The sequence below is a fragment of the Stegostoma tigrinum genome, chromosome 5 (genome assembly GCF_030684315.1).
Source record: "Stegostoma tigrinum isolate sSteTig4 chromosome 5, sSteTig4.hap1, whole genome shotgun sequence".
NCBI lineage: Eukaryota > Metazoa > Chordata > Chondrichthyes > Orectolobiformes > Stegostomatidae > Stegostoma > Stegostoma tigrinum.
This window is the reverse complement of record NC_081358.1, coordinates 65209030-65346759: the sequence shown is the minus strand read 5'-3', so window position 1 is coordinate 65346759 and position 137730 is coordinate 65209030. Positions and strand designations below refer to the sequence as shown.

The 137730-nt window shown below is 41.5% G+C and overlaps 1 protein-coding gene across 5 annotated transcripts; it reads left to right on the top strand.

Moving 5' to 3' along the window:
* The first annotated feature begins 16596 nt into the window (after positions 1-16596).
* Positions 16597-130366, top strand: lyn (LYN proto-oncogene, Src family tyrosine kinase). 5 transcript variants are annotated; one of them, XM_059646038.1, is made up of 15 exons: positions 25971-26025; positions 29074-29189; positions 43780-43904; positions 45357-45411; positions 45511-45610; positions 56959-57057; positions 57147-57250; positions 59967-60116; positions 70375-70527; positions 85989-86171; positions 87259-87335; positions 97883-98036; positions 99908-100039; positions 120651-120824; positions 128735-130366. In XM_059646038.1, exons 1-15 carry the CDS (start codon positions 26006-26008, stop codon positions 128935-128937), a joined length of 1845 nt encoding a protein of 614 aa, XP_059502021.1. In that variant the 5' UTR covers positions 25971-26005; the 3' UTR covers positions 128938-130366. The 5 variants fall into 5 exon arrangements, with proteins under 5 accessions (XP_048385391.1, XP_048385390.1, XP_059502021.1 ...); XM_048529434.2 differs by lacking the exons at positions 25971-26025; positions 29074-29189 and adding an exon at positions 16597-16782 and having other exon boundaries at positions 43780-43844; XM_048529433.2 differs by lacking the exons at positions 25971-26025; positions 29074-29189 and adding an exon at positions 16597-16782.
* The last annotated feature ends 7364 nt before the right edge of the window (positions 130367-137730 follow it).

Below are 137730 nucleotides of genomic sequence, written 5' to 3'. Positions count from 1 at the left end.
CAGTTATCTTTCAATCACACATCACAATTTAGTTATCAATCAAGTAGAACATTTAGCTTTAACAAGGGGATTCACTTCAGTGCCTTGAGTCCTAAACATTTTCAAAATAGTTAGATGATTTGGTTAGATTTTTGAATGAACTAAATGAACTCTTCTATGTAAGCCAAACTAAGAGATCAGAATAATTATAACTATAAGTTAAGGAAACATTGGCTCTCATCTCTTCACAAAACAACAAAGCCCTGTAGTTCACCATAGGTTAATGTTTAGTGGAGAATGAACTTCAAAAATCTTTGCTGTCAATTGAACCTGCATCTTTTGTGGAAAAATGACTGGATTCAAAGAATATGATCAAACCTTAGGCAATACTGACTCTTCCTAGACCTCATTGCAAAATTAATTGCATTTTCTGGTATAAGAATAGAAGCAAAACAGAAGTATCTATTCATGTTTTACACAGAGTTAGAAGGAAGTGCACAAAGTCTAAAATATAAAATGTTGTTAAACTGGTTGTTAGTCCAACAAAATAAAGGCAAAGCTGATTGTGAGAAAGCCTTTCCATTATACCATATAATGAAAATGAAATCTTATTTATTGGTGACTCAAAATTTAAATGAATGGAAATGGAACATCTTCGACACAAGTATAATCTTTTCTAATGAGAATAGATTTTATCTTATCGGACTCGGGTTCAATTCCAGCCTCGGGCAATTGTGTGGAGTTTGTACATTCTTCCTTTGTCTGCGTGGGTTTCCTCTGGGTGCTCTGGTTTCCTCCCACAGCCCAAAGCTGTGCAGGGTAGGTGGATTGGCCATGCTAAATTGTCCGTAGTGTTCAGGGAGATGTAGATTTAGGTGGGCTATAGGGGGATGGGTGTAGGTGGTACGCTCTGAGGTTCGATGTGGACTTGTTGGACCAAAGGGTCTGTTTCCACACTGTAGGGATTCTACAGGAATTCTATAAAACTTATTTATTCTCCTTAAATCAGTGGCCCTAAAACATTATCATAACAATACTTCATGTGAAGAAGTTTGAGCAGAAGTATTATTTTATTGTCTTGGTCTTTACTTCTGTTCCCTTTCAGGGTTGACATCACTGCAGTTTGGAGTTTAGTAACCACAATGGAAAATCTAATAGCCTGATACACATCAGATTAAGATACCATAATCAGTCTAGTAGTCAATTACTATTGAAGAATCTGGGAACTTCTATAGTACAAACTGGCCTCAACATTTTTAAATAAGTGATTGTATAAGTTTTCTATAAAAAAGATGAGAATTAGTAATGTTGTCATTAGGTTTAAATAACTTTAGTGTGTTTTACCAGGTGACTGTTGACAAATGATCAAATTTTAGTTCTCCACCCTTTTAAATTGATTAAAGGTGTCATATATCCCATTAGTTGCAAGTGAAGGATGCCTATAACGATATCCAGTCTCACATGGCAGAAATTTTAAATTAAGTTCATGAGTAGCTGCACAGGGTGAGAGATGGGAGGGCTAAGTTTTTAAATATTCTCCCTGATGATGTTCCAGGCCATTATCTGATTGAGATATAATATTTCTATTTCAATTGTAGTTTAGTGAGCCATCCCTACTTTAGCTGTGGCTTTTTTTTTCTAATACTAAATCATCATAACATTAATTCCTTTCTGAAGTAATATGAAAAAGTGATTCAAGGTTGTAAAGTACAAACAAATTGATTCAAAAAATGCTGTTTTGAAATCTACCAACTGTACCTCTGTTGGAAGGTGTGTTTTTGTAAGTACAGTTTAGAAACAATAAATTTTTCCTATCAATTTACCTGTACTTCATAACTACTAGGTGATTTTGTTGTTTTTTCTGAGCCCGGGCCACATCAGAACAGAAGGAGGCACTTGAGTTCCTCCACTTTGTTTGTCACTAATGTGATTTGGCTGATCTGAGTCATACCTGCATTTATCCACCTTTGTCCCATTTTCACTAACAATTTTGATTAACAAAATATCAATACCAGGTTTAAAATGAACAATTTCTTCAACATTACAGAGAGGTTTGAAACTGCTACCACCCCTTGTATATTGAAATGTTTCTCCACTTGTCTCCAGAAAGGCTTGGCTCTAATTTTTAAGCTGTTTTCTTAGTGAACCAGTAAAAGTAGTTTCTATTTGCATGCTCATTTGCCTACAATACCTTAAACTTGTTTAAACTTAAACATCAAAACACCCTTGACCAGTCTAATTTTTAGTATTAGAACCCTGATTTATGTCATTTCTGTAAACCGTTGGAGCTTCTGTATCATTCTAGTAAGTTTATGTTGTACTCCCCACAAGGCTAGTATACCCTTCATAAAACATGGTTTAACTAGCCCTTTCTTATTTGTATATGCTGGCTGATGAGAATTTTGACAAAAATAAATAATGTGAGTCATTAACTTAACCAATCATTTCCATTTTGATTTGTAGCGCTTAGCAATTTTTATGACACCTATAAAGTAAAAGATTAAATGTAGGTTAAAGCTGTGGAAAACTTAATATCCTGAGTTAGTGTCGATACCTGGTAGCAAATCCCTCTTACTTTTAACTCTGTAAAATGTGATCATTTTCATAGTGTAATAAGTAACAACAAACAAGGCGCTTATAAGGCATTAAAGATATAGCAAATAGATGTGAAGTCAAAAAAGAAGTGTGGCTAAAAAATCTAGTCAAAATGATGACATTTGAATGAAGCCAAGAGATATGGTGGACTTGCAAGAAGGGCCATGAGTTATCCAATGCTCCAGACACATCTTCCAGGTGAAGCAGTAATTTATCTTCATTTCACTCAGTCTTAGGCTACTGTATTTACTGCCCACAATAAGCTTTCCTCAACATTGTAGAGATGAAACATAGACTGGATGAAAGTTTTGTGGAACACCTATGTTCCATCTGCAAAAATGACTTCAAGATTCTAGTTGCCTACCACTTCAACACACCGCCATGTTCCCTGGCCAATACGTCCATCTCAAGCTTGCTGCCATGTGCCAATGAGATTCAACGCAAGCTGAAAGAACAGCATCTCATTTTGCTGTTGGTGACCATGCAGATTTTATTTTAGAACTTGAACACCTTCTTTCGTGTTCTTTACCCACCCCTGGCCCTGTCATGACCTGGGCTGCTTTCACCACAGCCAACCCATTTTCACATATTGATGGTGTCAATTTCTAACATTTCTTCTCCCTGATTTACCATTATCCTTCTCTTTATCTGCCTAATTGTTGTTCTGTCTCCACTCATTTGCTCACTCCAACACTCCAATCCTTCCGGCCTCCCAATCAATATCTTCAATACAGTTTCCTTGCTGCTAATAGTTTAAAGAAGGGTCACTGGACCTAAAACATTAACTCTGCATTCTGTCTACAGATGCTGCCAGACCTGTTGAACTTCTCGAGCAATTTTTGTTTTTGGCTTAGATTTTCAGCGTGAGCAGTTCTTTGTTTTACAACATCAGTAAAGCACCCCGCTTTCTATCAAAAAAGTTTTCAAATATCAGTATAATGTTCCAAACATTAATATTTTTCTGTGTGAATGAAAGAAAATCACAGCTTAAAAGTCTCTTATAATTTGTTTTATTTTCAAAGCATTTACGGTATTTCTTGGGCGATTAAAATATCGCACACTCCATCTCTTGCATTTGATATCATTCTATGATGAGTTGTTTGTTGCTCCTAACATTATTGAATTTATGATCGTTGCTGTGGACATTGCATCACATGTTAACGATTTTAGTGTTGTCTTGTTTGTTAGTGATGTTTTTGATAACTTTTTCTGTTTAACCAACTTGTTTGTAGAAATAATTCTGTTACTTCTCGTGTGCTTATTAGTTTTACACCCAAAAATGGAAATTTTGGAGTATCTACTCTAGCATTTGGGCTCCAGCTTTCAGTATTGGAGATGGTACCTTTACAGTTTATTCTCAACAAATTGGCATGGCACGCTTAATGAACTATTGACTTGTACATCACTGAATTATTGCTTTATTTCCTACTGATGATTGTAGATTTTGTTTTTGACAAAGTGGTCTTCTATTTTCTGCTATTGAGTAGCTTTGCACGTGATTTTATGTTCATCTTGAGAATGACTGAGAGTTATGATATGGCAAGATTTGGGGCTATCTTTGTCTCTTGGTGTTTTGTAAGGGCTCTCTTAACTGTCCAAATATGTCCTGTTAAATTGTGTCAAAACTTTTACAAATGATGTCTTTCAGCAAAGTCCTTCCTTCTAGAGCTGAACTGAGTCCATTATCCATTATTCTATTGAAAAAGAGTCAAATCAGTTTTGGAATGTTTCTTTCCACAGATAGAACTGTATAAGATGCTGCCAAACCTGCTGAGCTTCTTCAGCATTCTTTTTGTTTCAGTTCATGCTCTGCCTTTCTGAGAGAACGCTCAGAGAACACTGAGTCCAGCGTGGTAACTAAACTACTACTTCAACTGTTCCACTGAAAAAGTCTCTAAATTATTGATCCTTTGAACAAACTACATATTGAAAATTCCAATGTCATCTACTATGTTTAATAACACCTGTCTGTGTGCATCAGAAAGCTGGACATTTTCATGCCTATACTTTTTTTCTCCCTTAAGGAACTAACTGTTATTTTGTTTTGTTCCTTTTATCAATAAAAAAACTCCACAGAGAAAATTCATTATTTTTAATTGAGGGAGGAAGAGAGGCGCTCGCGCGTGTGTGTGTATACTTTCCTATTTCAAATTGTGCTTTTGTCATCTCTATATCTTTGCTGGAATAAACCATGTTTTCACAAATCAGTTTTGCTGTTAAAGAAACAAGGCTGATGGATCTTTATTCTGAACACAATGTAAAGAAATACTTTGACCTAATGAGTAACTAGGCAAAATGTGTAAATTTATTTTGAGTAGTGCACATAGACAGTACACTCCTCCAGCTTGTCTCACCACGCTAAGATCTCATGTGGTCATCCACAAGCCTTTAACATCTTTCTCTCACTCTGTTGTGCATCCTTCTGTTGCTGTTCCACTGCAACAACACTGCTGACTCTCTTCAACTTAAACAAAGACTAATCATTTCAGTAATTAGTGTCCTAATCCATCTACTCATCCTTTCATATGTTCTGGCAGTGTCTTCGGCCTATAATATCATAAGTTTGAATTTTTTCACTCTCTTCATTTTTGTGACTGGGTGAGCAGAGCCTAAAATGTCTTCTACCAGACTTTCATCAATTTCCTTTAAATTTACATTTCATGACTACACATCTCAATCTTGCTTTTTCCTAGGGTGGAGGAAGCTGTTACAAGGAGGCATAGTTTTAAAGTGAGTGGAGGTAGATATAGGGGAAATGTCAGAGGTAGGTTCTTTACTCAGAGTGGTCGGGGGGTGGAATGCATTGCCAGTGAGGGTAGTAGAGTCAGCATCATTAGGGACATTTAAGTAGCTATTAGATAGGCAGATGGATGATAGTAGAAGATAGGAGTGGAGATTAGATAGACCTTAAGTTTAGGCTAAAACTTCGGCACAACATCGCGGGCCGAAGGTCCTGTTCTATGCTGTACTTGTCTATGTCCTACGCAGCTGTGTATTCATGCTGAGGTGGTGACCAACTGTTTTTGCATGATTTACTCTGCTGTCTGTTTTACACTAATCCAGGTTAATTTTTCTCAAACTAATTCATTTTGTTTTACTTGTCAAAAGTATGAGCATTTATTTTGTTTTTAGTGCTCAGACTTTACACACAGACACCTACTGATATGATTTCTATTGTTGGCAGAAATTTGAAAGTGCAGTTTTAGATACAAGTGCTGGTGTGGACAGTATTTCTCAGATCTCACCATAGATGCAGAATGATACATTGTTGAGTCTATACACATGCCGTGGTGCAATTGTGCTCAATGTGGCATTTTTGATAATTGTGTGCACATATATTTAACGACATAATAAAAGGGGAAGAAAATAGGTTATCCTTAACTGTTCTGGCCTACATGTGACTCCAGTTCCACAGCAATGTGGTTGAGTCTTAACTGCCTTCTGAGCAATTAGGGTGGGCAATCAACGCTGCATAAATCAGTGACACACATATCCTCTGAACAAATTAAAAATATATTATTTGAAGAATCATTAATATTATATAATAATTTAACACTCCCAATCCATGCATCTGATGTGAGTGGGAACAAACCCAAATGCACTTGTGATTTTGGGTCTGTCTACTTTCCCCTGTTACACCCATCTGTGGCTTGGAATCTAGTCATTGTGTTGCAAATGATATTGCTATTCAATACAACTAAATAACTCAAAATCATGGCTATCCAAAGTACTGTAGTAAGGTTTTGGGCATTTGAATCTAGCATTAACTGTTACAGCACAGATTTAACAGGTTGATGATAAACATTAAGTTCTGATGCCATAATTATATGTTGATGGCAGAAGTTTGAGAAGTGATTTAAAATGATGGGGATTCAATAGAGTTTAAAAAAAAAACTTGCATTTATACTATGCCTTTCATGACCTCAGAATGCCCCTAAACAGTATAGAGCTATTTATCTATATATTCACTTTGCAATGTAGAAATAGCAAAGTTGGATACTTTCTCCTTATTATTTTGAAATCTGGTACTTGTTCTGATGGCATGAAAATTTGCAGGTAGAGCTATAATTGCAAAGCTAAAAACTCCCTTAAGGAGACCTCAGACTATGGTGATTAGTTAAGTTTATTCATTTTAACAATGAGCTCCTATCCTGGAGCTAATGGAACAACTGATTTTGGCTCAGCTGTTTTTTGCAGGCCTTGAAGGACTGAACATAAATGGAAGTCATATTTTTTGTACTAGCATATATGGCAATCGCATTTTTAAAAAAAACATGGAAAAATTTTGTTTTACTGTTCCTGCCTTATAACAGAGACTGCAATTCGTAAGTAGTTCATTGGCTGTAAAGTGGTTTGTAAAGTCTTGAGAGTACATCAAAGTATGAAGTGATCTGGGTGTAGCATGCAGGTCTAAGATCCTGACTGCTAGACTCCAAACCTGGGTGGTTTTCAAATGTTTTACATTTTCTTTCTTTATGTAATATTTCAGTTATATTGGAAGTTCAAGAACTGTTCCAAATAACGTACGCATTTCTCACAAAACGTTAAATGCAGTCCTCAGGGTTTTCTCCACTTAATTTCTCCAACAAACTTCCAGCTGTCATTGAAAATTAATGACTTCTAGAATTGACTCAACGACTTGAGAGTCATTGCTTCTAGTTCCTTCATCAAGATGTCTGATAAAAGAGAAAACATTTGCTCCAGTAATTTGACAAAGACACTTATTGCTCCAAAAATGTAATTAAATTAATGATTCTTTTTTAAAGAATCAGGGGTCCTGAGTTTTCCTGTTAAAACTAATTTGATTATCAAGTCATTAAATACTGTTTTGAGAAATAGTGTATAAGTGGCATTACAATATTCTGCACATGAGAAAGCACATTCATCTTGATTGCTTTATCAATTTCATTTTGACATTAAGTTGACATTATATACTTTGTACCAAATGTTCTACCACAACAGTTATAACTCAGTAAAGTGAGATTGGAATATAAAGAACCACAATTGTAAATCCACAAGAAATCCCTCAAAGAAATACTGGAACCCTGCCTTACACTGATTTTGACATTATTATTGTTTCTTCTCATTTTGAAGGCAATGTATTGCTAATAATGCTGGTTTATTGCTGCATGGAAGAAAAAGAATACAATTTGAATATAATTTACTCAGTCTTTCCCATAAAATGCCAAAATAATAAAAATGTAAGCGAGTTTTGAGAAGATTTGTATCTCAGGTTGAGGTTCTGGATGTGAGTTTGCTCGCTGAGCTGGAAGGTTAGTTTTCAGACGTTTCGTCACCATTCTAGGTAACATCATCAGTGAGCCTCCGATGAAGCGCTGGTGTTCATAACACCATGGGACATAACACCAGCACTTCATGGGAGGCTCACTGATGATGTTACCTAGAATGGTGATGAAACGTCTGAAAACTAACCTTCCAGATCAGCGAGCAAGCTCACATCCATTAAAAATGTAAAATTCTTCATTACATAATTAGTTTTATTTGACTATATTGAATCATTCAGAAGCTGTTTTTTCTTGCTATCGGCTTATTCTTTCTTTTGCACAGCAAATGTAGCTTTATCTAGAAACCTTTGTCTTTTTTTTGTTGTTTCACATATTAGCCTTCAGGTTTTCACATTGGATTCCCTACAGTGTGGAAACAGGCTCTTTGGCCCAACAAGTCCACACTGCCCCTTGAAGCATCTCACCCAGACCCATCCCCCTATAACCCACACACCCCTGAACACTATGGGCAATTTAGCATGGTTGATCCACCTAGCCTGCACATTTATGGACTGTGGGAGGAAACCAGAGCACCCAGAGGAAACCCATGCAGACTTGGGGAGAATGTCCAAACTCTGCACAGACAGTTGCCCGAGGCTGGATTTGAACCCGAGTCCCTGGTGCTTTGAGGCTGCAGTGCTAACTACTGAGCCACCATGCCACCCCCTACATGTTATTGAACAAAACTGAAGTTAGTTTCTCTTTTCAATTGAATTTTAAGTTAATTAAAATAGCTAAAGCTGAATACACTATACTCGACTGTATGAAGCAACAGCACAGAATACTTAAATTAATAGAACATTTAGGGGCAGCATGGTGGCACAGTGGATAGCACTGCTGCCTCACAGCACCAAGGACCTGGGTTTGATTCCAGCCTTGGGTTGCTGTGCGTGTGGAGCTTGCATCAGTTGCTCTGGTTTCTTCTATTGGCTATGATAAATTGGCCCAGAATTGTAGGATAGGTGGATTAGCCATGATAAAGTTTGGTATGGGGGAGATATTGGAGTGGCATGCTTTTTGGAGGGTTGATTCAGATGCAAAGGGCCAAATGACCTCTATCTGCACAATAGGGATTCCACAGTTCTAAGGTTTGAGCTAGTACCCATTGTTAAAATAAGTTGCAGAATAACCAGCTCAGAATTAAATATTCCAAAACACCTGATTTTTAAAGGAGGTAGGCAAAATGTCAAAGGAAGATGGGATTCAGATAGTGAAAAGAAAGGAACTTCACTCAGGAAATTGAAGTTGAGCTAATTTGTTTAGTGCCCACAAACAGGGAGCAGGAAATACTGCTGGGAATAGTTTATAAACCCTCTAATAGTTGTAATGTCAGGTAAAGTTTAAATCACCAAATTAGAAGCATATGTGACATGGAGAATTTAAACCTTCATATTGCTTGAGCAAGGCACATTTTTGATACTTTAGTGTATATTTCCAAGACTATATGGAGATAAATATTGGGAATACTGAAGCCAATGTTATTGACGCCCACTCCAAATGCCATTTTTTACTTGCTGACTCCACTCATCTCCATAACAGTCAGAGATTAAGCCAGTCTGTTTTGAACTGTGGTGATGCTGAAGTGACCTTCCCCCCCGCCCGCCAAAAAAACCTATCCAGAGCATTGCACATGGTGTGCCTGTGGACATGGCCCATATTTGACCTCCAGATAAAGTGCAAGATGGCTCAGATGATTGTAGTTGCTCAGGCTTGGGAGTAGGCCAATTCTGCATCACATGCAGCAATACCGACAGTATCTCACACCTGATAACCAAGTGTTTACCTGCAATGGAGAGGGAGAGCTCTGTGATTAGCAGCCTGAAGGTAGAAGATGTATTGACATCTCAGCCTGACATCCTGAGGATCAGCCAATCCTTTTATGTCAGACTGTATGACACAAAGCCCACAGATAACACAGTCTCCGGGCCATTCCTGTCCTCTATTACTGAAGTCTTAGACCACAGTGAGCAAGATAGGCTGGATGAGTAGTTATCTCCGGATGAGCTGACCAAGACCCTCAAGTATCTTGAAAAGAATTATACACCTGGAAAGCTCTGGCAATGAGACATTGTGGCAAAATTATTTTGACGTAGAACTCGGGGAACCCAGTTGTATTCGGCTCCATGAGTAGTCAGATCTACTGGAGGTTTATGACAGTATGATCCTGGCAAATAGCATATGCAAAGTTACCTCCTTGCAGCAGAATACCCAGGACAGAGGAACAGAAAACATTGTGCTCCATCCAAACAATTTAAGGCCCTGGGCTCACAGATTCAACCAATACCCGTGGCTGATGAGGTGGAGTATCCCACCCTTCTGCAGAAATGGGAGGTCTAACTTTGACATTGGCCAGATAAGCCAACATAGTAACGTACCACTTGGTAACTTTAATACTATGCATATTAATGCTTCTGATTTTAAATCCCATTTCAGAAGTGCTATAGGCTCCTCATTATCCAGTGTCCATTCACCAATGGTCTTGTCACTTGTCAAACTCCTGTACCCCATGTTGTGTGCAAACTGTTGCATCCACACAGACTGAAGGTAGCTGTCCTCTTCCTGTCTGGAGGGGTGTTGCTCTAATCTGGGGGTGAGTATGAAGCTCTGGCTCTGACTCAGACAGAGTTGCTGTCATGCTCTGCTCCTTGTTTGGAGTGTTGCTGCTCCCAGTTGCTTGGAGCTATGGTGTGGTGGCTACCTCGTGGTTCCTGACACCTGGAGCTTTGGGTTCCACTGGGTCCCTCATGACATTTGGCATTTCTGGATTGGGGCATGAACGTCTCCTCCTCTCCCGTGGTGCTATGTTTCTTGTTTTTTAGGTTGGTGGCCATGACTCTGCATGCCCTCATCATCAGAGGAGTTGCTGGTATTCCCTTCATGTAGCTGCCGTTTCCTGTTTTTGTGAGGACCTATGAAACTCAATGTATTGTCCTTTTTGGTTGTCCTTCATGATTCTCACTCCTTGACTCCTTCATTTCCTTCTCCTGCATTGCCCTTGGCTTCTCAGGTGGAGGTTGAGTTGGTTATAGTGTCACTGAACTAGCTCTCTTTTTTTCCTCACCAGCATTTTTCTCCTTCTGCGTGACTCTTGTTTCAGTGGGGGTTCTTGTTCTGTTGGAGGCTGGCACCTTACTGTCTTTTAATGGCCACAGCCTACGTTACCACTTCTGGCCATCTGAACATATGTTCTGTCCCAGGCTAAGTAGAGGTAGCCTGCTTCCCCACACAGGTTATAGCTATTGGACACTTTAGATTAGATTCCCTACAGTGTGGAAATAGGCCCTTCGGCCCAACAAGTCCACACTGGTCCTTGAAGCATCCCACCCAGACCCATCCCCGTCCCCCTATAACCCACACACCCCTGAACACTACGGGCAATTTAGCATGGCCGATCCACCTTACCTGCACATCTTTACAGTCCTTAGTTAGGTCCCCTCCTGTTTACAGTTCCTGCAGAGGATCACCTTGCAATCTGCTACTACATACACCAACCTCCTGCAAATTTTACACTCTCTTGGCTGCCCTGCATATATCCGGTAGCCTCTGCTCTCTGTGCTTCTAAAGCTGAATGGTGGGTGGAGGATGTTCCTGTCGATTTTCATCTTCAGGGTCCACCATGACCTGTTGCTAGCTAGTCCAGATCCCAAATGTGCCCAGCACATCAGCGCTGATGCCTTCCAGCTGCATGTACGTTCACCACTGGATGAAAAAATTCTTTACTTATCTCCTTTAAATTACTTGCTTCTCACCTTAAGCTTATGCCTTCTGGTCTTAGGTATGTCTGCCATGCGGAAGAGATTGTCACAATGTACTCTGCCTATATCCCCCATAATTTTGAATACTTCAGTCAGGTCTCCCTCAGCATCGTCTGCTCCAAGGAAAACAAACCCAACCTATCTGGTCCCTCCACATAACAGACTTCTCATCCCAGTCAACAGAGTGCCAGCATATGGGGATTATACATATGGATGGTTGTCTCCCAGCTCTTCTGTGCAGGTAGCATGAATATTGGTGTTGCAGACAGCATGCAGAGGGGACCCCCACCACCTTTTTTCCTAGAATACCTTCAGGACATGGTCACATTGCTTCACACTCTGGAAGGTCACATCAATTTCCTGAGGGGGAATCCTGCAGACAGCAGACATCTGCCATTTGGAACCTTCAGAAATCAAGGAGGATCCTCTTCATCAAGAAGGTCTAGATAATCCTGACTGTATTCCAACACCCGGGCATGGGGCATGTGTGCTTGCTGAGCTCTGGTTAGCTGTACGCTATATTGACGTTGGGCCAAAATCTGCATTAAGGACCACCAGTAGTAACTCTGTTCAAATGACAATCCTCCAACATCCAGCCATAGTGCAATGATGATCTCAAAATCCTCTGATGACTCGCAACTCAGAGCTTACACTTGATTCTTTTCAAAAGGCCAAGAAAGATACTTGTTTATTTGTAGAGCAGGGAGTTTATAATTGAACTGTGAGAAGCATTAATTATACCAAAGCTGGAGTGCTATGTGCAATTCTGGTTACCGCACAATAGGAAGGATATGACTGCATCCTCCTTTTGAGTTTCAATATAAAAAACTCCTTAGGGTGACAGTGATGACAGCATGTGGCACTTCAGGAAGAAGCAAAGTCTAATAAGCACAATTCAACATGACAAGTCAAGGCATAGGTGGTGTGAACATGCAAATGAGTGCAGAATGGGTGAGTTCTAAGAGAGCAAAGAAGCAGCCTGGTCCATTCCATGAACTGAGTGTCTGTCTGTGCCCCACAGTTCCCTCCTGCAGTCTTAAAATCTTAGTTGTTACTGCATCCTACTGTCACATCTGTGCACTGTGAGCAGCCTGCCAGTTATCAAAGAGATGCCATGGTTGTTGTGATGGGTTGACAGATGCTGGATGCCACTGTCTGTAGACAATGGGCGCTTACATATTGTGCCCTGAATTGTGCTCCCAGTGTTCAAGATAAGGGTCATTTGTAGCAAGTGGTGAGCTGAATCTATTCTTGTTTCCATGTCATGTTTTTCCAATACTTAATTTATTTTGTGTGATTGGTAACAGCATAGTGAATATTATTCAGGGGAGTTGTGTTGTTTAAAAGGTGTTTACAGTCAACACGGCTTTGTGAGGGGTAGGTCATGCCTTACAAACCTTATCGAGTTTTTTGAGGATGTGACTAGAAAAGTTGATGAGGGTCGAGCTGTGGATGTGGTGTATATGGACTTCAGTAAGGCATTTGATAAGGTTCCCCATGGTAGGCTCATTCAGAAGGTCAGGAGGAATGGGATACAGGGGAACTTAGCTGCTTGGATACAGAATTGGCTGGCCAACAGAAGACAGCGAGTGGTAGTAGAAGGAAACTATTCTGCCTGGAAGTCAGTGGTGAGTGGAGTTCCACAGGGCTCTGTCCTTGGGCCTCTACTGTTTGTAATTTTTATTAATGACTTGGACGAGGGAATTGAAGGATGGGTCAGCAAGTTTGCAGACGACACCAAGGTCAGAGGTGTCGTTGACAGTGTAGAGGGCTGTTGTAGGCTGCAGCGGGATATTGACAGGATGCAGAGATGTGCTGAGAGGTGGCAGATGGAGTTCAACCTGGATAAATGCGAGGTGATGCATTTTAGAAGATCGAATTTGAAAGCTGAGTACAGGATTAAGGATAGGATTCTTGGCAGCAAGATCCCTTAAAATGGCCACCCAAGTGGACAGGGTTGTTAAGAAAGCATATGGTGTTTTGGCTTTCATTAACAGGGGGATTGAGTTTAAGAGTCGTGAGATCTTGTTGCAGCTCTATAAAGCTTTGGTTAGACCGCACTTGGAATACTGCGTCCAGTTCTGGGCGCCCTATTATAGGAAAGATGTGGATGTTTTGGAGAGGGTTCAGAGGAGGTTTACCAGGATGCTGCCTGGACTGGAGGGCTTATCTTATGAAGAGAGGTTGACTGAGCTCGGTCTCTTTTCATTGGAGAAAAGGAGGAGGAGAGGGGACCTAATTGAGGTATACAAGATAATGAGAGGCATAGATAGAGTTGATAGCCAGAGACTATTTCCCAGGGCAGAAATGGCTAGCACGAGGGGTCATAGTTTTAAGCTGGTTGGTGGAAAGTATAGAGGGGATGTCAGAGGCAGGTTCTTTACGCAGAGAGTTGTGAGAGCATGGAATGTGTTGCCAGCAGCAGTTGTGGAAGCAAGGTCATTGGGGTCATTTAAGAGACTGCTGGACATGTATATGGTCACAGAAATTTGAGGGTGCATACATGAGGATCAATGGTCGGCACAACATTGTGGGCTGAAGGGCCTGTTCTGTGCTGTACTGTTCTATGTTCTATGTTCTATAACAAGCATTTATTCTTGTCAACAAAAAACAGAAATTGCTGAAAAATTCAGCAAGCCTGGCAGCATCTGTAGAGAGAAAGCACAGTTTATATTTCAAGTCCAATTAACTGCAACTCTGCTTTCTTACCACAGATGCAACCAGACCTGCAGAATTTCTGTTTTTGTTTCACATTTCCAGCATCCACAGTCCTTTGGGTTTTATTTGTTTATTCCCTATCAGTTAGCATCTCGTTGCCTATGGAGGATTTTGCTACACCGCTTGCCTAATTCATAAAAGATGAAGCATGATGAAAAATTATGTTGAGATGGGCCATGCGGCACTTGTCATCTAATTCAATCCCACATATTGCCAAACTCTAAGTCACTCAGCCCTTCAAGATTCCACCTTATGATTCTTCTATCTGCCATGATCCTTGTTGCCTGGATTGACGTGGCTTGAACAGTTTATCATTGGCTTTGAAATGACTCCTGCCTTTTCCTCCTTCTCATTTGGATATTTACAGACTTTTTAATAGATATGCTCACCAATTCAGTGAGTGTTAGTTGATTACAAGCTGCTACTTCCAAAGATACATAGATATGTTTTCTTCTGTGTTTTTAAAAAAAACAATCATCTCTTTGTTCTTAACCCACTCTAATAAAAGTAATAAAACTGAATTCTACACACCCACGCACTTACATTCACAAATCAAGGTGGCAGCTCACCACCATCTCTTCAAAGACACCCAGGGATGGGCAACAAATGCTGGGTCAGCCAGTGATACCCACATGTCACAAGTGAATAAAAAGATTAATAAAATTAAAAATAATAAAAAAATAGTGAACTAACTGCTGTATATAACAAAATAATTTGATTCTTCCGAATTGTTTAAGTTCTTTTTACTTAATATCAAGTGACTGATATGCAGTGGACTTGAAGCTAATTGAAAATGCTTCTTTTTTAAAACAAATCCATTTTAACACATTTAAAAACCTAGAATGATTCAAAAGTAAGACAAAAAAATTCTTCCTTAAAAGTTGCCTGACTCTGCTTGTATTTGGAGATTTTACGCTGTTGACTGAGATGAAAAGTCTGTTATGTGGAGGAACGGGATAGGTTGGATTTGTTTTCTTTAGAGCAGAGGAGGCTGAGGGAAACCTGATTGAAGTATTCAGAATTATGGGGGATATTGACAAAGTAGATTGTGAGAATCTCTTCCCCATTGGCAGACATACCCCAGAGGACATAAGCTTAAGGTGAGAAGCAAATAGTTTAGAGGATATAAATAAAGAATTTTTTCACTCGGTCGTTGGTAGGAATGTGGAACATGCTGCCTGAGAGAGTATTAGAGGCAGATACTGTTGCAATATTTATGAAGCATCTGAATAGGTACTTAAAATGCCAGGGTACGGTAAGCTATGGACCAAGTGCAGGTAAATGGGAATGGTGTAGTTCAGTGTTTGTTGGTTGGCATTGATGTGGTGGACTGAAGGGCCTGTTTCCATGCTGTGGTACTCCAATGCAATCAGCCTTGAGCAGAAACTGGAGCAATATCCTCTGATGAAGGGTCTAGGCCCGAAACGTCAGCTTTTGTGCTCCTGAGATGCTGCTTGGCCTGCTGTGTTCATTCAGCTTCACACTTTATTAACTGGAGCAATAAATTGTTTTCGTAAAAAGTAACATAATTTTAGGAACAAATTACACCCAAAATACTAATTGCGCTCAAAACAGAAACTTTCCTAAGTATTTTTAACAATACCATAAACTTGCATTTCCTCCTTTTGTCACTGTTTTCATGGTGGTAATGTCATCCAAATGATTTCAGAATGTTTCTCTCATATATTTTGAATTTAGAATTCCTTCATGCCCCTGACAAGGATGTGATTTTTGAATTTTGAGTTTTGGAATGACTTGACCAAAAATGTCAACGTCGGCCTTTTCTTCACATACTTGGATAATCCCTGAAGGCCGAGGTTGTAGTTTTTAATGCCCTTATTCATTTCTCAAGAAGCCCTTGTTTTTTTTTGTTTATCTTATATCACAAGGGAGTGAAACATAGCTTTAGTTCCAGACATAAAGATTGACATATGACATTTGAACCATGTGAGGACTATTATAAACAATTGCCCTTTTGTATCATTTAATAGTGTATTGGGACTTCACACGTGCAAGGAAGATGTATTTTTAAATTGAATGAATTCACTCTCCTTCACTGCTTTATTAGTTTCACAGCCTTGTAACAATTCAATTGCAATCCTTTTGTTGCATCTTAGCCAATATTGTTAGTATTTGTATCCAGTAAACAGTGGGCTGGTAAATTATTCTCGATCATGCAAATTGCATGCTAGTCTGGGCTGGGAGGTTATTTGATTTTATATAAACACCAGGAAGTAACACAAAAAAAACTCCGAGCTAGTTCCTCAATTTTGGTAGTGCTGGTGGGGTGTGGATAAGGCAGCTGTAAATTTTTTCTGAACTGTTTACCGTTCAATGTTGCAAAAACTTCTCTGTTTGTCTTAAACATTAAGGAATCTACATGTAGAAAACTTTCTTTCGCGTTGATATAACGAAAAGGCCAATTTTATCTCATTTGGACGTGTTGAAAGGTAAGTTGTTTTCTGTCCTTGAGCTGTTTTTTGAGTGAATGGAATGGACAAACTGTTGAACTTCATCCTTTGTAATGTGCTCCTTGTTTTTAGTTCAAAACTTTAACAGCAGCCTATTTCATTTACCAATGCCAGAGGCAAAAAAATTCTTTGGTATTTAACTGATGTGGAAAAATAGTAATGAATACCAAAATTTTTAAGGTTACACGGTGTTCCCTCTGAGAGTGACCAAATCCTGTTTTTTTTAAACTGATGGGTTTTCCTTTTAAAAGATGAAACAATATGTAAGTATTTGCCTGTCTCAAATAATTCAAACATTTTATGGAGAATGAACAAAGGTACAGAAGCTAAATTAGGCTTGCAGTAAGCAACGAAAAGCCTTGCTGAACTGCTAATGAAATCCAATTTCCCTTTTCATAAGTATCTGCTTGATAAGTAATTTGAGATTGTTGAACATATTCTTGAAAAACATATGAGTACCTGTCAATCAAAACTGGATCTCCAAGTTGAGAGGCTCTGCACTAAAGGTATAAGACAGCCTTTGAAACTCGTCAAATGTAGGAAGGTTGAAATAAGCATGTTTGAGGTCCAACCTAATCAGAGGTATGAACACGTTAATTGAATTCATGCACCACAAATCTACCTCAACTTTTATTTATAAATTTACATGCACTATTGCACCATTGAATATTTTAAATGGAAATGATTTTAAATAGGATAATTTCTATCTTTTTTACAGGAAAAGTTAGATTATTACTTTTATGAAAGCTGTAGTTGGCGAACTTTTGTTTAGGTCCTAAAACCTAACTGTTCAGTGGGTCTAATGAGTTTCTAACAGTCATTTTAGATGTTGATTCTTAGAAACTAGTAAACATTTATGTTCAGAAGTATTTTGGTGTCTTTATGTATGACATACAATGTTAAAATACAGGTACAGCAAGAAAGTGGGAAGGCAAATAATATGCTAGCAATTACTGTAAGATCATGAGAATCAAAAACAGCTGTAGGCTTTTTGACACTTCAAATCTGCTACACCATTCAGTAAGATCAGATTGTGACTTTCCCTCAACTTCCCTGCCAGTCTTCCCAATCCACGCACAGAAAAAATCTGCTTTGACTATCTTTGAGAAATCCAAGGACATTTTTGCAGTTGACAATGTGCTGAGACTTTTTGTTTAAAATAGGCTGTTACAGAGTTGCAATGGCACAATATTAATGTGAGAAATGTGATGGTAATATCAGTGAAAATAATCCAAATGTCAGTTACAGAAACTAAACTTCAGATATTAAGAAAAGTTAACTATAGATATCCTAGGCAAAATGTCTCTAACGCAGTTTTATTAGTCAAGTTTAGAAGCGTAGTGACGGAGATTTGCTAATATGCCAATGTTATGTGCCAGCAATTTATCCCTGTTGATGATTTTTCATCAATTTACCCTTTGAATTGTACCTGGAAGCTAAATGTAGCCATTTTCAAAGAAATGTGCAAGCCTCTTTACTTCAAACATTACAATGGTTGTGCCTGTGATTTGGTTCAATTGCAACACTGAAGAAGTGCCTCATTGTCAGCAATGGATGTTTAAATGAGGTGCCAAATTAAGTGCTCACCACCCTAATGAAACGTTCTTATTTGCAAAGTTGTTCCCATATCCTGACCAGTAGTCAGCACCACATGGTCAGTCAACTCATTGCTATTTCTGGAATATTGTGATATACAAGTTGGCTGTTACATTTGCCTACAAACAATTTTTAACAACATAATATGATGCAATATCGAAGAGGTTACTTAATTTTGCTTTTCTGACTTTGTATTCTAAGATTTTAGTATATCACCCCAGGCCTCTTTGCTGCTGCTCTTTATTTCTTTCTATGCCTCACCTCATTCTTCACACCAAAATGCATCATTTCTATTCTGTTCAACCAGTCATGTGACCAAGTGTTAGATTGTAAGACTTTGGAGGATAGTAGGTTATTAGGCTCTTGGAGCTCCATCCACCAGGCACAAGGGCTATAGCTGTTTTGCTTGTGATCTAAACTCCACATTCTTGCCTATCCTCAACCCCTCCCAATAACTCTTCTACCAAAATTCTACCTACCTCTGCCTTGAATAAATTCAGCAACCAAGCCTTTTAGCTTTTAGCTGGGGAAGAGAATTCCACAGACTAACAACTATCAGATAAAAAAAGAGTTCTCTTCATCTCCAACATGAAAGGGAGACCTCTTTATTTTGAATCTACAAGAGGAATCATCCTCTCAACATCCATACTATTAAGTTCCATTAGGATCTTGTATTTCTCAATAAGAACACGTCTCATTCTTATCAATTCCAAAGAGTATCTACCCAATCTGCTCAATGATTCTTCCTAAATATTTTTCCAGCAATTTTGGTTTTTGTTTCTAACTTCCAGATTCTGCAGTTCTTTTGATTTTTCCTCCTTATCTACTTTAATTGTTATTTGTTTAATGTATGTGCCTCTGAGTTCTGTTGTTATTCTTCCTTGAGACAACTTTTGATTTCAGTTGGAGTCATTCTTGATAAGAACAACTGGACTAAGTCAATTAGTTGGTTAGCTTAACCAGAAGAAGGACATCAATTTTAGGTACAACCCAGTTAGCTATCTCCATGTTGCTGTGAACACACTTCAGTTCCGCTTAGATTTTCATTTCCTCATCTTAGCACTATTTAAAGATTGAATGCAATGTACTTTGCTTCTCTGGAGATTAAACTATATTATCCATTAGACAACCTTTTTATTTCATTTGATAAAACAAGTCATTCAGTTAGATCTGTATGTTAACAGTGAAACTCCAAATCTTTAAATTGTAGTACATTTCCATGGTTTTATATTGAGCTACAAGTGGCTCTTTTAGTTTTTTTTGAAAAAGCTTGTTTTTCCCACATTGTAAAAGCTTTCTTTCAGTATCATACAAGTTATGTTGGGCGAGGACTCATGAGCAAACTGCTCTCATGGGGTTTATATTGGAGTGGGGGTGTGATTTGAGTTAGATATTGCTTTGCCTACTTCTGTCATATTGCTTTGATATTGGCTGCTATGTAGCGTGAAAGATCAGCAAGGGCTAAATGATTTAATTCTCCCTAGCTTTTTCACGTTATGTAAATAGTTTGAATTACAGAGTTATATTAGCCTTCTACCACCTTCAGAAAAGCATCCCTTTAAAGGCTGGATTATTTCAGTTTCTCAATGGACAAAAGGAAACACATTTTTACTTTGAAATAAACATAGAGGCCAGGAATTTCATCGGAGTTACACTGACTCAATCATTGTAACTCCATTGACAAATTTATGGGGGTGGAGCAGGAACAACTGATGAAATTCTGAGCCATACAATTTTGCTAAATATTGTGTGAAGAAGGCTGTTCATATTGTTCGATCTCCATTATGGAATCCAATCTGACTGCCTTCCCATGGCAGTATTCCATTATTATTCAGTGGATAGTGTTCTCATTAAAACTATAAATGATACTTGTCAATGCCGAGCATAAACTGTTACAACTCTTCGACCTCATCCTGTTTTAATAGAAAAAGTAAAAATAAGTATGCTCAGGGTCAGGAATAAATGTATAGCATAAATATTAAACAAACATTTTGCATTATTTCTATATGAATTTGATTGTGAATGTAAGAGGTGTACTGCAGGAGAACATAGAAAAGGCATTTTCCTAACTACACTGAACACAAAGTGGTTAAGTCTAATGGCATACATTTTGAGCTGTTGGAACAAAACAAGAGGCTCTGGTGACAATTATTGGATTTGCCTAAAATGTGCTGATTATGTGGTTGGAGGAGAACATCTGTTTTAGCTCCAAAGCTCTAGAAGAGACGAGAATTAACTGAATATCCATAGATCAGTTAATGTCGGGAATGGACAAATTGAACTAATTTTAAACAGACTTTCCCAAATCAATGTAAGCTATTTACCTGTCAGAAAGTTTCTGTAATTCCACCATTGTGACTTGACATCATTTTTTACATAAGCACGATGATACGTCAAGGTTATGATATGTCATCAATGTCAGTACCACTCTAACTGACACTGAGTGAGCAAAGCACTGACAGTTTCCTTCAAGATGCAGATTTTGCCAAGAATGTCAAGACAAAGAGAACACCAAATAGATGCTTGAGTTAAAATTATTTTCTGTGCGATCTGCAGCAGCTCATCTCCACTTTGAGCCCCAAAGCGAAAACTTAGAATGTTCACAGATCATAGATCACAGAATCCCAACAGTGTGGAAACAGGCCCTTCAGCCAACAAATCCACACTGACACTCAAAGCATCCCACCCAGACCATCCTCCTAATCTACACTTCCCTGAACACTATGGGCAATTCAGCATGGCCAAGCCACCTAGTCTGCACATCTTTGGAATGTGGGAGGAAACCGGAGCACCCAGATGAAACTCGCACAGAGAAAGGGAGAAGGTAGAAACTCCACACAAACAGTTGCCTGAGGGTGAAATCAATCCTGGGTCACTGGCACTGTGAGGCAGCAGTGCTAACCACTGAGCCACTGTGCTGTCCTTCCCACTACAGCTCGCAAGCAAAGTGAACTTTGTTGATGGATGCCCTCAATATTGGTGATCTTGCAGCTGCTCTCCATTCGTCACAGAACAGAAATCAATTGATGTGATTTAAATGAAGCCAAGGGGTTAAAATGATATGGAGGTGCCAGTATTGGACTGGGGTGGACAAAGTCAGAAGTCATATGATACCAGGTTATAGTCCAGGTGCACCTGATGAGGCTGCACTCCAAAAGCTTGTGTGATTCCACATTAATCAGTCGGACTGTTACCTGGTGTCATGTGACTTCTGAAAGAGTTTAAATAGCCCAGGTGTTGTCTCTTAAGTAGTAGATGAGTTTGTAATTCTTTTTGCTACTAACCTACCTACAGTTCAAATACTGCAATTTGAGGTAGAATGGCCTCACTACTTGTTGGCAGGTCATCTGGCTATGAATGAAAAATCTGTGTGCTGAGGACTATAAAGAATTTGACTCCTTAGCATTTTTCTTGTATTTCAGCTTGAATGTCGACCTGAGAATGAACTGGAACCATTGGTTGGGCCAACAGGCTAGAACTGAAATTAGGATAGCATGAAAACACAGGCTGATTTTTGTGGGACCTATGCCTACCAAATGAGAATTCTAAATATTGGTGGAGGATGTTTGAAAGGAAGGCTTTTTTTTTGCGCGTAATGGGTGCCAGATATCCAGAGGTGATTACAATTGAAGGAAACGTTGTCCAGGAGGAAGGTGCCCAAAGATTCGCTTGTGGCACTCAAAGGAACATTCTTTCCCTCCCTGGTCTACAAGGAAGCCTATACAAAGTTAAAATTTACATTTCTGGGTCTCTTTTGATTCTCAACCCAGTAGTGGGCAGGCCACTACTGTCTCTGCTTTAGCCTCCAATTAAAATGGCAGATGGTATTATTGAAGCTCAACCTGTATATTTAAAGAGTACACAATAAAACTAAGCTGGCTGTACTTGGAAAGGAGTCTCTCTTTTATTTCCTTTTATCAAGTTTCCACTCAGACAGAGTTACAATCAAGGCTAGTAGTGAGCATTTAGAAATACACCTAAAAATCTGGATAGCTGGCATGGATTTATTGACTTGGTTGCTATTTGCAAAGATAAGTTATGCAGTAGATGTCGTGTATTTTGTTTTCTGAATGAATTCAATAAAATATCTTGCAAGACTTTTATTGAAAAAATTCTAATGTCACAGTCCAAAACATGCAAATAGTTGAACAGGAAATGAACACTGATGACAAGTAAATATAGCTTGATGATTTGAGCTTGGTACAAAGAAATATGTGAATATTTTCTGATGAAATAAAAAGTAGTTAACAGGATTATGAAAGTCTTCAGAAAAACAAGCAGGTTTGTCTTTTCTATTTAGGGTTTAGAACATTTAATAAGAATAGGGAGGGGGGAAAAAGAGGAGGGGGTGTAGCACTACTAATCAGAGAGGGTATCACAGCTACAGAAGCTTCCTTTGTCGAGGAAGATCTGCCTACTGAGTCAGTATGGGTGGAAATTAGGAACAGCAAGGGAGTAGTCACCTCGTTAGGGGTTTACTACAGGTCCCCCAGTAGCAGCAGGGAGATTGAAGAAAGCATAGGTCGACAGATTTTGGAAAAGTGTGCACGCAGTAGGGTTGTTGTAATGGGTGACTTTAACTTTCCTAATATTGATTGGAACCTCCTTCGAGCAGAAGATTTGAATGGAGCTGTTTTTGTAAGGTGTGTTCAGGAGGGTTTCCTAACGCAGTACGTTGACAGGCTGACGAGGGGAGAGGCCATTCTTGACTTGGTGCTCAGAAACGAGCCGGGGCAGGTATCAGATCTTGTGGTGGGAGAGCATTTTGGTGATAGTGACCATAACTGCCTCACATTCTACATAGCTATGGAGAAGGAGAGGATTAGGCAATATGGGAGGATATTTAATTGGGGAAGAGGAAACTATGATGCGATTAGACATGAGTTAGGAAGCATGGACTGGGAGCAGTTGTTCCATGGTAAGGGAACTATAGACATGTGGAGACGGTTTAAGGAACAGTTGTTGGGAGTGATGAGTAAATATGTCCCTCTGAGACAGGCAAGAAGGGGTAAGATTAAGGAACCTTGGATGACGAGAGCGGTGGAGCTTCTCGTCAAAAGGAAGAAGGTAGCTTACATAAGGTGGAGGAAGCTAGGGTCAAGTTCAGCTAGAGAGGATTACATGCAGGCAAGGAAGGAGCTCAAAAATGGTCGGAGGAGAGCCAGGAGGGGGCACGAGAAAGGCTTGGCAGAAGGAATCCGGGAAAACGCAAAGGCATTTTACACTTACGTGAGGAATAAGAGAATGGTCAAAGAAAGAGTAGGGCCGATCAGGGATAGCATAGGGAACTTGTGTGTGGAGCCTGAGGAGGTAGGGGAAGCCCTAAATGAGTTTTTTGCTTCTGTCTTTACGAAAGAAACGAACTTTGTAGTGAATGAAACCTTTGAAGAGCAGGTGTGCATGCTGGAATGGATAGAGATAGACGAAGCTGATGTGCTGAAAATTTTGTCAAACATTAAGATTGACAAGTCGCCAGGCCCGGATCAGATTTGTCCTCGGCTGCTTTGGGAAGCGAGAAATGCAATTGCTTCGCCACTTGCGAAGATCTTTGCAACCTCGCTCTCCACTGGAGTCGTACCTGAGGACTGGAGAGAGGCAAATGTAATTCCTCTCTTCAAGAAAGGAAATAGGGAAATCCCCGGCAATTATAGACCGGTAAGTCTCACGTCTGTCGTCTGCAAGGTGTTAGAAAGGATTCTGAGGGATAAGATTTATGACCATCTGGAAGAGCATGGCTTGATCAAATACAGTCAACACGGCTTTGTGAGGGGTAGGTCATGCCTTACAAACCTTATCGAGTTTTTTGAGGATGTGACTAGAAAAGTTGATGAGGGTCGAGCTGTGGATGTGGTGTATATGGACTTCAGTAAGGCATTTGATAAGGTTCCCCATGGTAGGCTCATTCAGAAGGTCAGGAGGAATGGGATACAGGGGAACTTAGCTGCTTGGATACAGAATTGGCTGGCCAACAGAAGACAGCGAGTGGTAGTAGAAGGAAACTATTCTGCCTGGAAGTCAGTGGTGAGTGGAGTTCCACAGGGCTCTGTCCTTGGGCCTCTACTGTTTGTAATTTTTATTAATGACTTGGACGAGGGAATTGAAGGATGGGTCAGCAAGTTTGCAGACGACACCAAGGTCGGAGGTGTCGTTGACAGTGTAGAGGGCTGTTGTAGGCTGCAGCGTGACATTGACAGGATGCAGAGATGGGCTGAGAGGTGGCAGATGGAGTTCAACCTGGATAAATGCGAGGTGATGCATTTTGGAAGGTCGAATTTGAAAGCTGAGTACAGGATTAAGGATAGGATTCTTGGCAGCGTGGAGGAACAGAGGGATCTTGGTGTGCAGATACATAGATCCCTTAAAATGGCCACCCAAGTGGACAGGGTTGTTAAGAAAGCATATGGTGTTTTGGCTTTCATTAACAGGGGGATTGAGTTTAAGAGTCGTGAGATCTTGTTGCAGCTCTATAAAACTTTGGTTAGACCGCACTTGGAATACTGCGTCCAGTTCTGGGCGCCCTATTATAGGAAAGATGTGGATGCTTTGGAGAGGGTTCAGAGGAGGTTTACCAGGATGCTGCCTGGACTGGAGGGCTTATCTTATGAAGAGAGGTTGACTGAGCTCGGTCTCTTTTCATTGGAGAAAAGGAGGAGGAGAGGGGACCTAATTGAGGTATACAAGATAATGAGAGGCATAGATAGAGTTGATAGCCAGAGACTATTTCCCAGGGCAGAAATGGCTAGCACGAGGGGTCATAGTTTTAAGCTGGTTGGTGGAAAGTATAGAGGGGATGTCAGAGGCAGGTTCTTTACGCAGAGAGTTGTGAGAGCATGGAATGCGTTGCCAGCAGCAGTTGTGGAAGCAAGGTCATTGGGGTCATTTAAGAGACTGCTGGACATGTATATGGTCACAGAAATTTGAGGGTGCATACATGAGGATCAATGGTCGGCACAACATTGTGGGCTGTAGGGCCTGTTCTGTGCTGTACTGTTCTATGTTCTATGTTCTATGTTCTATTTAAATGCTGTGAATACGTAAGTAATGATGTTTGTTGAAAACTTCTGTTTATTGTTCTATGCGCAATTTTGGCTGCCTTAAAGGTCATTAAGGCATAGGTGTTGGAAATTGAGCACCCCCCAGAAAAAAACTATATAAACTCACCATTCCATATCTGGTGTTTCCTGTGTAACATGAGGCCTCCTCTAACTGTGTTGTAGTAGTAATGAGTCTTCTACTGGTGAAAAGATTTGTTGAGTGCCACACTAACCGACTATTAGTGCATGTTTTCAAAGCTAAAATAAAGTTCTGTTCTTTAGAAGCAATGAAAACTAATATTCAAATGGGGATGGGAAAGGGGACAGTGGGTTATCACAGGCTGTGTACTTTTTTTTTGCCTACTTAACTGATGTATAGTATTATCATATCTAAACCGCTGTTGAACAAACTCAATAAACTATTGAAAATTTTCTATAAATCATTGACTGCCTGCATGAGGAAACTGATCTCAAAGGCCCCAAAATCAATATAGGGCAGCAACAAGTGAAAGCCAATTCCAAGCGTTAAAGACCCAATAAAATCTGAATCAGAACATTGAATAATCCCTCCTATGACTGGGTGGGTTTGCAGGTGAGTAGAGATTTACTAAGCATTTCACCCTGACCTTTAGTTTGGGGAAAAAAAAGAGTGCAGAGCACTTATAATTCACCAGATGAGAGTGGAGCAGGAAATGTTTTTCAGTAAAACTGATAAGCTGAGATGCCTTCAAACAGCGAACTGAATAACTGCAACCATGCCTAGGTGAAACGCTACTGCTTACAACACTTTTGCTGAGTTTTTCTTGTTGCTTGGTACATATTGAATAAATCCTTGGAAATCTGTTCACTTTTCTTATACTTCTGTCACCTTGCACTGCTTGCTTGTCAACCTTCACTGCAATATGGTTTCACATGTTGTGGTGGCCAAGTGGTTAGCACTGCTGTCTCACAGCACCAGGGACCCAGGGTCAATTCCAGTCTAGGGCGACTCTCTGTGCAGAGTTTACACGTTCTCCCCATGTCTCCGTCGGTTTCCTCCCACAGTCTCAAGATTCAGGTTAGTGGATTAGTGCAGGTTAAGTGGATTGGCCATGCTAAATCGCCCGTAGTGTTTAGGGATGTGTAGATTAGATGGGTTATCGCGGGGTTGGATCTGGTTGGGATGCTCTGAGGGTCACTGTGGACTTGTTGGGCTGAAGGGCCTGTTTCCACACAGTTGAGATTCTATGAATATGGGATCAGCTTATGCAAGTCTACATCAGACCTCTGATATGGAAAAAGATGAGCAATAGCAAGAACAACATCAGCTTCCTTCTCCTTAGCCACTTCTTGTTTTACATTATGGAGGATTTGAACATGGAGCTCCAACTCCAAAGAAATGAGACCCCTTAAACAGTCTACAGGTTTAGAATGTGTTGTTTTTTACTTTGTATAACACCAGTTACTTGAGAATCAAGCATTCATAAGCAAATCATTGCCATCAGCCTCTTGGAACAAATCCTCCCTGCCAGTGGACCAATTAGGCTGGTATTACCAGCAACCATCAAGGAGACTATCACTGAAGATCCCCATACCCTTCCTCTCCTTGGATTTCTTTTCTCTTCTCTATAAGGAGAGAAAGCAGAGAGTTGTAAATAATGGACTGTATGGATCAGAAAGTATGAACCTGTGTGAATTGTGACTGTGTGAGCTTGGTGTAACATGATACAGAAATGAATGCATGTTGGCTACCCAGATGGGAACGAGTGATCTCTTACAAGATGAGGTATTTGGTTTGAGGAATGCTGGGCAGGGAAATGCTGGGAATATCAGAAATATCTGAAGAGTTTTGACACACTCTTTTGCTCAGATGAATTCCTTGAAAGTCTCGGGCTCTTAGCAGAGGATTCCTTGAACTGTTCACTTCCTTGACCATCTGCTTAGTTGGAGAGGCTGCCCTCTTTCTTCAGTCCTTGACTAATATCACCCAACTTCACCACCACCGCTCCCCCCACCGCCACCACCGGTCCCACGGCAACAAATCCAAGTAAGAGACAGAAACACCAAAAGCATCCTCCTTTGACCTTGCTTTGTAATGCTGTGGTTGCTGAAGACACGGGAATCCATGTACAAGTTGTTTCCAGGACATCATCCTGCCTGCCCTCACTCTGATTCGAAACAGAATGTTAATGTTATGTTAAATAGCCATGGTAATGACCATTAACAGAACAAGTGGGTTCGTGACCTGCTTAAATGTGTTTTTGTCAAGTTAATATTTTTCCCATGGAGAATATAGGAGTGAAGAATGGGAAATTCAGAGTAAGTACTCAAGAATCTAAAGCCATTTCTGCTGAATGAGATTTACTGCGCTGTCACAACTGGGGCATTTACAGCCATTCTCACTCAGAATTGCCTAGTGGGTGATCCATTTTGGCTTCTTCCTGAGGTCTTCAGCATCACAAATACAAGTCTTTAATTTGATGCACTCCATGTAAGCTCAAGAAATGGCTGAAGCTACTGGATACTGCAAAGGATATAGTCTTTAACAGTATTCTGGCAAAGTACAAAAGAATTGTGCTCTTGAGTTTACTGGACCCTAGGTATTTCGGTGCAGCTACAGCACTGGTATCTACCCATCAGTATGGAAAATAATCCAAATATATCCTGTCCACAAAATGCAGGACAAATCCAACATAGCCAATTACCACCCTATCAAAGTGTTGGATGGGAGTGTCAACAGTGTTGTCAAGCAGTATTGGCTCTGCAATAACCTGCTTACTGCCATTCATTTTGGATTCAACCAAGCCCTTTCAGCTCCTGGCCTCATTACAGACCCATTTTAAGTGACAAATAATGACCACCTATTTTGAAGTTCAATAGGATTAGCATTACCATCAATGAATCTGCATTTGTGTGTTGATATCCACGTACCTTAATTGCTAACGGAGTCTTTCGTCTCATTTCCAGAAGGCCTTTTGAAAGTTTACCTGTACTATCATGTGGAACTATTATGTCATGAGACCTATTCATGTTTAACTGAACAGAGAACATAGAACAGTACAGGCCCTCAGCCCTCGATGTTGTGCCAACCTGTCATACCGATCTCAAGCCCATCTAACCTACACTATTCCACGTACATCCATATGCTTATCCAATGATGACTTAAATGTACCTAAAGTTGGCGAATCTACTACCGTTGCAGGCAAAGCGTTCCATTCCCTTACTACTCTCTGAGTAAAGAAACTACCTCTGACATCTGTCCTACATCTTTCACCCCTCAATTTAAAGCTATGCCCCCTCGTGCTCGCCGTCACCATCCTAGGAAAAAGGCTCTCCCTATCGACCCTATCTAACCCTCTGATTATTTTATATGTTTCAATTAAGTCATCTCTCAACCTTCTTCTCTCTAATGAAAACAGCCTCAAGTCCCTCAGCCTTTCCTCATAAGACCTTCCCTCCATACCAGGCAACATCCTAGTAAATCTCCTCTGCACCCTTTCCAAAGCTTCCACATCCTTCTTATAATGCAGTGACCAGAACTGTACATAATACTCCAAGTGCGGCCGCGCCAGAGTTTTGTACAGCTTCACCATAACCTCTTGGTTCTGGAACTCAATCCCTCTATTAATAAGAGCTAAAACACTGTATGCCTTCTTAACAGCCCTGTCAACCTGGGTGGCAACTTTCAAGGATCTGTGTACATGGACACCGAAATCTCTCTGCTCATCTACACCACTAAGAATCTTACCATTTTGTTTCCTCAAAAAAAAATCCAAGGTTAGTCAAACAACCCTTGATGTTTTACTTTACACAAAATATTAATCAGATACATGACTAAAATGCGATAAAGTCAGACCCTGTAGCTAGAATTTTTTAAAAAGCTAAGAAGTCCAACTGCTAGCACCAAGAATGGGCCCCTAACCCTTTAGGCAAGAGGCAGGGATCCTGTGTGGCATTTTACCAGTGGTCAATTAAGAGGCCACTGCTAGGACAACAGTCCAAATGAGGATGGCCGCCCATCTCCCAAGGCTGCCAGAGTTATCAGAAGTCGATGTATACTATCGCTGATGGATGTAGCCACTGCTGATGCTACTGGCAAAAGAGAGATTTCCATGTTGAACTGCTCTCAAAGGCAAGCTGAATTTTTTTAAAACGATTAACGTGCCAGGGTGGGACTAACTTGGATACACTCCCTAGTAGCAGTCACCTGGTGACAGGGTGTGGTCAACACATCAGGGACCTTCCATCCCATTCATAAACCCATTAGGAGGCTCCAACATTTAACTGGTGGTCTTCCTATGTGCTGGTGACCCCTCCCAGTGCTGGTGAGGCAGGATGTAGCTCTCAGTTGGGAATAATAATTGTTTGCACACCTCCAGTCACTGAGTGACCAACTGGCTGATATTCTCTCTCCTGAGAATATCTGGGTGACAGGATGATACACAGCTGTCCTCCTAAAACCTTCCACTGCCATTTTGAGACCTTTTGTCTCTTAACCTTTTTCTAGAGAGCTGATAAAATCTAATTTGATACCTTCAATTAACATGTACCCGGTTAAATAATTGAAAAAGAATTTGATGAGATAGAGGCAATAGACATCGTTCCACAATAACTCCACCCGGAAATTCTGATTTGTTATAAGGCAGCATGGTGGTTCAGTGGTTAGCACTGCTGCTTCACAGTGCCAAGCACATACATTTGATTTCACCCTCTGGCCGCTATCTGTGTGGAATTTGCACATTCTCTCCGTGTTTGTGTGGGTTTCCTCCGGATGGTCCAGTTTCCTCCCACAGTCCAAAGATGTGCAAGTTAGGTAGAGTAGCTATGCCAAATTGCCCATAGTGTCCAGGGTTACAGGGAAAGGATAGGGAGATGGGCCCAGGTGGGATGCTGTTCAAAGGGACGGTGTGGACTTGTTGAGCCAAATGGCCTATTTACACAGTGTAGGAATCCTAAGAACTCCATCTATAACTGGTTGTTTCATTTTAATCACATGATTTATTATAATCCTCATGTATTTTCAGTCTAGAAGTCATAAATATAAACTGGTTCTACATCTTCTGAAGCCCCTATATAAAATAAGCATGTCTGGGTTGAGTCTCTCCTTTTTTTTATTATGATTGAACTCATTAGTTTTGTTCTAAAATTATTTGGCACTATTGTCTTTATGTTAATGTGTGTTTATGCAATATCTGTAACATCCTAAAATTTCCCAGGCAGGTCACAGGAATATTATCAGACAAAATTTGGCAGTAGGTATTAGTATTAGAATTAGAATTAGTATTTTGGTATCAGAAAAGGGGACCAGAGTTTGGTTTTGAACAAAACATTAAAGGATTAGAAAACAGTTGAAATGTGGACAGGTGGATGGGGGAATTCCAATGGTTCTGGCCTGGACAACTGACAGCAATTCTACTAAGATAATAAAGTGTGAAGCTGGATGAACACAGCAGGCCAAGCAGCATCTCAGGAGCACAAAAGCTGACGTTTCAGGCCTAGACCTTTCATCAGAGAGGGGGATGGGGTGAGGGTTCTGAAATAAATAGGGAGAGAGGGGGAGGCGGACCGAAGATGGAGAGAAAAGAAGATAGGTGGAGAGGAGAGTATAGGTAGGGAGGTAGGGAGAGGATAAGTCAGTCCAGGGAAGACGGACAGGTCAAGGAGGTGGGATGAGGTTAGTAGGTAGGAAATGGAGTTGCGGCTTGGGGTGGGAGGAAGGGATGGGTGAGAGGAAGAACAGGTTAGGGAGGCAGAGACAGGCTGGGCTGGTTTTGGGATGCAGTGGGGGGGAGGGGAAGAGCTGGGCTGGTTGTGTGATGCAGTAGGGGGAGGGGACGAACTGGGCTGGTTTTGGGATGCAGTGGGGGAAGGGGAGATTTTGAAGCTGGTGAAGTCCACATTGAAACCATTGGGGTGCAGGGTTCCCAAGCAGAATATGAGTTGCTGTTCCTGCAACCTTCGAGTGTCATCTTCAGCAATGCTACTAATGCTGGGATGAAGGAGGTTTGATGAGGCGGGCGGAGAAAACAGCTTTTCTTTCAGATATAAATACTTGGCTGAGCTCCAAGAACGGGCAGTTCCACTTGGATCTCAACAAGCCAACAGTTACACAGCTGCAGAGAGGGAAAACTTTGTATAACTGGCATATCTATTACCTTACATGCTATTTCTTTCAAGAACTTTTCTCTCTTCCTGTGTGTTTACTTAGACATGATTTAAGAAGTCTACAGTGGATGAAAACTTCTGACAAATAATGTGAAGTGCTGTGACGAAAGCAGAAATTGCTGGGAAAACTCAGCAGATCTGGCAGCATCTTTGGAGGGACAGCAGAATTAATGTTTTGGGTCCAGTGACCTTTCTTCAGAACTTATTGTAGCTGGAAAAATGTTGGTATATATGCTAAGAAAGGGGTGTGAGGAGGGGGTACAATAAGTGAAGATGGAGTACACAATGGGTGGACGAAAGAATTGATAAAAGTCAGCCTGGGAGAATTGATTGCTACTAATGGAGACCATTAGTAACTGCCAATGGGTTGTTTGTGTTGCAGCCCATGTGATGACAACACCTCATATGTAGGGAGGGCATAAGTGCATGGGACAAAGCATTCAAGCCCTAAAATTGTTGAACTTGATATTAAATTCAAATGACTGCATAGTTCCCCAGCCGGAAATAAGATGTTCTTTCACTTTGTGCTGAGCATTACTGAAGCACTGCCAGAGGAGGTGTGTTGAAGTGGCAGGCAATCTAGGAGCTAAGACTCATTTTTGCAGCTGGTATTCTACAAAGTGGTTGCCCAGTTTGCAGTTTGTCTCCCCAGTATAGAGGAGACCACATTGTGAACTGTGAATTGCAGGTAAGTATTCACCTGGACGGTGTGCCTGGAAGTAGTGAGGAGTGAGGAAGTCAATGAGCAGGTGTTACACTTTGTATGACTACATAAGAATGCACAATGGGAGTGCAGGACAAGTGCACCAACGTGTCTTGGAGGGAACGATCCCTGTGGAAGACTGGCAAGGGAGGGAAGGAGAATATTTGTCTGAAGGTGGCTGGAGGTGGTGGAAATGGCGGTTAATAATCTTTTGGATGCGGATGCTGGTAGAGTGGTAGATGAGGACGAGTGGTCTCTATCACTGTTGTGGGAGCAAAGAGACTGTGAAAAGCTGTGATGATTGATTGATAGCCTTGAGAAAGTAAAAGGAGGCACAGTGGCTCAGTGGTTAGCACTGCAGCCTCGCAGCTCCAGGGACCCGGGTTCGATTCCAACCTTGGGTGACAGTCTGTGTGGAGTTTGCACATTCTCCCCATGTCTGCGTGGGTTTCATCCCACAGTCCAAAGATGTGCAGGCTAGGTGGATCGGCCATGCTAAATTGCCTGTAGTGTTCAGGGGTGTGTGGGTTATAGGGGGATGGGTTTGGGTGGGATGCTTCAAGTGGCGGTGTGGACTTGTTGGGCCGAAGGGCCTGTTTCCACACTGCAGGAATCTAATCTAACATGTTTCAATGGGAATGTTAATTGGATATTTTCGTTTTTGTTTCAAGCTGTCCACTTGAACTAAAGGCTCATAGAACATAGAACATAGAACATAGAACCGTACAGCACAGAACAGGCCCTTCAGCCCACAATGTTGTGCCGACCATTGATCCTCATGTATGCACCCTCAAATTTCTGTGACCGTATACATGTCCAGCAGTCTCTTAAATGACCCCAATGACCTTGCTTCCACAACTGCTGCTGGCAACGCATTCCATGCTCCCACAACTCTCTGCGTAAAGAACCTGCCTCTGACATCCCCTCTATACTTTCCACCAACCAGCTTAAAACTATGACCCCTCGTGCTAGCCATTTCTGCCCTGGGAAATAGTCTCTGGCTATCAACTCTATCTATGCCTCTCATTATCTTGTATACCTCAATTAGGTCCCCTCTCCTCCTCCTTTTCTCCAATGAAAAGAGACCGAGCTCAGTCAACCTCTCTTCATAAGATAAGCCCTCCAGTCCAGGCAGCATCCTGGTAAACCTCCTCTGAACCCTCTCCAAAGCATCCACATCTTTCCTATAATAGGGCGCCCAGAACTGGACGCAGTATTCCAAGTGCGGTCTAACCAAAGCTTTATAGAGCTGCAACAAGATCTCACGACTCTTAAACTCAATCCCCCTGTTAATGAAAGCCAAAACACCATATGCTTTCTTAACAACTCTGTCCACTTGGGTGGCCATTTTAAGGGATCTATGTATCTGCACACCAAGATCCCTCTGTTCCTCCACGCTGCCAAGAATCCTATCCTTAATCCTGTACTCAGCTTTCAAATTCGACCTTCCAAAATGCATCACCTCGCATTTATCCAGGTTGAACTCCATCTGCCACCTCTCAGCCCATCTCTGCATCCTGTCAATGTCACGCTGCAGCCTACAACAGCCCTCTACACTGTCAACGACACCTCCGACCTTGGTGTCGTCTGCAAACTTGCTGACCCATCCTTCAATTCCCTCGTCCAAGTCATTAATAAAAATTACAAACAGTAGAGGCCCAAGGACAGAGCCCTGTGGAACTCCACTCACCACTGACTTCCAGGCAGAATATTTTCCTTCTACTACCACTCGCTGTCTTCTGTTGGCCAGCCAATTCTGTATCCAAGCAGCTAAGTTCCCCTGTATCCCATTCCTCCTGACCTTCTGAATGAGCCTACCATGGGGAACCTTATCAAATGCCTTACTGAAGTCCATATACACCACATCCACAGCTCGACCCTCATCAACTTTTCTAGTCACATCCTCAAAAAACTCGATAAGGTTTGTAAGGCATGACCTACCCCTCACAAAGCCGTGTTGACTGTATTTGATCAAGCCATGCTCTTCCAGATGGTCATAAATCTTATCCCTCAGAATCCTTTCTAACACCTTGCAGACGACAGACGTGAGACTTACCGGTCTATAATTGCCGGGGATTTCCCTATTTCCTTTCTTGAAGAGAGGAATTACATTTGCCTCTCTCCAGTCCTCAGGTACGACTCCCGTGGAGAGCGAGGATGCAAAGATCTTCGCAAGTGGCGAAGCAATTGCATTTCTCACTTCCCAAAGCAGCCGAGGACAAATCTGATCCGGGCCTGGCGACTTGTCAATCTTAATGTTGGACAAAATTTTCAGCACATCAGCTTCGTCTATCTCTATCCATTCCAGCATGCACACCTGCTCTTCAAAGGTTTCATTCACTACAAAGTTCGTTTCTTTCGTAAAGACAGAAGCAAAAAACTCATTTAGGGCTTCCCCTACCTCCTCAGGCTCCACACACAAGTTCCCTATGCTATCCCTGATCGGCCCTACTCTTTCTTTGACCATTCTCTTATTCCTCACGTAAGTGTAAAATGCCTTTGCGTTTTCCCGGATTCCTTCTGCCAAGCCTTTCTCGTGCCCCCTCCTGGCTCTCCTCCGACCATTTTTGAGCTCCTTCCTTGCCTGCATGTAATCCTCTCTAGCTGAACTTGACCCTAGCTTCCTCCACCTTATGTAAGCTACCTTCTTCCTTTTCACTAGAAGCTCCACCGCTCTCGTCATCCAAGGTTCCTTAATCTTACCCCTTCTTGCCTGTCTCAGAGGGACATATTTACTCATCACTCCCAACAACTGTTCCTTAAACCGTCTCCACATGTCTATAGTTCCCTTACCATGGAACAACTGCTCCCAGTCCATGCTTCCTAACTCATGTCTAATCGCATCATAGTTTCCTCTTCCCCAATTAAATATCCTCCCATTCTGCCTAATCCTCTCCTTCTCCATAGCTATGTAGAATGTGAGGCAGTTATGGTCACTATCACCAAAATGCTCTCCCACCACAAGATCTGATACCTGCCCCGGCTCGTTTCCGAGCACCAAGTCTAGAATGGCCTCTCCCCTCGTCGGCCTGTCAACGTACTGCGTTAGGAAACCCTCCTGAACACACCTTACAAAAACAGCTCCATTCAAATCTTCTGCTCGAAGGAGGTTCCAATCAATATTGGGAAAGTTAAAGTCACCCATTACAACAACCCTACTGCGTGCACACTTTTCCAAAATCTGTCGACCTATGCTTTCTTCAATCTCCCTGCTGCTATTGGGGGGTCTGTAGTAAACCCCTAACGAGGTGACTACTCCCTTGCTGTTCCTAATTTCCACCCATACTGACTCAGTAGGCAGATCTCCCTCGACAAAGGAAGCTTCTGTAGCTGTGATACCCTCTCTGATTAGTAGTGCTACACCCCCTCCTCTTTTTCCCCCCTCCCTATTCTTTTTAAATGTTCTAAACCCTGGAACATCCAGCAACCATTCCTGCCCATGAGAAACCCATGTCTCTGTTATGGCCACAACATCATAGCACCAGGTACTGATCCATGCTCTAAGTTCATCACTTTTATTCCTGATACTCCTTGCATTGAAGCAAACACACTTTAACCGATCCCTTGGTTCCTTCCCAGGAAAATCCTTCCCACTAGCTGGTCTACCTCTTGCTACTGCCTCACCTGCATCAACGCTCACCTCTGGTATACAGCTCAGGTTCCCACCCCCCTGCCATACTAGTTTAAACCCTCTCGAACTACTCGAGCAAACCTTCCACCCAGGACATTGGTCCCCTTCCAGTTCAGATGCAACCCGTCCTTCTTGTACAGGTCCCACCTTCCCCAGAAGGCATCCCAATTATCAACATATCTGAAGCCCTCCCTCCTACACCAGCTGCGTAGCCACGTGTTCAGCTGCGCCCGCTCCCTGTTCCTCACCTCGCTATCTCGTGGCACCGGTAGTAAACCAGAGAACACTACTCTGTTCGTCCTGCTCTGCAGCTTCCATCCTAACTCCCTGAAATCACTTTTTATATCCTCAAACCTATTTCTGGCTATATCATTTGTGCCAATATGTAACATGATTTCTGGCTGTTCGCCCTCCCCTTTTAGAACTTTATACACCCGCTCCTCTGTGTTTCTGAAAGGTTTAAACTATACTTCTTTGCTGGTGCTCAGTTCCAGTAAAATTGTGTAGAGGCTTATATGTCCCACACCTGCAAAACAGCAACAATGGCAGGATTGCTCTTTGTGCTGCTGTTCACGCTCATTTCTCACACCAGCAAAAATTTTTGGAAACAGAAATGAGGGTAGGAATCTGGAAATAAGTTCTGTTTCCCAAATGACTGACAAAGATCCAAACCAGGAAGTCATGAGATCAATGAAGAATTTCCAGACAAGAGTTTGAATTTTATGTGGGTCAGCTCTAGTTCAATGTAAGCCATGTAGACATGCTAGGTATGGGGAGAAAAGAATTTATTGCATGTTTGGATACCTAAGTATTATGCAGGGTTGCAGGTGGAAGGTCAGCTAGTATGAACAAGTTGGAAGTAGACCAGATGCTGTAACAGAGGATATTGTTGTATATTTGTGTAAGTACGTTGGAGTATCACGTTGAGTCCAATCATGTCATGTAATAATTACATTATTGGCTATTTTGGGTGGAAAATAGCTTAGTCTGACCTTGCTGTCTGCAGAGTAAATGGCACCATAATAAATCTTCTGCTGTTTAAAATTTCAGCCTGCTTGTCCTTTTTGTAATTTAACAGATATGTACTCAGCTCGCTGTCAAATAGAAAATCAATGTGTGAAGAGATAGCAAAGTGTGGAGCTGGATGAACACAGCAGGCCAAGCAGCATCTTAGGAGCACAAAAGCTGATGTTTTGGGGTGCGGGGGTGGGGGGGTGGGAGGGTCGGATTGTAGCCCCACACTAAAGACATTTTTCCATCCCCACCCTTGTCTGCCTTCCGGAGAGACCACTCTCTCCGCGACTCCCTTGTGCACTCCACACTCACCTCCAACCCCATCTCACCCGGCACTTTCCCCTGCAACCGCAGGAAGTACTACTCTTGCACCCACACCACCTCCCTCACCCACATCCCAGGCCCCAAGATGAATTTCCACATCAAGCAGACGTTCACCTGCTCATCCACCAATGTGGTATATTGCATCCGCTGTACCTGTTGTGGCTTTCTCTAGATTGGGGAAATCAAGCGGAGGCTTGGGGACCGCTTTGCAGAATCCCTACACTCGGTTCGCAATAAGCAACTGCACTCCCAGTCACGAACCATTTTAACTTCCCCTCCCAATCCTGAGACGACATGTCCATCCTGGGCCTCCTGTAGTGCCATACTGATGCCACCCGTAGGTTGCAGGAACAGCAACTCATATTCTGCTTGGGAACCCTGCAGACCAATGGTACCAATGTGGACTTCACAAGCTTCAAAATCTCCCCTTCCCCCACTGCATCCCAAAACCAGCCCAGCTCGTCCCCGCCTCCCTAACCTGTTCTTCCTCTCACCCATCCCTTCCTCCCACCTCAAGCCACACCTCCATTTCCTACCTACTAACCTCATCCTGCCCCCTTGACCTGTCCATCCTCCTCGGACTGATCTATCCCCTCCCTCCTTTCCCACTATACAGTTCTCTCCACCTATCTTCTTTTCTCCCCATCTTTGGTCTGCCTCCCTTTCTCTCCCTATTTATTTCAGAATCCTCTCCCCATCCCCCTTTTCTGGTGAAGGGTCTAGGCCCGAAACATCAGCTTTTGTGCTCCTAAGATGCTGCTTGGCCTGCTGTGCTCATCCAGCTCCGCACTTTGTTATCTCGGATTCTCCAGCATCTGCAGTTCCCATTATCTCTGATCAAGGTGTGAAGAGTCTGGTCCAGGAATGCTTCACACAGATGGTCTTTCAGAGTTTTAGTTTCTAATTGAGATGTTCCAATATCTGTTTAACTTAAGGTTTGAAGCTTCCTTTCCTATGGAGATTTGTCTACTTGGTGCACTGTCCTCCAGTACAAGTGAACTTTTGAATCTCCAGTTGCACCATAGATAATTAAAGAAATTATTCACTCAGCTGGTTCAAACATCATTCCAAGACTTCAACATTAAATATAAATTTGGTAAAAGGGTTTGTTGCATTTTTGGAAATGTAAAACTGCACCTTTTATTTGTCTGTTCAAATTGGATGTGGAGATCATGTGTCTTTTTTTTTAAAAAAAGACATTCTCTTATTTTCCTATAACCTGTCCTCTCTCAATTCCACAGCCAACTCTACTATTTAACTCCTACAATGATCCATTTGGGAAAGCACTGATGCTCAAGCTCGCTATTCCTGATTTGTCATACAAGTTACAGATTTAATCAAATTGCCCCATCAGGTTAACAGAAATTACTGAACATGTTTCCAGAATGAGCAAGAAGCTCAAATTTACAACAGATCAATTAGTTCTAACCACAAGCAAATAAAATATGAATTATTAAATTGTAACTCTTCTAAAATAAAACTCCATGCCTTTTGCACCCAAGCAGACATACAACAAAAATAAAATAAATGTTACAGGTGAAGAAAAAAAATAGAAGGGAATCGCAGTTTAATACCGTCAGTCCACAGGATTCAATGATGCATCTTTTTGCTTCTTCCAAGTGCTTCTGATAGAGTCATAGAGATATTCAGCATGGGAATAGACCCTTCAGTCCACTCATGCGTGCTGACCAGGTATCCTAAATAAATCTAACCTATTTTGCCAGTATTAGGTCTATATCCGTGTAAATGCCTTTTAAATGTTGTAATTGTACCAGCCATTACCACTTCCTCTGGCCGCTCATTCCATACATACACCACCCTCTGCATGAAAAAGTTTCCCTTTAGATCCCTTTGTAAATCTTTCCCCTCTCCGCCTCAACCCATGCTCTCAAGTTTTGGACTCCCCTATCCTGGGAAAAAGACCTTGTCCATTTACCCTATCCAGGCTCCTCAAGATTTTATAAACCTCGATAAGGTCACCACACAGTCTACAATGCTTCAGGGATTATAGCCCTAGCCTATTCAGCCTCTCCCTAAAGCTCAAACCTTCCAACCCTGCCACATCCTTGTAAATCTTTTCTGAACTCTTTCAAGTTTCACAACATCCTCCCTAAAGCAGGGAGACCAGAATTGCACACAGTATTCCAAAAGTGGCCTAACCAAAGTCTTCCATAGCCACAACATGACTTCCCAACTCTTGCATTCAATGCACTGACCAATAAAGGCAACAAAAACTAAATGCCTTCTTCACTATCCTGTCTACATCCTTGACTCCACTTCCAAAGAACTATGAATCTGCACTCCAAGGTGATTTTGTTCAGCAACACTCCCCAGGATCTTACCATTAATTATATAAATCCTGCCCTGACGTGCCTTTCCAAAATGCAGCACCTCACCTTTATCTAAATTAAACACCATCAGCCGCTCATTGGCCCATCTGATCAAAATCCCATTGTATTCCGATGTAATCATCTTCGCTGTTCACTTCTCTGTCTCTCATATTTTTTCCAAGTCCTTTCTGTTCTTTACTGCAGACACATGGCAGTTGGCACAAAACTGTTCAGTGTCTGTCACTGTTTTGGAGGCAGTGGCACCTATGCAACTGGTGAGTGGAGGATAGTTAATACCTTCCAATTTTTTTTGTTACTTCTCTTACATGGAGGGAGAGAGAAAGGAGGTTGCCTTTTTCAGAGTACTTTCCTGCCATTTTCTGTTTACCCTCTGGATCCTGAGCGTTTGGATATTTAGAGGTCCTGGTGCTTTCTTCTGAGCAGTTAAAATCTGGACTCACTAAGAAATCAGAAGGAGTAAATGTCTGGCTTTATTTTAACCTCTCCAAGCCCCATTTCTGCCAGCTAAGGGAGTTAGTCAGGGCCCCGGTCTTGTGGAATGTGATTCTTCAATCATTTTGAATGCAAATAGAAATGGTTGGGGAGCAGAGAAAAGATACAAATAACAATTTCACTGACATTTTGTTTGCTAAAGTTGAAGCAAGCATTATTCACTTAGCTCAAAAAGAAGTTAACCACATTTTTATGGACTCATTTGCTAATTTTTGGCATTAAAGTTGTTTTTCAGTATTAATAACTGCCTTGAATCATTGCTCTTTTTGTTTCCAGTTCAGGGCTGTTTGCCAGGGTCTGTTATTTAAAGCATTCCATCCAAGTTGACCTTTGTGTCTCCAGCAGCAGGAGTGTGCTGTTGATTTCTTCCCTATCATGATTTTCCAGTCGGTGTGCTAATAAACTCCAACCTCCCTTCCTTCTTTGGGCTGTGATTTACAAAGTCATAACGTTATTGAGACTGGAATGAGACTGTTGACCATTATTGCTCCACTTTGAAGGAGGGAATGAGCTTCAACTTTTAATAAGTTGGAATATATCTAATTTCAATAGACAACTTCAAAGCTTGCTGCTTGTGACTTCCCCATTTTAAAAGTGTGCAAACTCAAGACATTGTGTTTAGGTACTAATGTTTTCCAGCGTTCATTCTGTGCAAAAGGAAAACCAAGTTCCAGATGTACAAACATACAAAAAAGACAGACAGGAAATAACCTACTGAATGATCTATCAGAGTGAACATTCTGAGGAACGGTCACCAGACCCAAAACATTAGCTCTGATTTATATTCACAGATGCTGCCAGACCTGCTGAGCTTTTCCAGCAACTTCTGTTTTTGTTCCTGATTTACAGCATCAATAGTTCTTTCTTGGTTTTTACTGGTTGCTCTAACTTGTTCTGTATAATTATGATAAGTTTTGCTGCAAAATGCACACATTCTCCTCTCACCCTAGCTGTGCTCCGTTCAAAGAAGTCTTGGGGGAAAAAATATATAAGCAATTGACATTTATACAGAAGAGAATATTGGGCGTGATTTATGTTACGTACATGTTTTATGAGCTGATCTGCATTCCTCCAGGTAGAAAAAGTCCCAGCACTTGCTTAAAAGAATGCAACAGCACAACATTGACTCCAACTATGAAGGACAGTCATATTGGACTTGAAACTTTAACTCTCTTTTTTCCCTCTCCACAGATGCTAACAAACCTATGAGTTTTCCAGCATTCTCTGTGTTGTTTCAGATTTTCAGTATCCACAGAATTATGTTTTTATGATAGCGCCAACTTTGAGCTGTCACATTTTTCCATGAGATCACTTTCCTCTGGGACAGGAGCAAGGCTGTTCATTGATTTTAGGGTTATGTGGTGCTATTCCTTTTGCACCACATACCATCTTTGGTCACATCAATGGGAAGCCAGAATGTTTTTAATTAATGCCAATTCAGAAGCATCATGGCCGAGAATGGGAAAATAATTGTCCTGAATATATCTTATAATTTAAGTACTGACTTCTTTTTTGCAAATCTACTTTAAATTTGGTTAATGTGCAACTAATTGCAACTGAAACATTGAACAGGGAAGTGCTAGATTTTATGGACTCTGCAAAAGTAGAAAAAAGGTGAGTTCATGAAACCAGAATCCCTACAGTGTGGAAAGAAGCCCTTCGACCCAACCGGTTTGCAGCAACCCTCTGAAGAGCATCCCATCCAGACCCATCCCCCTACTCTCTTTTCATGTAACCCACCTAATCTCCACAACCCTGAATACTATGGGCAATTTAGCACGGCCAATCCACCTGACTTGAATGTCTTTGGACTGTGGGAGGAAACCGGAGCAAATGGCAAAAACCCACAGAGATGTGGGGAGAATGTGCAAACTCCATACAGAGTCGCCCGAGGTGGGAATCAAACCAGGTCCTTAAGCACTGTGAGGCAGCAGTGCTAAATGCTGAGCCACCATGCTGTCCTGGGTTAACTTGGTGGGATGCAAAAAGTTGATTTCCTGACAAGAGATGAAATACAAAGATAAATCCAGCGTCATATTGTAGAATCGAGCATTATACAGTCTGCAGTAGGTTGATACATATGCATTGTGGATGTCGTGAATATTCTTCATGTGAAATAGATTTTAATAAAATCCTGTTCAGAGGATATTGTCAGCAGTGTAGGAGACTCGTATGGCACCCAGTGCATAACCATGTAAAAGTGATCTGCACCAGCTGACTTAATGCAATTATATGTAAAGTCAGTGGTTTTCCTTGTTTAATTCCAAAGCACACAGGAGGTGATCAAGAGAATTAAGTCTTTTTTGGAGGCTTGGGGTCCGCAAGGATAAATCAGTGGTGAGAAGAGGTTCTGGACTGGGTACAGAGGACTGACAGAAGGATCCAGAGGATGGCAGACAGTGCAGTCAAAGGCCTGTGAGAATGGCACAGCATTGTGAGTGCGGTGTGGGGGAGAGGGACGTGCAATGTAGTGGGGAATATCAGTGAAGGTTAGAAAATTAAATGCTTAAAGAGTGGAGGTCAAGCTATCCACGTGTGTCCATGTAATGTTCTTTAAGGGATTTGAATTCACCTCTGACATTTCAGTTATCCTAGCATATCTTGGACAGTACCATTTAAAATGCGTATTTGGGAGGGTTAGCTGAACCAGAAAGTTCAACATTGTCCCATAGGGTGGCAAATACCACACCAGACACTATGAAAATTTAGTGTTCCTAAAAAGCACAACATTGTTTCATTTGAGGGGCATGGAAAGGGTGAATAACCTAAGTCAATAAATGTGAAACTGGAAAAGCACAGCGGGTCAGACAATATCTGACGAGCAGGGAAGTCAACTTTTCGAGCTGAAATCCTTCGTTAGGACTGGTCCTGATTAATTTAGGATATCTAGTTGGCATTGACGAGTTGGACCGAAGGATCTGTTTCCAGGCTCTACAAAGCTACAACTGTAACTAGCTACAATAAAGCAAATATCCTAACTTTCTTGTAAATATTAATATGAGGCATGCCAGTATGTCCAGCAGTCTGACTAAGCTGGTCTCAATAAATAATGATGCATGAGTGAAATTAAACCAATGTAATGTGAAATATTTACAAGTAAATTTAATTCTTAAAGTCAACCACACCTTTTTAAACCACTTAGGAGTGGGCCATTCAACCCTGCTTGCTTGCTCTGCCATTTGATAGTATTGTCAATATGATTGTGGCCTCAACTTCACTTTCCTGTCCACCTCCTTAAACAAGCTTGTCTCCCAGGTGGCTCTCAGGTGATTTAAATTTCTATACAGCCTACAACCTGTAGTGTAAGTACATGTGGAAGATTTTAATTGCTCCTGCAAGCAGGTCATTTCTCTCCCACCCTTGCTGCTGATAGACTCAGACTCAGGAAAAGCTTTTGAATAACTGTAGCTGGTAAACCTTTGGTTCCCGAAATTTTGAGTGAAGTGTCTTTAAGATAGAAATACAGATAAAATGATCTTTGAGAATTCGTGGCCTAGTAACTTATTTAACTTCAATTTAATTTCATTTTCCTTGGAGTTCCATGACTAACCAAAGCAAATATCATCTGCAACGTGTTCGTGGAAGAGTGATAGTAAACCTTTTTAGAATAATTGTTGAGTGCATAGCAATTTTGTAATAATCACAAAAATTAGTTTTATAGAATTTTAACAATGTTGTTTTTTTCAGAAAATATGGGATGTATAAAATCGAAGAACTCCACTGAAGAGCCAAAGGAATTGAAGGAAAAACCAGTACGTAAATCTGAACCAACTATTTATGTGCGAGACCCCACATCCAATACACAAGTGCCAGTAAGTAGTGAAATGAAGGGAAATCCTCATGGCACAAAGTTGGATACATGCATGATATCTATTACAAAACCATGTCCTGATTACAATTCAATGATCTAAAACTCCTGATTGGTAAATAAAATAAATCTGACGAACTTTTTTTATCACCAATAGCTGTCATTGTATTTTATTTTAAATAAATGTTATGAACATCAAATTAAACAGTCAATTTACATCTTAAAATATTTCTCTCCTCAAAGCTCAATGCCCTCAGCTCAAGTTTGTTTCCCTCTCTGTTTCTTTCATCCCTCAATTTTAAGTCTGTCACATTCATAACACTTTGTTCCTTAGTCCCCATGCTAAGTGTTACTCAGAGACGATTCCCATCCTTGGATTTTGAAACTACCATTGTCCCTCCTTATTAAGTAATCAATCTCAATCCATCTGCTTTTACAAATTAACTTCCACTACTGACCTCCATTATTATCTACCAAATAATTTTGATAACTTTTCATCTTATTACTGCCTAAGCTCAGTTATAAATTACATCCCCGTGACCTTTCTGTAGCCTTTGGAATAATTGACTACACCACTCTACTCCAACATTTGGATTGGGGACCTTTTTTCTTTGTGGCTTGGCATCTCGTTTCCCTAGATACCATAAAACAGAAGTAGGTTATTCAATCTCTTGAACTTGTTCTAAAATTTAGTTCAATCATTATTGATCTATTCATTCAACTCTATTTTACTACCTCAAACCCGTGTCCTTGAAGTCTCCATGAAACTGAAGTTCATTGCTCCAGCATCTGCAGTCTTTTGGTCTACGATGTCCAGTCTACTATGGGCAATTGTAGATTTCCACTATCCTTAATATAAAAGTATCTTACTAATTTTCCGACAGAAAGAAATAGTCTAATTTCAAGATTATGTTACTGTGTTTTTGATTTTTCAAACAGAAGAAATTGTTTCTCTGTAGTTACCTCATCAAATCCTTTTTAACATTTTATTCACCTCAGTCAGTTCACCCTTCAATCTTCCATAGTCAAGGAAATACAAGCCATATGTATACAACCAGGCCTGAACCTGCTAAGCCCCATGTTATTTTATTGAATCTGTGCTAGACTTTCTTCAAGGCTGAAATGTTCTTCTTGAGCTGCCTTTTCCAAAGTGAATTGCGTATTACATATGGGAAATGGCAAAGACAAATTGCAGCTGAATTACAACATGCAACATGGATAAAATGGTTAAGCCTGTGCATCTGCAGTTGTGCTCCCATATATTTTAATGCTTCATCTTTTAACGGTAACTAGGGCTTGTGGGGAGATGGTAACTTGCAATGTATTGAAATAAAGCTCATGAATATTTAATTCTTGAATCAATGTGATTCTGGATCAGGAAGATTGTTATGTAAGTGAGATTATGATGTATATTTTTATATTTACATTATTGACAACTTAAATATGATTGTTTCAGAGTTCAAACCAGGATTCTCATCTATTACCTGGCCAGAAGTTTCAGAAATTTGAAGGTAAACTGACAAAGATCTTAGAATAATTTCAAAAACACATTCATTCTGTTTTGATTTTGCACTCAAATTAACATCCTGCCTTCTACTTTCATGTGACAGAGACTGATGGCAAAATAGTTATTGCTTTGTATCCTTATGAAGGAAACCATACAGATGACTTGAACTTCAAAAAAGGAGAAAGGTTGAAAGTGCTTGAAGAGTAAGTATTTAATATTTCTCTTTCACTCGCTAATTCATTAGCTACTGATACACAGTTTAGGTTAGTTAGTCTTCAGTGAAGTTGTTTTGCTACTGCATTGTAGAAACATTAGAAAGTAAGCATGCAAGTGCAGCAGGCAATGAAGAAGGCAAATGGCAAAACAAGGTGTAGAGCTGGATGAACACAGCAAGCCAAGCAGCAGCAGTAGAGCAGGAAGGCTGATGTTTCGGGCCTAGATCCTTCTTCAGAAATGGGGGAGGGGAAGGGGGTTCTGAAATAAATAGGGAGAGAAGGGGAGGCAGGTAGAAGATGGATAGAAGAGAAGATAGGTGGAGAGGAGACAGATATCTCAAAGAGGCAGGGATAGAGCCAGTAAAGGTGAGTGAAGGTGGGGAGTTAGAGAGGAGATAGGTCAGTCCAGGGAGGATTAACAGGTCAAGGGGGCGGGAAGAGGTGAGTAGGTAGGAGATGGGGTGGGGCTTGAGGTGGGAGGAGGGGATAGGTGGGAGGAAGGACAGGTTAGGGAGGCAGGAACAAGCTGGGCTGGTTTTGGGATGCGGTAGGGGGAGGAGAGATTTTGAAGCTTGTGAAGCCCACATTGATACTATTGGGCTTCAAGGTTCCCAAGTGGAATCCCTCACACCACCTCCCTGCAATAACAACCAAAACAGAATCCCCCTCGCCCTCACGTACCACCCCACCAACCTCCGGATCCAACGCATCATCCTCTGACAATTCCGCAATCCAACTCCACCACCAGAGACATTTTTCCCTCCCCACTCTTCCCTGCTTTCCGGATGGACCATTCTCCCCAGGACTCCCTTGTCTGCTCCACACACACCTCCAGCCCCACCACACCCAGCACATTTCCCTACAACCACAAAAAGTGCTACACCTGCCTCTACACCTCCCCCCTCACCCACATCCCAGGCCCCAAGCAGATCTTGCACATCAGACCACATCAAGCAAGTCTTCTTCTCATCTGCTGATGTGGTATAGGGCATCTGCTGTTCCCATCATGGCCTCCTCTACATCGGGAAAGCCAAGCGGGAGCTTGGGGGCCACTTTGCAAAACACTAATGCTCAGTTCGCACTAAACAACTGCACCTCCCAGTCGCGAACCATTTCGTCTTCCCCTCCCATTCCTCTGATGACATGTCCATCTTGGGCCTCCTGCTGTGCCACAATGATGCCACCCAAAGATTGTAGGATCAGCACCTCATATTTGGCTTGGGAACCCTGCAGTCCAATCGTATCAATGTGAACTTCAAGGTTCAAAATCTTCCCTCTCTGTTCCGCATCCCAAAACCAGCCCAGCTTGTCCCCACATCCCTAACCTGCCCTTCCTTCCTCCTAGATGGATATCTTCTATCTGCCTGCCCTCTCTCCCTATTTATTTCAGAACCACCTTCCCTTCCCCCATTTCTGAAGAAGGGCCTAGGCCCGAAACATCAGCCTTCCTGCTCCTCAGATGCTGCTTGGTCTGCTATGTTCATCCAGCTCTACACCTTGTTATCTCAGATTCTCCAGCATCTGTAGTTCCTACTATCTCTAAGACAAATGGTATGTTGGCTTTCACAGTGACAGGATGTCTGTACAGGAGCAAGACTGTCTTGCTGCAATAGTACAAGACCTTGGTGAGAGCACAGCTGCACAATTTTTACCTCCTTATCTAAGGAGGGATGTTAGGCTAGTCTGAAATGATACAATGTCTCTTCTTCTAATAGTCCTGCCATAGGATCATACAGTCAAGCAACACTGGCAGACCCGTCAGTCCAACATGTTCATGCCGACCAAATTTCTCAACATAAATTAAGTCAATTTTCCTGCATTTGGCCCTTACCCCTCTAAACCTGTCCTATTCATATACCTATCAAAAGGCCTTCTAAATGTTGTAACTGTGCCTGCATTGTCTGGCAGTTCTTTCTGCATAAGAAAATGCTCTGTGTGGAAATGCTGCCCCTCCGGTCCCTTTCAAAACTTTTTCCTCTCACCTTAAAAATATGCCTTCTGGTTTAGAACTCCCCTACGATAGGGAAAAGACCTTTTGCTACTCACCTTTTTGGTGCCCTCATGATATTATAAACTCCTATAAGGTCACTCCTCAACCTTCTACACTTCAGTGAAAAAGATCCAGCTATCCAGCATCTCTTAAGAACTCAAACCTTCCAATCTTGGCAACATCTTAAGTCTTTTCTGAACCCTCCCCAATTTAATAACATCCTTCCTGTAACAGGGCAACTAGCACTATACACAGTACTTCAACAGTCCTACAGTAACATGGCATCCCAATTCCTACACTCAATGCAATAAGCAATGAAGACAAGTGTGCTAAACACCTTAACCCCCCCCTGTTCTACATGATATACCTCTTTCAAAGAACTACGTACCTGTACCCTTAGATCTTTCTGTTTCAACACTACCATCTCAGGAATCAGCCTGTACATCTTACTGATGCGCTCTCCATAGTCAGAATATCCTTCCCCAGATAAGGAGGCCAGAACTGCACAGAATACTTTAGGTGTAGTCTTACCAAGGTCCTCTACAATTGCAGCAAGGTAGCCGTGCTCCCATTTGCAAATCCTCTCATGAACTTTCAGCAACTGGTGCAGAAGGACCACCTGGTCTTGTTGCACATTCTCTTTTCCCAATCTAGTACTATTCAGATAATAATCTGCCTGTCTGTTTTTGCTACCAACGTAGATAATCTCATATTTCCACATTATACTTCATCTGCCTTCTATTTGTCTCATTCAAATCGTCCAAATTGCACTAAAGTATCTCAGCATCCTCCTCCTCCTCACAGCTAACCCTTCTACCCAGTTTTGTGTCATCTTCTATCATTAGGCAGGAGCAGTTGCGCATGCCCAATCAGCATCCATTCCATTTGCTGACACATGTGATTTCTCCTACCACTAGTGTGTCGGGAGGGGTAGGAAGCAGGGACATGACAATAGCATCATAAGTGGGAGAAACCATGCATGCATTGGCGTAGATATCACAACTATTCCTATTCATCCACAAGAGCTGCAGTTGTAAACCATGACCATCTGTATTCTGCATGCCATCTATACAGTGACAATAGCATGGGTAAACTGTCATACAATTTGTGTGGTCTGCGTTTAATCAGGAAAGGTATGCCTCTTTTGTATGTATTGCATCATAAATAACTGGATTTTATAATTTACCATCATTCAACTTTGTACTTAGCAATCTCACCAGTACCAGTACCATGGTGTAAAAGGAAAAATTACAACACAAGGTGCATTATTTGTGGAAAGCACAGGAGATTGCTAGTTTATTTTCATTGTTATATTGAAACAGTGGGCTTGACCTTAAGTGCTGCTGATGCTGATAACAGCTGAGTAAATATCTTTTAAAAAGTGCCTTTTCCATGGCTTCTTGCCACTCCTCCACGGCTTTTTGCTGAGACTAGATCAGGAAGTGCTGTGGCAGGTAGACTGTTAAGATTTGTTGATATGAGGCCCACTGGGATTTTCCTTTCTGCCTTCAGGTTCCTGGAATTGTTTATTGTTTTTTTTCTTCTGAAGAAGGGTCTAGGCCCGAAACGTCAGCCTTCCTGCTCCTCTGATGCTGCTTGGCCTGCTGTGTTCATCCAGCTCTGCACCTTGTTATACCAGTTTATTGAATTTGAATTTCACCATTTGCCACCATGGGATTCAAATCTATGACCCCAGAATATCAGCCTAAACCTCTGGATTGCTAGTTCAGTGACATTACCACTATGCCACCTCTCTGCAGTGGTGTCTGGCCGCAAAAGCCATTTTCATTTAAACTTTAAGACTGTTATAGAGGGAGTATGTATACACCCTCTTCCTCATTTAGCTGCCACTACTGCTTTCAAACCAGAAGATCTTTAATTGGCACCCAGATTTGAGAGCTTACCACCCTTTCATAAGTAAATGACAAGCTCACACTTCTAGCCATAAATGGGCAGATGGTGGCTCAGTGGTTAGCACTGCAGCCTTACAGTGCCATGGACCCAGATTCGATTCCAGCCTCGGGTAACTGTCTGTGCAGAGTTTGTACATTCTCCCTGTGTCTGCGTGGGTTTTCTCCAGGTGCTCTGGTTTCCTCCCACAGTCCAAAGATGTGCAGGCTAGGTGGATTGGCCATGCTAAATTTTCCATAGTGTTCAGGGGTATGTGGGTTATAGGGGGATGGGTCTGGGTGCAATGCTGCAAGGGGTGGTGTGGACTTGTTGGACCAAAGGGCCTGTTTCCACACAGTAGGGAATCTAATGGGTCACTCTGGAGAATCCCACCTAGCATTTTCCCCATAGTTCAGGCTTCCAGCCCACATTTCTGCCTAAAAACAAGGTTCAGAAGCCTGTAAAGAAGCTGCTGCCCATATCTGGCAGAGATTCCTGTCTTCCAATTCAGTTTTGGGCAAGGAAAACAAAAATTGATCCAAGAACAAGTTGCTCCCTCTTCTCATTCACTTCTATGGAATCTTTGATCTTAGAGCAAAGGCTTACCAGGTAATCAACTCTGCTAACTATAAACAATACCTCATCAGTTATAATTCAACATCAGCAGATTTTTACTTGCTTTAGCATGCTTATTTGGTTTACAATTCCCTTTAGTTGTGCAATCTTTTGCATCAATAAATTCTTAGTAGTTTTCCTGTTATTTATTTTTTTGCTTTGGTATAACTTTTTTTTAACAACTCAGCTCATTAAACCACATGAGCCAGAGAGTTCCCAGGTTTGATTATCCTTTTCAGATTTTCTTCCCTTCATTCACATATTTCATTTATACAGCAGGGCAGTATTGGACTAGGCAATGGAAGATATTCTATGGGACTGCTTAGAGTCAGTGGGCATAGAACATAGAACATTTCAGCACAGTACAGGCCCTTCGGCCCTCGATGTTGTGCCGACCTGTCATACTGATCTGAAGCCCTTCTAACCTACACTATTCCATGTATGTCCATATGCTTATCCAATGATGACTTAAATGTACCTAAAGTTGGCAAATCTACTACCGTTGCAGGCAAAGCATTCCATTCCCTTACTACTCTGAGTAAAGAAAGTACCTCTGCCATCTGTCCTATATCTTTCACCCCTCAATTTAAAGCTATGCCCCATCGTGCTCGCCGTCACCATCCTAGGAAAAAGGCTCTCCCTATCCACTCTATCTCACCCTCTGATTATTTTATATGTTTCAATTAAGTCACCTCTCAACCTTCTTCTCTCTAATGAAAACAGCCTCAAGTCCCTCAGCCTTTCCTCGTAAGACCTTCCCTCCAGACCAGGCAATATCCTAGTAAATCTCATCTGCACCCTTTCCAAAGCTTCCACATCCTTCTTATAATGCGGTGACCAAAACTGCACACAATACTCCAAGTGCGGCTGCATCAGAGTTTTGCACAGCTGCAGCATAACCTCTTGGTTCCGGAACTCGATCCCTCTATTAATAAGAACTAAAACACTGTATGCCTTCTTAACAGCCCTGTCAACCTGTGTGGCAACTTTCAGGGACTGGTCCATATTGAACAACTTAGCAACCAACCTAAATGAATATGACACCACCGTTACAGACTTCATAAGTAAGTGTGTAGCGGAATGCATACTGAAGAAGTTAACACGAATGTTCCCCAACCGAGTACCAAGGATGAACGGAGAGATGCAGTCCTTACTGAAGTCCAGGTCTGAGACATTCAAGTCAGGCAACCCTGACATGTACAGGAAATCCAGGTACAACTTTCACAAGGCCATCAGAGATGCCAAAACACAATACCAAACTAAGCTTGAGACCCAGGCTAACCACACTTACACTTATCAGCTATGGCAAGACTAAATTTATATAATGGGTTACAAAGCGAATTCGACCAGAATTGTGGATGATAATATATCCCTACCTGATGAGCTCAGTGCATTCTATGCTCGCTTTGAACAGAAGGTCAGCGAAATGATGTCACCTGTTCCAAGTGCCTCAGATGCATTCACATCCATGGTCACCACTGCAGACTATAAATCAGCCTTGTCAGAAAGCGACTCACCTGGCTGTGCACTCAGATCCTTTGCAGACCAGTTGATGATAGTATCACTGACATCTTTAGCCTCTCCTTACTTCGATCTGAAGTCCCCATCTACTTCATGAAGATGACCAACATCCCAGTGCCAAAGGAAAATCATGTAGTGTGCCTCAATGACTACTGCCTGGTGGCTGTGACCTCCGTAATTATGAAGTGCTTCAAGAGGTTACTCATGGCTCAGTCAACCCCAACCTATCAGACCGCTTTAACCATTTGTGATTTGACTACCAACATAACAGGTCCACAGCAGAAGCCATATCCCTGGCCCTACACTCATCCCTGGATTGTCTGGATAGCAAGGATACCTATGCCAGACTCCTAATTATTAACTACAGCTTCGCCTTCAGCACCATTATTCCGAACAAACTCATTTCCAGATTCTGAGATATAGGTCTCAACTCCGCCCTCTGTTACTATATCCTTGACTTACTGACCCATAGTTGGCAACCAGTAAGAAAAGGTGACCACACCACCTCCATGATAATTCTCAACACAAGTGCCATACAAGACTGCGTACTCGGGAATACTGTTGTATTCCTTACACACTCACTACTGTGTGGCCAAATTCTGCTCCAACCCCATTTTCAAGTTTGTTGATGACACCACCATTGTAGTTTGTATTTCAAACAACAATGAGACAGAATGCGGGAGAGGGATTGAGTACTTAGTGGCATGGTGTAAAGAAGACAATTTCTCCATCAATGTTAACAAAACACAAGAGCTGGTCATTGACTTCAGGGATTGGAATGGAGGTCACACCCCTGGCTGCATCAATAATACTGAGGTGGAGATGATCCAGTTCCTGGGAGTGATGATCACCAACAATCTGTTCTGGTCTACCAACGTCAGAAGCATAACGACACGTCTACTTCCTTAAGAGGCTAAGGAAATTCAGCATGCCAACAAAGACTCTTACCAATTATTATAGATGCACCATAAAAAGCATCCCAACTGGTTGCATTACAGCATGGTCAGATAACTGCTATTTCCAAGACCACAGGAAACTACAGAGAGTCATGAACATAGCTCAGCCCATCACTTAAACCAACATTCCATCCATTGACTCCATCTATACTTTCCGCCACCTCAGGAAAACAGCTGACATAATCAAAGACCCATCCCACCCCTGTTACACAGTCTTCCACCTTCTTCCATCAGGCAGAAGATATAGAAGTTTGAATACATGTATGAACAGATTCAGGAACAGCTACTTCTTCACTTTTATCAGACTTTTAAACAAATCTCTCAAATGCTAATGTTGATCTCTCTCTTTACATCTTCTCTGTGGCTGTAACACTGTATTCTGGACTCTATTCTGCTACCTGATTTACTTTATGTGGTACAATCTGTCCATAGAGCATGCAAAACAACACTTTTCACTGTATCCCGGTACATGTGACAATACATCAAATCAAATCGTATATTTTCTGGGGCAAATAGAGGTGATGTACCCAATACTTAGTTCTGAGGCTGTTGAATTGCTTGCCAAGCTGGCATGTTCTCGTCCGTTCTGTTGTCTGTTGGATAAGCTTTTTTTTAATCCATGTTTCAGGTTTTTTATTGCCATTGTCTTTGTGGTGGATCAGTTTGGTGTGTTTCTCCTGTACCTTGTTTCTTCTTCTTGTGTTGATTGATTGGTGATAGCCTCAGTTAGTGTTGTAGTCCACTGCTGGTCTGTAATGTTTAGATACTGTGATTTTTGGCACAAAATTTCCCATTCATATCTGTGGAGTCAGTTATGGGCATCATTAATCATTGCTCATAGCATTCTGCATCCGTTCCGTTCAGCTATTTTACGTACCTGTGGGTTGTTGAGTGGAAGTTTGTACTTCATGCTACAGGACAGTACCTAGTTCCTGAGGCATTCATGGAGAAAGTGAAATTGTTCGCGGATAGAGCGCTGTTGTTAGGCTAAGATTTCCCATCGTTGGGCAATATTTAACATGCTTTCCCATCGGTGCTTAAAGTTTTGGCAAAGATCTGTAGCTCGGGTTGTGGGTGAGGCTGATGTATTGCATGCTGAGCTGTCTTGTTCTTGTTCATGTCAAGAATAATATGAGTAATGATTAATGACGCCCATAACTGGCTCCACAGGTATGAATGGAAAATTCTGTACCAAAAATCACAGTATCTAAACACTATGGACCAGCAGTGGACTACAACACTAGAACAGGCCACTACCATCAATCAACACAAGACCAAAACTATGATGAATGAGAATATGCCAGCTCGGCAAGCAATTCAACAACCTCACCCACAACCCGAGATACAGATCTTTGCCAAAACTTTAAACACTTAGTTCTGCTCTCAGAAAAGCATTTCTTAGTACCACTCTGCCCCCCAAAAGACAGGCAGATAAGACTTCCATCTCATCTGTCTGTGCTGTACAATAACTATTTAAAACAACTTTGTTTCAGTGCTCAAGAGGAAATGCTAAAGGAAATGATTCCTTTCACTGTGCAAGTGCATCTGTTCTCTGACATGCACAGCTAATTCTGCCAATGACAATGGCTTGAGTGCAAACCAGTTTGATGCACGTAGACAATGTTAAAGTTAATTAGATTTTCACCCTCTCACCTAGGCTTACAATTACTGCTGCTAATCAATCATCTTATTTCTTTAACTAGTTTTATTTCATAGAATCTGGAATGGAAAATGAGAAAATTTTCAATGCAATGTTTTAAGTACAATGACAGAATTAAAGTTGGGTTTTCTATTGCCCTTCTACTTTTTGTCACTGTCATCATTTTCGTCACCATTTGCTTTTGTCACTTCTCCTAATTTTCCTGACGCCATTTGGCCTATACTCTGCAAACAGTATGTTCTTGGTCATTGTATCATACTAAAAATTCAATACAAGTTGAAACTCTGCTTCATCTTCATTGTTTGTGATACACATAAATGATCTGGAGGAAGGTATAGATGGTCAGATTAGCAAGTTTGCAGATGACACTAAGATTGGTGGAGTAGCAGATAGTGAAGGGGACTTTCTGAGAATGCAGCAGAATATAGACAGATTGGAGATTTGGGCGGAGAAATGACAAATGGAGTTCAATCCAGGCAAATGTGGGGTGATGCATTTTGGAAGATCCAATTCAAGAGCGAACTATATGGTAAATGGAACAGCCCTGGGGAAAACTGATGCACAGAGTGATCTGGGTGTTCAGGTCATAAAAGAATGAACAAAGCAAACTTGGCAGAAATAATTGAAAATATAGTGGCTCCCTACAACCTAGATAATTATCTAAACTTGTCTAATCTTGGAAAAACGTTGAAAAACATAAAGTAAAAGACATTGATGTCAGTTACTACCTGAATAGATTAACTGACAGTATGAGCATAAGACACAGGAACATAAATAAACATTTAGCCTGTCAAATCCATTTTGTCATTCAATGAGATAATGGCTGATCTGATAATCCTCAACCCCACTTTTCTGACTTGTCCCATAACCCTTGATTTACTTATTAATTTAAAAGTGTATCTATCACTGCATTAAATATACTTAATGAACAAGTATAACAGCCCTCTAAAGAATTCCACATACACTACTCTCGTTACTATCTCAAGTGGGCTTACCCTGAGGTTATGTCCTCTCTTACAAGAGGAAACAACCTCTCCACATCTATTCTGTCAACCCTGCTAAGAATTTTGTATGTTTCAATAAGGGAGCCTCTCAGACATCTAGACAAATGAATACAAGTCCATCCTACTAAACTTGTCTTCAAAGGAAAATCTTTTGATTCCTGGAATCAAATCTAGTGAACCTTCTCTAAATTGCTTCTAATACCAGAATGTCTATCCTTGGATAAGGGATCAAAACAGTTTCCAGTATTCCAGGTGTGATATGATTAGTGCCTTGTATAGATTTAGCAACACCCCCATATTCTTGTTTTCCATTCCCTTTGAAATAAAAGACTAACATTCCATTTGCCTCTCCTATTACCCACTGATGTTGAATGCTAGCTTTTTGTGATCTGTGCACAAGCACCACCAAATCCGTCTGTGCTGCAGCTTGTTCTAGATTTTCACCATTTAAATAATATTCAGTTCTTCTATTCTTCCTGCCAAAGTGGACAATCCTACATGTTCACAGATTAATTTCCATCTGCCATGTTTTTGCTCATTCGTTTAACCTGTATTTAACCAGAATCCCTCTGTAGATTCATCTGTTGTCATCACTACTTACCTTCCCATCTATTTTTGTGTCATCCACAAACTTGACTAGAATACTTTCACTCCTATCAACCAAATCATCAATATATATTGTCAATAATTGTGGTCCTAACGCTGATCCCTGTGGCACTTCACTGACTCATTACAGGTTGTCTTTCTGAAAACACCACTTTATCCCAGCTTTCTGTCTTCAATTAGCCAATTGTCTATCCATGCTCATACACTGCCCCCAACACCATGGACTATTCTCTTATTAAATAGTTAATTGTGTGGTGCATTCTCAAATACCTTCTGGAAATGCAAATATATTTCATCCACTGGTTCCTCTTTATTTGTCCAACTTGTTACCTCCTCAAGAAACTCTAAGTTAGTCAGATATGATTTCCCTTTCATGAAACAAGTCTGGCATTGCTTGACTTTACTGTGTGTCTCTAAATATTCTATTATTGCATCCTTTATAACAGACAGGAGCATTTTTCCAGTGACCTGTGCTAAGCAAAGTAGCCTATATTTACCTTTCTTTTGTCTCCCTCCCTTTTGATTAAGGGTGTTACAATGGCAGTCTTCCAACCATCTGGGACTTTTCCTGACTCTCAGGATTTCGGGAAAATTACTGCTCGTGCATCTCTGTAGCTTCATTTTATTTAAATGCTAGGATGCAACCCATCAGGCCCAGGGGACATATCAGGCTTTAGACCAAATAGTTTCTCTAGTACATGTTATCTAGTGATAGCTATGTTTCTTTGCTGTGCGTAGAAATGGCAGCCTAATTAGGAACTGACTGAAGCTGTATCCTCATACTTGACTCAACTAGACCCCTTGTGTTGGGTGCATATAAATTCAGCTGGCAATTTCAGTTGGCTTGAAACAGGAGCATGCATTTTCTGGAAAAGAAATGTCTCAAAACAAAAATTGACATTTATTCAAAACAGGTTTTTTTTGAGGAGGACTGCCGACAAGATGCAAATTCAAAGGCCAAGAAATTTTAACACTTTTGATGGTGACAGATAAATTTTAATTGGGTTGTTAGTTGTCTGAACAATTGTTGTTTAGATTTTCAATTGTTTTATCTTAGAACTCCACCATTTGTATGTAATGTTTTTTTCTTCCAGGCATGGTGAATGGTGGAAAGCCAAATCTCTTGTAACTAGAAAAGAAGGATACATTCCCAGCAATTATGTGGCAAACATCAACACACTGGAAACAGAGGAGTACGTTGCTTCTATTTTGATACTTAAGTGCAGTTTGGTTTTTACTTATTGGACACCAAATTAATAAACAAACATTTAATGTTTTCGAGGTGGTTCTTTAAAGATATCAGCCGCAAAGATTCAGAGAGACTCCTATTATCACCTGGAAATAAATCTGGTGCTTTCCTTATTAGGGAGAGTGAAACATCAAAAGGTAGGACTTTATAACTGTTTTCCTTCATTTTACACGTTATGACTGATCTGACTCTGCAGGATTGTGGAGTTATTACTGTTTACTTAGATGTATGCTGTTTTATATAAACACATTTTAGGTATACAAAATCATGAGATGTAGGGACAGAGGAGATTATGAGAATCTCTTGCCTGTGGTAGATGTGTCTAAAGGTAGAGGACGCAAGTTTAAGATGAGGAGCAAGTAGTTTGGAGGAGATAATCACCCAGAGGGTGATTGATTTATTGTCATATGTACCAAAATACAGTGAAAAGCTTCGTTTACAAGTGGTGCTGGCAGATCACAACAAGCAAAGGATGTAACAGATCAGAAAAGAACTCAGAGGCATACAGATTATATTATTTGTGGCTAGACTCCATTCAACAGTCTGATAATGACCAGAAAGAAGCTGTTTCTGAACCTGCCCATGTGTGTGTTTGGGTTTCCGTATCTTCTACCTGACAGAAGAGTTTGCAGAGGTCATTACCAGTGTGTGATAGATCTTTGATGACATTGGCCACCTTTCCACAGCAGTGAGCTTTGTAATTCAAGTCCATGGATGGAAGGTGGGCTTCTATGCTGGCCTGGGCTGTACATGCCACTTTCTGTAGTTTCTCATGGTCTTGGACAAAGCAGTTGCTATACCAGGCCTGTTATGCACCTGAACAGTATGGTTTCAATGGTGGACGTACCTACTTTGACAACTATTAAAAAGCATCTGGATTAGTACTTAACATGTAAGGGCATAGCAGGCTTTGGACCAAGTGTAGGCAAATGGGATTAGCATAGTCAGGTGCTTTTTTTAGTGTAGACATGATGGGCTGAAGGGCCTGTTTCTATGCTGTTTGACTTTTGGACTCCTGTTTTATTTTATAGAGTTATGTTTAACTCCAAATTTCCATATTTTTCAAGTAGAAATTTGTGCATGGTTCTCAACAAAAAAAATCTTTAGCTCCGTAGGATATTGTAAACGTTGAGCTGAGCAAATTACTATAATTTTGTGTAGAAGAAAAGCAAGAATTAAAGTGTACATCAAAATATCTAAAGCTTTCTATAAAATAAGGATTCTTTTAAGCAAATATCTTTTGAGAGGTGCGTTCCTAGAATGCTATGGAAAGGAATTATCTCTTCAGATTTTTCATGTAATGCCATCATTTGAACAGTTCCAGCTTTGGTGTTAAGAAGATCATCTGTATCTGTTCTTTTCCCAACACCACAAAGCCTCATTCCGACTTCTGAGCTTTTTTTACTGAACCATTATGAAATTGAGTGCTCCCCACAGGGACTAAGTAATGAGTTTCAATATGTAAAATGGGTGGTATTTAATGGAGGAAGTCTGGGGACTTGCCCAGCTACAGGAGACCAGATGATAAATCCATGTTCTTTGTTTTCTTGAAGATCTGTTGAGACAACGTGGACCCTCCCCAGGGTCCAGGGTTAGAAGTTCCATGCATTTTAAAGGCTAGCAGATTTTTCATTGTCTCCCTGGTGGCACTGTTGAGCAGTAGCACATGTTGGTAGCACACTTACAGAAGGCCTAGGATTTCCTATCAATTTCGGCCTAGGTGACCGATGGTAAATGGGGGTCGGCAATAAGGGCTTTGAGTGGCTCTCAATTTTCCTGATACTGGGCCCTTCAATGGGCACTGAATACCTTTTGAACAGGAAGTATCCCATCACGAGAGCCTGCAAGCAACCCCAACAATGCTCATTTCCAGGGTCCCCACATGCTACATTGCCTGCTGCCAGGTAAATACCATTGGTGGCGGGATGAGGCTTTAAGTGGGTTTTAATTGCTCTGTTAAGGGCCTCAATTTAACACTTCATGGGCCTCCTGTCAAAGACTTAATTGGGGCAATGGTAAAAGTGACAATTCCTTATCTGCCGATCATATGCCTGATTAAATGTCCCCACCACCAAACCTGTAATGGCAAAAATAGATTTGTCAGAATGGATGCTGTTAAGTCTGAGATCCTACATTTTCAATGAATAAACACTATATCATCTTTTTTCTGAGTGAAAAACTGAAGCAATGTAGACACATTAATTCAATGTAAAATATTATCAAAAAAACTGATTTTTTTGCATTTATAATTAGTTAGCAGCAATGTAAATGAGTGGAGGTTTTGCTAAAGCTATGCAAAGCTTTGGTTAGGCATATAGGATATACTGGTCCTGGAGGGGGTTCTGTGTAGAGGTATCAGTGTATTACCAGAACTCAGAGGATTACATTTTGAGGGGTATTTATATAAATTCGTCATGTGTGCTCTGGAATAATACAAAGTTTAGCAAGATTTGATAGAAATTTTCAAGATTTGAAAGAAATTATTAGAAAAGTTAGAAGCTTTTTCTGCTAGTGAGAAAGTGTGGGACAAGAAAACATAAATTCATAAGTAGACTTTGTGAAGGGAAGTTAAAAGATGTTTCTTCACCAATTGGTTGGTAAAAAGGTGGAGTGGAAATACAGATTAACCATGATCTCACTGAATCATGGAACAGATTTGAGCAATTGAATGACCCAATATTTGCACTTCCCAGTAATTGGGTCAAATTAAAGGCAGTCAACAAAAATAACAACCTTATCTATACTTTTATACTTGGATACCAAATATAAAAATTAACACAGCGCATATTTATTTTGACGTAAGTCATGTTTTTACTTACAGAGCTCATTTTTGAACCCTATTCTATTTCTCAGGTAGTTACTCCCTGTCAATGAGAGATTATGATCTTCAGATGGGTGATGTAGTTAAACACTACAAGATTCGATGCCTGGACAGCGGTGGATTTTATATCTCTCCTAGAATTACATTCCTTGACCTAAATCAGCTAATTAAACATTACCAAAGTAAGTAGTTGCATTTTGTTTTACAACATATCTGACATGTATCTTGATACATAAGCTTCACAGCGAAACAGTCATTTTACTGAAGCTGGACAAAAACCCAAATGCAGTCATTAAAGTCATCCAGTCATGAAGATATACAACATGGAAACGGACCCTTCGATCCAATTCATCCATGCTGACCAGATATCCTATATAAATCCAGCCCCATTTGCCAGCATTTGGTCCATTTCCCTCTAAACCCTTCCTATGCTTTTACCCATCCAGATGACTTTTAAATGTTGTAATCATAACAGCCTCCATCATTTTCTCTGGCAACTTATTCCATACTTGTGCCACCTTCTGCATGAAAAAGTTGCCCCTTAGGTCCCTTTTAAATCTTTTTCCTCTCATATGAAACTCTCTTTTGGACTAACCCACCCTGGGGGAAAAGACCTTGCCTATTTACCCTATCCATGCCTCTCGTAATTTAATAAACCTCTATAAAGTCATCCCCTCTGCCTACGATGCTCCAATGAAAATATACCCAGCCTATTCAGCCTCTCCCTATAGCTCAAGCCCTCCAAACCTGGCAACATCCTCATAAATCCTTTCTGAACCCTCATTTATGTTTCACAACATCTCAGGGAGATCAGAATTAAATCCAATACTCCAAAAATGGCCGAACCAATGTCCTGTACAGTCACAACATGACCTCCCAATTCCTGTACTCAATGCATTGACCAATAAAGGCAAGCGTACCAAACACCTTCCTCACTATCCTTTCTACCTGCAACTCCACTTTCAAGGAACTATGAACCTGAATTCCAAGGTCTCTTTATTCAGCAACACTCCCCAAGACCTTACCATGAATATTATAAGTCCTGCACAGATTTGACTTTCTAAAATGCAGCACCTCACATTTACCTAAACTAAACTCCATCGCCACACCTTGGCCCATTGGCCCCTCCAATCAAGATTCCATTGTACTCCGAAGTAACAAAACAAAGATAAAACAAAGAAAATTACAGCATAGGTACAGGCCCTTCAGCCCTCCAAGTCTGCGCCGATCAAGATCCTCTGTCTAACCTGTCATCTATTTTCTAAGGGTCTGCGTCCATTTGCTCCCTGCCCATCCATGTACCTGTCCAAATATATCTTAAAAGACGCGAACATGTCTGCGTCTACCACCTCTGCTAGCAACGCGTTTCAGGCACCCACCACCCTCTGTGTAAAGAACTTTCCACGCATATCTCCCTTAAACTTTCCTCCTCTCACTTTGAACTCATGAACCCTAGTAATTGAGTCCCCCACTCTGGGGGGAAAAAGCTTCTTGCTATCCACCCTGTCTATACCCCTCATGATTTTGTAGACCTCAATCAGGTCCCCCCTCAATCTCCGTCTTTCTAATGAAAATAATCTTAATCTACTCAACCTCTCTTCATAGCTAGCACCCTCCATCCTGGTGAACCTCCTCTGCACCCTCTCCAAAGCATCCACATCCTTTTGGTAATGTGGTGACCAGAACTGTACACAGTACTCCAAATGTGGCCAAACCAAAGTTCTATACAACTGCAACATGACCTGCCAACTCTTGTACTCGATACCCTGTCCAATGAAGGAAAGCATGCCATATGCCTTCTTGACAACCCTATTGACCTGCGTTGTCACCTTCAGGGAACAATGGACCTGAACACCCAGATCTCTCTGTTCATCAATTTTCCCTAGGACTTTTCCATTTACTGTATAGTTTGCCCTTGAATTTGATCTTCCAAAATGCATCACCTCGCATTTGCCCAGATTGAACTCCATCTGCCATTTATCTGCCCAACTCACCAATCTATCTATATTCTGCTGTAATCTCAGATAGCCCCCTTCACTATCTGCTACTCCACCAATCTTAGTGTCATCTGCAAAGTTGCTGATCAGACCACCTACACCTTCCTCCAAATCATTTACATATATCACAAACAACAGTGGTCCCAGCACAGATCCCTGTGGAACACAACTGGTCACAGGTCTCCTATTTGAGAAACTCCCTTCTACTACTACTCTCCACCTCCTGTTGCCTAGCCAGTTTTTTATCTATCTAGCTCGCACACCCTGGACCCCTTGTGACTTCACTTTCTCCATTAGCCTGCCATGGGGAACCTTATCAAACGCTTTACTAAAGTCTATGTATATGACATCTACAGCCTTTCCCTCATCAATCAACTTTGTCACGTCCTCAAAGAATTCTATTAAGTTGGTAAGACATGACCTTCCCTGCACAAAACCATGTTGCCTATCACTGATAAGCCCATTTTCTTCCAAATGGGAATAGATCCTATCCCTCAGTAACTTCTCCAGTAGCTTCCCTACCACTGACGTCAGGCTCACCGGCCGATAATTACCTGGATTATCCTTGCTCCCCTTCTTAAACAAGGGGACAATATTACCAAGTCTCCAGTCCTCCGGGACTTCACCCGTGCCTAAGGATACTGCAAAGATATCTGTTAAGGCCCCGGCTATTTCCTCTCTCGCTTCCCTCAGTAACCTGGGATAGATCCCATCCGGACGTGGGGATTTGTCCACCTTAATGTCTTTTAGGATACCCAACACTTCCTCCTTCCTTACGTCAACTTGACCTAGAGTAAGCAAACATCTATCCCTAACCTAAACATCTGTCATGTCCCTCCCCTTGGTGAATACCGATGCAAGGTACTCGTTAAGAATGTTACCCATTTTCTCTGACTCAGCGCATAACTTTCCTTCTTTGTCCTTAAGTGGGCCAATCCTTTCTCTAGTTACCCTCCTGCTCTTTATATATGAATAAAAGGCTTTGGGATTTTCCTTAACCATGTTTGCCAGCAATATCTCATGTCCTCTCTTAGCCCTCTTAATGCCTCGTTTCAGATTCGCTCTACATTCCCGATATTCTTGCAAAGCTTTGTCTGTCTTCAGTCGCCTAGACCTCATGTATGCTTCCCTTTTCCTCTTGGCTAGTCTCTCAATTTCACCTGTCATCCATGGTTCCTTAATCTTGCCATTTCTATTCCTCATTTTCGCAGGAACATGTCTCTCCTGCACGCTAATCAACCTCTCCTTAAAAGCCTCCCACATATCAAATGTGGATTTACCTTCAAACAGTTTCTCCCAATCTACATTCCTCAGATCCTGCCGAATCTTGGTATAGTTGGCCTTCCCCCAGTTTAGAACTCTTCCTTTAGGACCACTCCCATCCTTGTCCATGAGTATTGTAAAACTTACAGAATTGTGCTTGCTATTTCCAAAGTAGTCCCCTACTATAATATCAACCACCTGGCTGGGTTCATTCCCCAACACCAGGTCCAGTATGGCCCCTTCCCGAGTTGGACTACATACATACTGCTCTTGAAGACCGTCCTGGACACACCTTACAAATTCTGCTCCATCTTGACCCCTAACACTGAGTGAATCCCAGTCAATGTTAGGAAAATTAAAATCTCCCACCACCACCACCCTGTTTCTCCTACACCTTTCCATTATCTGTTTTTATATTCGTACCTCTATCTCATGCTCGCTGTTGGGAGGCCTGTAGTACAGCCCCAACATTGTTACTGCATCCTTCCTATTTCTGGGTTCTACCCCTATTGCCTCACTGCTTGAGTCCTCCATGGGGGCCTCCTTCAGTACAGCTGTGATATCGTCTGTGTAATCTTCTTTACTGTCCACTACATCTCCAATTTTAGTGTCATCTGCAAACTTACTGACAATACTTCTATGTTCATATCCAAATCACTTAAATGAAAGATGAAAAGCAGAGGACCCAGCAATCCTTGTGGCACAATGTAGATCTCCGGTTTCCAGTCTGAAAAGCAACCCTCCCACTACCAACCTTTGTCTTCTAACTTTGAGGCAGTTCTGCAACCAAATAGCTAGTTCTCTCTCTATTCTGTGATCTAATCTTGCTAAGCAGTCTACCATGAGGAACCTTGTTGAACACCTCACTGAAGTCCAATAAGATCACATCCACTGCTCTGCCCTCATCAATCGTCTTTGTTATTTCTTCAAAAAACTCAAGTTAATGAGGTACAATTTCCCATGCATAAAGCCATGTTGATTATCCTTAATCAGTCCTTGCCTTTCCAAATAATACTTGTAAAACCTGTCCCTCGTGATTCCCTCCAACAACTTGCCCACCACCGATGTCAGGCTCATTGGTCTAAAGTTTTCCTTACCACCTTCCTTAAGTAGTGGCACAAAGTCAGCCAATCTCCAGTCTTCTGGCACCTCCCCTGTGGGTATTGATGATAAGAAGTGTCTCAGCAATCCCTTCCCTCTCTTCCCACCAAGCTCTAGGGTACACCTGATCATGTCCCAGGGTATTATCCACCTTTATGTATTTTAAGGTAGCCAGCACCACCTCTTCTGTAGTGTGGAAACTTTTTAAGATGTCACTACTTATTTCCCTATCTTCCATATCCTTCTCCACAGTAAACACCAATACGAAATACTTGTTTAATATCTGACCCATTTCCACACATAGTCAGCCTTGCTGATCCCTCAGGGGCCCTATTCTTTCCCTAGTTACTCTTTTTTGTCCTTAGTGTATTTGTAGAATCCCTTTGCATTCTCCTTAACCCTATTTACTAAAGCTATTTCATGTCCAGTTTTTGCCCTCCTGATCTCTTTTACATGTATACTCCTACTGTCTTTAGATTCTTCTAGGGATTCACTTGATCCCTGCTGCCTATGCCTGATGTATGCTTTCTTCTTTTTCTAGACCAAAACCTCTTTTTTTAGTCAGCCAGCATTAGCTTGTCATTATCATGACTTTTAGCTTTAAAATAAATTGTTCAGTTTAAATTAGCCAATATTAATCTTGGTTTGAAATCTATCAGTAAGGCAGCTATTGCTGTCAAATGAAGGGTGACAACTGGGAAAGCATCTTTGGTTCATCCAAACTGTCCTGTACAGGTGTAATATCACTTTATTTTAATATTCCCCACCCATCTCAAAAACTCTGACTTCTCGGAAAAAGTGAGCAATCAATTAAAATATTTGTTTATTTGGGGGAAAAATATCAAGGAAATTTATTTTCAAACACCAGCCCCAATCCTATTCCTTGCCCCTCTCAAGAAGTCAAAACTAGCCATGGAAATTAGTCTGCCTCTGAAGTCCCTGCATTTTCTCCTTTCTGAGAAAGAAATATCTACCTCCACCTCTTATTGCCACTCCCCTATCTTCCAAACAAGCTAGAAACTGTCTAAACATCACTTGAATTAATTCAGCAAGTCATGAATTCATTGTATGAGATGGTAACCTATTCAAAAGATCTGTTATTCTCTAAGCAAAGAGCCATTGCCAAATATGTATAATCTAGCTATAATCTATTGTGACTTTTTGTCCCCACCCCCCCCCAACCTATTTATGTGAGGCAAATTATGAACTTGAATGGTTCCTTCCATCAAATTAAATTTGATCAGATCACCCCTATATCTGGGCTTCTTGAATATCAGAACTTTTGATTTGTCTGACTACAAAAATGCTCTTAACTGGAAGTGAATTTCATGGAACCCTTCTAAAGCCCCTACCACCAAGAAAGAAACCAAAGGTGAGCTCAATATTCCGAGTGAAGCATTATGACCAAACTATTGTGCAAAAACAAAATAATGTCTTGTCCAACAAATACACAGTAACACTCTGCTTTCCCGTTATTGCTCATCAAACTTTAGAGATCGAAACTGGCAGTTTTGTCCAATATAATTGCAACATGCAGTGAATAGGCCACTGATATCTGATGAATTGTAATGTTGTTCATTTTTAGAGGCAACAGGTTTAAGTATGTTTAAGGTTTATGGTGTTTGGTATGCTTGCCTTTATTGGTCAATGCTTTGAGTACAGGAGTTGGGAGGCCATGCTGTGGCTATATAGGACAATGGTTCTGCGACTTTAAAATTGGGTTAAAGTTGCATTAGTGAATGAGTATTGATGTTGCCCACTAGATCTCCAATTTGCTGCTCATTCCTAATTGAGCAAAGAAGAATGGGCTATTTTACTATTAGACAAGTTTCAAATGTCAGTTAGGTGGCACAGTGACTCGGTGGTTAGCACTACTGCCTCACAGCACCAGGAACCTGGGTTCGATTCCATCCTTGGGCAACTGTCTGTGTGGAGTTTGCATGTTCTCCCCATGTCTGCGTGGATTTCCTCCCACAGTCCAAAGATGTGCATGTTAGATGAATTGCCCGTGCTAAATTGTCCATAGTGTTCAGGGATATGTAGATTAGGAGGGTTATAGGGGGATGGGTCTGGGTGGGATGCTCTGAGGGTTGGTGTGGACATTTTGGCCCAAAGGGCCTGTTTCGACACTGTAGGGATTCTATGATCTATGATATAGTTCAATTGCTGTATTCTCTGATTTTCACTGTGCCTTGAGAATCAGTAAACCAGGCTTATTTTGTTTAACTGTTGGTTGAAAAACCCTTTTCAAAGCTGTCCTGGATCTGAATGTGACTGTATTGATCTCCAACAGCTGATGGTTTAAACAGCAAAGCTTTTTTTTAAAAAAAATAGACATTTGCTTTATTATTGTGTTCATTTTGTAACATATGATGAATATTGTAATCTGACTGCCCAAGTTTAGCAAGCAAAAAAATTCTAATTGGACCATATTACACTAGACCACTTGGGAAACTTCCTTTCTTCATCTCTAATTATTTCACTGAAGATGCTGATATGTTGAGCATTGCCACTAACACCTTCCAAAAATACAATAATCCACATTAAATCTCAACATTCACATCATTTGCTAGTTATGTGCCAAATCTCCCAGAGCATCAAGATTTGTCTGAAGTAAAGGAGAATCATATAATTTCTTAACACTTAGAGATTTTAGTAATGTGAGCAAATTTAATGATTGACTGTCCATTTCAGTCCATCATCAAAATAATTTCAAAAGAGGTACTTATGGCAACGCTGGTGACTAGTCTTCAACAGATCCAGATCTATTTATTTTAATTTGTTTGTCAGAATATGGGCATTTATTGTCCATTTTTTTTAATTCACTCATGGGGCATTGGCATGGCTGTATGGCTGACTTGTATTGCCCATTCCTACTTGCCATTGAGAAGGTGGTAATAAGCTGCTTCTTGAACCACTTTGTCCATGCGCTGTAGGTTGACTACAAGGTTGTTGTGGAAGGATTTTGACCCAGTGACACTGAAGCAATATATTTCCAAGTCAGGAGGGCACGTGGCTTGGAGGGGAATTTGGAATTGGTGTTGTTCATATGTATCTCTTTCCCTTGAGCTTCTAGATATAAGTTAATTTCTGCAGTATATCTTGCAGATAGTACATACTGCTACTATTCAGTGTTGTTGGTGAAGTAATTCAATGTTTGTGGAAGAGGTGCCAACCTTGACTTTGAGGAGGTGATAGTGAGCTGTTGCCTTGAACAAATGCAACTCATTTGGTGTAGGTAGACTATAATGCGATTAAAGAAAGAGCTCAAGAATTTTGAACCAGCAGTACTGAAGGAATAGTGACACTCCAAGTCAAAATGTTGAGTGGCTTGGAGTGGAATTTATGGGTGGTGGTATTCCCATAATCTGCTACCCTTCACCTTTTAGGTGGTAGATGTTGCAGGTTTGGAAGGTGCTTTCAGAGGCGTCTTGGCAAATTACAGTGGTGCATCTTGTAGATGGTACAACTATCTCCACCAAGAAGAAAAATCAACCACTTCCCATTGACATTCAAAGTCACTGTCATCATATAATCTGGAAAAAATCGCTGTATCTACAACAGATTCCTGTGGGGAGAAAACATTTGTGATCAGGCTATCTTGGATCTGGTAATCCATATTCTAAGTAAAAGATTTCCCCGCCCCAACCGAGAAACAGTGAATATAATGTGATAGAATTTAGCATTCAATTTGAGATGAGAAACCTGGATGAGAAACATAAATAAGGGTAATTTCAAAGGAGTGAGGCCGCAGTTTACTGGAGTGGGTGGGTAAAGGAGTTTCACAAAAAAAGATGATTGATGAAAAATAACAAACATTTAAGAGTTCATAGCAAAGGTAAACCCCCAGTGAGAAAGAAGAGCTCTAGAAAGCGCATAAGCCAGCCATGATTAACCAAGGAGGTTAAGGTTTGCATCAAATTAAAACAGATGCAATGTGGCAAAGATTAATGGTAAAAAAATGATTGGGAAATTTTTAAATGCCAACAAAAGATAACCTTTTAAAAAAAGTGGAGGAAACAAACTATGATGGTAACTGAGCACGTAATGTAAGAGCTGTTTTAAATATATCAAAGGAAGAAATATTATGGGGACACAACAAATTATAGAGTTCAATAAATATTTCATAGTTGAAGATTTGGGGTGGGGTGGCACGGTGGCTCAGTGGTTAGCACTGTAGCCTCACAGCTGCAGGGACCCGGGTTCGATTCCAGCCTCGGGCAACTGTCTGTGTAGAGCTTGCACGTTCTCCCTGTGTCTGCGTGGGTTTCCTCCGGGTGCTCCGGTTTCCTCCCACAGTCCAAAGACTTGCAGGCTATGTAGATTGGCCAGGCTGAATTGCCCGTAGTGTTCAAGGGTGTGTGGGTTATAGAGGAATGGGTCTAGGTAGGATGCTTCAAGGAGCAGTGTGGACTTGTTGGGCCAAATGGCCTGTTTCCACACTGTAGGTGATCTAATCTAATCAAGATACTAATAGCATTCCAAAAATACTAAATTAAAGGGCAAAGGTGGCAAGAAAATAAATATAACTACCATGCAAGAAAAAGAACTAGGGAAACTAAGGAGGATAAATATTGCCCAGTCCGGACTTAGCAGCAGGCCAGATACGAGATGTTCTGCCCCTAGTTATTTCCCACATCCTTCCCACCATTTACAAGGCACCAATCAAGTTTGTGAACTCACCTGCTTAAGCCCAGCCCCAGAACAATCATAACTTTGATACCATCCAATGCAAAGCAACCCACTTTATTGGTACCTCGCTCACTATCTTTAAAGCTTCATTCCCTCTCTCAATGGTGAGGAGGAAGGGGTATGGTTTGTAAATCTATAATCTGGCCATTCAGCACCTCAGTGCAAACTTTATAAACTGCCAAAACCACCAGCCCATTGTTAACTTATGAGAGCTTTAATAAGTCACTAAATAGCAAATATATTCTTTGTACTTTAATTTGCTCAACATTTTGCTTGATCTCCATTCAAAGCATCTGTTCAAACTAAATCTACCAGTACGGGAGAAAATTGCTATTTGTATAGCATCATGTTTCCCCTGTATGAAAAAATTATCAACTGTTACTCTCAGCCCCTTCCCAAGAAAAATATGGCCGACTGTGGTCGTATTACAGGGCACAGTGTGGAAACAAGCCATTTGTCCCACCAAGTCCACACCGACCCTCCGAAGTGCATCCACACAGACCCATCTCCCTATCGTTTCCCATGGCCAATGCATATACCCGATACATTCCTGAACACTATGAGCAATTTAGCACGGCCAATCCACCTACCCTGCACATCCTTGGACTAGAGGAGAAAACTGGAGAACCAGGTGGAAGCCCACGCAGGCACGGGGAAAATGTGCAAACTCTGCATAGATAGTTGCCTGGGGATGGAATTGAACCTTGGTTCTTGGCGCTATGAAGCAGCAGCGCTAACCACTGAGCCAACGTGCCACCCCCCCACCACCCCCCCCCCCACCCCCACCCCCCGACAAGCCACCATGCTGCCCCCATGAAGTGTGACTAATATGATTGAATGTGTCAACAAATTTACTGCATTATTGACTGGACCTACAAATGATGCTGAAGTGAAACATTAACAACTACCCCACCAACAAAAAATGTGTCAAAGTGCCTACAGGAGAGTAACTTTTTTGAAAAAAATCTGTGATGCTGAGCTACATAAGGAAATATTGTGACCAACATCCAAATGCATGGATTAAAGAGGTAGATTCTAAGGAGTATTTTAATAGAGAAAAGTGAGACAAAGTATGGCTACGTAAAGAAGGAATTCTTGAGCTTGGGCTCCCGGCAGCTGAAAACATGGCCATGGGTGATGGTGCAATTAAGTCTCCTGATGCAGGACAGGCCAGAATTAGAGAAAGATCGATGTTTCAGAGGCTTGATAAGCTGGAGATTACAGATATATACATGTTAGTAAAATTCTTGAAAAAGAAAATAATTACTTAATATGTTGGACTGCATTAACTTCAATGAACCTGCCTGCTAGAGAACTTTTATTTTCAAGAAAATGTATCCATTGTGCACAATATTTAAGCTCAAACTCTAATTTTTCTAACCCACAGAACAGCCTGATGGCCTGTGTCGAAAGCTTGGATCCCCCTGTGTTAGTCCACAACCACAAAAACCATGGGATAAAGATGCATGGGAAATTCCACGAGAGTCTGTGAAATTAGTTAAGAAACTTGGTGCTGGACAGTTTGGAGAAGTGTGGATGGGTATGTGATTGTGGTTACTTGGTTAACGTAATAAATGTACGAAAAGTCGAGTCATAACTGACTGAAATTACATATTGTTGGGACTAAGAAGTAAGATAGAGGGCTAGATTCCTCCATTAGTGGTCAAGAGTCACAGCATGCACCCTGTTATAAGTAGTCTTCTTTAAAATATTTTTCAGAAATTCCCTCATGTTGGGAGTAATGTCAGCAAGTGAAAAATTGTGCACTTTAATAATTCTCATGCAATTCATGTTATTCTCTTATATGATTGAATTACTTTATCTTGAAGATAGATAGATATTATTCATGAATAGAACCATCATCTTAAATGTGCTAATTGAACATTAAAATTGCGTTTAGTTATTACCGCACTGAGGAGAGGCTTGGATTGTTGGTTACAGCCTGTTTCCGTGATCTCTTGTGGAATTTACATGTTATCAAGATGCAATCTTTAGTGAAATTTTTCAAGTTGCCCAAGAGATGGATACTAGCTTTATTTCTGTGGGAATTACTTCAGATTCTACTCTAATTTGGACTGAAGATTACTGGATTTCTAATAGCGGCTTTCACATTATATCTTGTTTTCTCTATATATGTGGCTTCGTTGCCAATTGATACGTTCGGAAGTTGGAAAGAAGGAGTATAAAAGCAGGTGAATGGCATTAAAGTATAACAGCTTTATCGTTTGTTGAAGGTGTCCATAAGTGTTAGTGTTTGTTGGACCTGGATGGGGTTTGCAGCAATATCTTTTATTGTTGCAGTTCTGTAAAATCAGTGCTTCAAGTTTTGTATTATTGAAGGTGTTGCAGCACATTACATGATTAATCCAAATGCTTTGTGTAAAAACCTACTGTGTTTTAAATCTAATGAGATATCTATGTGCATGGAGTAAAATATTTTTAGAGGCAGCTCTTGATGATGGCACTGGTGATGTTATAAAATTCATAATAGAGAAATAATACAGACACCACACTGAAAAGTTGGTATAATTCTGACTCATTTATGGTACCTACTGACCTCATGAATAGAAAAAAAAGTCATCCTATTTGAGAGAGACACAGAACATTATCAGGGTGCAATGGTTTTTATAGAAACAAGATTTGTTTGAGTTTGTTACAGACAATTGCAAGTGGTTATTGAAAGTGGAGGGATTGAGATGCCTAGTTTCATGATCTGCCATTTTTCTGTTTGTAGTGCTCAGTCTCAAAAGTCGTTTGGTATACAGGTGAGCTGTGCACTAGTTGATTCTAAAATAAACAGCAGGTAAAGCCTTTGGTAATTGTTGTGTAACTGTGTTAAATGCTGTTATTTGACAGTGTGTGAAATTCCTGGGTAAAAAGTTATAATTTAGCTTTCATATTAAAAGAGCAAATAATAATGGTGAAACAAACTTTCAATTAACATTTAAAATGAGATAAGTTTAATCACTTATAAGGTTATTAAAATTAAGGTAAATACTAGAGATCATAAACATGCTGTGAAGTGGAATGGATAAAATGGGCCAGGTCATGTGTTGTAAGTTTCATGTACCAGTAATTTTACATAATCAGCATCTAGTAATACAAACCACATACAATTTGTTGTACTGTTTGTTCTTGTGCATTTCATTATTGACATGAAATCATTCGAAGTACAAAGTATAGACTTCATCACTTTCCACACTATTAAATGTTTCATATCTGCTTTTTTGCCATCTTTAAAAAAATCAATTCCAGGAAGCATGTAGGTTCTTCAGACATAAGCTATTTAGGGTGGCCCGAAGTGCAAGATGTTTCCTCTCATTTGCGTAGCTCAGTTGACGTGCACATTCTTCCTTTGTGATTGTTCTTACAAGTGGCACAGCACATAAGTCAGCAGTGCACATTTCCTCTGCTTCTGTCAACTATTCCTTTGTGGTAATGTTTCTTACAATGACTCGCACAGGTCAAGGAAAAACTAGCAGCTCTGATGGTTTAAGTTTGGATTCATCATTTATAGAATGCTTTACAGAAATGTACTTGTTTTATGCTTGGCAGAAAACGCTCTCCAGACCATTTGCAGCAAATTGTGATGTATAATTGGCTTTGAAATCATAAAATGATTTAATTTTTTTTAAGGTTATTATCTGGTAAAAACAGCAGTTTGAGAATGAAGTAAATGAAATGAGGGCTAGGTGAATCTCATTGACGATGAGGTCCTTGATTGGGTTTGTTAACCTGGGCCAATAAGGGACCCCAGGCTGACGGATATTAACAGCAGATTCAGCGTGGTTACTCATCTAGGGACAGGCTCTAAGCTGGCTGATCAGGGCCTATATACAGTGCACATGTGAGTAAAGGGTGACTTGGTGACTAGATACTTGCTTCCTCGGAAATATTACAGAGAACATGGAGAATTGAAGTGGGGAGGGCAGATTTTGCTCTGTTAACTATATTTATTGATATGATGAATATATTTAGAGTAAGTTTGATTTTGCTATCAATAAACAGATGTGAGTTTGCTCGCTGAGCTGGAAGGTTCGTTTTCAGAAGTTTCGTCACCATTCTAGGTAACATCATCAGTGAGCCTCCGGTGAAGCGCTGGTGTCATGTCCCGCTTTCTATTTTATCTGTTTAGGTTTCCTTGGGTTGGTGATGTCATTTCCTGTTCTTTTTCTCAGAGGATGGTAGATAGGCTCCAAATCAACTCATTGATTCGGAGCCTATGAGTTTGTTGATGGAGTTCCGCAACTCCATCAACAAACTCATTGATTTGGAGCCTATCTACCATCCTCTGAGAAAAAGAACAGGAAATGACATCACCAACCCAAGGAAACCTAAACAGATAAATAGAAAGCGGGACATGACACCAGCGCTTCACCGGAGGCTCACTGATGATGTTACCTAGAATGGTAACGAACCTTCCAGCTCAGCGAGCAAACTCAGATCCAGAACCTCAACCTGAGCTACAAATCTTCTCAAAACTCGCTATCAATAAACAGAAGTTATTTCTGCAAAGATGAATAAATGTCTTACAAATTGATTTCTGTAATGTTTGAACTCTCATCTGTGGTGTATTAGCAAGGACTGATAGTAGTGTTAGGTTTTGGTTTACCTCTTGGAACATTGAATTTATAAATCTGACATATTTCTCAATGTGGCAAACAAAATCTTTCAGGAGATAAAAGCCTAAATCTGCCTTATTTATGTAATAGATTGTACATAACTTGTCAAAAGAGGGTACATTTGTTCATCAATACTTTAAAAACTGCTTTTAAAATACTATGATAGGGAGCCTATTTGTAGTTTTGCAATGAGGCTCAAGACAAATTTAAACTTGAGCTAAACCAACCTTAAGCCTTTGTATCTTTAATCTGCAAAATATACATTCAGTGTTTCATGTTACGTTATCGCAAAATTTGAGCTTTTTCTTGCAGAGAAGTATGAAGTGGTAAATTCCTGTTGGAACAAAAAAGAGAAGCAATGTATTAAGAAAGGCATAATTATAGTGTCACGGAACAGAGAGATCTAACGTTATATACACAAATTGTAAAAAGTGGCAGAACAGATTGACAAACTGGTTAAAAAATATATGTAGGTCCCTGGGTTTTGTAAACAGTGACAGAGATTACAATAACAATTAGGTTATGTTTACATTAGTAAAACTCTGGTTTGCTTTCAACTGGAGTACTGCGCCCAATTAGAACACAGAACATTACAGCACAGTACAGGCCCTTCGGCCCTCGATGTTATGCCAACCTGTCATACCGATCTCAAACCCATCTAACCTACACTTTCCCATGTACGTCCATATGCTTATTCAATGACGACTTAATTGTACCTAAAGTTGGCGAATCTACTACCGTTGCAGGCAAAGCGTTCCATTCCCTCACTACTCTCTGAGTAAAGAAACTACCTCTGACATCTGTCCTATATCTTTCACCCCTCAATTTAAAGCTATAAAAATTCTGAGTATCACACTTTAAAAAGAATGTGAAGATTTCACGATGCAGAAAATAATTATGAAAATGATTTCAGGATGGTGGGATTGTTCTATTTGAATAAATTATAGAAAATGACCTTGCTCTCGTTAGAGAAGAGAGGCTGAGAAGATTTGATAGAAATGATCAGAATTGTAAGGGTGGATGGAGAGAGATTTGTTCCTATGGGTGAAAATGATGAGGACCAGACAACTCTGATTTTAGGGTGATTGACAAAAGAATCAAGGATAGCCAGAGGTCAAGATTTTCAGTGCAAGTGTTAGAATCTAGGATACCATGCTGAATGCAGGGTGTGGTGGAAACAGTTACAACTGGGGTTTTCGAAAGGAAGTTAGATAAGACCCCGAAGAACGAAATATACTTGGCTATAGGGTAGCAGAGTGGAATTGACTGTGTTACTGTTAAAAGAGCCAGGTCTCTAACTTTGGGCTAGAAGGCCCAGGTTCAAGTCCCACATACTGCAGAGGATTTTAATGACATCTCTGAATGGATTGATTAGAAAATATCTTTAAATGAGTCAGCATGGATCTGATTGACCAAATGATTTTCTCTTCCTGTGGTGTAACTATTCTATCATTCTTAGTTAGATGGGATTTGCCTTTAATAAATCTGGCACCCCTTAGCTGACTTTTGCTTTCCCAAATTTACATTTATTTTGTCCTTGGTTGCTTTTGATTACTTACCAATCAGCAATACGACTATGGTTTCCTATTTACACCTATCTCCTTTCTTGAATAGTGATTTAACATAACAAATTCCCGGTCCCGTGATGTCAATCCTGTACTCAATGAGGATGGAATGTTTCTGCAGCTTTTTATTTTTGATTCTTTCAAAGATCTATGATGTTTTCTATTATAGGTTACTTAACCATTTTCAGCAATGTTAATCTTTTCAAGTTTTGTCTGCCCGTTATTTTCCGGGTCATAAATCCATTCTACTGTTTTAGTATCAGAGATAATGGGAACTGCAGATGCTGGAGATTCCAAGATAATAAAATGTGAGGCTGTTTTAGTGTAGCCTTCACATCATCCACCTCCTTTGAAGAAAGATATGAGCTCGTTTCATAGTTTTGTCTTTTCATGAAAATTTTCTTCTGAAACCTTGGCTCCAAAACTTTAAATGTCACTGCAAAGCAAACTGCTTCAAAATTCAGTGATAATTTCAATTGTGTAGTTTCATGTGGGATCATGCCAATATACAGCCAATCAAGGACAAGAATGCTGTGTGCCATTGCTTTCATGGATTACATGCTGTCAGATCAATGATATGGAAAAAGGGAACTCTGTCCTAACACATGAATGTGACGTTACATGATGTCTCATAGTCTAAATGGTTGCCACGATACCAAAATTGGACAACACAGCCTGGGCATCCCAGGAGAAGAGGAGGTCACCTACTTCTAAACAGACTGTCACAAAAATTTGGCCGCATTGGAAGTGCCTCTGCTCTGCAGCATCAAAAGAAGATGCAGAAGAGGGCAAGCTCAGTGTGAGACCCTGTTTGAAGTCAGATCCAAATTCCCCAATCTTCCTTGATGGTGATTGGAGGCTGTTGAGCAGCTAGCCAATACATCCATTGCATAGTCCATTTCCTTTAAGTACAGCCTGTACTGCCCCATTGAAGTCCTTAATTAGGTCCTTTATAGAAACATAGAACAATAGAATAGCAGAACTCATTTAAAACCTCAACTTCAGATAGCTGGCAAGTCTAGCATCCCTGCCCCCTAACCTGACTGCAGCCCACTTATGTCCAGTTGATTTACCCAATTCTGCCCAGTTGAATTACCCAACTGATGCCAACTCTGTACTAACCTCCAAAGTATGTGCAGTGACTGAGGTAATGGCTGCAGCTGACCCAGGGTTCCTTCTTCACTCCTGAGATTTTTTTTCCCTCCTTTTGGTCTTGGTTTTGTTCACGTGGTCAGTGTGTCTATCTTGTGTGAATGCCTAAAACTCAAGAATCTGAAATGCTCCCTTTTGCGCCACTTTTCCAGCTACACATTTATCTATGTGTGAATCCAGGATTAATCATGAAATTGCTAACTTTGAAGTGTTGTTTTAAAATCTTTTTCCTTCCTAAAACTGTCTGAAGAACTTAAACATCATTTCTACCTGTTTCATTGATTCCCCTTCTGCACTCAGATTATCCTGCTCCCATCCAGTGATATTCCTCACTCTGGCTCCAAAGAGGTAGTGTACCATCTAGAAATCAGGTTTATGGTTATGGAAGTGCCTAATCAAGCCCCTAACTATCAAATCTGATGTAACTACTGAATTTTCAATCTTTCATTTCCCCTGTGTACAACCAAATTTCTTGTATTAGAATTCTCATAATATTTCCCCATGGAATAGGCACCCCTGCTGAGTATTCAAAACTGGACACTGCTCATGAGTGGCCAAGGTTTGGAGATTTCCTGCAATACTTGTCTTTCACCTACTCTGGTGATCTCACCTATTCACTAACCACCACTACCTTTCATATCCGTTGCTGCAGAGTTACTGTGCCCTATAACATGAGAGATTTTGAGCTTGAATGCAGAAGACTGGTGGCATTTCCTGCATACAAGATTATCCAGAATACATGAAGTGTACAGAAATCTCCACACGGAACACATTGCATGTGCAATTGGCCCTGGTTGGCTTGTCATGGTGGTTAAATCACTGACTTTTAAATTTGAGGCTCTGACTATGAAATCAGTTATCACTGAACTCTGAATGTTGAAGAAAAACTGAAAGAACTGCCGTTGCTATAAATTGGGAACAAAATCAGGAGTAATAACTGTTGTCGCTTGGAAATGAGAAGTTGCAATTTCACGATATGAAGTGCGGCTTTCCCTACAATAAATGTGTCTCTACAACAATAGGCTAATTTCTTTGTCTTGTCTAACTGAACAATACTCTCCAACTCCTCAATCACTGTCCTCAACACCAGAAGCAACTTTTCAAAATCATAATACATTGCAACATGTGCCATGGATGTTAAGTACAGGAATATAACCTAAGCAATAAAATCTGAAGACTTCAAGTGGATTTTAATATGGATTAGAGTTCATTGCCTTCCCCAATTGAACCTGTTAAAATTTTATTTACAAATTTATTTACAAATTGTAACGTTGATACAAAATTTGTAAACTACTTAAACAGATTGTGTATTTCCCAGAAGCATAATTCAATAAAACCTGGAATAAATGACTTGCCTTACATCCCTCAAAATAGAGCTCCAAAATGACCAGGATGTTCCAATCCAAGTATTACTCAGTTTTTGTTTCCAAATTCTTTTCCCTCTGAGTTTTGTTTTAAATTCACTTCTGGAATGTGGGCACTGGTGGCTGGTCCAACATTTATTACTCATTTCTAGTTGCCCTTGAAAAGATGGTGGTGAGCTGCCCACTTTGAACTACTGCAGTCCATGCACTGTAGATAGACCTGCAATGCTGTTGAGGAAGAAATTCCAGGATTTAATCCAGCAAAACTGAAGGAATGGCCGTTTATTTTCAAGTCAGGATGGTGAGTGACTTGGAGGAGAACTTCAGAGTGGTAGATTTTCCATGAATCTGTTACCCTTGTCCTTCTAGACGGTAATGGTTCTGGTGTTACCCAAGGAACCATGTTGAATTTCTGCAGTGCATCTTGTAAATAGTACCCGCTGCTGCTAATGTGTTCATGATAGAGTAGCAGAATGTTTGTAGATGTGGTACTAGTAAAACGGGCCGCTTTGTCTCGGATGGTCTCAAGCTTCTTAGTTGCTGTTGGAATTGTGCGCATCCAGGTAGGCCGGGGAGTGCTCCATTACACTCTTGATTTCTGCTTTGTAGACAGGCTTTGGGAAGTCAGGAGGTGAGCTTCCTACTACAGTATTCCTAGCCTCTGGCCTACTCTTATATAAATATAATGGCTATGCTGAGTCCAGTTGATTAGATCACCTGCAGTGTGGAAACAGGCCCTTCAGCCCAGCAAGTCCACACAGCCCCTTGAAGCATCCCAACTAGACCCATCCCCCTGTAATCCACACATCCCTGAACACTACAGGCAATTTAGCATGGCCAATCCACCTAGCCTCACATCTTTGGACTGTGGGAGGAAACCGGACCACTCGGAGGAAACCCACGCAGACATGGGGAGAATGTGCAAACTCCACACAGACAGCTGCCTGAGGCTGGAATCAAACCCGGGTTCCCGGTGCTGTGAGGCTGCAGTGCTAACCACTGAGCCACCGTGCCGCCCCAATTGAATTTCTAGTCAACCTGCAGGATGTTGATAGTGAGGGACAATGATAGTACAGTTCCTGTAATTTCTGTGATGTAGCTTATTATTTACATAGATTTGCCTGACAAATCTGAGACCTAATGCTTGCTTTGCCTCCTTGTATTCAAATTTGTAAACTACTGCATATTCACACAGGCTTGCTTCCTTTACATAGTTGCTTATGAAGCATTGAAAGTACTTACATTATATGTTTGATGAAGTTTCAACAGTAAGACTTAATTTCCATAGTTTTAGAGATCTGAATATGTGTACAATTATCAAAGTGAGGATGTGTTGTTGAAGTAATAATTCTGTAGTCATGTTATAAGACTCACCTCAAAAGTACGTGTAGTTTGAGTTCTGAGCTGGTGCCAGCATTGACTGTACGATGGTTTGTCTTCAAAGGTGTGATGTTGCTTTCCTCCTTATTCCTGGACCTGATTGTTACTGGGCAATTGGAAATTCTTGGATGTCTGAAAGCAGAAACTCAGATGGGGCAGTTGAAGTGAGAGAAAGGGATGGATTGGGAGGCCCAGATATATTTTTCTATATTTTCTCATGGAGCGTGGGTATCACTGGCTGGTTAGTATTTATTAACCATCCCTAGTTGCCCTTGCAGAGATGGTGGTGAGCTGCCTTTTTGAACTGCTGCTGTTCACATGCTGTAGGTACACCCACAATGCTGTCAGGGAGGAAATTTCAAGGTTTTGACCAACAGTGAAGGAATGCCAACATATTTGCAGGTCAGAATGATGAGTGGCTCTGAGGGAAACTTGCACTCTGTGTTTCCATGTATCTGCTTCCCTTGTCCTTCTAGATGGAAGCATTCGTGGGTTTGGTAGGTGCTACCTAAGGATCCTTAGAGTAAGAGGGAGGTAGAGCCATGGGTGGGAGATATCATGTGAAGATGCATTAACTGACTTGACCATCCATATGAGTTTGCTGAACACCATGTGGCATGTAGCCAGGTCTTCAGGTCTAGTTTTTAGGAGTTGAACTCCTTGGGCAGCTGTTCCAAGTCCCTCCTGAGGATGATACTTGAGGGCATCTAGGCTCCTGGTGGAAGGATGGGTTCTCTTGTACTGTCCACATCATTGCATAAGATTTCCAGTACTGAATCTGAGACCCCAAGAGTCCCTTCTCTGCAGTGGTCCCATGTGCTGAAGTTTCATGAATAATACTTAGCAGTGTTTTCCTGTCATGCAATGTTGTGTTTCCTTAAGGGCAGACTTTCATTAAAAACACAAGGTTGGCCACATCACGCGCAACAGCACAATGCCACTGGGTGCCCTGCTGAGCTTAGAGATAAAGCCAAATGGATACATTACAACCATGAAAAGTGGGTGGCAACATCAAGTTTGTGTATATCCCTTCCTCACTGGAATAGGTGCAGACATGTCCCCAGTCTCAATCCCTATGCCCATTTTAACTGCTATTTAATTTTTAACTGACTGCCAAGTTTTTGAGTCACAAGTAATTGACAGGCTGTGGTAATTTTGATCAGTATTTGACTTTGTATAATAATCACAAGTTATAATGTTAATTATATTTGGTTAATGTACAAAAGTTTCATCCCCAAATCAACAGTGAAAGAGTGTATAAAGAAGTAAAATACATTGACATCAGAGAGTTGCTCATTCTTGATTCAGCAGAAAGTGGGTTGAATTTAAAAGTTTGAAACTGTCAAACTTGCAGGGGAATTGTACATCCAAGAGTAAAGGACAAAGGGAAATAAAATTTAGTATAGTTTGAAATGTAAAGATCAACTGTGAGAAAATCCTTTCACGGTCAGCAAATATGGGTTAAAGAGTGAGAAATATTAAAGGAAACTTGGGTTGAAATTGAAGACAAACTGAAAATGGAATCTCAGAATCCTAAAAAGATTAATGGTACAAAAAGAGAGCATTGAACCAATTATACCTTTGTGACCTCAAAATCTAGCCAGTCTGAACACACAGTTTAGTTCTTGATCTACACATTCTGGCTCAATCAACAGCATATCAATTTCTTTGTGAGAGTTTCTGCATCCACCAACTTTTCAGGAAAAACGATTTCCAGATTCCTAAGTGCCACCTTGGTGAAAAGCTTGCTTCTATATTTCCCTCTAATTTTTCTACCGTTTCCTTTAAATCTACGCCCACTGGTTATTAACCTTTCTGCTAACAGAATTTTTTTTTCTATCCTCTCTATCTAGGACCCTCATCTCATAGTACTTAAATTTAACACCTCCCACCCACCCCCCGCCCCAACCTTCAGAGAATAAAAGCCTTTCAGGAAAAGCTACTCCAGTCTATTCAGTCTTTCCCAATTCTTCTTAAATTCTTCAATCCTGGTAATATCCTTGTAAATCTCTTCCATGCCCTTAATCGTGCAATCCTGTCCCCCTTATAGTGGCAGACAGCACCTAACTATATCTTTATCAATAATTAGGAGCAAATTTTGGATCATATCTCTACATGAGGAATTTAATGAATAGAGTGTAATATAATTTTAGTTGGATTGGATAATCTGTTGCCACATTCCTTGACTTTTCTCATGGTAGAGACACCTTACATGGATTTTGGAAAACCATCTAGCATTGTTAGCAGATTTCAAACTGTCTTGGATAAAATTCCTTCGAAAAGGACATTACCATCTTAAATATGCACAGATTCTAAATAAAACTTGGTCAAGGGTAATAAATAAGCTGAAGGAAAGAAGTTAATAGAAAAATGTTACGGTGTTCCCAATAGACTTCCACAGGTTGTGTTATTTACTGTTCCTGATCTATGATCAATAATTTGACCACTGAATTACAATCCAAACTCTGATTCACAGGTAAAATTTAATTTGGAGACGGGATCATCAAAATAAATGGGATAACCAGGTACCTACAAAAGAACTCCCCCTCAACAACTTCTCTTTCAATTCCTCCCACTCCCTACAGCCAAAGGGGGTGGCCATGGGTACCCAGATGGGCCCAAGCTATGCCTACCTCTTTGTAGGTTACATGGAACAATCTGTCTTCCGTACCTCCACTGGCCCTAAATCCAATCTTTTCTTCCATTACATTGGCTGTATTGGTCCCACCTCGTGCTCCCACGAGGAGCTCAAACATTTCATTCACTTCACCAACATCTTTCACCCCCACCTTAAGTTCACATGGACTATGTCTGATACCTCTCTGCCCTTCCTGGACACCTCTGTTTCCACCTCTGGCAACCACCTGGAAACCAATATCCATTTCAAGCCCACCAACTCCCACAGCTACCTAGAATACACCTCCTCCCACCGACCTTCCTGTAAGAATGCCATCCCCTATTCCCAATTTCTTCACCTCCGCCGCATCTGCTTCCAGGATGAGGCATTCCACTCCCGTACATCTCAGATGTCCTCGTTTTTCAAGGATCTAAACTATCTCTACCTCCCCCCCCCCCCACCCCCAGTGGTCGAGAACGCCCTCAACCGTGTCTCCCACATTTCCAGCAACTTATCCCTCACACCCCATCCCCGCAATAACAACCAAAACAGAATGCCCCTCATCCTCACGTACCAACCCACTGATGTCCAGCATCATCCTCCGACACTTCAGCCATCTGCAATCCAACCCAGCTACCAAAGACATTTTTCCCTCCCAACACTTGTCTGCTTTCCGGAGGGACCACCCTCTCCCTGACTCCCTTGTCTACTCAGCATTCCCCTCCAGCCCCACCACACCCGGCACTTTTCCCTGCAACCGCAGGAAGTGCTACACCTGCCCCTACCACCCCACTCGCCCCCTTCCCAGGTCCCAAGAAGACTTTCCACATCAAGCAGATGTTTACCTGCACATCTGCTAATATGGTATACTCTATCCGCTGTTTCCATTGTGGCCTCCTCTACATCGGGGTAACCAAGCAGAGGCTTGGGGATCACTTTGCAGAGCACCTATGCTGGGTTCACACTAGACAACTGTACCTCCCAGTTGCAAACCATTTCAACTCCCCCTCCCATTCCTCAGACAACATGTCCGTCCTGGGCCTCCTGCAGTGCCACAATGGTGCCAAATGAAGGTTGCAGGAACAGCACCTCATATTCCACTTGGGAACCCTGCAGCCCAATGGTATCAATGTGGACTTCGCAAGCTTCTAAATCTCCCCTCCCTGCACCGCATCCCAAAACCAGCCGAACTTGTCCCCACCTCCCTAACCTGTCCTTTCCTCCTATCTATCCCCTCTTCCCACCTCAAGCCGCACCCCCATCTCCTACCTACTAACCTCATCTCACCCCCTTGACATGTCTGTCCTCCCTGGACTGACCTATCTCCTCCCCACCTACACTCACCTTCACTGGGTCCATCCCCGCCTCTTTGACCTGTCTCCTCTCCACCTATCTACTCCTCTTTCCATCTTCTATCCGCCTCCTCCTCTCTTCCTATTTATTTCAGAACCCCACTCCCCTCCCCCTTTTCTGACGAAGGGTCTAGGCCCAAAACGTCAGCCTTCCTGCTCTTCTGATTCTGCTTGACCTGTTGTGTTCATCCAGCTCTACACCTTCTTACCAACAAAAGAAGTTGGATATAATCTGTAATGAGCATGTCACATGTGTAATGCAACGAATTAGTACAAAACTGGATATCCCAAATATATTACATAGATGGTAGTAGTAACTGAGATAGGAAGAGGCTTGGGCATGATGGTTGATTTGACACACATTTAATCACAGTGCAGTGGTAATAAAACAAAATAAACATGATGTTAAACAAATGAGGAAGGCACCCAGTAGAGTGCATTTCTCCACCACATTGTTTTAAATCAATGTGATTATAATTGAATATCTCTTCTTTGCAACTTTTTTTCTATCTGGTTGAAATTCTGCCTACAAACCTGAAAAAATGCATCTTTTCCATTGAGTTTTTGTTCTCCTGAAGAGGCTTCACGTCAAATTGCATCCAACTGCCCGCCCTGAAAACACTGTTCTCATTTTCAGCTGTGACAAATTCTACCACAGCTGCTAAGGTAATACACAGGTATTATTTCTATTTGTTTTTGAGATATTACTTATATTCATAGAAACTAGGAGCTGGGATAGGCCATTTTGCCCTTCGCCATGCACTATGATTATGGCTGATCCTTTGTCCAATGCCATATTCCCACTTTCTCTCCTTATCCCTTGATGACATTAAAATCTAAAAATGTATCTAGTTCTCAGATATATTTGGTGACTTGACCTCCATAGCCTTATGTAGCAGCGAATTTCACAGGTTCACTAGTCTTTTCATCAACTCAGTCCTATATGGCTCTAGGCTCAGAATAACAAACAGGCAAAAACGGTCACTGGTGATGGTGATCAAAAACAACAAATTTCTCAATACTTAACAGCTCAGGCAGTGATCATGGAAAGAAAATGTAGAAAGACATTCAATCCCTAGCCTTTTTGTCAGAACTGGAAAACATTGGAGACGGAACAGCTTTTAAAATATAAGAATGGGGGAAGAGGAAAGGTTTATGATGGGGAGAAGGTAGCAGAGGTTAAATCCTATTAGGAATGATGCTGCAAGAGAGATGATAGTGGAACAAGGAAAGAAACAAATGATGAATCTGGAAGAGCTGTACATATTATCATCATCATTACAGCAGTTAATGTCCAAGGACAAAGGGACGAGATTATCATTCAAAATTGTTCAGGTTAATATTGAGTCTAATGCAATACAGTGTTGTTATTGCTGCAGTAGGTTTAGGGTTTTTTCTATTGCTAAGTTGATTGAGTAAAAGTGAGAAAATGTCATGTAAAAGTGTAAAGAATTGGAACCAAACTAGATCTTGAAAACCACTGTGTTTTGGTTATCAACAACTAAGGAAATAATACCACCAATAGATATGGTATAAAAGCAAATTTATGAAAAGAATAAAGATGAAATGCCTTTGTCTGCAGGCAGAGAGGCTGGTTTAGATTAGATTCCCTACAGTGTGGAAACAGGCCCTTTGGCACAACAAGTCCACACTGCCCCTTGGAGCATCCCACCCAGACCCATCCCCTTATAACCCACACACGCCTGAATACTACAGTCAATTTAGCATGGCTGATCCACCTAGCCCGCACATCTTTGGGCTGTGGGAGGAAACTGGATCACCCGGAGGAAACCCACGTAGACATGGGGAGAATGTGCAAACTCTGCACAGACAGTTACCCGAGGCTCGAATTGAACCTGGGTCCCTGGCACTGTGAGGCTGCAGTACTAACCACTGAGCCACTGTGCCAGCCTTAAAGATAGCATTTGAATACTTACCATTCTTAGATGTGGTATGGAACACAAGAGCAAGGCTGATATGCTAGAACTGCATTAAATTTTATCCAGACCACAACTGGAGTACTGCATGCAGTTCTGGTTGCATGCATACTGATTTTGTATAAGGAAAATAAAGCAAAATTCTGGTATTCATCTAACAGTCTTGTGATGTAAAGGGGGAGTTGAAATGCAAGACTATCATTTGAACGGATGGGATAAATTAGTTTGATATGGTCTTCTTTATGTCTGTTGTCTACTCATGTTGCCATCACCACATTTAAAGAAAGTGTGCAGGGGTGATTTACCAGGCTACTGCCTGGCTGGGTGGATTTTGAGCTATGAGGAAGGATTGAGTAGGCTGGGATTGTTTTCCTTGGAGCAGTGAAGGTTTGGAGGGGACCTGATAAAGGCAAATAAGATTAAGAGGCACAGGCAGATGGGTAGGAAAATATTTTTTTCCATTCATAAAATAGTCAATAACTAGGGCGCATAGATTTAGGGTTTTAAGAGGAGAGTCGAGCAAACAGTTTTCATCCAGTGTGTTAGGAGTCTGGAGCTCACTGCTTGAAAGGATGGTTGAGTCAGAAACTCACAACAACATTTAAGCAGCATTTAGATATTCACTTACATTGCTAAAGCATCCAGAACTGTGTGCAAAGAGCTTGAAAATGGGTTACTGTAGTCAGATCGTTGTTGACCAGTACAAATGGCCGCCTTCTGTGCTGTAAACATTTGTGTCAGTGATGTCTAAAAGAATTAGATGAAATGCATACTACTCAACATTTTGAAGAGCCAAGTGATGCAAGGGGCAGTTAGAATGAAAGACCATCACTGGATGGATAAATTAAACATGGTCTCCCTTATCTCTGTTGTCTACTACCCATGTTGACTTCAATTTGTACATTTTATGCTGAAAAAGCTTAAAATGATTTGTGGTACCTCTATCAAACTAATAAATTATAATTTCTTTATCAACATTTTCTATTTATTACATCTGTTCTATTTTATTTAGGTTACTATAAGAATTCTACAAAAGTGGCTGTTAAAACTTTGAAACCAGGCAGCATGTCTGTGGAAGCTTTCCTTGAAGAAGCCAATCTCATGAAGAAACTCTTACATGACCGATTAGTGCGACTCTACGCAGTAGTTACTAAAGGAGATCCGATTTACATTATTGCGGAATTTATGGCCAATGGTCAGTCTGAACACTAGGATTAAGTACAATCTTTTTACTTGGAGATGATAAGTAACCCATTAATCTAAAGTGTACATCAAACCTGGTTACAAATCTTCAGGTTTAGAAGAAGGCTTACTGTGGAACAATCCAGAAGGTTTGATAGATCTGATGTTTGTTTTTTGAAATACAGTATTAAACTTTTCTACCCATTCTACCTTCCATTAATCTTCAACCTTTTCTGTTTCAAAGATTTACAAGGAGCACGGAGTGTTTTGAGTGCATACGAATAATAAGTAGTCAAACTGAATTTAAATAATCCATTTCAGAAAATTTTCCACCTATAATTCATTACCAAATATATACGAGAATAAAGTACAATATGTTGTATTTGCCGGCAATTTCTGTTTTTGTTACAATTTATGGCATCTCACGAGTCTAGTAAACAGATGCAACTTATTTGTAAAAATATTGAAAGACACAAGAAATTTTTTGTGGAAAACTGTATTCCCTAATTTGCATCTTATCACAATATTTAGCAGAATAAGGTCTGCAATCATTGTATGATCTGTAATGTAATAAAGTGGCTGCAGAATTCGAAATTATTTTAGGTGTTCTGTGATGCTGTGGTGTCAGATTGTGAGAATCACTAAGTGCAATAGGGCTCAACTAATGTTGTGTGACTGCTCTATTTTATCTTATTATTCACTCTCTGCTCTCCCCACCAACTCTAGAGAGCCTAAAGTAGCTTCTCACAAAATGTTTTTAATTGACTTTTCTATTGCTTTTCTTTAACTAAAGAATCTGTATTTCACTCTTCACCTGGCTAAACAAAATGGAACAGAAATTATAACTGCTTAGTGTTGCCTAGTCATTGTCAAATTGTCATTGGAAGCATGATTTTTCTTCTCAAAGAGAGCTGCATTTAAATGCCCTCAAATGTGCTGTTATTTTAGGATTTACTTCTTTTAAAACATCAATGTTTATAGATATCCTTGAACTACAGTATTGTTGCAAATGAAAGAAATACTTTGAATTTTATCTAAAATAGTTCTTGTGTTACTTTACAATGTATTATTTGCCTAAATACATTTTATTACAATCACAGGTAGTTTGCTAGATTTCCTGAAGACAGATGAAGGGAGAAGACTTGTATTACCTAAAATGATTGATTTCTCAGCACAGGTATGTAACCAAGAAACTACATTTGTCATAGTGAATAGAAGAAACTGTATTCAAGGTCAATTCCAAGTACCACATAAAATTTCCATACAAAATATTCAAATTTATTTCCTATTTTTATTACATATTTCAAAAACAAAAGTACTTCATTGATGAGAAGTGTTTTGGAATACCTGAGAATCATAGAATCCTTATGGTATGGAAACAGGCCCTTTGGCCTAACAAGCCTACACCAACACTCTCAGCATCACACCCAGACTCATCCCCCAATAACCTACCATCCCTGAACACTATGGGCAATTTAGCATGGCCAACCCACCTAACCTGCACATCTTTGGACTGTGGGAGGAAACTGGAGCACCCGGAGGAAACCTGCACAAACACAGGGAGAATTTGCAAATTCCACACAGTCACCCAAGAGTGGAATTGAGCCCAGGCCCCTGGCGCTGTGAGGCAGCAGTGCTAAACACTGAGCCACTGTGCCACCCTGTAAAATCACAAAAGAGAGCAAATAAATGCCTTTTTTCTTTTGCTTTCAACATGTAATTTATTGGATTAGAATTTGCATTTGTTGCCATTTCTTGTTCTTTCCAAAATTGTGGGATCATTATTGAAACAAACTAGGACCCCCAAATCTAACTTCATGGCAGGAAGCTAAAGATTGTAAGAAGGCTGAGTGCAGAATTATGAAATTCAACCTAAATGAGCTTCTTATACATTTATCACAATTTTTACACTGGCAGGTTGTGAGGTATATCGGCGTCATGTCTTGTTTATATATTATGCTACGCAAATCCAACTCCTACGTTGCAATCTGTAAAATTTAACAGCTGCTGGTAAGGCACCAGGCTGAGGAGACCTGTTATAGGTACATACGGATGGGAACTTAGTGTTTTTAAGATGTTATTTGAGAGTCGGGGAGAACAGAAGTGCTTCTCCCATCACTTGAGAAATCTTTCATTGATTGTAGCCTTCTGCACCACAATCTGGCAACATCTTTTTTCCTCTTCTCCTCACCTCCTCTGAACATGTGACCTTTCAATGTTTTCTTATCCTTTCAATTGCTGACTCAACTCAGGAATTATGTTTTTAAAATGATGAAATCCTTCTGATAACATTAACATGACTTTCATGCTGATGGGATTTCCTGGCTCCTCCCAAACTACCATGCTCCTGTTCACCTCTCATTAAATATCAGGGCCAATGACCTGTTTAAATTACATTGTATTTGTTGCTATAATCCAGGCTACATGGACAATCATAATTCTTTCATCCAAAAAAGTTTGACAATATCCATTCTCTTCAACATCAAATGTCCTATCCCTCAAATCACCTTGCTACACCGAAACATTTCAGTGTTTGCATTGCTGCCATTCTATTGAACACCCCACTGATTTGTGAGGATTAATCTTTGACTTACCTTCCAAATTTTAACTTAAAATTTGATCGTTTTTAAATCTTTTAAACCCTAATGATAATATCTCATCATTACTGAAGTTTTCTTGGTTTTGAAAATAACCTCATTTTCTTGCAAATTGTCACAGTTTCGCAGTAACCCTTCCCATTTCCAGACTTCTGTAATTGCTTTTTAAAAAGCAATAAGAAACATTGCACTAATGTTGACAGATTTGTAACGTGAAGTGGCCTTCATTTCAAATTAGGCCAACATCTTTACTGGAAAATGTTTAAATTTTAATTTTCTTTTACAAGTTTTTCCTGTTATTTTTGTACATTATAACTTAACAACAAAATTCTGCTTGCCAAGTGAAATGTCAGTGGCTGATGGTATGTTAATTTATCAATGATTAATCAATTAATAGATCAATGGGTGTTTGTAAAATTATTGTGCATGCAAACTCTTGCACATTTTTTGGTTTTGATATTGACTTTTTTATTGCATTCATGTTTCCCAAAATGATGACGTGTGTAGTAATTGCCAACAATGTTTCAATTGGTCTGTTGGACCTCTTAGACTTGGGCAATTCTAGGGAAGATTTTCCTTTGCGTTGCACTTGTTCCACTGCATTTTGGCCTTCGTTTTGTTTGTTCTTTCAAAGAATGTGTATGTCATTTGCTTAGCCACAATTTCTTGCCCATCACTAATTATTGTTGAGAAGCCAGTAGTGAACTATCTTCTTGAACCATTGCAATCCATGTGGTGTCAGCACATCTGTAGTGCTGTCAGGGAGGGAATTTTGAGATTGTGAGATTATGTTCCCAAGTCAGGATGTTGTGGGGCTTGGAAGGAAATTTGCAGGTGAAGGTGTTCCTGTGCATGTGTTACCCTTGTCCTTCTGAATGATAGAGATTGTGGGTTTAGAAGTTGCTGTCAAAGGAGTCTTTGAGGTGCTGCAGTGCATCTTGTAGATGGTGCACACTGCTGTTCCCATGTGTCAGTAGTGGAAGGATAGCATTTTGAAGGTATAAGATTGGATGCCAAACAAACTGACTACTTTGTGCTGGAATGTGGAAAGTTGCTTGAGTGTTATTAAAACTGCATTCGTCGACATAATTGGAGAATATTCCATTACGTTTCTGACTTGTGCTTTTGTGGAAAGTTCTTAGGAGAGTCAGGAGGTGAAAGATTCTCCAGAGTTTCTAGTCTCTTTCCAATTCATATTCTGGTGTCAATTCAATCAAATACCGGAATAGAAGAGAAAGGGAATAACAAATCTTGTACCTTGGAGATGCCATCAATGATTTGCAGTCCCCCTCCTAATTTTTCTTTTCTGCATGTTGTATCTGGTGAGAATCAAATGCATTATGTTGGCTTTAAGTTTTTATTGACTTTGAATTTTAGTGATTTTCATAACCTTCCATGCTCCTGGCATGTTCGGTATTGTAAGTGATCCACTTATAATGCCATCCTAAGCCCTTATTAGCTGTATTTGGAGTATTGTGTGCAGTTTTGGTTGCCACACTACCAGAATGATGTGGAAGCATTGGAAAGAGTACAGGGAAGGTTCACCAGGATGTTGCCTAATCTTGAGGGCATTGGCTTTAAGGAAAGGTTAAAAAGACCAGAATTGTTTTCACTGGAAAGACAGAGGTCTACAAAATTATGAGACGTATTGATAGGGTGAATAGTCAGAGGCTTTTTCCCAGGGTTGAAGTTTCAATTACAGTGGTCACAAGTTCAAGGTGAGGGGTAAAGTTTAAGAGAGATTTGCAAAGCAATATTCATTTTCTGAAGAAGACTCCCAACCCGAAACATCAACTTTCATCCTTGTCTGATGCTTGGTCTGCTGTGATCCTCCAGCTCCACATTGTGTTATCTCTGACTCCAGATTTGGCAGTTCCGACTATCTCTGATGATCCCAGAATCTTCCTTAAACAATTAGACAGGCAAGATTCTCTCCCATCCACACTTATTTGCAAAGCTGCTGAAAAATATTTCATGTTCCAAGTGAAGCATTTGCTACGTCTTGATTATCAAAGCTCTTTCAGTAAAGCTGAGGGTTGGATAAAATAGGAAACATTTCTCTGGTCTGTCAGATCTGATACAAGCTGCTATTAGGGGAATTCAAATCAATCTGTTTCTCGCTCCTTAACTGACTTTTAAAAGACTAGATCTTGCTCCTTGAAGATATTGTCAATTAACATATTGGGCAAATGAGATGTGCTAGTTTAATGTCCTGAATTAAGAAGTTGATAACTCTCAGGTCTGTCTTTGCCATCTACCTGATCTGTTGTGGATCCTGTATAACTCTGCTTTAGCTATTTTACAGTGTACTGTCACCTATGCCCTCAGATTGGCTCCAAAATGCTTCAAGTTTAAATTTTTACCTCTTTTTTTGTTTATGTTCCATGATGGCCTCACCCCTCCCCATCTCTTTTACCGGCTTTCAAGCACATTGCCATCTTTTTGCCCCATTATTGCCAGTTGTATCTTTAGCCTTCTGGCCCCACAATTTGGAATCTCTCTCCACCTCCATGTTTTGATCAAGATTTTGTTTACCCTTACTAATATTATTAATAATAATAATGTTATACTCATATGAAGTGTTGAGATGATTTCCTGTGATAATTATTCTTAGTTTGCATTAAGACAACACAAGTGACCAGCTTAAAAGGTATAATAGCCAAAGTGTAATAGAGCCCACAGAAGCCGTATCAGTCTTTACAGGCTCACCCTGAGAGTGGAAGAGAGTTGTCCTTGTCTGCGAAGGACTGTCAATGATAGCCAAACGAAAGATTTAGAAACAAAAACAAAGATGCTGGAAAAGCTCAGCAGGTCTGGCAAATCTGTGGAGGAAAAAACCCATTTAGAATACTGTGTCCAATTTTGGGCCCCACACCTCAGGAAGGACATACTAGCCCTGGAGCGTGTCCAGTGGAGATTCACACGGATGATCCCTGGAATGGTAGGTTTAACATATGATGAATGGCTAAGCATCCTGGGATTGTACTTATTAGAGTTTAGAAGGTTGAGGGGAGATCGAATAGAAACTTACAAGATAATGTACGGCGTAGACGGGGTGGGCGCTGGGAAGTTGATTCCGTTACGTAGGGAGACTATGCACAGCCTTAAAATTAGAGGGGGTAAATTTAAAACGGAAATGAGATGACATTTCTGCAGCCAGAGAGTGGTGGGCTTGTGGAATTCATTGCCACGGAGTGCTGTGGAGGCCGGGACGTTAGATGCCTTCAAGGCAGAGATCAACAAATTCTTGATCTCACAAGGAATCAAGAGCTATGGAGAGATTGCAGGGAAGTGGAGTTGAAATGCCCATCAGCCATGATTTAAATGGCGGAGTGGACTTGATGGACCAAATGGCCTTACTTCCACTCCTATGTCCTATGGTCTTATGGTCTTAAACCAGACTTAAAGTCTCAGGTCCAATGACCCTTCCTCGGAAAAAGATTTAGAAACACCAGGCTGAATTTTACCAAAAACTTTGGAAGTGTTAATTTTGGCGAGTTCCATTGAAGGACCTTTTCCCATGACCTCATTTGTGTTTTTTTTGTGTCCATCTGTCACAGAAATACTCACCGTTATGAGGATTTTGTAGGATTTCACTGCCAGTCACATGTTTAAAGCATACTGTGTACCATGTCAATGGTGCCACAAATAATCATTTATGATGAAACTAGTGGGGGGGAAATGAAAAAGAATAGCTTTGAGAACACTTGAGTGGCACAGGTGGAATTTCGTTGCAAATAACTACAACTATGAGAATCTAGCCAAACAGGCTGTGCATCCTTTGACATACCATGTTACAATCCTGTCTAAGGAAATGCTACTCTTTCCCTAATGCTCAGATCAGCATAAGATTTTGTCATTGTTTAATGTGGGAAGCATCTATGCTGGAGTGCCTTTAAACAGTTGAAAAGTTAACTTTTATTGAATTAAAACAAAAGTGAAGAATAAACAAAGGCAAAAAGCTGCATTTGCTTTTGGGACCAAATAAGGGTGACTTGTCTTTTGAGCAACAACAAACTTGTCAATGAATGATAACTTCACCCAAGTCATATTTACTGGGAGAAGTTGCCAATTGGGTCCCATCTGACTTATTCTATCCAATGTTGCAGCACTCTGTCATTCTGAAGGTGATGTTCTTCCTCCTCAATGTTCTAATCTTTCTCTTGAAAATGTTACTGCTTCTGCCTCAGCTCTTCAGAGTCTATCACATGCCCTGTTTGCCAGCTCCAGTTGCACAGAAAGCAGTATGCTCGGATTATGCAACAAGCTTTGTCTGGACTGCAAGGGTCTATCCCAGCGCTGACCCAAGCATCAGAATCTCATTTTCAGGAGATCTATTATCTGCTCCATAGGGGCCTTGATGTAACAATGGGACACAATGTATCTGCACTCTGCCTTCATCATATCCAAATGACACTTTACCCATGTCTCCAGTAACCACCTTCGTAAGACATTCAGACTTGAAACATTCTTAATGATCTGGACATCATAACAGCTTCCAGGCTACCAGCACATACTGTGGTACCTGGTGATCACTTTTGAATTGTATGTCAATGGGATGGAACCACTTCTTTGATAAAGCTGCATTATGAAATAGCACTCTCAATGCAACGTGTGTACAGTCTGTAGTTCCCTGCACTCAGAGGGAAATCACCTGTTGATGCAAAGTCTATTACCCAGGCTGTAGCACCCAGTTTTTCATGCCTAAACAAGATGAAGCAGTGATCTATCAAACACTACATTGGTAGTAGCTTTGTCATATTTGTGGTTGAGAGAGCGAATGTATGTCTTCAGTGGATCCTTGAAAGCACCTGTTGCCATAACAAATTGTGTGGTAGGATCACATGAACCAATGTCTTCAACCTCTTCCACATCATGCAAAAAAGGCAGTATTGTATGAAGAGTATGTCAGTGAATACTTTGTTTAAGTGAAAGAAAATCAGCTCCATGCTCACAAACAGTTTGTGACCCACAAGTGACTAAATTAATTTTTTTTAATGTTTTCACGAAAGTGAAGACAGTGCAGAAATGTCAGTCAAAAACTGTGAAATATTGGATGAGATGAACCAGTGTAGCATGAAATATTATGATGTTTAGAATTTTTGAAGTCAATAAATTGACAGGGCTGCATAAAATGTGTTCTATTTCCTGTGGGAGTTGGCATAATAGTAATGTTACTGGCTAATGCTCTGGGAGCATTGGTTCAGATCCTGCTGGGGCAACTTATGGAATTTGATTTTATGTATTTATTATCATGTGTATTTTGTTACAAAATACAGTGAAAGGTGTTGTATAGTGTTGTCACTCCCCAGCGCCATCTTAAGACACAGAAAGGTAAAACAAAATATAGAATATAAAGGCAGAAGAATAAAGAAATACAGACAAAGTGGTTAAATTTACAGTTCTTCTTGTTAAGTGCTCTGCCATGGGCCCGGTGGCCAGGCAGCAGTTACTTCGCTGCGTGGCTGCTACTGGAATGAAAGTCACCATTATTTGGTCCTATCTCACCTCTACTATAAATCCTCACCAGACCTTGCCAATGCAGGTCCCACTGATACCATTAGGTACTGCACCAGCCCAAATTCGACTCTGCCACCTCCATGAATCTATGCTGAATGCAGATGCCACTGGGAATTCAAACTTTCCTCTAATGCAGCAGCCATGAGTCAGCACTGGGCCCACTCAAGTCCAAGTTGGGCCCACTTGCCCACCGTCACAAGTCCACATTTGTGTCCACTGTGGGCCCATTTGCCACTGCCACTGCCAATGCCATTGCCATGACCAGACTCTTCAAAGAAAGGTAAGTAAAATAAAAGAAAAGAAATGAGCAAAGAGAAGAAAAAGTGAAAAGAACGAAAAGGGGATGGAGCTCAGAAGCCCTACCCACTGCCATATTACTTGAGTTTAAATTCAGATTTATTAACTGAAATATAATTGAACTAACTGAAATATAAGCCATAAATATAAATATAAACTGAAATATAAGCCCCAATATTGGTGACAGTGACAGCTATCAATGTTGTAAAACTAAATCACCAATATCCTCGATAGAAGGAAATCTGCCATCCTTACGCAGTCTGATACTGTCAACTGCCGTCATAAGCTTAGCAAGCCCCTTAGTTCAAAGAAATTAGGGATCAGCAACATATGGTCTTGTTGGTGATGCAACAATCCTTGAAGCCATATTAAAAAATCTATGGAAATTGCAGAAGTAGGCTTTTAGAAGTTATGTTAGCTTGTTAGTTTTTCCATAATTTAGGAAGATCCTGTCCTCTCAAAATGCCATACATAAGAACAAGGATGAAGGTGCCCAATATAAAGCAGCTCCAAGTCCTCCTCCAGCATGAATGGGACATATGGCACTGTTTTATTACTGCTTTGGGGTCAAAATCAAGCCATATTATGGGAGTGTTTTCACTATGTGAACTACATAATGTGGAACTACCTTCTCAAGGAAAGCAAATGGGCAACAAATGTGAATCTTACCCACAACACTGTGGAAGAATTTTTTTTTAGAACAGTAGTTTCTGGAATTCTTTAATATTTTTAGAAAGATTTGTGGCCATTTCAGTACTGAGATTTTAAGTTTCATTTGTTCAAACACACCCACTTTAAAGACAAAAGTAACAATGTGGTCAAACTCCCCACTACCATAACATGAAGAGGGAACTGAGAAAATGAACATTTGCAAATCTAAATATCAGTGAAGCATAATGTACATGCTTTGCAAACAGATGTGCTGCCCTCCTGTGCAGCAGAGCCAACCGTAGTGCCACAAACATGGCTGTTGCTGCTTTCCTCTGTAAGGCCACTTACAGCCAAAAAAAAATTGCTTCAAGATGGTATACCTTTTGCTAGGTGAATGGCCACAGGGGACTCCTGTGCTACCTGTCCACAAGTACTTGTCTTTCTAGTGGTCACATAAGTCTTTTGACTGTGTGGCCCTTACTTATGGTGTGACCAGCTCACTAAATGTGCTATCAGTGATATTCATGGCATCATGATTGCTCCACAGTAGGTCCATCTGCAGTTCCAGGTGAACACACTTCCTGCATATGTGGTCACCATGGACAATGAAAGTGACCCTTATTTCCCATATATTGCAGGAGGAGTGCTCTAAGAGGTCAAGTTCCCTCCTGACAATGATATTGCCAGCTGCGTGTGAACCCTTATTGGCTGGAGCACTTAATTCCCTAAAATTGGTTAATTTGTTTTCTGTTGTGCCACAAATATTGTTATGATCAGCATCGGAGGAGACTGGTAGACATGATTCCATTATAACTCCTTGGATTGAAGCAAGGACTTCTCACATTCATACTTTTTCATTTATTAATGTTATTGAACATGAGTTCTTCCTCTAAGATTCGCACTGGGGTTACATTTTATTCAATTTCCAGAAATTGCATATTATGCAAATTTTCATTACCAGATATTTGTATTACTTGTTGCTGCAACATCCAACAACCAATCTTTCTAAAATATTCTATCATATTCTATTAAAGTGTTGTATTCTGTGTGTTATTGACTTGCTCACCAACTGGTAGGTTTGTTTGCAGACATGTTTTCACCATAATCAGCACGCCTCTGGTGAAGCGTGTTCTGTCGATGTTCTGTCCCACTTGCTATATATGTATTTCGGTTTGCTGGGATGTGTGGCATCATGCCTGGATATGTTTCTTGGTGGGTGGTATATGGAGTCCAGCTCTACATTTTAATTAATGGAGTTCTGGTTTGAGTGCCAGGCCTCCAGGGATTTTAGTGCATTTCTTTGGTTGGCTTGTTGTCCCAGTCGAATTGGTGTCCCTGTTTGTTGATATGTATTGAAATGAGTGATAGTTAGTCATGTCTCTGGTAGCTAGTTTGTGTTCATGAATCCTGATGGTTAGTTTCCTTCGGGTTTGTCCTAAGTAATGGTTTTGGCAGTCTTTGCATGGTATCTTGTAAATAAATGATAACAAAGTGTGGAGCTGGATGAACACAGCAGGCCAAACAGCATCTCAGGAGCACAAAAGCTGACATTTTGGGCCTAGACCCTTCATCAGAGGATCTGCAGTTCCCATTATCACATCTTGTAAATAAAGTTGGTTTTGTTGGTTGTGGTTGTCAGATCCTTTATAATCGTCAGTGTTGTAGTGTTGCTGTTGGTTTGTTTGTCGGTATGCAAACAAACTTGATAGCTTGGTGAGTAAGTCAACAACCACACCACCAGGCTGAGCTACAAATCTACAAAGTAACGGCTACACTACAACAGCTACTGATGAGAATAAAGGATCTGCCAACCGCAAATAACAGAACCAACATTGTTTACAAAATACCATACAGAGACTGCCAAAAACATTACATAGGGCAAATCGCAAGGAAACTAGCCATCAGGATTCACACACACCAACTAGTTACCAAGAGACATGACCAGCTATCACTGACTTCAATATACTTAGACAAGGAGGGACACCACTTCAGCTGGGATAACACAGCCATCCTAGGACAAGCCAACCAAAGATGTGAATGAAAATTCCTGGAGGCCTGGCACTCAAAACAGAACTCCATTAGCGAACTTATAGAGCTGGACCTCCTATATCAACCACTAAGAAACAAGTCTGGAAGTAATGCCACCCACCCCAGCAAATGAAGACACACAAGTAGCAAGCTGGGCAGAAAAGGTCGGCACGGTGGCTCAGTGGATCGCATTGCAGCCTCACAGCGCCAGGGACCCGGGTTCGATTCCAGCCTCGGGTAACTATCTGTGCAGAGTTTGCACATTCTCCCCACGTCTGCGTGGATTTCCTCCAGGTGCTCCAGTTTCCTCCCACAGTCCAAAGATGTGCAGGCTAGGTGGATCAGCCATGTTAAATTGCCCGTAATGTTCAGGGGTGTGTGGGTTATAGGGAGATGGGTCTGGGTGGGATGCTTCAAGTGGTGGTTTGGACTTGTTGGGTCAAAGATCCTGCTTCCACACTGCGGAGAATCTAATCTAATCTAAACTGACGCTTCACTGGAGGCCTGCTGATGTTACCTAGTATGGTGATGAAATGTCTGCAAACAAACTTACCAGTTTGGCCAGCAAGGCAACAAATATATCAACAATCCGAGCTACAAGTCTACTAAAAACCATTGTACCCTATCATAGATTGCGGAGGGAATGGCATTTATTGAAAGAAAAAATTACATCCATCGAGACCTTAGAGCAGCTAACGTTTTGGTATCCGAAAACCTGATGTGTAAAATCGCTGATTTTGGCCTTGCTCGAATAATTGAAGATAATGAATATACAGCCAAAGAAGGTACATTTCAAAAGTTTGTGCTGGAAACTGGATGGGAATGCTTAATTAAATAACATAGCTACAAACTTAAAAATAATGATGTTTTGTAATAAATGAGGTATAATTAAAATTAAAAGTTCAATTATAAAATGAAACTGAAATGTAGCTGACATTTTTACTTGCCCTTCAGGAATTTGAATCAGAATTTCCTTAATGTCCCCTGTCTTTGTTTGCTTATGCCAGCTCTGTTAAAATTACAATGTTTATATTATTTTCCCAGGGTTTAATTAGGCTAGTGCTTCGTTTAAATTTTTCCGGACTCAGTAGATTCTAATGGCAATCTAGGGGCTTATTTTCAGTTTACATGCAGTACCAAAACTCCTTAATGTCCTGTAACTATTGTTTCCAGACTCTGTTGAATTGATTATTTTAAAATTTTAAATAGTCAAACAAATGACAAATTCATTAATTTTGTACATTATTTATCAGCAGAAGCTAAGTTATAGAATTTGTTATATTTTAGTATTTGATGTCAGGTTAAAAACAGTTACCAATTATTCAAGCATGAATTCGTGATTTTTGATGTAGGAAAAATGGTTAAAAATTGAGCTTTAATCATTGTATAAGAAGAATATCTGAGTTTTCAAATAATTGCTTATATTTCAGTCACCTTAGGATAATTAAATATTTAGTGATGTACTGGTAGAGGTCTGTATCAGCACACTGATGATCATGGCTTGCTTTGTCAGAGAAAGCATGTAGAGTTGTTGCAGGTGCCAATGGATTGAATGTCAGTTAACTTATTCAACTTTGTTTCAAGCTTTTGAATCAGAATTCTCACTTACACTTTGAAAATTTAGCACATTGGCTAACAAATTTTAGTCAATATCTCTGAATTTCACTGGAAGCCATGATGGCATGAGTATCAAACTGTCTTAAATGATCTTCAGGTGCAGTGGTAGTATCCCTGCAAGTCCCACCTGCCATAGAGGTATGTGTTAACATGCCTGAACAAGTTGATACAAAATTATTATAATTGTTTCTAACAGCTTAAATATGAGTTTAGATTGCAAGATTGCAAACACAGGTAAATACAGTTCTACCCAAACTCTCTGGTTGTGATCATGGGGCCTTTCATTTATCTTTTAAGCTTTTATCTTTGTTTTTTAACTAGAACTTAGCTGAGAAAACTTTTCCTATATGGATAATTTAAAGCTACCCTGTTACTGAAGCTGATTCACATGTGGGACAATTTGAATATATTTTCCAAATGTTTTGATTGATTCTTAGTGATGAAAATGCTGGGTAAAGTATTCTTCAGATATTGAAAAAAATTACATTGGTATCTTCTGTACCCTATCACTGTTTAAACATGTTAATTCAAACATTTACTCTGTAGACAGTCATTAATAAATAATAAATTTCACTTAAATGGGATGGCACATAACAAAAAAAGAAAATGATCGAAGGTAGTAAAAATTGTCCTCTGTTCAAGAGGTTGCCTCTGGTGTTAACAACAACCATGCTCCTTGTCATAAAAATCTCCATCGAATTTAGAACAAAGCTATGGTGTGATGATATGTTGTGACAACAACTCAGTGGAAAATTATTATCTGTTTAGTTTTTACATAACTTGTTTGATTCTAACACCTTTTGACTATTTTCTGTATTTTTTTCCTTACTTTTATTTTGTCAATCTCTGTTCCTCTGTTTCTTTTCTAAATTGTAAAAGGGTGGGGTGGACGAAAGGATATATACTAATTTATCATATTTACACATATTTATGTTATCCTTGTACTATGACATTCTTCAGTGTTCTAACTATTCCTCACTTTGATGCAAGTTGAGTCTCAAAATAAAATATAATACATAAACAATTTTTTTTGATTCAGGGGCTAAATTTCCAATCAAATGGACAGCACCTGAAGCTATAAGCTATGGATCGTTCACTATTAAGTCAGATGTTTGGTCCTTTGGGGTTCTCCTATATGAAATAGTCACATATGGAAAGATTCCATATCCAGGTAAGAGCACCCACATGAAGCATTTTCTGACCACTGGGATAATGTTACAGAAGGCATAATTTGGCTTCCAGAGGTTAACATTCATTATTACACAACTACTGATGTTGTAAGAAATGCAAGATAAAGGAGGATTATACACATACCAAAAGAATAGCTTCAGATTTATTTAGCAATCGTCATCTTTCTGTCAAGGAACTAAAGAGATAGACTTCTACTGTGAATCTAAACATTTATCTTTTACTTGATGAGACAAAAAACAGAAAAGGCATTTCTTTTGTTCATCTATTCCTTCAAACGTTTACTTAGTAGTTTAAGCCTAAATGATGTAATAGTGTAATTAAAAGGTGAAGATGACTGACCACTTTTTTATTTTATTGTAACTCTTTTCCAACTTTGATTAGACCACCTTTTGTTCTTCATTAATAATACAAGTTTACTCCCGTATTACCTTTAGCATAAACTCTTCATAGCTGCATATTTGTTGACATCCTAGTGAAGATTTTTTCTTGAATGCATACGTCTTTCTGTTATGAAATGCCCAAAACTGTTGTACAATACTCCAATGGTATTCTAAGATCAGGTTCAATTCCAGCATGATTTTCTTTGGTATCCGATATCTTATCATACAAAACCAATAACTAAATATGTTTAGATTTGGAATTAGCCACATAAAAGTGTACACAAAACATGATAGTAGCTACTTTTGTGGGAGCTCTAAATTTGCAACTTCAGGCTGCATACTTCTCACTCAAATGCAAGCGTTAACAGGATGAATATTTTGTGCTTTTTATGCTCATAACCGGAGTTTACTTTTGTGATAAAGAGACAATTCATTCAATCACTTTATCTAATATATTATGAGCATAATCCTCAAACAACTGGAAACAGGTACAAAAAAATTACACTGCAACTGGAACTGTCCTACTCTCTCGCAGTATATTTTAGCTATTGCCTCAAAATATTTCACGATTTTGGCTTTAGGAGGCTATAAAGACAGACTTTTAAGAGTCTTTTATTTATTATCAGGGATTCACAAGTTGTGCATATTTTGAAAAGTAAGTAATCTGACACTCATGGCAGGCATTATACAATTAGCTGCTTGAATAATCTGTAATTGAAGTTTGGTAGCAAACAAGTCAGTGCTGATGGGCTATACCCATTGCAGCTGGGAACAAGTTACAGATAGAGAAAACAGTTCAGATTCCCCCTACTCAGGAGAACTCTCTCTGTTCTCTCTCGTCAAAAACTCAATATACCTGAAAAGAAACAGTTTTATCCTTCTTGTAATGATTGTGTTAAGCTGTGACTTTTAAAGTGATAAATCAGGGATTTTTTCTAAATAGGGGAACCAGACATCTTGTGTCTCTTAGCAACCAGTGAAAGCATGTGGAGAAAGATGATGCAAGCAACACCAGGCTCAGAATAATAATAAGGACCATCTCAACAGCAGTAACTGGGAACAAAAACTAGTGAATTGCCTGTATAGTTTTTTCTCCCCCATATTGCACAATAACCTAATTTCCCTGCTTGCTTATTTGTCTTTCTGTCTGTCTGTCACGTGTGTAAGATGGATTTTAGGATTCTAACTAGTAATGTTAAATACAGTGGTTTATAACTCTTTATCTATAGCCAAAGCCTGGTTACTTGTATTAGATAATTATTCATGTTTGGTACAGAAGTCTGATCTGAGTGTTCATTCAACTTGAGTCCGAAAGTCAGGTAAATTGAGGAGCTTTGCATGCTTCATAAAATCTTTGGCTTTTGTCATGACTCCAGAAAAAGCAGGACCCAACTAATCAGTGCACAAACCCAGCGCATTGTAACAAGGATATGGTCAGAAGTATATTTGTATGTTAGAAAGTTTATGTTGTGTTGCTACCCCAGTGGAGACCAATAACACTTTTTAAATTTGAATTTCTAGTAGCTGACTCATGAAGGGTCACATGACAAGATAATGTTTTAAGACTTTTACTGTTATAAACACAAAAATCAAGATTGGCTGAACAGAATTTATTAAGCAACTAATACACCAAGCTACGGAATAGTTTTGCTTTAGTTCCGTCCCACTGAAAACCCCACAATGTTACAGCTCAATGGACTAGTGCACTGGAAATCAAGTTCTACTTTTCCTTGAGTTGTTACGAAAATTAGAGATTTTAAAATAAGTGCACAAATTTCACCAATCTACCTAATTTTCAAATCCAGGTTGATCGAAAGCATGAATCATCTTTCGGTACCAAGTAATCACAAGTAATTATGCTATAGCTAGAGGTAAGCAGTTAGAAACTGTCTGCATACAACAGTATACATTAAAACACTAATCCCCTTATAAATTCTCTCCTTGTAGACACGCAGACAGGTTACGGGTGAAGGAAAGTTAGAAGGCAGTTCAGGTTTCTAATCGTGGGTTTCTGAAATGCTTCTCATGATTCTTACATAGGTCAGAATGTTGTTGTTGTCTAGTTGCCTTTCTCTGGATGCTTCTGCTGGTATGCAAGAGACACAAAGGTGGGTTGATTGTTGATAAAAGTTTCAGATAAAATTTATTTATCAGTTAAAAGTTACAGCTTACATCAACTGCTGAAGGAAAGAGTAACTAATTTTCTTCAGGTTTAAATGGGTTTTGACCTTAACAAACAGGATAGCTTCTGTGCTGTGGGAAATCAAAACACTTATCCTTTGTCTTGTTTAAGCTGCTCAGCTACCTGAGAACTGATCGTATGGTTGCTGGCAAGGAAAAGGCTGTAATCATCGATAATTGGTCACTAGTCCATGGACCAATTATCTTTGTGCTACCCAGCTGTGTCTGTACACAGAATCCCTCAGTTCCATTTGTTCAAATGGCTATTTATACAAAAAAACAGGAATTGCTGGAAAAACTCAGTAGGCCTGACAACATCTGGGAAGAAAAATCAGAATTAACATTTTAGGCCTGGTGACCCTTTTAATTTCATAGAATCCCTACAGTGTGGAAATAGACCCTTTGGCTCAACAAGTTCACACTGACCCTCAGAGCATCCCACTCAGACCAATTCCCCATAATCCACACATCCCTGAACACTATGGACGATTTATCATGGCCAATCCACCTAGCCTGCACATCTTTGGACTGTGGAAGGAAACCAGAGCATCTGGAGGTAACCCATGCAGACACAGGGAGAATGTACAAACTCCACACACACAGCTGACGGAGAGTGGGATCAAACCTGGGCCCCTGGAACTGTGATAATAAAATGTGAGGCTGGATGAACACAGCAGGCCAAGCAGCATCTCAGGAGCACAAAAGCTGACGTTTCGGGCCTAGACCCTTCATCAGAAAGGACCTCATCATAGACCCCTCTCTGATGAAGGGTCTAGGCCCGAAACGTCAGCTTTTGTGCTCCTGAGATGCTGCTTGGCCTGCTGTGTTCATCCAGCCTCACATTTTATTATCTTGGAATTCTCCAGCATCTGCAGTTCCCATTATCCCTGGAGCTGTGAGGCAGCTGTGCTAACTACTGAGCCACCGTGCCACCCATAATATGACACTTGCCAGAAGTGTCAGGTTCCCTGCTTTTCAAAACACAGTTCTACAGACAGTTGTTCCCCAATTCAGCCCATAATTTTTAAAATCACAAAAATTTTAAAAATTCTCTACAAGATTATTATAACACTCTTCTTGTACCTGTTGTGTTCAGTTTAAGCTGTGACTCATCCAGGAGTTTCTATGGGCTTTCTTGTCACTGCTTCATCGACATGAATCTTTTGGTACTGTTTTAATTCAAGTCCTTAATACAAGCAATGCTTCTGGACCATTTTTGATTGCTGTTTCAAGCTACAAATTAATCTGAAGCAAAAATAGGACTTGCTGGAAAATCTAAGTAGGTCTGGCAGCATCTGTGGAAAGAAATCAGAGTTAATGTTTTGGGTCCAGTGGCCCTTCTTCAGAACTAATGGAGCTAGGAGAAGGATGTTTCTTATACAGAAGATGTGCTGGGGAAAGAGTAAATGATAGATGGAGATAGAGCTCAAAAAGAGATAAAAATAGTTAGACAGACAAATAGTGGATAAAGGTCAGTTTTGGGGGATGAATAGCTGCTAATGGGGACAATTAGTGGCTGAAAATGTATAGTGTGTGGTAGCAGCCCATGTGATGATAAGGGTCTTCATTTGCAGACAAAAATGTAGGTGTTCCATAAAGCAGCCACCCAGTTTGCGCTTTGCTTCCCCAATGCAGAGACCGATGCTTAATGAATACAGTAGACTAGACTGAGTGAATTGCATTTAAAGCACCGCTTCATCTGGAAGGTGTGTTTGGATCTTGGATAGCTGGAAAGATGCTGAGCTTCTAGTTGCTTGCCACTTCAACATGATACCATTTTCTCTGACCAATATATCTCTCTCAGGGTTGCTCTAATGCTCCAGCAAAGCTCAGCACAAGCTGGAAGACCAGCTCATCATTTTTCTCTTGGGAATCCTGCAGCCTTCTGGACTTAATATCAAGTTCAATCATTTTACAGCTTGAGCGTCTTTTTCCATGCTTTCCAGCTTAACTCTGATTTTTCTCCACAGTCATTGCCAGACCTGCTGAGATTTTCTAGCAATTTCTGTTTTTGTTTTAGATTTCTTTTGTTTTTTTTCTACAAATTAATCATCCCGCCTAAAGCCTGGTTTTCCAGAATTGTATAGCTCCAGAACAAGTCCAAAGTAGTTTGCATTCCTGCTATGCAACCATTTTGAGATGTTGCTTGTTGGTGATTTCAGTGGAGTACCATACCAATAAAAAAAGTCTGATTTTGACATGTTTGTGTGTGTGTCTATTTTAAAAATTAATCAAAATTAGTCTTGGATTATTAACTCATCCTGTAAAACATAACGCTTAGAAAATTTATACCTCTTAATCTTTCCAGCTTTTTTAATGTTGCTGAAATGAATTGCACTGGGCTGCCATTAAATCCTACTTGTAAGCATTTTACGTTTGAGCCAGGTAATGGTAATGCAGCTTCAGCAAGATTCTGTATGGGAGACTTATAGTGAAGGAAAGAGCCCATAGGATCCAAAGAAATTTGACTAATTAGATCCAGAATTGGTTGAGTGGCAGGAAGCAAAGGTTGATGGTTGTGTTTTTGTGCCTTGGAAGCTGGTGTCCAGTTGAGTTTTATAGGGATCAGTGTTGGGAGCCTTGGAACATTGAAGAGTACAGCACATGAACAGCCTTTAGCTCCTAATATTGTGCCAACAGTGATGGTATTCTGAGCTAATCCTATCTGCCTGTACACATATCTGGCTAAGTGCCTCTTCTCTTACATGTTGCTTATTTCCATCAAATAAGGAGAGCTGCTGTACAAAAATCTTAAAATTCATTCCATTAATGATGGTCAAAACTGTGATTTTTTTTGTGTAAAATCATTATTTCCAAATGTAGGTTGCAACAACTTGGTTGCAGGATGATCTGTAAATCATTCAATTGAGTGAAATAAACAGTGTGAATAAACAGCTCAGTTGTCATCAGCATGATGTTAATATCATTTCTACTTCTAGCACCTACCACCTTCTGTGGCCTAACTAAAATGTTATACAACTGTAGCCTAGCTCTTTCTAGCCCATCTAATTTCTTGTTTAAGTTCATTTCTACTTCCTTTATACTCCTTAAGGGCCTCGTTTGAGTTCAGTTTCCTAAATCTTACATATTCTTCCTCTTTTTGCCAAATCTTTTAATATCTGTTGTTATTCCTGAACCTTGTCATCCTTATTTTTCATTCTCACAGGAATATGTTGGTCCTGAACTTGGATCAACTGCCTTTTGAAAGACTCCCAAATGTCTGATGCAGATTTACTCTCAAACAGCTGTCTCCAATCTAATTTCTCCAGTTCATGCCTCATACTGATGTAATTATTCTTCTCCCAATATAGCACTTTCACCCAAGGACAAGTCTTATCTTTATCCATACCTATCTTAAAAATCATGATCACTGTTCCCAAAATGTTCCGTGATGAAGCTTCAATCACTTGGCTGGGCTGATTCCCCATACAAGTTCTATTACAGCCCCTTCCCTAGTTGGACTGTCTACATGTTGCTCCCACTCCCCTTCTCTGTAACCCTACATTTCCCATGGAAAATCTACCTAACCTGCACATCTTTGGACTATGGAAGGAAACCGTAGCAGCCGAAGGGATTCTGCGCAGATTTGGTAATTGTGTACAAACTTCACACAGACAGTCACCTGAGGCTGGAATTGAACTGGAGTCACTGGCACTGTGAGGCAGCTAATCACTGAGCAACAATGCTGCCCTCCTGGATACACTTAACAAATTCTTCCCCATCCAAGCCCCTGGAACTAAAAGAGTCCCAGTCAATATTGGGGAGGTCAAAATCACCCACTATGACAACACTGTTGCTTTTATATCTTTCCATGATCTATTTATATATCTGTTTCTCTATCTCCCACTGGCTGTTGGGAAGCCTATAATATAACTCCATTATAGTGATTGCACCTTTCTTATTCCTAAATTCTACTCACATGGCCTCACTGAATCAGCCCTCCAAGATGTCATCTCTTCGTACAGCTATGACATTTTCCTTGATCAACTCCCCATCTACATCCCTCTCTATCTCACCTGAAACAGCTAAACTCTGAATGTTGAGCTGCCAGTCCTGCCTTTCTCTCAACAAAGTTTCTGAAATAGCTACGGCATCATAGTTACATGCACGATGAAGTCTCTAAGCTCCTCTGCCTTACCTATTATACTACTTACACTTCAGACTGCCAGTCGCACTATGTTCGTTAAACTGGCCCTGCCTGTTTTACCTGTTTAGACTTTGTTGTTTGTGGTACATAAAAACGACTTAGATTTGAATGTAGGAGGGTTGATCTGTAAATTTGTGAATTGTATGAAAGTTGGGGGGGGGAGGTAACTAGTGAGCAGTCTCACTTCAGATTACAAAAGAATACAGATTAGCTGATGAATGGCAATTTAAATTCAATCTGGGTAAATGCAAGGTGATACCCTTCAGCAGGATAATCAAGGCAAGGAGGAGCACATTGATGAACCTGAGGAAGTTGGGAAAGAAATATCAGTAGGACTTTGGTGTGCATGCCCACCAGTTCCTCAAGATACAGGATCAGGTACGTGAATTTGTTAAGAAGGCTTATTAAGACACTTGCGTTTATTGGCTGAGACATACGATTTAAGAGCAGGGACATTATGTGGAACTGTATAAAATATTTGTTAAGCCACAGTTCTGTATGCAGTTCTGGAATCCACATTATAGGAGGGATGCAATTATGCGGGGTGCAGGGGAGATTTACTGGGATGTTACCTCAGTTGAAGAGTTTTAGTTATGAACAGAGATTGGAAAGGCTGGGGTTGTTTTGCTTGGAACAGATGAAACTGAAGTGAGTCATGAGATGTATAAAATTGAGGGGCATAAACAGGAAGGAACTCCCTCCCCTTTGGAGGGAAAATCAATAGTAGATTTAACATAATGGACAGGAGACTTGTAGGGGATGTAAGGAATTTTTTTTCCACACAGAAGTTGTTGGGAATCTCACTACTTGTCAATTGCAGAGGCAGAAACCATCTAAACATTGAAGAAGTACTTAGGGTTGTACTTGTGATGTCAAGATATATGAGGCTATAGGCTAAGTGCTGAAAAATTGAATTAGAATGGTTGGGTGGATTGTTTTTGACTCTTGCAAATTCAGTGGGATGAAGGATCTTTTTTGGTGCTTTAGACCTCTGTGACATTACTTCTACAAAGGAAAAGGGGAGAAAAGTACATTTACATGGAATTTAGTTTTTCAGTAGATGTGCAATGTCATATGGTATGATTTATTTCCTTTCCAAAGTGAAATTAAAAGCTTAATTAACTGTAGTTCCATGTTACCTTGACAAAATGGGTGTGTGTAAATTCAAATCAAACACCATCTTTTAAAAATACTGAAATAATTCATTGGATCAAGATGTATCCGAAGCAGTGACTAAGAGTAAACCGTAAGTTTGAGGGAGTTTCTATCAGCAACTTAACTAAAGTTCAAAAGGAGAATTGCTTAGACATACCATTTTAATTTAGTTTCCTTCTTAATCATGTATAGTTGAATTTAAAAAAGGGGAAATAACAGTAAAGTTTAGAGTTGAGAAGAATGTAGATTAGTTCCTTCATTTCATTTTTGCAATTCAGCAGCAGTTTCAGTGACCTAAAGTAGACCCAGCCTTTCATTCCAGCTTGGAGCTACTGTAAATGTAAAATCTGTCTAATCTGTTTATTTTTGTCTTCATGGCACCTGCTGCTGTTTTTCATATCCACTGTCTAATTTCAAGGGTATATTTAACAAATATGTAAGGAGATTGTGAAGACTTGCAAGAGAAAAAGAGTTGTTATAGTGGGAGTGCTATTGTGTTAAGGGCTTAGATGGGGTAGAATTTGCTAAATGTGTTCAGGAAAGTTTCCTCAAGCAGTATATAGAGGGCCCTACTCAGGAAGGGGCAAAACTTGACCCACTCTTGAGAAATAGACAGGTAACTGAGGTGACAGTGGGAGAACACTTTGAGACCAGTGACCATAGTTCTACTAGTTATAAAATAGTTATGGAGATGGACAAAATTGGTCCACAGGTTCAAGTTCTAATCTGAGACAATGCGAGTTTTCCTGGACTCAGACAGGAACTTAGAGATTGATCAGAGGAGTTCCTTGGCAGGTAAAGGGATATCTGGCAAGTGGGAGGCCTTTTAAAAGCGTGATAGCTAGAGTTCAAGGTCGATACGTTCCTGTGAGGGTGAAGGGCAAGGTTGTCAGGAGTAGGGAACCCAGGATGACAAAAGACATTGAGGCTTTCACCAGAGAAAGGGAGGAGGCATGGCTTAGGTACAGGCAGCTGGGATGAAAGGAATCTCTGGAGGTATATCAGGGATACAGGAGTTTACTGAAGAAGAAAATCAGGAGGGCAAAAAGTAGGCGCCAGATTACTTTAGCTGAAAAAAATTAGGATGCATCCAAAGAGATTCTTTAAGTATATTAAAGGTAAAAAAATACCAGAGAGAGAAAAGGACCCCTCAAAGATCAGAGATGATGGGAACTGCAGATGCTGGAGAATCCGAGATAACAAAGTGTGGTGCTGGATGGACACAGCAGGCCAAGCAGTATCTTAGGAGCACAAAAGCTGACATTTTGGGCCTAGGCCCTTCTTCAGAAAAGGAGAATGGGGAAAGGATTTTAAAATAAATAGGGAGAGGGGGGAGGCAGACAGAAGATGGATAGAGGAGAAGATAGGTGGAGGTGAGTATAGGTGGGGAGGTAGGGAGGGGATAGGTCAGTCCTGGGAGGACAGACAGGTCAAGGGGGCAGGATGAGGTTAGTAGGTAGGAAATGGAGGTGAGGCTTGAATTGGGAGGAGGGGATAGGTGAGAGGAAGAACAGGTCAGGGAGGCAGGAGCAAGCTGTTCTGGTTTTGGAATGGAGTGGTGGGAAGGGAAGAGCTGGGCTGGCTTTGGGAAGCAGTGGGGGGAGGGGAGATTTTGAAGCTTGTGAAATCCACACTGATACTATTGGGCTGCAGAGTTCCCAAGCAGAATATGAGTTGCTGTTCCTGCAACCTTTGGGTGGCATCATTATGGCACTGCAGGAGGCCCAGGATGGACGTGTCATCTAAGGAATGGGAGATGGAGTTGAAATGCCTCACGACTGGGAGGTGCAGTTGTTTACTGTGAACTGAGCGTAGGTGTTCGCAAAGTGTTCCCTCAAGGATCAAACTGGCCATGTACATGTGGAACCACAAGAGAGGAGTGAGATCCTCGATGAGTATTTCCCCTCTGTGTTTACACGGAGAAAGAGATGAAGACTTGGGAACTTGGAGAAGCTAATCGTGCTATCTTTGTGGACAATCCATATTACAGTAGAGCAAGTGTTGGAAATATTAGAATGTATGAAGGCAGATAAATCTCTTGGTCTTGACCAGGTATATCCAAGAACCCTGCAAGACACTAGAGAAGAAAGTGCAGGGGCCCTGGCTGATATATTGCATCATCTTTAGACATGGGTGAGGTCCCGGAAGCCTGGAGGGTAGTGAATGTTGTACCCTTATTCAAGAAGGGCTGTAAAGAAAAATTGGGAAGTATAGACCAGTAGGTAAGTTAATTGAGAAGATCCTGAGTGAAAGGATATGCATGTATTTGGAACAATAGGGTTGGATTAGGTGTAGCCAGCATGGCTTTGTGCATGGGGGATCAAGTCTCAAAAATTTGCTAGAGTAATTTGATGAAGTGACCAGGTAGATTGATGAGGGCAGGGTGGTAGATGTCATCTATATGGATTTTGGTAAAGCCTTTGATAAGGTTCCACTTGATAGGCTGTTCTGGAAGGGTAGATTGGATGCGGTCCAGGGAAAGCTGGCAACTTGGATACACAGTTGGCTCGATGGTAGGAATCAGAGAGTAATAGTGGAAGGATGCTTGTCAGACTGGAGGCCTGTGACTAGTGGTGTGCATCAGGTATCGGTGCTGAGCCCATACTGTTTGTTATCTATATTAGTGATTTGGATGAGAATGTACAAGGCATGATTAGTCAGTTTATGGATGATACTATACAGGCAGTATCATCGACAGTGAAGAAGGTTATGAGAAATTACAGCAGGATCTTGATCAGCTGGGGAAGTGGGCCAAGAAATGGTAGGTGGGGTTTAAAATAGGTAAGTGTGAGGTGTTGTATTTTGGAAAGTCAAATCAAGGCAGGAGTTTCTTGGTGAATGGTAGGTCCTTAAGGAGTGTAGTGGAATAGAAGGGACTTGGAGTTCAGGCACATGCTTCTGTGAAAGTGGAGTCACAGGTAGACAGGACAATGAAGAGTCTTTTGGCACACTGGCTTTCATCAGTCAGAACATTGAGTATAGAAGTTGAGAAGTTGTACAGGATGTTAGTGAGACTGCAACTGGAGTATTGTGTTCAGTTTTGGTCACCTTGCTATAGGAAGAATGTTATTAAACTGGAAAGAGTGCAGAAAAAATTTACAAGGATGGTGCCAGGACTCGAGGGTTTGAGTTATAGGGAAAAGTTGGTCAAGCTAATACAGCTTTCTTTACAGAGTGAGACATTGAGGGAGGATCTTATAGAAGTGTATAAGATCATGAGAGACATGGATAGGGTAAATGCATTCTTTTTTTTTGCCCAGGGTTGGGGAATTGAGGACTAGATGGTTTAAGGTAAGAGGGGAAAGGACACATGGGAACCTGACGGGAAAGATCTTTAACAAAGGGTTGCATGCATATGGAATAAGCTACCAGCGGAAGTGTTTGAGGCAGGTACATTAAGAACATTTAAAAGATATTTGGATGAATACATGGATAAGAAAGATTTAGAAGGATAGGGGCCAAGTGGAGGGAAACGGAGTTAGCGTGGATGGACATTTTGGTCAGCATGGACCAGTTTGGGCCAAAGGGCCTGTCTCCGTGCTGTGGGACTCTGAATCTAATTACATCATCTAATTCCTTTGAACAAAGTTGTAGTACCGCAGCAGTTTCAGAAATGCCATTTTCAAACATACATTAGATTTAACAATAATTATTTATTATGGACTAGTTTTTCTTGGGGGTGACGATCTCACACAGATTGCTGATCCTGCCAATTTTTAAATGAAAGTCGAAGTTCTGCGTTCCTGACAGGATATTCTGGTCAGGAGTCCCTCAGAAATGTACAGCCTTACTTACATTCTGACAATTCTTTCATAGCATAGAATTGCCAGACAAAGGCAAGCTATGCCCTTTTTTCACAGCAGCCAGCTGCCATTTTCTCAAATAGAAAGGTCCTGACAGCGACTTTGACAGCTGCTGTTAAACAGTAAGTATATAAGGTAGTATGAGGGACTACTGAGGCAGAAACACCAACACATCTGAACACGTTTCCTGAAATTATGGTGCCAAGTGACTAGGGTGTCAACTGGGGAGGGAATAGGGTACAAGCTGGTTAGGGCTCTAGCTGGGGTGAATATAAAGTTCAGATGGATTCGCTGCTGTTGAAAGGGAATAGAGTGACAGGGTATAAGCTGGCAAGGAGGCACAGGTAAATAATGCAGTGTTTAGTGTAGGTCAGTGGGGCAGGTGAAGAATGGGTCTGGGGACGAGGGAGGCATGGTCGTGGCCGGGTCTGGCAATATGGGTGCTAGTTATGGTCCTGGAGGATTGTAAGGAGTCTGTAAAATATGCAACCATGCTGTTTGAAGTAAGAATGGGGTCTGTTTAATATTTCCTAGGGAACTAGACTGTGTGTTTAATAGTCTAACTTTTTCTGAGTAACTAACTAATTTCGTTGGAAACATCCAAAGTCACTGAATTAAATGAAAATTTTTGGAGGAATCCTAGTGCAGAGGAATTACCCAGCAGAAAAATCATTTTCCTGGACAATTCCTTTGGAGTGTGCTTTAACAGGAATTCCGCAAGCCCTCATGTACCACTCATATTTACACTGGAATAACAACTGTCTGGCCAATTGAAAATCAAGAAAGTTGTCTTTATGAGCCATGAAATTATTTGTTGCTCTCAAACTTCCAGCAACATGATTTGATCCATATCATGATTAGGTACTGATCATTAAAGTGACAAGTAAAAGTTACAGGAATCTGAGTTAAATTTATCTTTCCTCAACTTCCTGAAAACATCACTGAGACGCGAAGTACCTGTGAAACCACTATCGAAGATTCAAATATGAAATATGGCACATGCCACCATAATGAGAAGTATTTACTCCCCTTTTTGATTTATTTTCTTCACCATCCAGCACTTTGATCATAGTTTGTTGCAAACGAAGGCACCGTTGGTGAGTAACTGGTAAGCTAGTATACTTGTAATAAACAGTCAGTATAAATAAAATATGGCAAGGCATTTCAGCCAAGTGGAACATACAGCCTGTGGATCGTGAGAATAATGTTTAAAAAAGGCTGAATTAAAGTTACTCTGTATGAATGCACGCAACATTTATAAAATAGTTGACTATTTGAATGCACCAGTTACGTACATGATTTAATTGCCATCAAGAGAGATGCCTGCAACATGACTGAGATTAGAAACTGAATATCCAAGGATTTTCTAAATTCTAAAAGAATGGGGGTGAAGAAAGAGGGTGGGGTAGCATTCCTCATAAAGGATGACAGTACTATATTAGTAAGAGTTGATCATCAATCGAAAGATCAAGATGTGGAAGCATTTTGTATAGAGCTTAAAATAAACAGTAAGGGAAAGCAAACAGCAGTCGAAGTTGGTATTCGAACACCAAACTTTTAGTACTAATATTGAACATCTGCTAATAAGAGTTGCATATAACGTAGAATCCTTACAGTGTGGAAACAGGCCTTTTGGCCCATCAAGTCCACACTGACCCTCAGAGCATCCCACCCAGACCTATCCACCCATTAACCCTCTTAATCTACACATCCCTGAACACTACGGGTAATTTATCACAGCCAATCCACCTAATCTGCACATCTTTGTGATGTGGGAGGAAACTGGATCACCCAGAAGAAACCCACGCAGACACAGGGAGAATGTGCAAACTCCACACAGATTGAGACTGGAATTGAACCCAGGTCCCTGGCACTGTGAGACAGCAGTGCTAACCAATGAGCCACCATGCTGCTGTTTATGTGGGTAATATAGTAATAATAGTAATGATTGAGCTGCTGTTTATGTGGGTAATATAGTAATAATAAGTGGCTTTAATTTTCGTATAGACTGGGATAACCAAATCAGCTGTGGAGGATGCGTTCTTGAAGCGTGCAAGAGAGAGGTTTCTGGAACAATATGTTGAGGAGTTAACATGGCATTGAGAAATAGTGGATTCAGTGTATAATGAGAAAGGGCTAACCAACTGCTGCAAAGTTAACATTGAAAATAGTGACCATAATATCGTTGTATTTTACATAATAAATTGCTGTAATCAAACGTTATTAAACCATGATCTTAAATCAGAACAAAGGAAACTAAGGATCTGAGGGATAAGTTGTCTAGAGTGGATTCAGAAAATACACTGAATCGCTGCCTTCCTTTTGGCAATTTTTTCAAGAAGTATTTTTTCAGTAATGCATGAACACCCAAAGGGAAAGGCAAGCTAACCATTTTTCAAGAAAATAGATAAAGATTCTCAAAGGAAGTAGTTTACGAGAATGCCAGAAATATTCTTGAGGATTCAAAAGAACTTAGGGCCCAGCAATGGAGGCCACCCAGCAACTCAAAAGGAAAGGGAAAAGAGAATAAAAATGCATGCGCGTGAGAAACATAATATGTCCTCCATATTGACTAGGAGTCCCTTGTTGCCTGGCATTTGGATGGGAAGCAATTTGTTCAGTGTGTCCTGAAGGGTTTTTTGAAATAGAAGTTTAAAAGTCATCCACAAGCTATCAATGTGTGAAAATTAAAAAATCAGAACAAATGTATGCACAGTAAAAGTGGGATCATTTTGAATTTTTCATGCAGAACAGGGAAATAGACGAGAAGCTAAACAGTTACCTTGCATCTGTCTTCATGGTAGACTGGAAAGAAAATCTCCCAGATATATTAGCTGACCAAGTGACATGGGTAACTGAAGAGCTTAAAGAAATTTGTTTTCATGAAGAGGTAGCACTTTAGAAATTAGGTGAAATGAGAGTTGATAAATCTCCTGTACGAGAGGAGGTTCTCTGGTGTTGAAGGAAATAGCAATAGAGATCTTGGAAATTCTCTTCTGTCATTCTATTGATTCTGGGAAGGAATTACTGACTGAAAGGTAGCAACTATAACCCCAGTATTTAACAACAGAGGAAGATAGAGAATGGTGGATATGTTAGCTTGACATCCATTTAGGAATCAATAACTGAAAGTTTTGAAAAGAATGGCAAAATTCAGTGGGGTTAACATAAATTTTTGAAAGGGAAGTCATATTTGACAAACTTGTTGGAGTTTAGTACGGATACTAGTATGGCTTGAGAATTAGTTAATCCACAGCATCTAGTAGAAATAAATGGATCATTTTCAGGATGGCTGGTTATTACTAGTGGGAATCAGTGATGGCTCCACAACTGTTCAGAATCAATATAAGTGATTTGGGTGTGAGAAGCAATTGTAATGTGTGCAAATTACCACAAGTTGTAAATTTTTGGGCTGTGGAAGCTCAATCATTGCGCAAGTTTAAAACAGAGGTTGTTTGGTTTCTGGAAATTAATGACTTTAAGGCATGTAGTATGGGTAAGTTGCATTGAGGACATGACCAGGCATGATCTAAAGTGGCGGACCAGGCACATTGGGCTGGATGGCCTACTCCTGTTCATATGTTTGCAGGGTTTTGTTGTTGGCTGTATCTGCTGACAACAAAACTAAAATTTGGGGTTAAGGGATCAAATTTAAGGAAATGTAAATCGAAGAATAGAGGCAAGGCAAGAGAGAAAAGTATTGTAATGAAAAATGATAGAGGTTGACAGCAAGGGCCAGACTGTATAAATAGAACATAGAACAGTACAGCACAGAACAGGCCCTTCAGCCCACAATGTTGTGCCAACCATTGATCCTCATGTATGCATCGTCAAATTTCTGTGACCATAGATGGGTAAGAGATAGATGGGTAAATGGGAGAAATAGATGGGTAAATCAATAGAGAGTGATGGAGCCTGCAGTTTGCAAATATAATAAAAGAACAAACCAAATGTTCTGTTTGCTTGCACACAGCATTGTAAACAAATGAACTGATAATGCAAATGGAAATTAATAACTGAAGTTATTTGAATAAGTCATTAAGGCAGTCGAAATTTGGCAATTAAGAAACTTGGAGGTAACTGGAAAGATTCAGTATAGTTTTGTGAAAGGGAAATCATGTTTAACAAATTTATTGGCGTTCCTTGAAAAAGTAAAATGCGCTGTGGATAAGGCCAAGTCTTTTGATATACTGCATTTGGATTTCCAGGAGGCATTTGTCAAGGTGCCACATGAAAGGTTATTATCAAAGTGACAACACGTGTAGTCGGTTGTAACATTCCAACATGGCAGAATGTGAAAAATGAAATTCCATAGGGGAGGATGCTGCAGTCTCAGCTTCTTACATTTTCTAAGAATGGTTTTGATTGAGGGTGGGGGGAGTGGAGGCATAGTCGTTAAATTTGCATATTACACAAAGATGGATAAGACATATATAGTGAAGAGGACAGAAGGAAGTTGCTGACCAGTGGGCTAAAATCTGGAAAATGGAATATAACATGAAAAAGTGTGAAATTATTCACTTCGGCAGGAAGAATTAAAATACATAGAACTGTTTTAGCGCAGGAGGAGGTCATCTGGCCCATCATAAGCTTGCTGATCTTCTGCTAGTCATTGCTGTTAATCTTCTACCTTTTCCCAATCCCTCCGAACATCATTCCTATCCAAATTATCACCCAGTGTCCCCTTGAATGCCTAAAATAAATATACACCCATATTTCCACATAATCTATTCCACAGTAAACAGTCAGAAATCATTGTCCATATTGGCACAAATAACATACTTAGGAAGAGTGACAAGGTCCTGCAACAACAATTCAGGGAGTTAGGCATGAAACCTAAAAGCAGAACCTCTAGGGTAGTAACCTCAGGATATTTCCCCATGCCATGTGGCTAGAAACGGAACAGTATACAATGAATGCATGGCTAAAGAGATGGGGTTTTTCTTAGTGGGGCAGGCTTCAGATAAATGGATCATTAGGATATCTTCCAGGGAAGGTGGGGACTGTCCAAGAAGGACAGGTTGCACCTATGCTGGAGGGGTGCGAGTATCCTGCCAGGAAGGTTTGTTACTGCAACTCTGGATGGTTTAAACTAGTGTGGCAGGCAGATGGGAACTGCAGCAGCAGGTCAGTAAGTATAGAAACTGGGGAAGACCTTGATGCAAATATAGCTAAGAAGAGCAGCAGTTAGAGAAAGGTTGCTGAGATCAGCAGAACTGGAGTATTGGAATGTATTTGTTTCAATGCAACAAGTTGAACAGGCAAGACAGATCAACTTAGAGCCTGGATTAATCATGTAATTATGAAGTAGTTGTTATCACAGAGACATGGTTGAAAGTGGGATAGGATTTGTAGCTTAACATTCCAGGATGTTCGATGTTTTAGATGAGGCAGAGGAGGATGCAAAAGTTGTGGGGGAATTGCATTACTGATTAGAGAACATGTCACAGCTGTATCGAGGAAGTACATGCTGAAGGGATCTTGCAGTGAAGCATTGTGAGTAGAAATTAAGAATAAAAAGGGAGTAATCACTATGGTAAGATTGTACTGCCGACCTCCCAGCTGCCAGCAGGAGATAGAGGAAGAGATATGTCATCAGAATCTGGAAAGGATGTTACGGTGAGAAATCTTAATGTCCCCCATATTGACCAGGAGTCCCTTGGTGCCTGGTATTTGGATGGGGACCAATTTGTTCAGTGTGTCCTGAAGGGTTTTTTGAAATAGCTTGTGGATGTCCCGACAAGGGACGGAGCCATATTGAACCTGGCATTGGGAAATGAGCCCGGTCAAATGATCAAAGTGGGGGAGCATTTTAGGAATAATAACCATAATTCTATAAGTTTTTGGATACTTATGGATAAGGACAAGAATTGACCTTGGATGAAAGTGTTAAATTGTTTATAGGAGAAGTGCAAGGAAAACTTTTCACACAGAGGGTGATGGATGTTTGAAAAGCACTGCCAGTGGAAGTGGTGGAAGGCAGCATGTTTGCAAAGTTTAAGGCATATCTTGATAGACGCATGAACAGAAACCAAACAGAGGGATAGAAAATGCATGTGGGAAATATGTAGTAGGCCTATATAAGGATTAGGAATCAGTACAGGCCTATTGGGCCAAAGTGCATATTTCTGTGTTGTTTGTATTGTATTGTATATCCTATCTACTCATTGTATGAAAAGGTTTTTATCTCACATCACCTTTGCTTTGTTTGTATATTTCCATAAATCTATGTATCCTTGCATATTTTTCTTTTATAAGCAGGAACAGTTTCTCTCGATCTTCTGAATCCCCTCTTGATTTTGAAAACATCTATCAAATCAGTCTTCTACTGTCCAAGAAGCAGAATATTATTTAAACAGAGAATGATCAAAAAATTCTGAAGTGCAAAGGGATCTAGGTACAGTTGTACATGAGTAACAAGTTAGTATGCAGAATCAGCAAATAATTAAGGCTACTACGAGAGGAGCCAAACATAAAAGATGTCATGGCTCAGTTAGACGGCATTAATGAGACAGCATTTCACATGCTTTGAACAGTTTTGGTCTCCATATTCAACGAAGGATGTAAATATGTTGGAGATAATGGGAACTGCAGATGCTGGAGAATTCCAAGATAATAAAATGTGAGGCTGGATGAACACAGCAGGCCAAGCAGCATCTCAGGAGCACAAAAGCTGACGTTTCGGGCCTAGACCATTCAACAGAGAGGGGGATGGGGAGAGGGAACTGGAATAAATAGGGAGAGAAAGGGAGGCGGACCGAAGATGGAGAGTAAAGAAGAGAGGTGGAGAGAGTATAGGTGGGGGAGGTAGGGAGGGGATAGGTCAGTCCAGGGAAGACGGACAGGTCAAGGAGGTGGGATGAGGTTAGTAGGTGGCTGGGGGTGCGGCTTGGGGTGGGAGGAAGGGATGGGTGAGAGGAAGAACCGGTTAGGGAGGCAGAGACAGGTTGGACTGATTTTTGGATGCAGTGGGTGGGGGGGAAGAGCTGGGCTGGTTGTGTGGTGCAGTGGGGGGAGGGGACGAACTGGGCTGGTTTAGGGATGCAGTAGGGCAAGGGGAGATTTTGAAACTGGTGAAGTCCACATTGATACCATATGGCTGCAGGGTTCCCAGGCGGAATATGAGTTGCTGTTCCTGCAACCTTCGGGTGGCATCATTGTGGCAGTGCAGGAGGCCCATGATGGACATGTCATCTAGAGTATGGGAGGGGGAGTGGAAATGGTTTGCGACTGGGAGGTGCAGTTGTTTGTTGCGAACTGAGTGGAGGTGTTCTGCAAAGCGGTCCCCAAGCCTCCGCTTGGTTTCCCCAATGTAGAGGAAGCCGCACCGGGTACAGTGGATGCACAGTCGCTCCACACTGCCCTCCAACCCCACCACACCCGGCACCTTCCCCTGCAACCGCAGGAAATGCTACACTTGACCCCACACCTCCTCCCTCACCCCTATCCCAGGCCCCAAGATGACATTCCACATTAAGCAGAGGTTCACCTGCACATCTGCCAATGTGGTATACTGCATCCACTGTACCCGGTGCGGCTTCCTCTACATTGGGGAAACCAAGCAGAGGCTTGGGGACCGCTTTGCAGAACACCTCCGCTCAGTTCGCAACAAACAACTGCACCTCCCAGTCGCAAACCATTTCCACTCCCCCTCCCATTCTCTAGATGACATGTCCATCATGGGCCTCCTGCACTGCCACAATGATGCCACCCGAAGGTTGCAGGAACAGCAACTCATATTCCGCCTGGGAACCCTGCAGCCATATGGTATCAATGTGGACTTCACCAGTTTCAAAATCTCCCCTTCCCCTACTGCATCCCTAAACCAGCCCAGTTCGTCCCCTCCCCCCACTGCACCACACAACCAGCCCAGCTCTTCCCCTCCACCCACTGCATCCCAAAACCAGTCCAACCTGTCTCTGCCTCCCTAACCGGTTCTGCCTCTCACCCATCCCTTCCTCCCACCCCAAGCCGCACCCCCAGCCACCTACTAACCTCATCCCACCTCCTTGACCTGTCCGTCTTCCCTGGACTGACCTATCCCCTTCCTACCTCCCCACCTATACTCTCTCCACCTATCTTCTTTACTCTCCATATTCGGTCCACCTCCCCTTCTCTCCCTATTTATTCCAGTTCCCTCTCCCCATCCCCCTCTCTGATGAAGGGTCTAGGCCTGAAACGTCAGCTTTTGTGCTCCTGAGATGCTGCTTGGCCTGCTGTGTTCATCCAGCCTCACATTTTATTATCATGTAAATATGTTGGATGTGTTTCAGAGGAGGTTTACTGGACATGGAATGAGTACATTGTCGTAGGTTGGGAAAACAGGATTTGTTTACTCTGGAGTTTAGAGCAGATGAACTTGGAAATTATGATTCCAAATGTAGGTGAACCCAGAACTAGGAGGCACTGTTTTAAAAAGAGGACAGAGATTAGGAGAAATTTCTGTGAGGAGTGAGAGACTTCGGAATTCTCTGCCTCAGAATGCAGTGGAGGCAGAGCCATTGAAAATGCTGTCAGGCCGGGGTATATTAATTCCTTTTCCTAACAAAAAGCTATGGTTTATCGGGCTAGTGGTGGTGGTGGTTGGGTGGGGGGGTGCAGTGGGAAGTGGTAATTGAGGAAACATCAGATCTGTCATGAACTTATTGAATGGTGCAGTAGGCTCAAGGAACCAAATAGTCTACTCAATTCCTAATTCTGATGGCCTTACATTGGGAAGAGGATATAAGAATGTCATAGAAAGCTATAGATAGACTGAGTGACTGGAAAAATATCTGGCAAATGGAGTATAATACGGGAAAACATGAAATTGTCAATTTTACATTTTTTTTAAGATGGGCATAAGTTAACAGGGAAATGTTGCAGAGCTCAGATGTAGAGGGATAAATAGAAAGAAAGAACTGTATTTTTGTTTCCTATTTCCAGTGTTCAAATGCTGGAGAAGCTTGACAGGTCTGGTAGCATCTATAGAGAAAAGAAAAGTGGTTCTGATGATGAGTCACCGGACTTGCAACATCCTGTTATTCTCCTTTGCAACTCCTCCAGGGCAATTACATCCTTCCTACAGCGTGGTGACCAAAACAGCACACAGTACTTCAGGTGTGACCTATTCAATGTTCCATACTGCTCCAGAATAATATCTGGTCTCATTATCTATGCATTACTGACACAGGCGAGTGTCTTGTATGCTTTCTTAATTGCCCTAACAGCCTTCAGAGATCTGGAGGCAAGCAACCCAAGGTTCAACTATTTCCCTGAGCTTCCTAGTGTCTTTCCATTCATTGGGTACTTCCCTTGTCTTGTTCCTTCTTCCTCACATTTATCGTAGAACATAGAATATAGAACTTTACTGCGCAGTACAGACCCTTCGGCCCTCAATGTTGAAACCAATCTGAAGCCCATCTAAACTAAACTATTCCATTATCATTCATATGTTTATCCAATGATCATTTAATTGCCCTTAAACTTGGCGAATCTACTATTGTAGGCAGGGCATTCCACTCCCTTACTACTCTCTGACTAAAGAACCTACATCTGTCCTATATCTGTCACCCCTCAATTTAAAGCTACGTCCCCTCATGCTAGCCACCACCATACAAGGAAAAATGCTCTCACTATCCACCCTATTTAATCCTCTGATCATCTTGTATGTCTCTATTAAGTCGCCTCTTAACCTTCTTCTCTCTAAGGAAAACAGCCTCAAATCCTTCAGCCTTTCCTCATAAGACTTTCCCTCCGTACCAGGCAACATCCTGGTAAATCTCCTCGGCACCCTTTCCAGTGCTTCCACATCCTTCCTATAATGTGGCAACCAGAACTGTATGCAATACTCCAAGTGCGGCCAGACCAGAGTTTTGTACAGCTGCAACATGACCTCATGGCTCCGGAACTCAATCCCTCTACCAATAAAACCTAACACACTGTACGCCTTCTTAACAACCCTATCAACCTGGGTGGCAACCTTCAGGCATCTACGCACATGGACACTGAGATCTCTCTGCTCATCCACACTACCAAGAATCTTACTATTAATCCATAACTCTATATTCCTGTTACTCCTTCCAAAGTGAATCACCTTACACTTTTCCGCATTAAACTCCACTTACCAACTCTCAGCCCAGCTCTGCAGCTTATCTATGTCCGTTTGTAATCTGCAACATCCTTCTGCACTATCCAGAACTCCTCCGACTTTAGTGCCATCCGCAAATTTACTAACCCATCCTTCTATGCCCTCATCCAGGTCATTTATAAAAATGACAAACAGCGGTGGCTCCAAAACAGATCCTTGCAGTACACCACTAGTAACTGAACTCCAAGATGAACATTTCCCATCATCCACCACCCTCTGTCTTCTTACAGCTAGCCAATTTCTGATTCAAACCGCTAAATCACCCTCAATCCCATGACTCTGTATTTTCTGCAATAGCCTACCGTGGGAAACCTTATCAAATGCTTTACTGAAGTCCATATACACCACATCAACTGCTTTACCCTCATACGCCTGTTTGGTCAGCCTCTCAAAGAACTCAGTAACGTTTGTGAGGCACAACCTACCTTTCACAAAACCGTGTTGAGTATCCCTAATCAAATTATTCCTTTCTATATGGTTATAAATCCTATCTCTTCTAATCCTCTCCAACACTTTACCCACAGCCGAAGTAAGGCTCACTGGTCTATAATTACCAGGGTTGTCTCTACTCCCCTTCTTGAACAAGGGGACAACATTTGCTATCTTCCAGTTTTCTGGCACCATTCCTGTAGACAAAGACAACAGAAAGATCAAAGCCAAAAGGCTCTGCAATCTCAAAGAACAAAGAACAAAGAAAATTATAGCACAGAAGCAGGCCCTTTGGCCCTCCAAGCCTGCGGCCTCTAAACCTGTCATCTATTTTCTAAGGATCTGTATCCCTTTGCTCCCTGCCCATCCAACTAGGCACATCTTAAAAGACACTATCATGTCTGCGTCTACCACCTCTGCTGGCAACGTGTTCCAGGCACCCACCGCCCCCTGCATAAAGAGCTTTCCATTCATATCTCCCCTAATTTTTCCTCCTCTCACTTTGAACTCATGTCCCCGAGTAATTGAGTCCCCCACTCTGGGGGGAAAAAGCTTCTTGCTATCCACCTTGTCTATACCCGTCATAATTTTATAGACCTCAATCAGGTCTCAATCTCTTCCCTAGTTTCCCGGCCCAGGGGACTTATCTATTTTCACACTTTCCAGAATTACTAACACCACCTCCTTATGAACCTCAATCCCGTCTAGTCTGGTAGGGTGTATCTCAGTATTCTCCTCAACAGCATTGTCTTTTTCCTGTGTGAATACTGACAAAATATTCATTTAGCACCTCTCCTATGTCTTCGGACTCCACACACAACTTTCCACTACTGTCCTTGACTGGCCCTAATCTAGCCATCCTCTTATTCCTTGATCCTACCTGCCAAAGACTTCTCATGTCCCCTACTGGCTCTTCTTAGCTCTCTCTTTCAATCCTTCCTGGCTAACTTGTAACTCTCAAGCACCCTAACTGAGTCTTCACGCCTCATCTTTACATAAGCCTCCTTCTTCCTCTGGACAAGAGATTCAACTTCTTTAGTAAAACACGGTTCCCTCACTCAACCACTTCCTCCCTGCCTGACAGTTGCATAATTATCAAGGACACACAGTAGCTGTTTCTTGAACAAGCTCCACATTTCAATTGTGCCCAGCCTCTGCAGTTTCCTTCCCCATCCTGTGCATCCTAAATCTTGCCTAATCACCTCATAATTGCCTCTCCCCCAGCTATATTTCTTGCCTTGCAGTATACACCTATCCCTTTACATCGCTAAAGTAAATATAACTGAATTGTGGTCACTATCACTGAAGTGCTCACCTACTTCCAAATCTAACACCTGGCCTGGTTCATTACCCAGTATCAAATCCAATGTTGCCTCACCTCTTGTTGGCCGATCTACATACTGTTTCAGGAAACCCTCCTGCACTCATTGGACTAAAACTGGCCCATCTAAAGAACTCGAACTATAGCATTTCCAGTCAATATTTGGAAAGTTAAAGTCCCCCATAACAACTACCCTGTTAGTTTCACCCCTTTCCAGAATCACCATTGCAATCCTTTCTTCTACTATCTCTGGAACTTTTCAGAGGCCTATAGGAAACTCCCAACTGGGTGACCTCTCCTTTTCTATTTCTAACCTCAGCCCATACCACCTCAGTAGACGAGTCCTCGTCAAACATCCTTTTTGCCACTGTAATACTGCCCTTCACTAACAGTGCCACACCTCCCCCTCTTTTAGCAGCTTCCCTGATCTTACTGAAACATCTAAACCCCGGAACCTGCAGCAACCATTCCTGTCCCTGCTCTATCCATGTCTCCAAAGTGGCCACAACATCAAGGTCCCAGGTGCTAACCCATGCTGCAAGTTCACCCACCTTATTCCAGATGCTCCTGCCATTGATGTAGGCACACTTCAAACCACCTTCCTGCCTGCAGGTACAGTCCTGCAACATTGAAATCTTATTCATGACCTCTCTACTCTCTACCTCCTGTACACTGGAGAAACAATATAAGTTCCCATCCCCCAAATGAATTAGTTTAAACCCTCCCAAACTGCATTAGCAAACCTCCCCTCTCCCCCATCCCCAACCCCCCCAGGATATCGGTACCCCTCTGGTTCAGGTGTAAACCATCCCATTTGTAGAGGTCCCACTACCACAGAATGAGCCCCAATTATTCAGGTATCTGAATCCTTCCCTCCTGCATCATTCCCGTAGCCACGTGTTCAACTGCTTTCTGTCCCTATTCCTCACCTTGCTAGCATATGGCACAGGTAACAAACCAGAGATAACAACTCTGCTTGTTCTAGCCCGAAACTTCCACCCTAGATCCTTGAATTTCTGCCTTACATCCCCATCCCTTTCCTTGCCTATGTTGTTGGTGCTTAAGTGGACCATGACTTGGGGCTGGTCCTCCACCCCCTTAAAGATCCCGAAAACATGATCCGAGATATCACGGACCCTGGCACCTGGAAGGCAACAAACCAACCGCGAGTCTCTCTTATTCTCACAGAAGCTCCAGTCTGTCCCCCTAACTATGGAGTCCCGAATGACTAAAACTCTCCTCTTCTCCCCACTTCCCTTCTGAGCAACAGGGAGAGACACTGTGCCAGAGACCTGTACCCCACGGCTTATCCCTGGTAAGTTGACCCCCCCAGAAGTATCCAAAATGGTCTCAGAGATAATGGGAACTGCAGATGCTGGAGAATTCCAAGATAATAAAATGTGAGGCTGGATGAACACAGCAGGCCAAGCAGCATCTCAGGAGCACAAAAGCTGACGTTTCGGGCCTAGACCCTTCATTAGAGAGGGGGATGGGGAGAGGGAACTGGAATAAATAGGGAGAGAGGGGGAGGTGGACCAAAGATGGAGAGTAAAGAAGATAGGTGGAGAGAGTGTAGGTGGGGAGGTAGGGAGGGGATAGGTCAGTCCAGGGAAGACGGACAGGTCAAGGAGGTGGGATGAGGTTAGTAGGTAGCTGGGGGTGCGGCTTGGGGTGGGAGGAAGGGATGGGTGAGAGGAAGAACCGGTTAGGGAGGCAGAGACAGGTTGGACTGGTTTTGGGATGCAGTGGGTGGAGGGGAAGAGCTGGGCTGGTTGTGTGGTGCAGTGGGGGGAGGGGACGAACTGGGCTGGAAGGCTGTAGGGACCACTTTGCAGAACACCTCCGCTCAGTTTGCAACAAACAACTGCACCTCCCAGTCGCAAACCATTTCCACTCCCCCTCCCATTCTCTAGATGACATGTCCATCATGGGCCTCCTGCACTGCCACAATGATGCCACCCGAAGGTTGCAGGAACAGCAACTCATATTCCGCCTGGGAACCCTGCAGCCATATGGTATCAATGTGGACTTCACCAGTTTCAAAATCTCCCCTTCCCCTACTGCATCCCTAAACCAGCCCAGTTCTAAAAATAATAAGAAGAGAGGGGGAGGCGGATAGAAGATGGATCGAGGAGAAGATAGATGGAGAGGAGACAGACAGGTCGAGGAGGCAAGGATGGAGCCAGTGAAGGTGAGTGTAGGTGGAGAGGTAGGGAGGAAATAGAACAGCCCAGGGAGGACGGACATGTCAAGGGGGCAGGATGAGATTAGTAAGTAGGAGATGGGGGTGGGGCTTGAGGTGGGAGGAGGGGATAGGTGGAACGACAGGTTAGGGATGTGGAGATGAGCTGGGCTGGTTTTGGGATGTGGTAGGGGAAGGGGAGATTTTGAAGCTTGTGAAGTCCACATTGATATCATTAGGCTGCTGGGTTCCCAAGCAGAATATGAGTTGCTGTTCCTGCAACCTTTGGGTAGCATCGTTGTGGCACTGCAGGAGGCCCAGGATGGATATGCCATATGTGGAATGGGAGGGGGAGTTGTAATGGCTCATGACAGGGAGGCACGGTTGTTTAGTGCGAACCAAGCGTAGGTATTCTGCAAAGTTGTCCCCAAGCCTCCGCTTGGTTTCCCCAATGTAGTGAGGTCACGACGGGACCGCAACTAATCCCCCTCAGTAGTCGAGAATGCCCTTGACTGTGTCTCTCACATTTCCCTCCAATCATCCCTCATACCCCACCCTGCAATTTTAAAAAACAAAACAGAATCCCCCTTGTCCTCACGTACCTCCACACCAACCTCTGGATCCAACACATCATCCTCTGACACTTCCGCCATCTGCAATCCAACCCCACCACCAAAGACATTTTTCCCTCCCCACCCTTATCTGTCTTCCGGAGGAACCACTCTCTCTGTGACTCCCTTGTCTGCTCCACACTCCCCTCCAGCACCACCACACCCAGCACTTTTCCCTGCAACTGCAGAAAGTGCTAAACCTGCCCCTACACCACCTCCTTCACCCCCACCCCCAGGCCCCAAGAAGACTTTGCACATCGACTGCATAAGTGTTCTGCAAAGTGGTCCCCAAGCATCCGTTTGGTTTCCCCAATGTAGGGGAAGCCATAATGGGTACAGGGATGCAGTATACCACATTGCCGGATGTGCAGGTGAACATCTGCTTGATGTGGAAAGTCATCTTGGAGCCTCGGATGTGGGTGAGGGAGGAGGTGTGGGGGCAAGTGTAGCACTCCCTGTGGTTGTCGGGGAAAGTGCCGAGTGTGGTGGGGTTGGAGTTGAGTGCGGAACGGACAAGGGAGTCCAGGAGAGACCACTCTCTCCAGAAGGCAGATAAGGGTGGCGACGGCAAAATGTCTTTGGTGGTGGGGTGGGATTGTAGATGGTGGAAGTGTTGGAAGATGATGCGTTGTATCCGGACATTGGTGGGGTGGTATGTGAGGACAAGGGGGATTCTCTTTTGGCGGTTATTGCGCAGACGGGGTGTGAGGGATGAGTTGTAGGAGACACGGTCGATGGTGTTCTCGATCACTGCGGGGGTGATGTTGTGGTCCTTGAAGAACGAGGACATCTAGGATGCACAGGAGTGGAATATCTCATCCTGGGAGCAGATGCAGCAGAGGCGAAGGAATTGGGAATAGGGAATGGAATTTTTGCAAAAAGGTTGGTGGGAGGAGGTGTATTCTAGGTAGCTGTGGGAGTCGGTGGGCTTGAAATGGATATTCGTTTCTAGGTGGTTCTGAATTTACTAATCTAATCACATTACAATTATGCCACTCGGCAGCACTTGCTGATTTTTAATAACATTTAAATTTAAAATTACCGTAATATAGCTCAGAGCCTAAAAGAACAGTATTGTAAGATATTTCTGTGGTATTGACGCTGACATGCATCTACCAGAGTTAGAAGCTGAAATCAAACTCTCACAATTTAAACAGAGATTCCAAATTTAGGTATTTTATCTCCATTACTAAATGAAGTGGAGTAAACATATCTAATAGGTTCCATATTTATTTGCTTCAATGGTACAGCTATTGTTAGCTAAGATCATAAAAAGAAGGAGCAGAAGTAGGCCACCAAGTCTGCTCTGCCATTCAATGAGATCATGGCTGATCTAGTCATCCTCAACAACACTTTCCTACCTTTTCTCCATAACCCTTAATTCCCTTGCTAATTAAAAATCTATCTTATACATGAATATACTTGATGACCATCCTCCTAGCCTTCTATGGTAAAGAATTCTACAAATTCACTACCCTCAGAAGAAAATGCCTTCTCGTCAAGGTCTTAAATGGGTAACCCTTTATTCTAAGATTATTTATTCTATCCTCTTATCCTGACTTCTCCCATAAGGAGAGACAATTTTTCCATATTCACTGAGAATCTTGTTTCAATAAGGTTACCTTTTATTCTTATAAACCCCAGTGAACACAAGCCCAACCTACTCAACATCGTCTCACAGGGCAATCCCTCCATACACTGGATCAGCTCTGGACTAACTCCAATGCCGATATATCTTTCCTTAGAAAAGTGGGTAAACACTGTTCACAGCTGTGGTCTGACTTGTGCTTTGTATAGAGTCATACAGCACGGAAACAGACCCTTCAGTCCGACTCATCAGTGCCAAGCAGGTATCCCAAACTTAACTAGTTTGCCTTGCATTCACTAAGGCCATTATTTTATCTTATCTGTGCCCCTGATGATTTTATAAACCTCCATGAGGTCACCCCTCAGACTTTCCTTATTAACTCAAACTCTCTAGTGGTTACAATAAAATCTCCTTACTTTTATTCTTACATTCACTTTGAAATAAAAACTGTATTCCATTTATCTTCACTGATCCGTGTTAAATACTAGCCTTTTGTGATTTATTCATCCCAGTAAACGTGCTTCATGCTCAAACTGTCCCCATGAATAGCTGTAACATTTTGTTTATTCTTCACAACAGGTTTCCTGTGATCTGTGTGGTTGCTATATCTGATTTTGACGTAAATGCTGTTTCATTGGTTGGTGAGGTTACAATCATTGCAGGCACGTTTGAGAACAGTGAAGATTGTAATTATTTTCATTGTAGTATTTTTAAATCTGTGTGTAACATTAAAAAATTCACTTTCCTAGGAATGTCTAACACAGAGGTTGTAAATGCTATTGGACGAGGTTATCGCATGCCACGTCCTGAAGAATGCCCTCAAGAGCTGTATGATGTCATGAAGGATTGTTGGAAAAGTAAAGCTGAAGATCGGCCAACCTTTGAATATCTCAAAGGGTTGCTTGAAGACTTTTATACAGCCACAGAAGGTCAATACCAACAGCAGCCATAGAACATAAAATGAAACATCATTCAAATCATTAGCTAGTACAAACTGTTAAATGGTATGACGGTATATATGTATACACCAAATGTATTTTGTCACAACTGCATTTAAAGAACTCACTAACTGATGCTTAACTACCTACATAACCAGGACATTCAATTGTACCGAACACTCAGCATCACCGCAACCAGATTGTAAAAGGTTGTATGTTCAGTATCTAAATTAATAGAGTCAAAATAGATAAAATAGTCCAGCTATTTTTATTCACATCAAATCTAACTAGAATAGAATGTTAGTGGCAAGTTATTTTCTAATCTGGGAGTGTGGGGGCCCAGGTGGCATATAAGAGAGTGTGGTGAGATGGACATTCTTGTCCTGAATCACTACATGGCATTTTTATCTCAATTTGGTACTTTATGAATACAGTTAAGAAGCCTGAGGCGGTGCCTCAAAGCTGGCCTTGCTTGATGGTGATATACAATAATCAATAATCTGGTTGAAGACTACTCAGTACTGCTGCATTGGCAAACTATTGACATTCGTAGCTGCAAAAAAATTTAATCCAAGCAACTTTGATCAGTGAATCCATACATGTGAACATGAATGGATTTTCTGTAAATTAATAAAAACATTCCAAGCAAAAAACAGAAGTGGGATCACCGCTTGAAACTGTTTACATATACAACGCGTTAGACTATCATTAGCAGTTTCACTGTTGTTTGTTAGCTGTCATCACCATTAACTATATTGTTGAAGGATTTGGGGAGTTGATATCTGTAAAAGTATTCATTTGAATTACATCTGACAAAAGTTAAATGCAATTTTTTTTTAATGAGGTTGAGATTATATTCCGCAGCAAATCAGTGCCTTGAACATTAACTCTTCCACATGCCTGGTTAGTTATGTAGATCATTTGTTATTCATATATTCCTGATTTTTCTTCAATTTTTGTTACATTTAATTTATTTTAAAACAAAGCAATTCAGTGCTCCTGCTTTTACTGAAATGTGAACCCAGTGCCATTTCTTCAAAATGTAGTTCATTTAGATCCTAACTCAAAAGAGAAAATTTGAACTAAAACTCCATGAATCAGCATTCCATCACAGGAAATATTACCTACGACACAGGTAGTGCTTGAACAAATCATGATTATTCAAACTTCAATTCACGTGAAGTTTCCAGAAGTAACTTAGAATTAACTTTGACCAGCAAAATGCTCCCACTTCGCCTATCACTGTGTAAATGATATTTTATTACATATATTTTGTATAATAAAATTTGGCTAGCTGTTTTAACAGAACAGATGTGTATGCTACTTGTAAAATGTGCAATAATTTGCTTGATAGTTTTCTGTTCTCCCATTGTGTGGTAAAAAATATACATTGTTATGAATTTGTAACATGAATGTTTTGAATAAAAGTGAGTATTTACAATATGTCAAGATAATAAAATGTGAGGCTGGACGAACACAGCAGGCCAAGCAGCATCACAGGAGCACAAAAGCTGACGTTTCGGGCCTAGACCCTTCATCAGAGAGGGGGATGGGGGGAGGGAACTGGAATAAATAGGGAGAGAGGGGGAGGCGGACTGAAGATGGAGAGTAAAGAAGATAGGTGGAGAGAGTGTAGGTGGGGAGGTAGGGAGGGGATAGGTCAGTCCAGGGAAGACGGACAGGTCAAGGAGGTGGGATGAGGTTAGTAGGTAGCGGGGGGTGCGGCTTGGGGTGGGAGGAAGGGATGGGTGAGAGGAAGAACCGGTTAGGGAGGCAGAGACAGGTTGGACTGGTTTTGGGATGCAGTGGGTGGGGGGGAAGAGCTGGGCTGGTTGTGTGGTGCAGTGGGGGGAGGGGACGAACTGGGCTGGTTGAGGGATGCAGTAGGGGAAGGGGAGATTTTGAAACTGGTGAAGTCCACATTGATACCATATGGCTGCAGGGTTCCCAGGCGGAATATGAGTTGCTGTTCCTGCAACCTTCGGGTGGCATCATTGTGGCAGTGCAGGAGGCCCATGATGGACATGTCATCAAGAGAATGGGAGGGGGAGTGGAAATGGTTTGCGACTGGGAGGTGCCGTTGTTTTTTGCGAACTGAGCAGAGGTGTTCTGCAAAGCGGTCCCCAAGCCTCCGCTTGGTTTCCCCAATGTAGAGGAAGCCGCACCGGGTACAGTGGATGCAGTATACCACATTGGCAGATGTGCAGGTGAACCTCTGCTTGATGTGGAATGTCATCTTGGGGCCTGGGATGGGGGTGAGGGAGGAGGTGTGGGGACAAGTGTAGCATTTCCTGCGGTTGCAGGGGAAGGTGCCGGGTGTGGTGGGGTTGGAGGGCAGTGTGGAGCGAACAAGGGAGTCACGGAGAGAGTGGTCTCTCCGGAAAGCAGACAGGGGAGGGGATGGAAAAATGTCTTGGGTGGTGGGGTCGGATTGTAAATGGCGGAAGTGTCGGAGGATAATGCGTTGTATCCGGAGGTTGGTAGGGTGGTGTGTGAGAACGAGGGGGATCCTCTTGGGGCGGTTGTGGCGGGGGCGGGGTGTGAGGGATGTGTCGCGGGAAATGCGGGAGACGCGGTCAAGGGCGTTCTCGATCACCGTGGGGGGAAAGTTGCGGTCCTTAAAGAACTTGGACATCTGGGATGTGCGGGAGTGGAATGTCTTGTCGTGGGAGCAGATGCGGCGGAGGCGGAGGAATTGGGAATAGGGGATGGAATTTTTGCAGGAGGGTGGGTGGGAGGAGGTGTATTCTAGGTAGCTGTGGGAGTCGGTGGGCTTGAAATGGACATCAGTTACAAGCTGGTTGCCTGAGATGGAGACTGAGAGGTCCAGGAAGGTGAGGGATGTGCTGGAGATGGCCCAGGTGAACTGAAGGTTGGGGTGGAAGGTGTTGGTGAAGTGGGTGAACTGTTCGAGCTCCTCTGGGGAGCAAGAGGCGGCGCCGATACAGTCATCAATGTACCGGAGGAAGAGGTGGGGTTTGGGGCCTGTGTAGGTGTGGAAGAGGATGGGAGGTGCAGTTGTTTTTTGCGAACTGAGCGGAGGTGTTCTCCCGCATTTCCCGCGACACATCCCTCACAACCCGCCCCCGCCACAACCGCCCCAAGAGGATCCCCCTCATTCTCACACACCACCCTACCAACCTCCGGATACAACGCATTATCCTCTTCCGCACCTACACAGGCCCCAAACCCCACCTCTTCCTCCGGTACATTGATGACTGTATCGGCGCCGCCTCTTGCTCCCCAGAGGAGCTCGAACAGTTCATCCACTTCACCAACACCTTCCACCCCAACCTTCAGTTCACCTGGGCCATCTCCAGCACATCCCTCACCTTCCTGGACCTCTCAGTCTCCATCTCAGGCAACCAGCTTGTAACTGATGTCCATTTCAAGCCCACCGACTCCCACAGCTACCTAGAATACACCTCCTCCCACCCACCCTCCTGCAAAAATTCCATCCCCTATTCCCAATTCCTCCGCCTCCGCCACATCTGCTCCCACGACAAGACATTCCACTCCCGCACATCCCAGATGTCCAAGTTCTTTAAGGACCGCAACTTTCCCCCCACGGTGATCGAGAACGCCCTTGACCGTGTCTCCCGCATTTCCCGCGACACATCCCTCACACCCCGCCCCCGCCACAACCGCCCCAAGAGGATCCCCCTCGTTCTCACACACCACCCTACCAACCTCCGGATACAACGCATTATCCTCCGATACTTGCGCCATTTACAATCCGACCCCACCACCCAAGACATTTTTCCATCCCCTCCCCTGTCTGCTTTCCGGAGAGACCACTCTCTCCGTGACTCCCTTGTTCGCTCCACACTGCCCTCCAACCCCACCACACCCGGCACCTTCCCCTGCAACCGCAGGAAATACTACACTTGTCCCCACACCTCCTCCCTCACCCCCATCCCAGGCCCCAAGATGACATTCCACATCAAGCAGAGGTTCACCTGCACATCTGCCAATGTGGTATACTGCATCCACTGTACCCGGTGCGGCTTCCTCTACATTGGGGAAACCAAGCGGAGGCTTGGGGACCGCTTTGCAGAACACCTCCACTCAGTTCGCAAAAAACAACTGCACCTCCCAGTCGCAAACCATTTCCACTCCCCCTCCCATTCTCTTGATGACATGTCCATCATGGGCCTCCTGCACTGCCACAATGATGCCACCCGAAGGTTGCAGGAACAGCAACTCATATTCCGCCTGGGAACCCTGCAGCCATATGGTATCAATGTGGACTTCACCAGTTTCAAAATCTCCCCTTCCCCTACTGCATCCCTAAACCAGCCCAGTTCGTCCCCTCCCCCCACTGCACCACACAACCAGCCCAGCTCTTCCCCCCCACCCACTGCATCCCAAAACCAGTCCAACCTGTCTCTGCCTCCCTAACCGGTTCTTCCTCTCACCCATCCCTTCCTCCCACCCCAAGCCGCACCCCCCGCTACCTACTAACCTCATCCCACCTCCTTGACCTGTCCGTCTTCCCTGGACTGACCTATCCCCTCCCTACCTCCTCACCTACACTCTCTCCACCTATCTTCTTTACTCTCCATCTTCGGTCCACCTCCCCCTCTCTCCCTATTTATTCCAGTTCCCTCCCCCCATCCCCCTCTCTGATGAAGGGTCTAGGCCCGAAACGTCAGCTTTTGTGCTCCTGAGATGCTCCTTGGCCTGCTGTGTTCGTCCAGCCTCACATTTTATTATCTTGGAATCTCCAGCATCTGCAGTTCCCATTATCTCTATTTACAATATTTCGTTTGCAAAGTACAATTTTCCAAAATTCTTTGGTAACTTAAATTTGGAAAGTCTCATTTAAAGACAGAACAAAGGACTTTTTTTTGAAGATGAAGAATATGGAGGCTCAAATCTAATAATAATCATTTGTTCGAGAAGCAAACCCCAATGAGTCAACCGTGGTTGAAACAAAATTCTGACTGGAATTTTTGAGACAATGCAGTAATTGCAGGATTAACTCATCACAACCTTGCACCATCATAATTGGACCAACTATTGAAGTAAAAAGGTAGAACTGATCTATATACATATATATTTCAAAATACTTTAGTATGCAAGATTAATGTAACAGATCAGCAGACAAAGATATAACAGTGTGGAGCTGAGGGAACGCAGCAGGCCAGGCAGCATCAGAGGAGCAGGAATGCTGATGTTTTGGTGTCGCAACCCTTTTTCAGAAATGGGGGAGGGGAAGGGGGCTCTTAAAGGGGGGGTGTAGTGTTGAGCTGGGAAAGGTAGGTGGGAAGGTGATAGCAGGTAGGTAGTGGTGGGAATTGGTCAGTGAGGTGGGAGGAGCATATAGGTGGTAGAAGAGGACAAATAGGTCAAGGAGGTGGGGCTGAGAGGGAGGGTTGGTCTTGGGATGAAACCAGGGGTAGGGACATTTTGAAGCTAGTAAATTCCCCACCAGGCTGTAGGCTTCCAAGATGGAATTTGAGGTGCTGTCCTCCAGCTTCCGGATGGCATCGTTGTGACACTGGAGGTGGCCCAGGATGGACATGTCGTCCAAGGAGTGAGAGAGGGAGTTGAAGTGGTTTGCGACTGGAAATTGTTGTTGTTTGTTGCGAACCAAGTGTAGGTGCTCTGCAAAATGGCTTCTGAGCCTCCGCTTGGTCTCACCGATGTAAAGGAGGCTGCATCAGGAGCAGCGGATACAATAGACCACATTAGCATATGTGCAGGTGAACTTTTGTCTGATGTGGAAAGTGTTTTTGGGGCCTGGGATGGAGGTGAGGGGAGAGGTAGGTGGAGCACCTCCTGCGGTTGCAAGGAAACGCAGTGGGGCTAGTGAAGATTGTGGAGCAGACGAGGGAGTCGCGGAGAGAGCAGTCCCTCTGAAAGGCAGATAAGGATGGGGAGGGAAATATATCCTTTGTAGTGGGGTCAAGTTGTATGTGGCAGAGAATGATGCATTGATTCTGAAGGTTAATGGGGTGATACATGAGGACAAGGGGAATTCTGTCTTTGTTTTTATTGCAGGGTGGGAGTGTGAGGGCTGAGGTGCGGGAAAAGCGAGAGATGTGGTCAAGGGCGTTTTCGACGACTGAAGAGGGGATGTTGCAATCCTTGAAATACAAGGAAATTTGGGATGTTCGGGAGTGGAATGCCTCATCTTGGGAGCAGATCTGGTGGAGGCAGAGGAATTGGGAGTAGGGGATTACATTCTTGCAGGAAGCTGGGTGAGAGGAGGTGTAGTCTAGGTGGCTGTGGGAGTCAGAGGGCTTGAAATAAAGGGGAAGTACAACTAGGTGTCCTTGTACATCAGTCAATGAAAGCAAGCATGCAGGTACAGCAACCAGTGAAGAAAGCTAATGGCATGCTGGCCTTCATAACAAAAGGAATTGAGTATAGGAGCAAAGAGGTCCTTCTGAAGTTGTACAGGGCCCTGGTGAGACTGCACCTGGAGTATTATCTACAGTTTTGTTCTCCAAATTTGAGGAAGGACACTCTTGCTATTGAGGGAGTGCAGTGTAGGTTCACGAGGTCAATTCCCAGGATGGTGGGACTATCATATGTTGTAAGACTAGAGCGACTGGGCTTGTATACATTTGAGATTAGAAGGATGAGAGGGGATCTGATTGAGGCGTATAAGAATATTAAGGGATTGGACACTCTGGAGGCAGGAAGCATGTTTCCACTGATGGGTAAGTCCAGAACCAGAGGGCTCAGTTTAAAAATAAGGGGTAGGCCATTTAGAACAGAGTTGAGGAAAAACTTCTTCACCCAGAGAGTGGTGGATATATGGAATGCTCTGCCCCAGAAGGCAGTCTCTGGATACTTTCAAGCAAGTGATGGATAGAGCTCTTAAAAATAGTGGAATCAAAGGTTATGGGGATAAGGCAGGAACAGGATACTGATTGTGGATGATCAGCCATGATCATAATGAATGGTGGTGCTGGCTCAAAGGGCCAAATGGCCTACTCCTATATCTATTGTCTATTGTCTCAATAGATATCAATTTCGAGGTGGTCACCAGAGTTGGAGACAGAGAGGTCCAGGAAGGAGAGAGAGGTATCAGAGATGGTCCAAGTGATCTTGATGTTGGGATGGAACGTGTAAGTAAAGATGATGAACTATTCAAGCTCATCATGGGAGCACAAGGCATCGTTGATACAGTAATTGATGTAGCAGAGGAAGAGGTGGGGGATAGTACCAGTGTAGCTGCAGAAGAGGGACTCCTCCACGTATCCTACAAAGAGGTAGGCATAGCTTGGACCTATACGGGCTCCCGTGGCCACCTCCTTAGTCTGTAGGAAGTGGGAGGAGTTGAAGGAGAGGTTGTTAAGGGTAAGGGCGAATTCAGTTAAGCCGATAAGGGTGGTGGTGGAGGGGGACTGGTTGGGCGTGCAGGAGAGGAAGAAGCAGAGGGCTTTTAGGCCATCTGCATGGGGAATGCAAGTATATAGGGATTGGACGCCCAGAATGAAGATGGGGTGTTGGGGGCTAGGGAATTGGATGTTTTGGAGGAGGTGGAGGTCATGGGTGGTATCCTGGACATAGATGGAGAGTTCCTGCACTGGGAGGTGAAAATAGAGTTAAGATAAGCAGAAATAAGTTCAGTGGGGCAGGAGCAGGCAGAGACAATGGGTCGGCCAGGGCAGTTGAGTTTGTGGATTTTGGGAAGGGGATAGAAAGAGGTGGTGTCAGGTTGGGGGACGATGAGGTTGGAGGCTGTTGGTGGGAGATCACCTGAAGTGTTGAAGTTATGGATGGTATGGGGGATGATGTTTTGGTGGTCAGTTTGTCATCCCACCCACCTTTCACAGCCCAACTCGCCCCCCCCCCCGCCTTATTTATTTCAGAGCCCCCTTCCCCTTCCCCATTTCTGAAGAACCGTCCCAAGCCGAAACGCCAGCTTTCCTGCTCCTCTGATGTTGTCTGGTCTGTTGTGTTCCTCCAGCTCCAGACTGATCTCAGACTCCAGCATTGGCAGTTCTTACTATCTCTGAGCAAACAAAGATATAGCATTGCCATTTTTCATAGATCAGAGATGGTGAACACAAATCTTATACAACTCATATTCCTGAATAAAGCAAAGCCAAACTCTTGTTGAGGTTATTGTCTTGCTCACCAAGCTGGCCGGAGCCACACTGATGATGTTACCTGTCATGATGATGAATCGTCTGCATGATAACCTGCCAGCTTGCAAGCAAGACAACAACCTTATCCACAACCTGAGCTACAAATCTTCACAAGAGCCCAAACCCTTGTTCTTTTACCACATTTGCTTTGTTTCTCCAAAGCAAACTAATGGAGGAATTTCTCAATTGAAACAGCTGAACATGGTCAGTAGAGTTTCACTAATGATATCCAGCACCTTTCATGACTCCTTTGATTCTAAAGCAGTCCATGTATAAATGTGAGGTCGGGATAAATTCAGACTTAGGCTGATTTTTGGTATGGAAGTAACTTGCCACTTAATTGCCAGGCAATGACCATCTCCAAAAGGGAGCATCCAACCATCTTTGCCTGACATAAAATGGTATTACAATGGGCTACTGTTGATCATAAATTAAACTGCAGTAGCCATATAAATACTGTAGTTGCAAGAGCCCGTTAGAGACTAGGAATTCTGAGGGAATAACTCCCCTCCTGAAGGTCTACCTTCTACAAATCAGGAGCTTGATAGAATACATTCTACATGCTTGGAAGAGTATACCTTCAACAACATTCATGTTTGACACCATCCAGGACAAAACAAATTACTTGCTACATGCTCCAGATATCACCTTGAGCAGGCACACACAGTGGCAGCAATGTTTACTATATTTAAAATACAC

Coding starts and splice junctions, on each gene's coding strand:
- lyn (XM_059646038.1), top strand. CDS start 26,006: ATGACTGGGTGGGTTTGCAG. Junction 45,412..45,510: donor GAAGTTTCAGAAATTTGAAG/GTAAACTGACAA, acceptor TTCATGTGACAG/AGACTGATGGCAAAATAGTT. Junction 86,172..87,258: donor TGCGGAATTTATGGCCAATG/GTCAGTCTGAAC, acceptor TTACAATCACAG/GTAGTTTGCTAGATTTCCTG.